The following is a 144,179-nucleotide window of genomic DNA, read 5'->3' as shown; positions in this document are numbered from 1 at the left end:
GAAATTGGCTAACATATTATGCGCACTATGGTTAGCTCATCGTTAGTCCGTTAGTCTCACACTCTGGAAATTTTCCAAAAATTTTCTTGAAATAAATCGTGTACGTTATTTAATTTAGTCCGAAATAATTTGTTTTCGTTATTATCTGCATCTTACGAAAATTTGCCATATTTAAGCTTTATTTTAAAATTTTGAGGGAATGCTTCAATGTGTAGTTCAGCATTATCTTTAAAAAAACCGCTTATCTTAAAAGAACAATATAGTAAATGCGGGCTTACACGTACAGTTTTCTTGTTAAAGAAAACTTTCGAAAGAAAAATTTCAAGCTTTTTACACTATATCAATCTTTATTGCGAAATGTTTGTAATCACTTGAGTCATGGTGTAATTCAGGTGCCATTTTATTACTCACTGGAAATATTACTTCAAATAAAACGTTTTTTACCATCCTTGTTCCTCTGCTGTTGGCGTATATGGTGCCTGCCTGTTGCGAAATCTACGCGCTGCATCGAATTCAATTATAGTTTGTGTTTTTTGTTCGTAAAATTACGTATCTTCGTTTGTTTAGAAGATACACAATGTCAAACTCAAAGTGATGAATGAAAGTACGCCATGTGATATAGTCAGGATGTCGGCATCCTTTGAAAAAACTTTTAGAAGAAAGCAGGTGGTAAAAACTTTAGAAATGTTTTAAAATATTTCGAAATGCTCCTTACACTATGAAATACTTGTTTCGAAAGATTTCTTTAACAAGAAAACTGTACGTGCAAGCCCGCCTTAAGGGCCTTATTTCTCATATGGGAAATATTCCGGCCCTTAGACAAAGTAGAATAACCAATTTAAAAAGTGCGAAATAATGATAAACGCACCAGACAGCCTACGGTCATATCCTAAATTTGTCTCGATTACTTGACTGTCTCGTTATCTATATATACATATATATAAATAGAGACTCCTTGGACCCTCTAATTAGATTTTACACCATGCTTTTACTTTCTGTAAATATTTTATATAAATTTCGTAGCAGTCTACTGTATGAGATTTGTATTTTGTGAAAAAAATTTTTTGGTTAAAGACAGTATGCAAGTTGCTGAAAAAACTGTTTTTGTTAATACGGATCTACTCCTCACAAACCGTTCATTTTGACATTTTGTGTAAAGTTTGGTGGGGAAGGACCGCATGCAATAATTTATTCCTTGCAAGAATATTTTTTACATTTTACATTTTTTTGCTGGAAGAACTATGCAATATTTAAAGTGTTGTTAACTGTTTATTTTTCAGATTTTGTGCTAACTCTTAAAATACATAACAACATGCATTTCTGGGCGAAACATTAATTAGTTTATTTGGGGAAGGTACATTTTTATGGTCAGTAACTTCTTTGATAAAAACATATCCTTTTGTTCTAAAAACACTATGAAGGTGTAGTTCTAAAAAATTACACTTTATTGTTATTCTTATTTTATATACATATATTGTTTTTTTACTTTGTCGCAATAAGTGGTGCAGTACTTCACAAATCCGTATCGCGCACTGTGCTGTCTGCAATTGATTTGCATTGCGATTGCCATCATACCAGTGTTTGACCAGAAATCTCAAATGAATCCACCAGTATTAAACAATCCGCAAATCGTACCTATTCTTTTTATAATAGATGAGGTAAACTATCTTTTCCAAATAGTTAAATCGGCAATGGGGTTTAATTACACCCAGCCTTATCTTTGGAGAGTGATAACTCCATCAAAGTACCCGACTCGATCAATGCAAAAAAAGCATTGTTGCAGGTTTAAATAGGTTTAAAAATATGTGTCGAAGTCTACTCTTTGTTGATGCTTTATCCAACTATTCACTTGTTGCGTTGTTTCCTTCTAAATTCTTTTCTTGGAAGAGAAAGAATTTTAATTTTCTCAAAACCCTCTAGGTTTTTTTTCTGTCACAGATCTACCAGATCAATTCCATCATTGTGATGATCAGCCGCCACTTTTTAAATTACTAACAACAAGAGCGTATAAGCAAAGAAAAGGTTTCCCAGCAATTACGCTGACAAGAATACCAAAATATGCTACATTTTGTGTGTCTTTTAATTTATCGTGTAACAAGAACTAAGCAATAATTGGCTACAGATGAACTAAAAGTAATGGTGCAGTTTTGCATAATTGTTTACAAAGGATTATTACTGGGATAATCAAAACAACCATTGCAACCATTACAAGCTAATTATTTCGTAACTATAATTATCTTTAAATCAACACTGATTACAGATTGAATAAATACATTTACAGGGACAGCGCTATAGTTTCGCCAAAGATCAGAAATTATCACTAAATTAGGTTAAAATAGTACTGTAACTATCCAAATCTTAGTTTGTAAGAACCAACTAAAAGTTAATAGTTAGATACGCAGTAATGAGTATAATCATATATACACGCAATATACAAAATGGCAGTTAAAAATAATATCGTTCAATACTTTTAGCGTAGCATATTTAAAAATTAAAGAGATAGAAAAAATTAACGTCCGCTGACCCTGTAGTTATCTAAACATATAGAGTGAAATCTAACATTTACATAAACGGACCTTCCATTAAATACAAACGAAACATTAACCTAAATCTAATTCTCGATCAGGTGATAGCTAAAATGGAAATGGAAAGTTTTTTAAATAACACGAATTAGTTGCCACAATAATAGTGGTATAAATCTTGATTACCTCTAAGTTGGCGTCTACTGATTCATCCATCTTACCCTAATTAAGAAGTAGAACAAAGTGTTTAAAAAGGCGGTTGCTTCATACTGCAAATTGCAAATGAGAGTTACTTACCAGAGTTGTCAAGGAAAATGGCCTTTTGTAGTTTGCCTATAAACGATACAATTTGAAGAAACAATCAGATAAATTTCATCAAGATAACATGTACAGAAAAAGTAAGTAACTTTTCATTTTATTGTTGATCATGCTGAAAAACTATCGTCCTTAACAATGATCGCAAATGTATCTGTAGTACCTTTACACTTGATATTTGTGATAAAAATGTATTCAAGACTGAGGCTGAATAAAATATTACGTAAATGTGTTAGCAAAGCGCCGCACTGCAATTTTCGTGTGCGCACAATACGTTTTTGTTGCATTGCAGACTTAGATGGCCGAAGCACATATTCTGGCATGTTCGTCCGGTATGTGCGATGTCAAATTTATGGCAGGCTCTTTTTTGTTTACTTTGGAAATTACACTTATGTGTTTTGAAAAAAACTAACATATTTTGAAATTTTAATGACTTTATATTAATTTTAATGACAAATTATATATTTTCAATTAGCTAATTTTTGTAAATTTATTCCGCAACATAAAGTGGTGGTTGTATTAGGTGGCCAAAGCAACAACACGGTTTTTATGAAAAGGATAGCCTTATTTAACAGTTAAATAAACTTTATTTCTCCTACCATTTTTCGCCAAGTCAGACCAGAAGTTTCGCCATAACTATATCTAGAAATAGAAATTGTAAAAAATGTAATAATTGATGACAGGATTTAATTGTTTACATTTCTTTGTTAGAGATAGTTACCTGATCTCTGAACCTTTCTCAATAGTTTTCAATGCGTATAAGCAAAGAAAAGGTTTCCCACCAAACGTCTTTACTTTCATTACGCTGTTGGCGTAGGACTTCTGGCTGTCATTGACAAATTTGCCCAACCGATTGTTTTTTGTAGCATCCACACTAAAAATATATTTAAAAAATGTGTAGAAAGGTGCATCAGCGTACTTTTGATAATCCAACGAAATTCTTACCATAATTTTTTTCCATGGTAATTAAAAAAGTAAAGATAGCATCCTTTTCCTTTCTTTTCATAGTATTTTTCCAGTTTATCACCCTTTTCCGCGGTCACTAAACTTCCAGGATACTGGAGAAGAAAGTCGCCAGGTATGAATTTTTTTAAAGCAAATACACCATGGCCTAGAATATCAACAAAATTGATCAGTGTTTTATTACCAGCGTGCTCACATTGGAAGATATTTGGAAGAGTTTGTTATGGACTGCATGAACTAGCGATCTACCTATATAACTGTCGATCTTTTTGCAAATGAAATTGCTTGAGGGATCTACATTTGTCAAGCAACATTGCTCATCCCCCAAAGCCTGTTCCTAAATAGTAATACTTTTTTTTGATACAATCATAACATTTAAAGAGTAAACAGCATGATTATTCAGTGTAATGCCGGCTCCGTGTTACTTACTTCTTTTGGACGCGTAAAATGGTCGTTACAAGATTGGAGAACCTATAACATTCCAAAATGGAATGTGTTTAGTGAAAAAAAGGTAGTTCGATGACTTAATGATGATTAGAACCATATTATTACCTCTGATGCTTTTGGATTCTGTTGCTTCACCTCGTTTGGCTAAATTCAAAAAGTCATTCTGACTATTCAATCTAGTATGCTCGCAGACCAAACCAAATAAAAACAAACAAAAAAATCACTTACGTCATGCATAAATGATGGAGTGTCGCATACTGTTGGTGGTACATAGACGGTAGCCTTTCTTAATTCATAGTTCTACAACCACAAAATAATTTGGATTTTTTAGGTAAGATTTTATTTAAATGATATTTTTTTTTCAAAATTCATTGCATCTAAATTACCTTCGTTTGCTTGACGCAGACCACAGATTTGGCATTGTCTTTTTGCGATAAGTCTTGGTTGGCGCTACTTGACTAAAATATACATAATGATAGTCGGTAATAATGCATACAGGCTCTGTTTTCAAAACAGCATTAATTTGTTTTACCTCTTCTTTGTAATCGCTGGTTTGACTAGTGTGATGGAGGTCATTATCTTTATTTCTTTGCTCAGGCTATTAAATATCGAATTGTCAGAAAAACACGTAAAGAGATACATACCGTCATAAACTATGTATTTTTCTGACTCGTATTTATCACTATAATTTTTCGTTCTCTAGAGAGCTCTATATAGATAGACCTTTAAAATATCTTTGAAACTTCATATCAATAACAATTTGTACGGGAACAGAAAAATTTAAAAAGTATGACATGGCTTTCCATTTATTCTAAAGTAAAACATAAATATAAAACACTCACCGAGGTAACAGAAAAATCATTGCTAGAAAGAAAGAAAAAGGAATTTTCAAACAAAGCCAATATGTATATACTTTATCAGGGGTTCAAAATTAGGTTTTTGCACATTCTGTGCTGCTTTTGAGTGAAAACGTATATAAAAACAGTAGTAGCAGCAAACTTACTAATCTTTACACATTTGAATCATGCTAGACCCTTCTTTTCTGAATCTCTTCCATTTTGTGAAATTAAGCTTAACATTAGACCAATATTTTCTTCTTAGGGCCAGTACGAAAAATTTAACACTCGTTGGGGTAAACATTTCCAGATGTTTGCGCAAAATACTGCTCTTAATTTTACTTATAAAATAAGCCACTTCTTCATCTTTAAATGTTTCGACACTAAATTCATTATCAAATGGCTTTCGGATAATCAATGGCTCACAAAAGTGAGCACACATCAAATAGGCAATCCTTCCACCACTTTGTCGTGCATATATGAGATCTCCTGGTCGCCTTTGGTCATATTGAAACAGAACGTCCTGGATATCACTCTAAACAATCCAGACGTAGCATAGATAAGTATAAGAAAATATCATGTCGCTGTCTATATGTCTTTTGTGTGCTTTCAAGCTAGGTTACTACATATACATGTTGTTTGTTTCAAGGGTTTGTAGGGATAGTGTGCAACCAAGTGATGACCGAAATCAAATTTATAAAAAGCTGTAAGACCCATTGACATTTTGCTTAAAGATATTACTTTACCTGTAGATGATCGCAGTCTATATCTGAGCCACTGGAATCAGATGTTATTTCGACCTAAAAATCAACAACACTTTTTATTGAATGCTTACGATATTCACATGAACGATCTCATAAATTTATATTTCTATATTTTCGAATTACTAAGTCTACTCATTAAAATAGAAAAAAAGTCGATTATATACTCGTCAAAATATTTTTGCCTCAAATAACTCCTCTTTGGAACCAAAAGGCTTGCTTCGTGATCTGAAGTTTAGTCTTGCTTTTAAACATATTTTTCAAATATTGCAAAATATACCTTCGTCCTAGTAGAAACTTTTTTGCTGATGTTTTTAACATTTTTATCTGTCCACTGCTCCTATGGGTAGATTATAATAAGTACATGCGTAAATTATAAACGTGTCTAATATTTAACCTGCCTAAAAGTGTAAAACCAAAACATATAAACTTGTTTTAAAAGAATGTAGTTTGCGGACTATACCTCTAAGCTGCCATCGTGGGAATTAACAAAACTTTCATTCTCGCTATCACTGTCGCCATCTTCAGAGCTGCGCTCGCTACTTAGCTAAAGTTTATATGAAGATCATGATAGTTTTATTACCACTGTTTATCAGCTAGTTATCTTGTATGTTAAGTAAAAACAAACCTTTTCGTTTTCTGTGGTAGTACCATCCAAGTTAGCAACGGAAATAAAATCAATATCTTTCTCCTAAGGAAATTCATTTAAACTGTATTGTACTTCACTTTTTTAACTTTTGCGAATAAGCTATGAGTCAAAAGTTTTTAGTTTGTTTGAAAACAATTGCGTCGGTTAAAATAAATCTTTAAAAAAAAGTTAAAAAAAGTAAAATAATAAGTAGCCAAAATAATTGTTTTTTATTGTTTTTGTTTGTGGCTTTAGGTACCATAACGTTTAAAATAATTGTTTACCTGCTGCGAAGCACCATAGAAACTTGAAGTATTTCCGCTTGGTTTTTGATCACACTCAGCTAACATTTCCTCGAAATCAGCCAACTCGCTTTTGGTGACATGTGGATCGTTACTTTTTAACCAGCGAAGTATCTGTTCTTTGTTCAGATTCCCGGAAGATTTTTTAAGCTTATCGGCTATTTCATGGACATCTTTTGGTTCAATCGTAATTTTCTCTCCATCGACGCCGTTGAAAGAAGCATATAGCTTCATGGCTATATTCAACGCATGTCTGCGATTCGACAGTAAGTTGTAGTGCATGTCCGTCGTCTGTTCTTTGTTTTTCATAAAATGCTTCGCAAAAAAACCTGATTCAAAGCCGCCATCGTTACAAGCAAACGTTGCCAGACCACATCGCACTCTTGTACATGAAATGCGTTGGTATTCATTTTGAAATAAAACTTTTGCAAGTTTAAAACTTGCCGTTAAGCTTGCCGACACATTTGTTTGGCTCATCTTCGGCGCTCCAGAGGCAGGAAGAAAAACTTTTAATGAAGGGTTTTTTGAAATTATTGATCTCAAATTGCGAAGGAAAAATTGAAGTTGCAAATAGAGCATGTCATTTACGACGATGAATTTTTCGCCATAAATTGTACTTGTCTTGTATTTGTAGTTGGAAAGTACTTTATGTCCTTCATAGCCCTCCACAACTGTAGCATTATCCACATCCTTTGTTGTCAGCTCGATAATGTTAGAGGCACGCAATCCGTTTCCAATAACTAAATTGGTGATCAAATAGTCACGAAATTGAATAGCAAACGATCTTGTAAATTGGCTCCTCTTTGTAACTCCCTTCTGCACTTGTGAAATCAAATGTTGCACAAATTTGCTCTCACCATACTTGATAAAATGCGTTGGTCGAAGCAGCTGCTTGCACTTGTTCTTTCTAATTTCGACCTTTCTCTGCTTCACCAACGGGTTTAACTGCTTGTTGAAATCATTAGCAGATTGTGAAAGAGAGGAAAGCTGCAATCTGCTCATTCCAGCAAAAATCTCGTTACGTCGGAGGTACTGTAAAAACATTCCTAAAGATCCATAACGTGCACGCAAGGTGCTCGCCTGCACTCCATCCTTTTTGCCAATAGTTTTAAATGTAGGCCGATGGTAATAATCCCTTAACAAATGCATGTTCGAAAGGGGATTTATAGGAAACATGACGAGGTCTTTGCTTATCGATGTCCATATTAATTCAACTTGGTTTCTATGTTGAGTTGAGTTGTCTTTTGTATGGCCAGACTGTAGCAGTTCTTCTTGAAAATTGTCTAGCAAGTCATCAGCTGTGGAAAAATAAATACTAAAAAAATCATCAGGTTTTACACCCCATTCCTTTCGTTTGGACGAAGTGAGACGGCAAGATCCTGACGGAATATAGTCCAAACTTGGATGATCATGTTGCAAAGGCACTGGCTGTGATCTTGACACAAAATCGTCGCCATCCGCCTCAACATTTAGGTTAGATTTAAACTTTTCTGTTACTTTGTCCTCACTTGGTACTTTACTGCCATTTTGGCCAAATCCTTTGCTCCAATGTTCAGCCCTAGCTTGCTCTACTGTTTCTTTTATTTCTTCCATAGACATCTGTTTATGAAAAGGATGACGTTTGAGATGATGATCTAGCCTTAAAATATAGTATAAGCAATGAGATGTTTTCGCTTTTCGAAATCTAAGTACGAGAGATAAGTATAGCATTGCTCTAACTTGTTTGCCTGCCACACAAGCCAATTAGCGGTCATTAAAAAGCTGAAATGGGCTGACTACAGTATATTCAAATTGAGCAGAGTGAGAAATCAAACCTTAAACCTTATGGTTACAAGTCAAATGCGCTACCACTACACCCTCTCCGCCTAAAGTGCCACAATGCGCCTTATTGGGCGTTAACAATTTGTATCCAGCGGCTAGGTCGCTCTACACGAATTAACAGTAAGTAAGTAACGGAAAGTTTTTGGTAAAAAATAAAATATTTGTATTAAAAAATAAAAAATAAACGTTCAAAACAGCCTTTTTCACATTGCTACTTTACTACTAAACGTCTTTAAATTAAATTAAATTGAAGATTAATATGAAGGCTACAAAGTATCGTAGCCATACAATATAGGAAAAGAGAGTTACTAATAAACCTGACAAGGGTGAGGATGCCCAGAGGAGCTCCGATAGCTAGAAAATAACTCTACCTCGTATGCCATTCGCTGCACTCCATACACGGCAACGGTAAATGTGTTTCATGTTTTGTCGCGTTGCACCACAGAAAAAATACACGCATCTTTGTTTCCTGTAGCCTGGCATCCGACCATGAGTATTTATGTTTTTCTTGTAAGTGTCTTCTTAATTTTTCGCTCACAAACGCCCCACAGACAGAACACTTGTAGATATAGTACTTTTTTTGTAAACCATGATAGTGCTGTGTTATAGCATCAGCAGAACCCAAATGTTGGGAAACGAGTTCTTCAACTTTCTTTCTCTGCTTCTTCAATTGCAATTCGGTTTTCACTTTTCTAAGAGGGGCATTCCTTTTTTTTAAGCGGTGTTGAAATTCACGCTTTTTACAAATAATGTCTTGTGGCTGGTACTCCGCAGCTTGCTCTGCTTGTCTTAGTTTCTTTGTCTAAAAAACCAGTAAATCTATATATCCGAAAAATTGTACAACAGATATTGAGCACAACAGCTGAATTTATTATATATAAAATATATATTTAATATATAATACATCGTTATGGTTTTATAATACCTTGCGTTGAGAGAAGATGTCCTCTTCGGAGTCTGATGTTTCCATCTTCCCACTCTCCTTTTTTCCATTCTAATAAAAAAGATTAAAATGTGAAATACTAGTGACCATGTTTGTGTGAATAGATACAATAACAAGAAAAGAATTGCATTTGTACCTTCCTGTTAGTTGCAGTGTTTTTGTTGACATCAGACTGTTTTCTCTTCTTAGCTTTATGATACTAAATAAGTAAGTCACATTTCAGTAGACAATAAAACAAAAGTGTAGACAGGAATAGTTCAAGCTATGTAGAAAACAATGGACTAAATGGTCCCCTATCAGTTTTTTAGCTTAACTTTGTATCTGATCATAATATGCCCGGGTAATTTGTAAATTTCCCTTGTGAAACACAAAATCCGGCTAAAAGCTTAACAGAAAATAGATTAAAAGAGAGGGTGATATAATGTCTAACCATTATAAGATGTTGATCTTCTCTTTCTTTTTCTAAATGCAAAAAAGCAAAGGAAAAATAACCAAGGAAAGAGAGAATGTTTAAAAGATTAAATACAATTTCGGACTTAATACATTGCAAACGTTGGTCGAGGTTCGAAGTTCGTCGCAATTAGAACAAATATCTATAAAACAAGTACGCAAACCTGTCAGAGCTCATTGGACGGCCGACAACTTAACAGACTTTGTTTAATTTAAAATCTTAGCCCATAATAATAACAGGCTAACAGGCTTAATTGTACCTGATTCACTATCCAATGAGCTGGGCTCGTATTCCGAAGTGCTTTCTTCTTCTTGAATTTGAACCTAGTGATAAAACAAGTTATTCATTAATAAGAACACAAATGTAAATCGCTGTAAAATATTATGGAGAAGTTAATCTTTTTACCAGGTTATCTTTCTGCATTGAATTCATTTCCTCCATGTGCGCTGGCGCTTCATCGGACTGCAAAGTTTATAGCAAACGCATTATAACTATCCATTATAACTATTACTAAGCATCCATAAATGTTCAATTAAGCTCCCACTCCCGAATAAGCGCACTTAATCAAGTATTTTTAAAATTTAAAATGCATCATAAAACATTTGTCAAAATGTTTGTCTACCTTTTTGTTTAAAAAATCCGCTATCATTTTATTGACGCAGAGAAAATTTAACCATAAACCTTTACGCTCAGAAGCATGTTATTTTATACCTGCTTCATCTATATCCGTTGTTCTTTTTATTTTGCGACCAATATAGTTTCCTTAAAACAGACTTTAACATAACAGAAAAATGATATTTTGTTATAAGCGCTTTTTGACTTACTGCCCATCTAGAGCCCACCCTAAAAGCCAACATTGAAACAAACGCCCGGGGCGCTTAATCGAGCATTTACGGTATGCATCAAAGTGTTGGAATTGGGTGATCTCTCAGAAATATTTTGTTAAGAAAATCTTCTTTAAAGTTTTCTTCATTTTATCTATCTTATAAAGCGCTATGTGCAGAAAGAATTCCAAGTCCCCTCCCTCCACCCTTCCTAAACTTCGCTCAGTAGGGTTAAAAGTACAAAGTAATTTAACTCACTGCAATTGTGATAATGAACTCTGGATCTAAAAAAAAAAGATAAAAAATTTCTATTTCAGACTAACACAATACTACACCTTGATGAAATAGTCTAACCTTTTTCGCTAAAGGAAAAGATGCTCCATTCGCTTTCGTCGTTATCAGATGTATTTTTAACAATATTATAATTGCAGTAGATAAACGAATGAAGTGCCTCCAAATGTTCGAAATAAAACATTTTTTTCCCTAAAAAATATTGTCATATTATTGTTAAGGATAATGCGAATAAGAAGGCATTACATTCATGGGATAGCTTCAACGTTGAAAGACAATATTGTGAGTTATTTTTCAAACACGTCTCCAATACGTTAAAAAGCTTGAACGTTAACATTAAAAACATTATAAAATTTGAGCGAGAGATGATCGGATGTGTAACAGACGTGTAAATGTGGAGTGGATACATAAACATTATATGTTAAACGAGTTGTACCTGTTAAAGTGTTAACTAGCTTATTGGATTATTGACTGTTTTGATATATGTATGGTAACAATTGGATGCTGTTTAGGTGGTGTGATAATTTTGGAGTTAATCCTAGTTTTATGGTTATACAGACAAGTTTTATGTTCATGTTTTCTCCACTGAAGCGATCAAACAGACGCATTTTATATTACAGTAATTCAATAGCAACTTTTAACATAATTTTGTCAGGCGATATAGCGAAAAATCCGTGGCCTGGTTCTCATCAATCGCATCAAAACATTTACTGGACACACAAAGAAAAAATAAATCACACAACTCAAAACAGCTCATCAGGACGCTCAGTCACTTTCTTCAATGTTCGATGGATTTTATATTATATTGAACAATATGAACTTTGACATAATGATACATAAAAAAACATGCTCCGCACCGTTGACCTAGTAACATCGGAAGATTATCTTAAATTCATGTAATTAGGGACATTTTATCAATTGAACTTTGTGGATAGTGAAAAAATTGAATAGCTAAATAAATTTAAGCACCAAAACTGTCAGAAATTTTTAAAAAACGGAATAGTCTAACATAGATCTTTACGACACCGATAACCCAGTAACAATGAAATACAAAGATATCTTACAAATGTTTGGACGAAATCAACACATATTCTCGCCGACCAGAAAATCAAAAACTCTTATCGATCATATTATTAGCAACACCAACAAAGTGACTTTTAAAAGTGTGCTACCGTGCGACTGAATTTAAGATCACGATGCCCGCACATCTCTTTAATAATAGCCGCATTCCGTCTGTCTGTTCGAGCGTCTGTTTGTCTTTTTGTTACGGAAACACGAAATGCGATATATAAAGGACGGGCGACCCCGTGGATTCTTCCACAGGTAAACGACTAGTCTCTTTAATAATAGCCGTATTCCGTCTGTCTGTTTGTGCACGAGAAAAACGTTGTGCTACGGAAACACGAAATATGCTATATATAAAGGATGGGCGGTCCTGTGGATTTTCCACGAGCTACCGGCTATCTCGTTAATAATAGCCGTATTCCGTCTGTGTGTTCGTGCGTCTGTTTGTCTTTTTGTTACGGAAACACGAAATGCGATATATAAAGGACGGGCGACCCCGTGGATTTTTCCACGGTTTAACGACTAGTCTATATTATAATACCCGTATACGTTTGTCTGTCACGCAAAATGGTATTTTAGCTGCCCAATTAGCGAGACGCAATGCTGTATAAAAAGGACGGGCGAACCCGGGATATTTCCATGGGCTACCGACTAGTAGTAATTAAAAATTTGAAACGTAAGAAATTTGAAAATCGTTATAAATGGTTAATAAACAAGAAATACTTGCACCTACCTAATTTTGCCGAATAAATGATAAATAAATAAAATAAAATAAAATTACTAAGAGTTACTTACAATGCTCTGGATATGGTAACACCATGTTTGAATGTTTCGAAATCAATGATTTTTTGGCAAATTCTCCCATTTTATCCTCATCAAAAGTTATTTTTTTTAGGTACAATATATCCCCAGAGCTGATATATTTGGATAATTTGTCGGAGTACTCCTGGACACGAACAAATGCTTCACAAGTGCCATCAGCTACTTTAATAACCAAAACATTTTTTAAAGCCATTATTTTTTCAATAACGCCAACTAACACATTGCACGGTGACTTTTTTCTCACTGCATCTTTCAAGTTATCAAACTCGTGAGAACTGTACTTCTGAATGGTAGGCTAATAATAAACAAAACCGTTGTTATCAAGTCAAGTCCATAACTTTAAAAAAAATTCGGACAACTCTTTTTTAACATAGCAATAGGTAAATAGGCTATGTTTTATACACATTACTAACATCTGGCTATGTAAAACTACAACAACTATTGTTTTGATAGTCTTGTTACATAAACTAATTGCCGTACTGTATTTCTGCAGAGAGACTTTCTACCTTCCATGTCGAAAATTCTAAAATAAAGATAAAAATACATATTCATACAAATACAGTTCTACTGAAGTAAGCAGTTGTAATAACACCGGTGGAAGGAAATGATGCGTAAATTTAATTCATAAGGCGTAGCCACCTGTACTTAGCAATTAAATGGAACTTTCATCTTTGTTTTCGGTGAACTGGAAGTATCAGGTGAATTTTCCTACGCGATAGTAACTGCAGGCTGTATTTTGTGTTTTTGTTTTTCTCAACCAGGATCCAATTTTTATTTATACGGCTAATCTTAGTAGATAAGGTTTAATTGCAACGTGAAATAATTTCCACAAAGTGCGAGTTTCTGTCACTTTCTCGAAATATTGTATCTGCGGAAATTTTTTGAATACTCCCAAAAATGAACGGGTTTTTCTTGTTACTTATTTATCTATATTATAATACCCGTATACGTCAGTGTGTCTGTCACGCAAAATGGTCACTGCAGTAGTGAAACACACGAAATGCGGTAGATAAAGGACACGATAACCCGTGGATTTATCTACGGGCTACTGACTAGTAGCATAAAGTTGCGGAAATAGTGCCTGTGGGTAAACGAGTTACTGTGTTTCTTTTCCTCCAGCAACCCGTTTGTATAAAAAAAACAAATTATCAACGCTTGCAAAATCGATAAAAATTAGGGCGGCTTAACGTTACGCAATTAAAGAAAGAATATTTTATTAAACAGTACGATAGAAAAACGATAGGTGTAGGTTATCAAACAACGAGAATGATCAGTTTATCATCAGGACCAGGTACTGTTTCTTCCCTGTTTCGCCTGCCCGACAGGGAACTATCTGAGCAAACTACTTGCATTTACAGAATCTCGACATTTATTCTCACCTACGATCCTATAATACACGGGGTACTTATTATCATATTCGGTCCTTCTATCAACCTTGGCAGTGTTTATCACCCCGATCTTTATTTCACGTGGTTCTCATTGTGATCTTCAATCCTTATATCAACCTCGGCACTTATCACCCCGTTCTTTATATCAACCTCGGCACTTATCATCACCCCGATCCTTACATCAACCTCGGCATTTATTATCACCTTCGGTCCTTGTACTAACCTCGGCACTTATTATCACCCCGTTCTTTATATCAACCTCACCCCTTAATATCATCCCGTTCTTTACATCAACCTCGGAACTTGCTATCACCCCGATTACTATAAAGACATGGATATACTCGAATTCGTTTTTTTCTGCAAGAATATGAATTTATCGGTTGTCTTTTTCTGCGAATTATTTTATAAACTTTAAGATATGTACTCAAAATAAAGATTTTCACATTTGGAAGCATATTTGAAGGCAATTTTTTTTCACCTGCTGTCTTTACATTAAGCACTTTTTTACGCTTTTATATTGACGCGAGTTGACGAAAGTTGATGCGAGTCATAGCCAAGTATAAAGGAAGTTTTAACCGCCCTCTGTCAGGCCCTTGTCACGTTTGTGACCGCAACTTAGTCGTTTTTCCCAGTTCCTACTGTTACTTTGTGTTTCCATTTCATTTAGGAAGCTTTAGCTATCAGAAGTTATGGAGGATATATAATCCGATATGCTTAGGGTTAAAAACACAAACTTTTGCGAGAGTTTTACGAGTTTCTGTGTTAAATGCATGTGTCCACATACAGTTTTCTCCCTGAATATGAGTTCCTACATACGAGTGCCTGCATAAAATACGAGTGTTTTACATATTCCGCACAGTTACAAGTTTCTGCATAAAATATGAGTGTCTACATAAATACCAGCATCTACATATAACACAAGTGTCTACATAAATACAAGTGTTTACACACATTGTCTGCTTGAATATGAGTACCGCAATGCTTCGGTTAAACGCCCTGTTCCTTTTCGCGCCCTTTCCCTCTTTTAAAGGTTTTTTCATCAATTGCCCCTTTTAATAAACGCCTTCTCCTTTACAGGGACGCTTGTTTCACTTAATAAATATGAAGATAAGGTCAACGCTGGACTACATCATTATATAATTGACGATATGGATGATATAGATATGTATATAGAAAATGTAGAGATCTCTTAAATAAACGCCCCTCTAAAAATCGAAAACTTAAATAACCGCCTCAGGCGTTTATTCGAAGCACTGAAGTATATACATTAATTACTGGTGTAATAACGGAATACGAGTTACTACATACAAATGCCTGCATAAAATACAGGTGTTTACATAAAGTACATGTCTGCATAAAAAACGAGAGTACACATTGAATACAAGTATAACATTAAATAAAATTCATTCATCAAATACAATTACGGCATTCAAGTGACTGCAACAAATAAGAGATAAGTGTCTATACTAATTGCAACTGTCCACATACATTTGGCTGTATTGAATACAAGTGGATACATTAAATACAATCGAATCACTGAAATACGAGGTTCTACATACGAGTGTCTGCAACGAATACGAGTGCCTGTAACGAACACGAGTGGCTGCAACGAATATCAATGGCTGCAACAAATACGAGTGTCTGTAGCAAATACGAGTGTCTTCTTATATACGAGTGTTTGCATTATAAATGAGTATCTGCATTAGCTATATACGAGTGTCTGCATTAGCTATATACGAGTGTCTGCATTAGCCATATACGACAGTGTTTCCATTATACACAAGTGTTGGCATTATACACGGGTGTCTGCATTAGCTATATACGAGTGTCTGCATGAGCTATATACGAGTGTTTGCATTAGCCATATACGACAGTGTTTCCATTATACACAAGTGTTTGCATTATACACGGGTGTCTGCATTAGCTATATACGAGTGTCTGCATTAGCTATATACGAGTGTTTGCATTAAAACTAATACGAGTGTTTGCATTATAAACGAGCGCCTACATTCCCTACAAATACAATTGCCTACATTGAATACGAGTGTATGCATAAAATACAGGCGTATCCACTGAATACGAGGTACCGCACAAACACATACATTTTCTACAATAACAAAAGTAATAGAAATTCAAGTTACCATAAATTGTACGTTCTATTATCAAAAGTCTTTTATTGAGAAATTACTTTTCGTTTTAAAGGGCTTGCCTTTCAAATCACCTAAATGTTATGTTAAGAATACTGCCATCAGAAACGAAATCCACTTTTATTCGAATCAATGTTTGATTTTTTTTAGCAAGAATAATTTTGCAGGCAAAATTTATGTAAGGAAATTTTGGAATAAACACGGTTTTGTATTGAAATTTTTTAAAGGAATTTTAGTAGATTTGATTAACTAAAACTAAATTTATAAAGTACCCAAAATAAGAAACTGGAACACCAAGTGTTCTTTTATAAAACGTGTAACGCTGAAAATGTCTAAAAAATAAAAAATTATTATATTACTTTAGTGATACAAGGTAATAGCAAAAAACATCCCAAGTAACGAATTATCTTTTTACCCCGATTAAAAATTGACAAAATATTTTTGGCAGCAAAAGTAACAATGGATTAATTAGCAGCACTACTGACTTTGTATTATGAAAAAAACGTTGTATTATGAAAGAAATAAGACTACACTTGGTAACCCTAATTGTAGTGGGAGGGGCTTATTAAGGAGTGGGAGTGGGGGCAGGGATGGTAATTTCCTTCAACTCAATAGTTGGGGTAGGGGGCCGAAATCAAGGGGAAGAGGGCTAGGAGGGTAATGTATAGAGTGCAACAGGTATTCTGCTTGTATCAGACACTGTAAACATTGGCTAATGTTTCCTCTACAGGATTGAATAGCTTTTGTTATTTATATAAATATTTTTGTTCTCCACAACGTTTTTATTGAAGAACGCAAATTAATGAGGGGTGTTAATAAATTGAAATAAGTGGTAAAATTTTCTTGTCCTCTGCCCCACCCTTTCCCCTACAATTAGGTTACCGATTGCCTGTAAATTCTCAGCAGGAACTTTAAGCTACAGTTACTTCTTTACAGTATTTCATGGTAACTTGAAATGATGCAGTAAATTGTATACAAACAACTTTTACTAAAATATTACCAATTCTTTCAAACCAGGAAACTGCACAAAACTTCAAAGCTTCAGTCTAAAAAAATATAACGCAAAGTTAGTATAAATGTCTAAAAATATGTTAACAAAATTATGTTATCAAAATGAGATGGTTTATAGCTGTGCATTAATTTTTAGGGTATATACACTTCAACTTTAATTCAATACGGAGTTTGAAACAATGTGTTTCAGGAGCAACCCGTATTTTATAAATCTTCCGGTTCATAACGAAAACCTAATACCATGATTTTTGTGTTCCAGGAAGGCATAGTAATAATCGCATTTCATAATTTGCAGAGAAGAGGTTAAAATTGAAATTTTTTATAAAATAAGTTTCTAAACACCTAACTTCTAGGGGGAGGGTTATATTTTCTACCGAATACGCTACACACTTTCACTGCATATAGTATGTTTTCACCACTGTTCTTACGTAACATGCATAATTACGCATATTAAATTTTTAACTCAGGACCTTTTCCGACATTTGCAGCAACAAGATGAAGCCATGCATTAACAACAACTACGATAAAAAGTTTGATTATGTATGATTAAGTGAATAATATCAAAAAAGAAAGGTATTTTCTATGTGATAATTTAAAATAATACTTTATAATCATTTTTCACCGGACAGTCCATTTAAGGCCAAGGTTATGATCATCGGATATGGTCGTATATACAATTATTTGTATAAAAATATTGCAATAGTTGTTTATGCCAATGATTTGTACTTAAGAATGGCTGTCGAACAGCTGAAACATAGTTAATAAATTACATTTGGGTGGCGCCGTAGATTAGTGGTTATAGCTTTCGTACTCTGTGCGGGAGACCGGGGTTCAATTCCTCTTGACGGCGATTCAACATGGGCGAGTGAATGTTACCATAGCCCCGGGTTAACCCAAGCCATGTGAGGGAAATTGGGGAGATGGCACACTGTGTGGGCCGTTGGATGTTGCCGGGAGTTGTCTGGTAGAGCGTGGGCCCTACTAATTGGGTCTGCGTAGCTCAAAATGAGCATTAAATACTCTAGGACTCTCCATCTAAGCCATGGCCCCTCCTGGAAATAATAGACAGGGTATATCCCTCGATATTTGTGAGGCTAGCCATGTAAAATATGCACATCTATCTATCTATCTATCTATCAAAACAAAAAAGCTTTATGTAGTGATATAAGTAAAGATTACCTATATGCAACCAATCTTCATCATTTAGGGAAAACAAATTAGGCTACTATACTATTAGGATAGTATTCTAGTTAGGAGATTTTAGACTAGTTAGGTAAATATCTGATATTTACAGGTTGTTGTAGCCTGTGTTTTATTTTAGTTGCAGAAGTAATATACCAACAGTAAAATCAAACAAACTATATATAAAAAATGCTTTTCCAAATTATTTAGCTCCTGGGAGTCTTCATGAGGAATTTGTTATTATATACAATTACATAACAATTTGATTTAAAAGAACGTAATAAAAATTTTTAACTATGCTTTTTTACTATATTTACTGCATTTATGATTTTCATGGAAAAGGTTAAAGGGGATACTTAACACCTAATTTTAATGGCACGTATGCAAATGCTTGCAATTATTAATTAGCTTATTATACTGCCATGACATCATTTGTGAATTTAAACATTACTAAAGGTGGTAATTTTACAAAACAATTTCAATAACAGTATAAAATCGTATTTGTCGTTAAAATTAAAAGTCCCATAACTTCTTAAAAAATCAAAAGAGTATCTCAAAACCTGGTAAGCTGTGGTTTTAAACCAGTCCAATGAAATAGAGTATGCAAATGCTTGCAATTATTAATTAGCTTATTATACTGCCATGACATCATTTGTGAATTTAAACATTACTAAAGGTGGTAATTTTACAAAACAATTTCAATAACAGTATAAAATCGTATTTGTGGTTAAAATTAAAAGTCCCATAACTTCTTAAAAAATCAAAAGAGTATCTCAAAACCTGGTATGCTGTGGTTTTAAACCAGTCCAATGAAATAGAGCCAAAAGTTTTTGGACCTATTATCATAGTTTCAGAGTTCAAAAATTTATGCATTTCTCAGGACATCGAAAAGCCATTTTTCACAGCATCTCAATTCAACAATAATACAGGTGCGAAAACTATTATTAGCAATTCTCATGATTGAAAATGTCAGCCCGGGTCTAAAAAACATGTCCTATAGCTTTTGGGCTGAGTCCCGAGAAACATTTTCAGTGCGGTGCTGGAATATTCAACCTTTTATTACTCTCATAAAAATCAGTGGCACTGTAGGGTTATGTTCTGCCCAATCTTGGAACACACCCCGTCTTAAGACTGGCCAGGCCAATCTTCTGACAGTGACAAATGGGTGGCCAGTCTTAAGACTGGACTGCCCAATCTATGGAAGTACATGCCCAATCTTAGAACAATTGTGGAAGACAAACAGAACAATAAATTTTTTAGAATTTACCTCTTAATAGGAACTTTAAATTGAAACTTTTCTTGGAAAATCAGAAGGCTGACAATTTATATATACCATGTATTTTATGTATAAAAAATTGAAACTAATCAACCATATTAGCATAGTCTAATAAGGTTTTTCTTCTATAGACTATGATATTAACTAGCTGGCTACAGCTCGCTAGCTAGTTAAACATCTCATCCAATGAAATTAACAGCTAGCTAACTAATAATATGGTTGAATACAATTTTTCTGATTCTTCATAAATATAAACATTTTATTTTTAAAATTTAGCCACTACTACAAGCTGTATATAAATGCTAAATGTATAACACGTTCTCTACCAGCTACCTAGCTAGCTATGATTTTCACTCTACTGTGTCCAAAATTTGGCTGGGTCAATTCAACAGTACCCAAAATATGATGTTTTAATGTGCCTGAGAATGTTTGTTGGGACTTGCAGCTTGCCCTGGTTAAGAACAGGGCAGAAAATACATAATTAGGGCAACATAATCAGGATGGGCCGATTTATTACTCAAAAAATATTATTTGTCACTTATAAAAGGAACATAATCAGGGCAGGCCATTTTATATACGACAGTCTAATATTATTTCTCACTTATTATAGAACGAACATAATCGGGAAAGGCCGGCTTATGTATGACAATTAAATATTATTCGAGACTTATAAAACAAATACAATCGGGGCTGACTGCTTTATATCATTTGTCATCACTTCTGACAAGCAAATAGCCCTGGTGGCAAAGTTGTTGTTGTTCTTAAATGAAACAAAATTTCGTGGCAAATACTAAATTTTGGGATTCGCAAGTTTAATAACTTTTCACCAAAATAATTTCTGCAAAAAGAATAATTTAGGTTCCGTGAAATTTAGTTACTTTAAAGTATATATGTTGAAATGTATTTACAAGAGTAGTTTATACTAAGAATTACGTCCACACTTTTTTCTTTCACCATGTCTAGTTTTTAGGGGTGTGCTATCTTCCAGAGAATGTTTAATTTACAAAGTTTGAAGAAAATGCCAGCCATTTATATTAGCGTTCATAATCAAGCGGGTTATGAACGCTGATAACCAGGGAAAAAACATAATCGGACCATGCATACATAATCCGGCTGTCCCGGTTGTGAACAGGCCGTTTTCGCAATCTGGGCAAAACATACATCCCTTCTTTAAAATCTAAAAGGCACCAAGGATGGGCCTAACATGGTCTTTTGCCCAATCTTGTGACACCCTGGTCTTTTGCCCAATCTTGTGACACCCCAGTCTTAAGACTGGGCAATTTTATGTCCAAAGATTGGGCAGCGTCCTAAGATTGGGCAGAACAGTTACATTCAGCTGGTGACGTTGGGTCCCAAATAATATTTGATTATTTCCTTGGGTTGTTGAATATCACAGCTTAGCAACCATTTGCAATTATTTAATGAAAACAATGGTATCATTATGATATATCACCTGCATAGACTATCATAGCTTAAATATACTACATATAATAGCCTAAATGGCAGTTGCTCCTTCTTGAACTGTTTAGCTCCTGGCCCTAGCCAGAACCTAACTAGAGATACCTAGCTAGCTTCTGGCTAGCCATAACTAGGTACCCAGCTAAATTTTAACTAATGGAAACCTTGGTAAACAATATACTACTCAGAAATTCAATAAATAATTAGATCTTACCTAGCAGATACTCTTTTTCACAAGAAAAAACCAACAGGGTCCAACAGTCACAAAAACTTTGCGCCACTGTTGATACTTGGTGTGAACCCGAATGGGCACATAAAATTTGACTTCTATATACACTGTTCTTGATGGCGATAACGATTTTCGTTTCATTGACAACTTCCGATGTAATTGTGTTTTAAATGGTGGGGCAATTCCGACTAACTGTTCTAGGTTTTGTATTTTAAAAGCCATTTTTGAGCACACGAATGCATGTTTTATGTCATTATTGACACATACCATTGACAATTCCAGGCCAATAACTGGTAAGGTCGAAAAGCAAAGCCATATCTACAAATTTCGGTCCTGTAGAAAGCGTTATTTTCGACACTGGATTCCGTTCTCATGAAAACCGCAACGCGTGTTGCATCGTTAGAAGTTCGCTTTATTTTCTGGACAAACAAATTTTTCCAAAACTTTATATGTTTATTAAATAAAAGTGAATTGGGGTTTATTTATTCACAAGTGAATGCACAAAAAAATAATATGACCAACGCTGTACGACGCATTGTAACAAGAAAAACATCATGTATTATTTGGTGGTATCTTTCAGACCAAAGTTCCATACAAGCAACGAAAAACAAAGGAAGACCAATAAAAGTGTTTCAAAACAACGATTATTTACATTAAAAGAAATACAAACAATGTTATTGTGTTACCACTAGAAAAAAAAGAAATACAAAGATAAAAAATGTTGGTCTGAAATGCACCACCAATTAACTATAATTATTATTATTATTATTATTATTATTATTATTATTATTATTATTATTATTATTATTATTATTATTATTATTATTATTATTATTATTATTATTATTATTATTATTATTATTATTATTATTATTATTATTATTATTATTATTATTATTATTATTATTGGTACAAGACTGACGTTTACCAAGGATGTTACCAGTTAGATGAGGATGATTGCCTAATTGATGGGAAGAAATCAAAAATTCTTGCTTTGCTCCCCACTAAAAAATTGAATAATTGGGGAGACATGCTTACATGGAATTTCGAGACTCCGATCTACCTTCCATTAAAAGGGTCGACGGATCGACTCGAGTTCAGGCTGAGTGACGAATATCATCATGATAAAAACGTTTGGTTCACAGGGATTACAATGCATTTGCTCATAGAATAAATGGATGATATTACTAAATTATATCCAAATTTACCAAGTGCACCAGAGGATGAGCATACTATGCAGGATGAAAGTCAGGTCTATAGGTTAAAAAAAATTGAGGAAATCGAGCAATATCTACGTAAGGAGATCAAGTAACGGGATGGACTTGCAAAAAAGTTCAAGATGCATGGCACTTGGGTGCGCTATTGTAATCACGGACTGCTCGGCGTAAGCGTTATTACTACAGAGATTGGAAGTGGCGCATTATCAACAGGCGTTGGTACTTCTCTAAGCATTGCTATGAGAGGTATTGCAAAAGCGACGGGGCTCGGGCAAGCCGGCCTGAGGAATGTTTCGAAAAGGTTAAGCGTTAAATCACAAAAACATAAATAAATTCGATTACTGGGCGAATCGAAGTTGAATTCGGTCGTTGATTTTATAACAAAGGCAATCGAAAATGGCATTATCAATGATCACGAATTTAGCTTAATAATGCAAGAAAAACGGCGGTATATGGTATTAAAAGAGCAAATACAACAATGAATTAAACGTATCATTAATAACATCAATGAACAAGAGCGTGCCTAGTTAGTTGAAAAGGGAGGCAGGAAGGTAAATATGAAAAAATTCAATCTGTACAGCATGCCAGCGGTACTTAATTTCCCCGCCTGCCTATTCGATATAGTCTGGTATAAGTTTTATAGGAAAAATATCCCTATAAAACTATATGCGTGTATAATCAATCTCGCAGCCGATTACCTCATCAGCATCAACATCGATTTGTATGCCTCCATCATTTACTATACGTTGCGATTTTTTAGCGAGTTGCTGTAAATATTTTTCAAGATTTTTCTCGTATGCAATTTCAACACAAGGTTTGCAATAAGGACCGTCTGTTTGCGTTGAAACATTTCTATATTTAGCTTTGCGGATTGCTTTAATAAGTTTGTTTTTACTTAGTGTAGAATAACGAGGAACATGCAGTAATTTTGCTTCTTTTCGAAGTGCGTACATGTTTGTTTTTATGGTTGGCTTTAACCATATAAACCTTTACACGCCGGCAAAGCGCGAAGCTGTGATGCAACATACTACAACTCAGCGAAGCTGTCGTCATCAGAGTCACTAATATAGCAAGCGTCATACCTATCAACCTCTTTATATTTACGCTCTTCCAAGTAGGTTTGTACATAATAATTTCTTTCTTGTCTATAAATGCTCCCCATTTTTAGGATGGCTGTACACTCACAACCTCCCTGCGGGATCTTTTTCTTATGAAAGTTGGTTCTAAGCTCACCCTCCCACTCCTTGAGCTTATGGTTGATGTAACTATCTTTCTTCACACTTATGTTGGTGAAGCAATGTCCCTCCAAATCCTCCACTGTTTTCAATATCTCCTCGTATTTCTTTAACCATTCAGGATTGTCACCAAGATCAAACGACATCGTGAACGCAGAACCCTCACTGTATTGAGAGACACCATGAGAGTAGATTTTTTAGGGGTTTTTATCAATAACGGTGATAGGTTGCCGTCTTAGTCCTGATATCCAATCACGAATCGGCCATCCTTGCCTTTGTTTACTGGAATAGAATCACTCAGCACAAGGTTTTCAATTTTCACATCTTCGATATTTAGTGGTGTTGCTTTAGTGTAAAATTCCTTTGACGTAACGGTTTTGTCTCCAAACTTCAACATCTCTTTATTTAAGGATTATAAAACCTCAACTAGCATCTGCTTATGAGTTTCGCGCTTTGTAACAGACCTAAATCATAACATGCGCAGCTGCCTCCATTATATGTGGTATACTCTTGACAACAATGCCAACATATAATTTTACCTTGCACCACAAGTCTCCGTCCACTTTTGCATCTATCATACTCGTCAAGTATGCATTCACAGTCATCGCATCGTTGTTCCATCACTTTATCTTATGTTTTCAAAGAAACATAAGATAAAGTGATGGAACTTACCTCCCATTGCCGCTTTCCATTGCTCAGCTCCACAATAGTTCAAGATCCTTTTTTCGTGCTCTGAAAAACACCAGTCTATAACTCTGTCTGGATGTCATGTTATCGAAAGCAGCTCGTTCTTAATTCTATCCTTCTCCGCTTTCCTCTGGTAATAGGCATCGAGCACTTCAGGCTCAATGATCCTACTAATGTCCTGAGTAACAAACCAGTCCGGGAAATATTTGATCATACGGGGATCCTCTTTAACGGCTCTGGTGCCATGTCCTGAGTCATGAGATGCCCGAGTGCCAAGGGATCCTTTTCAACCGCTTTGTTACACATTTCCTGCGTCTTGAAGCAATCCGAAACATCCATGAGCAGCTCCGGATCCTCTTCAACCATCAAATTGAACATGTCCTGCGTCTTGAATTGATGTGGAACATGCTCGATCATACGGAGATTATCTTCAACGCCTCTCGTCCACATGTCCTGAGTCATGAGATGCTCTGGAACATGCTTGATCATACGGGGATCCGCTTCAAAGGTTCTTGTACACATTTCCTGAGTCATGAATAGATCTTGAACATCCATTAACAGCCCAGGACCTCTTCAACGGCTCTCGTGGACATTTTCTAAGTCATGAGATGCTCAGGAACATACTCGAGTACCAAGGGATACTCCTCAACGGCTCTGGTGCACATGCCTTGCGTCTTAAATCGATCTGGAACATAAGCAAGGAGAGCGGGATCCGCTTCAACCGCCCAATTGTACATTTCCTGCGTCTTGAACTGATCCGGAACATTTTGCAACCAATTTATTTCTCTTTATTATATACACATGTTATCTTTCGAATCTTTTCTGAAATGGACAGAACTTTGAGTAGGGAATTTCCACTACTCAACTTGCGCATGATGCCTTCGTCACACTCTGTCAAATACTATTGAAGGTTTTGCGCATGCGAAGATATTTAGTATTTCCGTACATAGTTTACATGGAGTCGTGCATTTTTACGGGGGGTGGCGGGGGAGAGGAAGGGAAGCGGAGGTTTTACGCCTGAAACCTAAAACCATGTAACGAACCCATCCCTACTTCTACTCTCTTAACGACGAAAGTACACAAAATAAACGGCGAAAGTTTTTAGAAGTCACAGCATTTTTTGAACTTTTTAATGACGAATGCATCAAAAATTGCACCATGTGACTATCTATCGCTTGATAAAACTTGGTATGCTATGCGAAATCTAATGTGCTTCAAGCAGTTCAACTCAAACAGGAATTCGTACGTCGTCCAAACATCAAGTGGTAAGAAGAATGTACTACTACAACCCTGAAACCAATTATGGTCACCACCTTCAATGACAGCAATAAGAAACCAACCGTACACAAGTCGTTCGATTTTACTAAAGGGGGTACTAACATAATTGATCAGCAAATTGGAACGTATTCTTGCAAACCAACATTAAGACGGTGGCCCATCGTTGTCTTTTCATACATCATCAACACAGCTCGAGTCAATGCATCAACTCTATTCGCATTAAACAATAAAAATGTCCACTAAAGCAAGATTCTTTTGTGTTTTGCATGCTTTAGCTTGCTAACTTAAAAACAAAGAAACAAAGTGGCTACTATGATGGGATCATTGCCAGCTTGTATAGATGAACCAGGTGAGTTAAGCCCATCGACAGGTCAAGATGCCATACTTGTGTCTCAAAATTTGTAGCAGAAAAAGACGGTCGGAAAGGTCACATAAAAAATTGTCCACGTTGAAGTTGTTGTGTCAGTTTTGTGGAAAGCATGCATGCAAATCCCATTGTGTTATAAAATGCTTGTCATGTTGTTATGAGTCGAAATAACATGTCAATGTAGTGTTATATATATTTATTATTCTGCATACTACTTTAAAACAAAAAATCAAAAGATATCTTTTTATTTCGTAAGCAAGAGGCAATCATTAGAAAATAACCGTGCGAAATGAGAATAAGAAGAATAATATATATCTTTTTCCTCCAACAATGCATCAAGGTCAAAAAATCTAACTCTACATTTGTGTCGTGGCATTTTACAGTAATTGTTTGGACAAATGCAGATAACAATTCTTTTTGTCAGACACTCAGGTGTTGTGATTTGATTGTAAATGAAACCGTTGAATTTTTAAATAATGTTTGAAATTTTTTAATTTTATTGTGTTTATTTAGACTTACTTTATATTCTCTTTTGTACATGTCTTTACATATCTCTTGCTGATATTTCCCAACATAAAAGACTTTTATTTTTCTGTCAATTTTGTGTCGGCCCCATTTTTTTCTATTTCGCGACACCTACTATACTGAATTCTGTGTTTAGAGCTAACTATTGAATATTTGATTTTTGTTTGCCTCCACATTTTTCAATTTATTTCAAGTACTAGAATGTACTATCCTATCAGCTCCGCTTTCTGTAGCAAATTATACGTATATAACTTTCTTTTGATAGAGGACTCAGCACTATTTTAAACAAATGTCCGATATTGACAAAAATTTATGTCGAGTATCTAACTATCTAGTCAAAGAAGAGGTTGGTTTAATTACATTCCCAGTGTTATTACATCTTTAAATGACTGCTCTGTTGAAACTAACTGTTGCATTGCATTTTATCTTTATATTTTTTTTTTCGCTTTGGTGTACAGGTAAAGATTATTTTGAAATTCTTTCTTCGATCACTCGTTCCAGCCATAATTACAGGGTTGGTCATTTTTTTCTACTTTTTTGATCTCTTGAGTTGGATGCAAACAAGGATATGCAAAGTTAGGAGAGTTGTCTAAATCAATTGTGGATTGCTCACTTGACATTTTTATTGGGTTGGTTGTAGAGTTATCCAGCAATTGCAATAAATAATCTAGTGTTGAATTGAAGTTTGATTGCTTATCAATGAATGAAAAAACATCAGAAAAACCATCTATTTGGTCATCCATATTATTTGACTTTAGAAGTTTTTCGTCAGCATATGCTTTTTGTTTTCAACACAAACTTGCAAGATTTTAAAACATTTTTTTATCAATAGCAACATTAAGGGTTGGTAATATCTTCCATGTCAGCTCTATACATATTTATTCTTCTTTTTCCCAATCTCGCATTGAATGAGTAGCGATGCATCGTAAAAGCTACAATACACCTGAAAAATTATTTACACGGCAGTACTTGTCCAGTCATTCGACGAAATGGACAAAAAGCGTTAAATCGCGAATATTTCGTACTACTTTTAATAGAAATATTCTATTGAATTACTTGTGGCGTTGAACTTAAAAAATTCACACCCTTGTCTCACTATATTTTATGGATGGTTGTAGCTAAAATACTTTACTAAAACGTTATATCATATAAGAGTGTGAAAATCAGCTTATGTGTATATATCTTTATCTAGCTATGGCTTTTACTTCGAACAGGCGCGTTATCTTGTTTAATAGACTCTTAAAATCGTCGTTCAGTCTCTTTATTGTAACTTTTATCACGTACCTTAAGTGGATTATTAAATTTTTTGCAGTTTTTGCGGTTTTTGTAAAATTCTCAAAATTAGTCCCCGCCAAAATTTGAAGCAGTCAAAATTAAATCCGTTATTGAGGTGTCATTTATCCTCGAAATTGAATCCATGTGACATTTGTCCGCAAATTTAAAGAATATTGTAAATCAACCCTGGTCGTCATCTTTCTCTGTTTTGAGTAACCTTTTCTACTACTTCCACGTGTTAGCCAAATTTTATATACATACATACATACATACATACATACATACATACATACATACATACATACATACATACATACATACATACATACATACATAGGAACGTTTGTGAGTTTTCTGGGACCTCATTCCTATGCGAGTTTTTTGGGACCAGTAAAAAATGGCTTTTTTGCAGGCTCTTTATGTTAAAATTACTCCTTACGTCATCCTGATTAAAAGTAAGTACTTTTCAAAATTTATATAATACGATTTAACGTGGTCCCAGAAAACTGCATTTTTGAGGAGCATGTGAAATGTAACAAAGGCAGTTTTGTGGGACCGTTTAAAAGTATGAAAATGTAACGTAGGAAGCTTTATGGGACCGTTTGAAAGTATGAAAATGTAACTTAGGCGGTTTTATGGGACCGTTTATGAAGTATGGGAATGTAACTTAGGCAGTTTTATGGGACCGTTTGAAAGTAGGAAAATGTAACGTAGGAAGTTTTATGGGACCAGTTGCAAGTATGAAAATGTAACTTAGGCAGTTTTGTGGGACCGTTTATGAAGTATGGAAATGAAACTGAGGCAGTTTTGTGGGACCGTTTATGAAGTATGGAAATGTAACTTAGGCAGTTTTGTGGGACCGTTTATGAAGTATGGAAATGTAACTGAGGCAGTTTTGTGGGACCGTTTAAAAAGTATGGAAATGTAACTTAGGCAGTTTTGTGGGACCGTTTATGAAGTATGGAAATGTAACGTAGGAATTTTATGGGACCAGTTGCAAGTATGAAAATGTAACTTAGGCAGTTTTGTGGGACCTTTTGCAATTAAAAAATAAAAAATATAACTAATTATAATATTACATACATACATACATACATACATACATACATACATACATACATACATACATACATACATACATACATGGATATGAATCCTGTCTACAAATTCACGTCACAATTTAAGAAAAGATTAGTAGTATCGATAAAAATGCATAAACAACATTATTTTTTAAAGAGACGGTTGAAACTATGGAAAATTCGGTGACTAATATGTCCCTACAATATACAAGTTTTTACTGGCCAATCCACCTTTCCTGAATTTTATAAATTATAATAATTATGAAGTCATCCAAAATTCAATAATGGTTTTATACTCCTTAAAAAAGGATATTCAGATAGAATATCACATTATCATGACCAAACTAAAGTTTGTAGAGTAATATAATATTCTGGTGGGATTATATTTTAATTAAAAAAGAATAATTATTTTGAAGATTCTTAGAAAGCTCGTCTAAATAAAGGGTTTGACCGTAAATTTCAGCTCCCAGTTAAGGCGCAGAAGTTTTTACGAAATTTGGTAATTTGTTCTACCTTTGGAGAAGGAACTTAGGGATCAGAATCATTTTAGTATGGACCTCTTTAATTAAGTTTGGCGTAATTAGGAAATTCGGGAAAGGTCTATTAGAAGATACGAGAATTTCAGTTTACTTTTTGAGTTAAAAGTCTTATACAAAAATGGAACATTTCTTTGTATTATGGGAGAAAGTCCACTTAGGCTGAAGAAGAATGGTTCTCACATTTATATTTTAATAAAGTGAGCAATGGCCCTCCGATAAACAAATTTTTTTTTTGATTTACATGCTCCCTTTATTGCATAAAGCTTGAAACGCCGATGAAGAAAATGTATAGGATTGCACGCTTTCGACGAACGGTTACATAGATATTGAGGTTTAAATGACGTCATCAACCTCTCGGTTCCAAAACGTGTGGATTGACCCAGCTTATGAGATTGTTCTAAATTTTATCCCAGAAGGTCCTTAGTAACCTAGGCAGGAGACGTCGTCCACCTGCTTCCAAGTTATTAGACCTTAAACTAAAAACTGCAATGCAATAGCTTCACTGATCTTATTAAAAGCATTGATGTCAGTGTAGACTTTTTCCGCTACATCAAAGGAAAATAAACGTGTTTACTTTTCTGTAAATAAATATTCTTTAAAAGTTGTTAAGCTAGCAATGAATCGTCTAGTCAACCCGCTTTTTGAGTATCTTGCCAACATGAGTAAAATGTAATTTGTATTAAGCTCTGCCGTCGAGAATAAAAATCAAGGGCGAAAAAAATTTACCGAATAACGTATACGAATATTAACCGGACATAAAATGGTGATCGAAATCATTACATATAGCTACACTAAAACTCTGTAAATGAGTATCAACCAAATCCATGTTTTAAATGACGGTTTCAGCAGACGATAATCAAACTTGCCATCACGTTAATGACGTCCAAATGTTTTTAAATAACATCTCTTGCAATACGCTTTTCCATTCTTTTCTTTAAACGTACCATGATTTAACTCTTGCTTACAGAACGAACATGTGAAGTGCTCTGGATGGTATTTTTCACCCAATGCTGTCATACATTGATGTAAAATCGGTTGGTTGCATGCTTTGCAAACTGAACTACGTCTTGCACGGTAATGTGTTTCGCAATATTGTTTTCCATCTTTTTCGAAAAAATTGCGGCCTTCCAGTGATATGCCGCATTCCTGGAATATTGAAGAAAAGATTAACAATTGAATAGAAAGTTTTGAATTTTGCTTAAGCTAACCTTTTGCAAGAAAAAGGGGAGCTCATATGAAAGACCTTTGAAAGTTATCTCTAGGAATCTTCATTGGTTCTCCAAATATTTGTCTTGAAAGTAGCGCTAATTATGCCACATTATGACGTCAAGAAACAGGTCTATAACATGTGTTTACTATTATTGAGCATAATTATAGTAACTAAACACTCTCGCAGAGCTAGTTCATGACGTCACGCATAATTAGTGAAACTTCTTAGTCAAAATCGTTAAGAACCAATCTAGAATTTTTAAAAAAAACAAATTATAGCCAACTTTTCAATGTCTATCATATGAAATTAACTTGATTTTTCACGGAAGGTAAGCTTTAAACTATTTAGCCACCGAAAAGGTTGATTGAAGATCTTATTACCGGCTGGTAGTCTTGTGTAGAGCGTTTACTTCCAGTGCAGGAGGTCTTGGGGTTAAAACCCCGTCCGAGTCGTGCCAGAGACTACAAAAGTATGAATCTATTCTTTCTAATTAGCGCTTAGCATGAGAATAGCATTGATATCTTAGGCGGTTGTCCAGTTGAGCGATTGCTGTGCTCGCACAACTTTTGTTCGCACAACTGAACTAGGACCCCAGTAGAAAAATAAAGACGCTATACATACAAAACAAATAATTCAACGAAGCGATGATGTCTTACGAAAGTCCTCAGTTTAAGTTAAACGAAACTAGAATCCCCTTCATCAGTAACTTTGCCTGTGTTAAAAGTTTGGATTTTTTATTTTAAAAATTTCATACCAATTTTCCTTTTAATTTAAAAGATATATTATGTGAGGTTAACGATCGGTATTACGAATAGTCTTTGTACTAAATATACATAACAACCTACCGAGCAGTTAAAACACTCTGGATGCCAGCAACTGTTCGCAACCATGCCCATGACGTAATCGTTACATCCAGGACATTTTGGTGCAAATAGGTTCTTGTAATCCTTCTCACAGTAAAATTGTTTGCCTACCTCATGAAAGCCGCTTTCTTCGTTCAATTGTTTTCCACATTCCACGCAAACAAAATGTTCTGGATGCCACGTTCGGCTGTCAGAGGTCACACACAACTAAAGACAAGGTAAATTTAAGAGAAAAATGAGTTAGGTTTGAACAACGACAAATCTTTGAAAGAGGCAGCTCTTTCTGCTTCTTTTTTAAAAAAGAAAAATAGTGGTCAATTAATAATTCGATATATCTCAGAATTTATCATAAAATTTAAATATTGTACATGGGTAAGACCTATATAAATAACTGTATAAAACCAAGACTTACAAAAATTACAGGTTCACCACAGGCGAAACATTTAGGAGCGTATTGATTCTGGTAGTCTTTTTCACAATACGCACGTCCTTCGCGCTCATAAAATGTTTTATTGTAGAGTTCCACTTGACAAACCGAACAAACAAAGTGGTCGGGGTGAAAAGATTTCCCTAAAGCGTGACAAACTTTATTGTGTATTGGTTTTTCACAGGAAGCACATATGCCCTTATATGTAGTCGCTACACCATCTTTGTTCAATCTCTCTTCTAATGTTACCAACATAGAATCAAGGTTATTATCTTTGTATTCATTCTCCGATTTGAGTTTATCTTCAAGTGTGTCCAACATTGTGTCCAAATTTTCAACAACAACTAAGAGCTTAGTCGACATTTTAAATTAACTGTTTATTGTTTATCGACAACTTACGGAAACCTAAAAAACGTCACAAGGTTTTAAACAAAAATGCATTTGATATCTCGTTCTACAACATAATTTGTCAAGCCATTCGTTTTTCTCTTTACATGCTCAACATTTTTTTACTCTGACAATTTTTTTGAATATTTGAGGTAATTTGAAAAATAATAAAACGAAAAATAATCCTGTAAGGTGACATCATTACAATATTTTCTCGTTTAAATTTAAATCAAGTATTTAAGATTACTGTGTCCTCTATTTTTATTTCACGAAATGATAAATAAGAAAAAAATGAAAAAAGTTTAATACGAAAAGAGTGTTTTCTACAGTATTTCATTGATTGGTCTTCATTGGTTATATATAATACCCCAATAAACGTTTGTTACATTAAAAAATTAAAGCTACCTCCCGCGAATAAAGTAATTGAGACCTTCGAAAATTAATTAGCAAATATTTCTTGGGTTTAAGGCAATAAATAACAAATTAAATTTGATAAATTTTCTCCCTGATCTTTGTCAGAGCATCTTCAGATCACAACTAAAAACGTCTTTCAACATGCATGTACAAAATGTTAAAAATTCTCTTGATAAAAATAAAATGTATAAAAATCGTTTATTAACAATAAAAGTCGTTAAAAATTATAATATGTTTTCCCAAATTTCAGATAATCGTCTTATTTCATCTTTTTTGTTCAATAAATCCGATTTGTGTTGTTTAATCGCTAATGCCTCTTTAAATTTTCTTTTAATAAAATTGTTTTTCCTATAGAGAATTTCTATTTTCTCAAAGTTCATTTCGTGTTTTGTTTTTTTAATGTGTTTGGAATGAATGAATTTCTTTAATGTGTTTGGAATGTCCAAACACATTAAAGAAACAAAACAATTTGTGGAAAATGTTCTAAAAGCTAAACTCAATGACCACAAAACATTCAACTCTTGGCAAAACTGTTAAACACAACACCTCACTCAAAGCTAGTTCGTGACGTCATACATAATTAGTAGAAATTCTAACTCCACGATCTTAATAACCAATCAAGATTTTTTAAAATAATATAAAATTTCTTAGACTTTCCAAGCTCTTTCATATAAAATTAAACTTTTTTCGCGAGAGTTAAGCATCAATATAAGCCGTTGCAGAAATTTTTCAGACGATATAAATAAGATGTAAAATGTATAAAATAACCCATAGAAGCAATGTTGGTAACACCACCAATAACAACTGCAACAATAACTTAAGACAGTGAGAACTCTGATTCTCTTATTTATGTCTTATTTACAAGTAGTTCTCATATTCTGTCATTGTCACTCACATTATATAATTTTTCTCGCTCTATCACGTCGTGTTTATAAAAGTCAGTTTAAAAAACGGCCGAAGTAGAATAATAATATTTCTGTTAAGGTTTGTATAAATATCATACGCTGTAGGGAGAGAAAAGAAAGTTGAACTGTAAAAGAAATAATGAACTAGAATGTTTATATAGTAACGTGTGGTGCACTCAATGTCAATATTTGCTTTCCCAGTGAGTTTTATTTTCATGGTTTATATGGAAAATATTATTAGTTCGGCTCGTCACGGTATGTGATCAATTGTAATTCTACTTTCTTATTTTTCCTTCTAAAAAAGTCATAATTGATCATATTAAAGTATTATTAAAGCAACTAGTCGTTGCCCGTGGAAAAAATCCAACAAAGTGGATAAAAATATATCGTATTTGATATTCGTGTTTCCGTAACATCATTTTCTAACTCAGCGGGGGGTCCGCAAAGAGACAGACAGACGAAATACGGCTATTATTAAGAGACTAGCCGGGAAACCCGGCGTCGAAACGCCGGGTTAAGCCACAAGTAAAGGTGTGATCCGGCATTGAACACTCTGTGGAGCGCTTAATAAGAGCCGTAAACTGTCCCACACGATCAGGTGGAGCGCTTTAGTACAGGTATACAGTATGTCGTTAATCATTTGAAGCGCATACACCATTATAGTGTGCGACTGTAACACATTTTTCAAAAAATAACTTTCCCCCAACGATAACTGATATAAAAACAGAGTTTACAAAGTGTTGTTACTCCATCATAGCAAAAACAATCGTCAATTTTATTTCATTTTGCGAAATAACTTTTTGCGCAAGTTAAAAAATTAATCGTGACACTGAGCTGAACGCTTAGTACAGTTAAACCGTGTTGCACAGGCGTAAATCAAGTTAAGCGCATACACCATTATAGTGTGCGACTGTAACATATTTTTTTTGAATTACTTTCCCGCAACAATAGCTGACATGAAAACAGAGTTTACAAACCGTTGTTACCCTGTCATAGCAAAAACAATCGGTCAATATTATTTTATTTTGTGGAATAAGTCTTTTTAAAAGTTAAAAAATTAATCGTGACACTGGGCTGAGCGCTTAGTACAGTTAAACCGTGTTGTACAGCGTATAGGAATAATACCCTTTTGAAAAAAACTTTCTCGCAGACACAGGGCTGAGCGGTTAGTCCAGGTGTGATTCTCAAGAAAGTTTAAAAATTAATTGTCACAGTGGTGGGCTGACCTTAGTATATACAGGTAAACGGTGTTGTACATGCCCATAGGCGTAACAGCCTTTTACAAAAAACAGTCTGTTTTTAACACTGGGCTAACCGCTTAGTACAGTTAAACACAGTTAAACAGGCGCATAAGGCGTATTACCCTTTTCCAAAAATGTTCATTGCAACTTCGGTTTAAATAAAAACACAGGGAACAGCCTGTCGTTACTCGTCCAGCCAAAACAATCGCTCAGCCATTTCATTTGCAGAAAAAGTTTGAAGAAAAATAATAAAATATGTAGCTATACCTAGCTAGCTAACTGCATTTAGCATAAAAATTATATATTGCTTAGGAATATTGTTGTAGCCAAACTGCATTTTTATACTTTCACTTTTTAAGGAGCTAGCTAAATAGCCACAGCCTCAACATAAAAATAAATGTTGGCTAGGATAAAAAGCTCTTATACCAAACAGAATAGCAATAAGTGAGGCTCTAGCTAGCTAGTAGCTATAGCTAGCTAATCTTCGTTCCTAGCCAAAGATACTAAAACTGGTGCGTTTAAGATCTGTACGTGGCTAAAAAACGTGACAATATATTTATCCTAACATTGAAAACATACAGAAAACAAATATTACAAATATATAAGGCTTTTAGAAGATAAAAAAGTCAAACAGGCCTACAAACCTCACACACTGACCACAAACACGACCATTATCAAAATGGCCTTCGTTCCGCGAAGATCTTGGATTCTTTCTGGTCGCGAAAATCTTGATTTTTTTTAAAGAATCAGGCGTTGTGAATGGTATTCCACGAGCGAGCGGTCAAAACAAAGTCGGTAAAAATATATCGCATTTGGTATCGGCGCGTAATTTACAAAATTTCGTGTTTCCGTTACGGGACGCGGCTTTCGCGGACACACAGACAGACAGACGGAATACGGCTATTATTAAAGAGATATACCACAAATAATGAAAATTTTTTGCTCTCAATGGGGGGGGGGGGGGTTCACACTAGAATTTTAAAAGCATGCTATCAATTTAAAGCACGATTTAAAGCGTGCTTAATAATGTGAACGCATTTTTGCTTTATTAAAATGCCTTTTAAATTATGTTTACTTGCTTTAAACAAAGAAAAAATAAAGAGTGCTTCGAGGCACTTTTTATTTTTGCAAATAAGTGCATAAAACAATAGAAAAAAAATTATGTACAAATATTTGAGTATTAAAGTGAGGATTTTTAGCGGGTATTATGAAAGTGAAAGTTTATTCGTATGTGAGAATAACGCATTAAATTTTGTTTACAACTCTCCCTTTGATGTTACCTGCAACTTGCTTTAGGCAAAGCATGCTTTATTTTTATACTAAGCATGCTTCATTCTAGTGTGACCCCCCCCCCCCCCCCCCCTATAACTATAAACCATACATCATTTTGTTACGGTAGCAGCAAAGCGGCTAACGTATTAGTTTTGCCGTGGTACGACGATGACTCCTCCGAGAGATCGACAATTTTGTCATAATTCTTCGGCGTCCTAACCCAGCATTGTTCAGTTGAGAGTGTTTCCAAGTGTAGTATCATGAATCAAGCAAAAGTCATGAGTCCAAGTTTCCTTCACTTTAATAAAAGGCCTTTTTCCTGATCTTTTCGTATTTTGCTTACTCCCAGGCCTTTTTCCAACTCCTCTACAACTTGGAAATGCTTTCCTATAAAAGAAGGCAGTGAATTTTAGCTTTTCTTACTAAAAGTTACCTAAATAAATTTTTTTGGCTAACAAGACTTTTTATAAAAACATATGAATTTAAAAAATAATTCACGAATGTGTAAATTTCATGCATATTTTTATATATAAAAAATACTTATATAAAATTACATTCAATTTGAAAACCTCGTTGCTGTTGTGGGCTGTTGAACATTGACCAATTGCTGAAAAAAGGTGTTGTGCATATTAAAAACATGTCAAAAAAACACAAAGTAGCTAAATCAAAATTGGTTAAACATGGGTTTAGTGTCCCTACCTTGTAGTAGAGCTGCTACCAGGCAAGGTATCATCCAACTTCAGACCAACGGTGCTTGGATGTGTGTTTGCAACAGGTTCTTCAGAGTTATGTGTATTTTCAACATTATCGCATTATCAGTTTCTATAAGTCAAACATTGCAGTAAAAAATAAAAATTAAGGTCTGGTTGATGGCAGGTATATACAAAACTTGCATGAATTATATTCAGTATATATATATATATATATATATATATATATATATATATATATATATATATATATATATATATATATATATATATATATATATATATATATATATATATATAAACACGAAGTAATTTTAACACAAATTACAACAGAGTGCTCAATGTGTAACAGAGCAGTTATATTATTTTTATGTTTTGTTTTCAAGAAAAAACTACATTAATTTTGCTACTTAAAGTTTCATGCTTCTTAGCAATCTTCAGGCAAATGATACAAATTATACAAGTTGGTACTAACTAAAGTATAAACCTTTTAATTACGTGATAAAACGTAATAAAACAAATAAATACATTGTTCGTTACAGTTCATTTCAACCATTTCAAAGTAAATTTGTTGCGATGGCGACATTTGTTGATAAGTTCTGTTCTTTTATTTAACAGTCCCTTCGGTTCAGCTCGTACAATTGCTATTTTTTCTGTTAGGCACAAGTCACACGTGCGCGCTCCTGTCTTATACGGCATTGCACGTTTTTCAATACTCCATAAGATTTCAAAGTCTGTTCCGTCGTCTTTTAATCTCCAAATTAATTTCGACAATTCGGTTTCGTTTCTGTATTTCTCGTGTCGAAAGGACTTTTTGTGGTTGTTAAACCTTTCTTTAAATTCGCCTTCGCATAATCCGTAGTAAAATTCCTTCTTGTCTACGTATTTGACTTCCGCTTTGTAGATGATGCATGCAGCTAAACAGTCACCATTCAGTGGACACTGGGACTTATCCCGGCAATTGCAAGGTCGTTGTTTTTGCCTTTCTTCAGCACTGAATGGTGACTGTTTAGCTGCATGCATCATCTACAAAGCGGAAGTCAAATACGTAGACAAGAAGGAATTTTACTACGGATTATGCGAAGGCGAATTTAAAGAAAGGTTTAACAACCACAAAAAGTCCTTTCGACACGAGAAATACAGAAACGAAACCGAATTGTCGAAATTAATTTGGAGATTAAAAGACGACGGAACAGACTTTGAAATCTTATGGAGTATTGAAAAACGTGCAATGCCGTATAAGACAGGAGCGCGCACGTGTGACTTGTGCCTAACAGAAAAAATAGCAATTGTACGAGCTGAACCGAAGGGACTGTTAAATAAAAGAACAGAACTTATCAACAAATGTCGCCATCGCAACAAATTTACTTTGAAATGGTTGAAATGAACTGTAACGAACAATGTATTTATTTGTTTTATTACGTTTTATCACGTAATTAAAAGGTTTATACTTTAGTTAGTACCAACTTGTATAATTTGTATCATTTGCCTGAAGATTGCTAAGAAGCATGAAACTTTAAGTAGCAAAATTAATGTAGTTTTTTCTTGAAAACAAAACATAAAAATAATATATATATATATATATATATATATATATATATATATATATATATATATATATATATATATATATATATATATATATATATATATATATATATATATATATATATATATATATATATATATATATATATATATATATATATATATATATATATATATATATATATATATATATATATATATATATATATATATATATATATATATATATATATATATATATATATATATATATATATATATATACTTATTCGTGCGAATTTGGCAAATTTGCCAAAATATATGTCCTGCAAAATTTATCACGCAATATTGTAATACAGCATGAGTAATTTAGAGGAGAGTCTGACAGTTAAATTTAACTTTATAAAATCATTGCTGAAACATTGAGTCGTGCATGTGTAGCTAGCTAGCTCTTTAAATTTTTTCTCAAAATCTTCCCCACTAAACTAGCTAGCTAACTGTATTAAACTAACTGCATAAACATAAATTATTACATAAAAATCTTACACAACACATAATACTTCTTCATAATCACAAATGTAAAACTAACTTGAAAATAGAATATAATTTTTAGCACTAAACTAAAACAGGTTTAGTTTATTTTACCGCACTTTATTCATGTGACTTGGATTTCTTGTAAGCGCTACACGAATTAAGTAATTTCGTGTTAAAAAAGCATAAAAATTTGTCGCTACGAAGTAAAATACGCCACGAAGTGAAATACGCCACGAAGTGAAATACGCCACGAAGTGAAATACGCCACGAAGTGAAATACGCCGCGACGAACGCAAATACGACTCCACGAAACGTAAAACCACCCCACAAAGAAAGATACGAGTCGAAGAAAACCACGCCACGAAGAAAGATACGCAGAGCTACCCACATTTTTTATAAACCAAATTAAAAATTCTCAAAAAACCGGCTGTATTTGTCTCGTAGTTTTTGTTAGCTAGGGGTCACACTGGGTCACTCATATATATCGTAGCCTTATTCATACAGTAATCAGATAAATAGGTGGGCAAGTACCCAGATGCTAAAAATAGGATCATAAAAACTCATTTCTAATATCACTCAACTTCAAAAAACATCAAACAGTGCAGTTCGAACACCAATTTAGCTTTAAAAATTGCTACGCCTCAATTTTGCATTGAAATAATTTTAATCTGTAAAGTACAAGTATCGACCGCTGCGAAATATAAATTAAAATAATATACTGTGGTTAAAATAAACAAATTTAATGGAAAATAACCTTTTAAACAAATTTAGTGACTTTAACTGTTTTCGTCAAATATTTTCGCCAGTCAGTCATTATATTGAAGTGTGTATTTTATTTTCAATCGATTTCATCTGTGCTCTTCTTTATATAACCAGTTAGCTATACTTTGCAAATAAATCCTTTATTAAATGCTCTTCCACGTTAATCCATGTCAAACTTGCAGATCCATATATAGCTAGCTATAGCTTACTGTAAAAAAACTTCCTTAAGTCTGTCTATAGCTAGCTGTATTTTTTATTTCTTCTTGCCAACTGCACTGATAATGATAGAATAGTGTTCCGTTTTAACCATTACTTTATTCCTCACAACACAAAATGTATGGTATATGTAGCTAGCTGGCAACAGGAAGCTAACCCCTAAAACCAACATAAACATTATGTCTTCTCTTGCCTCACTATAAAAGTCAGTAGTTTAAGTTTTCTTTGATTCCAACATCTTACCCATGTCAATATACCACAAAGATGGTTAGCAACACCATTTAAATGTGTTATTAAAAAGCAAAACGTCAGTTAAAGTAAAAAATTAAAGAAACATCAGGCAGGATTTTGCATTTCTGCCTCTTTTCGCAGCACTAACCAGAATAGTTGTGGAAAACTGACCATGAAAATTATTTGGGCGATCGAGACAAATGAAAACAAGCCAAAAATTTGTCCCTACAAAGCGCTTCGCTAGCTCCCAGACCTGCGCGGTATGAAACTCCGTAATTGAAGGTTTCTGGTCTGTATATTTATTCAAATTTGGAGCCATCTCATGATAACAAACTTTATCGTTCGAAGTTGGTAGTATGTTGTGGAAAAGGGACTCAAAACATGAAAAAAATATTGTTGTTGGTTATGACAGATATTTCTAGTTTAAAGAAGTTTAAACGAAGGTTATAACCTGCTGTTACTACTATAGTACGTAAAATATTCTTGATTATCTCAAGTTAAAGATGTTTGATGTTTACTAAAAAGTACATTTAAAACCTACTTATTTTCACGCCATACAGCAATGGAATTTCTGTAAAAATGTTGTTAGAAAGATATATAGGTAGTTAGTCGTGAAATATAGTTTTTATTTGGCATTATAGTAGTTATCTTAGCAGATTTTAGGATTTAGAAATCTATATTTATTTTTCTCTCGCTTAAAATTTATTTTCTGGCTGCCACAAAATAGTTTCTTGTTCGCCTCTCCTTTAACGATTTTGTAGGGTTTTTTCGATAAGTGATGCTTCAAGCGTCTTTTTCTAATCTCTATGCTTGTAGAAGCATTGTTGTTTCTTTTTTTTTAATAATTTTTGTAACAAACAAAGTAATTTAGAAGTTAAAGAACTTTCCAAACAATCCAGTGGGTTCGGTGGGTTTAGAGACTAAAACTTCTTAACATAGTTTATTAACATAGTTGCTAGGGAGTTGCGCCACTTGACATAAAAGAAAGTAAGATTCAGAAGGATCAGAGAAGTAAACATCTACGCGCAGTCTCTATGTTTGTAACATGAAATCCATAATTATCAGGAAAAAGTGGGGGAAACGGGGGTTATTTAAACCATAAGTCGGTCATGTCATAAATGGTAACCCCCGTTTATCTTTAGGTACAAAATTGTGTCTCGTAAGCGGTTGTTCTGAAAATATCGCCAAAGTTTCGCGTTGCGCGTGAATAAGCTAATTGGAAAACTGCGATATATATTCTATTTAATGAACGGGTCTAAAACTGTTTTAGGTGTCCTTGTTGATATTACTTTTGCGAGGGGAACGGTTGCAAGGAATCGGAACGATGGCGGATGCCGAGTAGATTATCTTATATGTTGTTGGATATTTGATAGAATTCTGATTTCTGGTTTTGAATTATTTACTCTTTTTACTTTGTATTTTTTCGATTATAACATTAGCCAATTATAGTTGACTGCAAAAAAGATTTTCAAATATTATTTATTTTTTGCATTTGTTAAATTCAGCTACCTAGCTACATGTTTTACAGTCATATAAACTTGCTCAATAAAGTTTATTGATTCAATGGGAGGCATTCCTCTACATTTTGTAACGACAAACAGTAGTCTGTGTCTTTACTGACGATAAATTCTGACGAAAACTTATTACTCAAAATAACATTGCTAGCTGTGCTAGTTAAAGAGGGTAACGACAGGCTGCAACTTGTGTTTTTATTTCAACTGAAATCATGCGATCAATTTTGCGAATGCCATGGAATCCTATTCCGAAAAAAAAATTGCTGGGTGACAGTATTACTTGGACGGGGTACATTGAAGTTGTGAGAAAGTTATTACACCTGAAAGAGCCCTCCCCACTTTTGCTATTTCGTTGTTTTTCGCGCACAAGCAACAAAATATGACTTATTATAATAGGGACTAGCCAGGGGATCCAGAGTCAAAACTCCGGATTAAGCCATAAGTAACTGTGTAAGTCGGCGTTAAATGCCAAGCTGAGCGCTTATAAAAGCCGTATACTGTGCTGCACATTCAGGTGAAGCGCTTAAGTACAAGTATACAGTATGTTCGGGTGTAATATGTTTTTTTCAAAAAAGAAAGAAAGAAAAACACCGTTTTACAACATGTTGTTACCCCATCATAGCAAAATCAAGCGGACAACATTATTTCGCGAAAGTTCAAGAATTAATCCGGAGTAACACGAACATAAGGCATAGTACAGGCACATCAGTGTGGAGTGCGTAAGAGTTTGTTACAACTTCAGTTGAAAGAAAAAACACAGTCACACACACGGTATACTGGTAAAATATTTTTTTGAACATGAGTTCTTATTTCATGTTATTTCGAAAAGTTTCCAATATGAAGTAAAGTGAAATAATGTAAAATACCCTTTTTGGTAAACAATAAGTGCATCTTTGAAGTTTTATTGTTAGGATAGAAAAAAAAGCTTTAGGTGAAGATAAAAGCAACTAAACTAAATTGTGAGAACACTATCGAAGCAATTAAAGATTAAATTTCGTGGCAGGGAAAATATGATTAAGAAATCAACGCTTTAAAACTGCTTTAAAATTGATCTATTCAATCCCACGGGAAAAAAATGTCGCTTGGAAGTACGTATTTCAAAATGTCACCCAAATGACTTAATCACTAAAAAAATATCTAGTGAGCTAATGAATTTTTTTATCTTTTTTATCGAAATTTTCAACATTCATTTTATTGCACAGACACTTAGCGCTTTGGCTTCGAGAATAAATATGTTCTCGTATTTGATAAAATAGTGTAAACTGAATTATCAACCAAATTGATGTTCGGCTCACTTTATTTCATGAAGTCCTCCTTATCGCACAGCGTCGAATGCAATATAGCGTATATTTTTCGAGTTTTTCGAGTTCTTCAACTATTACAGAAAATTATTTTACAAACCTCCAGGCGAGTAAGATAATTTTCTGCAATAGTTAAAGAACTGGAAAAATATACGACGTTTAAACGAGGTATGCCTGTACTGTGTAAATTTAGTCGAACTAACCAATGCATATTTTATAATATTATTTTTAAAATTACTTAAAGACTGCCTTAAGACAAGTATTGTTATTGCAGCATGCCATTTCGTCATCTTATCATCAATGCAAAATGGCGAGCAATGATTTTTTTGTTTTTGTTCACACAAAATTAATATTTGATATGTCTGGACTTTAATTTTCTCTCTTTTCTCTTTTAATTTTAATCCCATAGGCATCGTAAGTTACAACGGTTAAGTTTGATATGAAATCTTTTATTGCATTGAGTGAGGATATTATTACTTCTGCCGATCATTAAGACAGCTCTCACTCACATGTACTCAACAAAAAAAATGTTGTTCCCGCTGGGTTTTTTCTAGCCATTCAAGCTTTCACAAATGACGTCTTTGTTGCTTCACAGATCATAAACTTTAATGTCTACAAGGTTTTTTTCAACAAACTCCATAAGAATATTGGGCTGTCTGTCAAAAATTGCAGCTAATCATTCAGCTTGTTGATATCTATACCCATTTTTTATTATATTTATAGACTTCAATGGCTTTATCAAAAGTCACTTTTCTTATAAAAAAACGTGTGCAATTAAACATTTCTTTATTATATGAGAGATTCGGACAGCACAAATATATCACACTTCTTTTTCAATTCCACTTTCTTGCTCTCGACACTTAACTTAGTAAAATATTTGACTGAAAAATGTCGTATTTCTGCATTATCACCCCAAAAGCTATTTGAGATAACACTCAAAAGTACTTTGTAGTTCTACTCAAAATATATTTTCGAACGGTAATGTTTTTCCATACCTATCACGCATCGTAGTGGATAGACGTTTTCTATTATCACGCATCGTAGTAGATGGATGTTTTCTATTATCACGCATCGTAGTAGATGGATGTTTTCTATTATCACGCATCGTAGTAGATGGATGTTTTTTATTATCACGCATCGTAGTAGATAGGTGTTTTCTATTATCACGCATCGTAGTAGATGGATGTTTTCTATTATCACGCATCGTAGTAGATGGATGTTTTTTATTATCACGCATCGTAGTAGATAGGTGTTTTCTATTATCACGCATCGTAGTAGATAGATGTTTTCTATTATCACGCATCGTAGTAGATGGATGTTTTCTATTATCACGCATCGTAGTAGATAGGTGTTTTCTATTATCACGCATCGTAGTAGATGGATGTTTTCTATTATCACGCATCGTAGTAGATAGGTGTTTTCTATTATCACGCATCGTAGTAGATGGATGTTTTCTATTATCACGCATCGTAGTAGATGGATGTTTTCTATTATCACGCATCGTAGTAATTGGATGTTTTCTATTATCACGCATCGTAGTAGATAGATGTTTTCTATTATCACGCATCGTAGTAGATGGATGTTTTCTATTATCACGCATCGTAGTAGATAGATGTTTTCTATTATCACGCATCGTAGTAGATGGTTGTTTTCTATTATCACGCATCGTAGTAGATAGATGTTTTCTATTATCACGCATCGTAGTAGATGGATGTTTTCTATTATCACGCATCGTAGTAGATGGATGTTTTCTATTATCACGCATCGTAGTAGATAGATGTTTTCTATTATCACGCATCGTAGTAGATGGATGTTTTCTATTATCACGCATCGTAGTAGATGGATGTTTTCTATTATCACGCATCGTAGTAGATAGATGTTTTCTATTATCACGCATCGTAGTAGATAGATGTTTTCTATTATCACGCATCGTAGTAGATGGTTGTTTTCTATTATCACGCATCGTAGTAGATAGATGTTTTCTATTATCACGCATCGTAGTAGATGGATGTTTTCTATTATCACGCATCGTAGTAGATGGATGTTTTCTATTATCACGCATCGTAGTAGATAGATGTTTTCTATTATCACGCATCGTAGTAGATGGATGTTTTCTATTATCACGCATCGTAGTAGATAGATGTTTTCTATTATCACGCATCGTAGTAGATGGATGTTTTCTATTATCACGCATCGTAGTAGATGGATGTTTTCTATTATCACGCATCGTAGTAGATGGATGTTTTCTATTATCACGCATCGTAGTAGATGGTTGTTTTCTATTATCACGCATCGTAGTAGATAGATGTTTTCTATTATCACGCATCGTAGTAGATGGTTGTTTTCTATTATCACGCATCGTAGTAGATAGGTGTTTTCTATTATCACGCATCGTAGTAGATGGATGTTTTCTATTATCACGCATCGTAGTAGATAGGTGTTTTCTATTATCACGCATCGTAGTAGATGGTTGTTTTCTATTATCACGCATCGTAGTAGATAGGTGTTTTCTATTATCACGCATCGAAAAATACCTAGTAAACGGCTTTTATTTATTTAAATTATTTACAGTATCACATATCGGTTTTCATTTTGTTCCACTTTCATACATACTTTCTACTATCGATGCGCATTAAAACGCCGACTTGCCATAATTCAACAGCGAGACCGAAAAGGTAGCGAGACAAAAATATTTTAATGTCAACTAAAATGGGAAGGTATAACATTTTGATTTATGACGGTTCGTCAATACAATATTAATAAACATACAACCGTATTTTTTAGTACAAAAAACAAAACGTAATTTTGAACGTCTTTAAGGTACATTTTTTCTCCTACGGTTTTTTCTGTGCACAACAAGTACTTCAAAAATCAACAACGGAGGAGGCTTAATTCCTTAATCGAATAAAATTAGAAAGCGTATTTCACGGATAATGATTCCATGGTCAGATCTTTTATATTCAGTCTCAGATCTAGGCACAAATTAGTCTAATTTCTCTCGCAGGAAGGATATGAGAAGCAAACATAAAAACTTTGGCACAATCCATAAACTATAGTTCTATATATCTCAGGATGGTTGACTGTTGGTTTGTTTTTATGTTAGCAATTTTGTCGGTACATGCTTCGTTTAGCACACTAACGGTAAACAGTTTCGTATTTGCAAGCGCAAGATGTAAAGCAAGATGCTTGACAAAGGTAAAGCTTAATATATTCAAAGAAAATTTTATCTGCCACGTTTATTTATCTGAAATTTTTACAATACTTAGCCACGTGTTTCCAAGCGCCTAGCGTAACTTTTAATGTTTCTCGTAAGTTGTTTAATTGGGTAAGAACGTGCGAGTGTATGAATGACCATAGGTTTTCATTAAGTTAATTAAAAAGGATTATCCTAGACATCAATATAATATACAGGTTAAAATGTCCGCTATATAAATCAAATGATTTTTTTATTTTCTTGCCGCTGACACGTGTTCTGCAAAATACCTTTTTCAACACAAAGCTATTACTTGAGTTTTTTGTAAACAAATCCACGTGTGGTAGCTGTGGGTTTAAATTGTTACCCACAATCGTTTTTTCTTTAGACTTTACAAAAGTTTATTTCTTCTTTTATCTTCATGCGCTATCCACACTGTTGTGAGATTTGTTCAAGTTCAAGTTCCTACAATTTGATAAATTTTTGTCGTCATATAGCTAAGTTTGGTTGTTAAGTTTCAACATAAATCTGGGAGAGAAGCCGCACGTTGTTGTTGTTAATATAAACCAGCTCGTTAATGTAATTACGTTATGGTGAAATAATCAGGGAAGATTACAATTCTATTGATTTTATTAGCGATAGTTATAGATATGACAACTTTTATTAAATTCTCTGCGCCGAAAATCACCATGAAGATAAATCTCAATGAAAACACACACATGACATCATGCAGTACTCCGTACATGACAATACTTTTTACACACGCCACTTTCATATTGACGCTTTGTGCATGCAGTATCTTTTGTGGTCACAGAAGGATTTTATCATGTGATTGTGACAAAGGTTTTGGTGTTGCAATTGCACGAGAGAATCCTTAGCACGAAAAAGAAAGCTACAAAATAAATTAATTCAACCAGTCAGTTAACGCAAGAGTGTATTAGTTTTAATCGCTTTTCTCATGTTGTTGTTTTTCCTCGAATGAAATTTTTTGTCCATATATGTTTCCTTCAAGGAAAAGTTATAAATTTTTTTCTCTGAAAAAGTTTGTTTATATGTTAACCATTATGTTTTTGGTCCACTGCAAGTGAGTTAATGCTTTTGCATAAAAAAACGCGTAGAAGCATTAAAAAAGCACTTTTAGATTTGCTTTTCCTCAATATAAAGTCGTGTCTTTATGCACGCCAAAAGCTGGTTTGATTTAAGCTAGTTTTTAATTAACTGGTTTTCATTAAAAGTCGTGTACCATTCCAACCTAAAGTTCAAAACCCAGCAAACACGAAATTATAACTACGTTTATCAAAACTGGCTTCACTAAAAACATTGCATGTATATGTAAAACAGGGACTTTTTTGCTAAGTAATAATTTTTGCCAATAAGTGTCTCTATAACTGCATAAAAAATAGCTGTCTTGCGTGTTTTAGGGCTCTAAATATGTGTTGATTTCCATCTTGGGGGCTAAAGCGCTCCCTGGAACCCAGCTATTTCGGCAACTCGCTTCGCTTGTTGATTGTCACTAAAATCTCAAAATCTACCACTATAACTAAGCCGCTCCCCCGTCCCTGTAAAACATGGTTTTGTAAAAACCACAGGTGTAAATGGGGTATAAGGCCTTATATAATTCAGATGTCGTATAATTATCGCCTTCGTTTTAGCAATAAATAGTTCAAAGCCGCTATCGCTTACTTGTTGGCTAAACAAGACCGTGGTACAGTCTACCGCTTTTTATAATCAGAATATGAATAATTATTGATTTGTCTCGCTGTTACAGTTTCTACGGCTAGTAAAAGCAGCTTGATCGAATCTCCCTTCTTCACAAGTCCAAGACGGTGTATTTTTGTTTTTGATGTTTTTTACCGCATGATCTTAGAAAGATTTATTTTAAACCAGGTTATTATTTATTCATCTGAAACAGTATTTTATAGCGATAAAGTCTTTTAAAAGCATTATTAATGAACAAAATGGGGTAGCGTGTGATTAGATAGAGCTGATTTTGTTGGAATGTGCTGATACAAGACAACCTATAGCTTAATTTACTGTCTAGTTTTTATATTTTACAAGTCGAGTACCTCCTTGGGAAAAAAAAGTAAGTCTTAGGCATCTAGCTAGTTATATAGTCAATAAAAAACAAAACTAAAGCTGGCTTAAATAGTTGGAAAGCTGAGTAGAAAATATGTTTCCAATATAATAAGCAACCCAGTTGATAATACAGATTTTTATTTGGGTCAAAATTAGCATATTTTTTAGCAACCTTTAGTCCTTATATCTACACTACGCTGCGATCACTTCATTTCCCTTCCCTCAGCTAGCAACTTTCCCAGTTGGATTTATGTCAAAAGTTTTCTTGGAAGCAATATATCCTGCGTTTAAAAGCAATATAACGCGCTTTAGCATAGATTCACTACTGATAAACATGATCCGAAGGATCGAGGTCTGGTTCTAATTTTCCGAACTGTGTTGGTAAAATAAAAGTGCTAGGTGCTAAAAAATAACCAGCTAAGAAACTTGTGATCAAGAAAGGCTTCTTAGCAATGTAACTGCTTGACCCAAGAGGAGAGACTATTCCCCTTTTTATCACCTAAATGTGTTATATATTGTATAGATAGGGACCGTTCAATAATTACGTAACACTCCTTGTCTGCTAGCAAAACTTTGAACTTGTTGTTAAGTAGTCATATCGGTTATTTTAAATACATTAGCTGGTCTGGCTAAAACTACACTTTTGGAAGAGCACCTGTTTATTAAGTGAAATTATAAATAAAAATAAGAATTAATTTTATTTAGTAATGGCTTATTACGCCTGTCTATGTACAAACATGTTAGCAAGATAGATGTCTTATTTTCTCATCCAGCCAAAAATTGCCATGTTTTAACAAAGCTTTAAAAAGAACCCTAATTTTAATTCAAAATGTCAATGGAAATCTGCCAAAATAACATCCTTTATAAAAATATTTACTGTTTAGCTCACCGCTTTTTAGTCAATCTTTTTGTGAACATTTCTCATAATCTTTTAATGTTTTTGTAATAAAATCTGCCATCTTTATAGTAATTTCTTTATAGTATTTCGCGCGAATAAATCATCAATGTAATGTGTAAACCAATCGCATTACAGAGCTCACCCGCCTGTACCAGGGTTATTTTCGCTCCTGGCCTCAATGTCAAAAAGCAAAAGGCCCTGGGGACGAGGTTGAGTTCGGTACACAGATTGTTTTCTGTTCCAATGAGGATTATGAATATTACATTTATCTCTATATTAATAATAACCGTATTCTGTCTGTGCTCGGGTAATAATGTCGTACCATAAACAGAAAGTGCAAAATATTTTTATCCACTTTGTTTTGAAGGATAAATTCCCGTGGAATTTTAATGGTCCGGCGAACCGGTAGAATTTTTCACATGTTAACGACTAGATAGAAACATGTCTAAATAGCTGCAGCATATTAAAGTAAACCAATAATGAGAGCGTTTAATTCCGTTTCCAGAAAACATACCTACTAAAAGCTATTCTTAATAACGTTTTTCAAATAATTATCTATCCAATCAAATATGTGGTTTCTTCCACGTGTTTTCATCCTCATTGCAAGGAGCATTTGTAACACTTCAAAATTGATGAAGGTTGCTTACTAGCAAAATAGACCAGTGATTCTTTGCATCAGTAAAATTAGACAAGTTAGTTCCTGATTCCTACTGGAAATAGCTAATATTTAAATGCTCAAATGTCAAATTGTAGTACCAGAACTGGCTCGGAATTTTAATAAAATTTCAGCAGCATTTCATTGTTTTTATGTATTATGACAAGGCGATAATCTACTGACAATTCCAATTACATTATGCGCATTAAATAAAGAGGGTTATTTTTAAGGGTAAAGATAAATGAATAGTTTATAAACAAGAAAAATGGCAATGAGAACCTTGACAAACTGAAACAGGGCCGAATTAAAGTTTTCTACTATTTTCTTAAAAAAACTCATCTTGAATTATTCCAGAACGTGTGTGAGTATGTAAATACTCTCGTGTATTCAATTACTCACCGTTTTATCTTGTAAAGGTTGATTGACTCTGTCAGCTGTCCACTTTTAAAGTAAGTTTTTTTCAGATTTTTTTTTGTGCGAAAAGTTTGGTCGCTTTATATTGTGGTTCATTAGGGGCAAATGTTTTCGATTTAAACTTTAAACAAAGTCTGAGTGACACATATAGAAACTCAGCGCTTCGATTTCCTTCTTTCGATCAGTTGAGAGTGTAAGCAATTTCAAGTAACGTACTTTCATATTAATATGTTGAACTTTTTTTAACAACAATAAAAAGCGCATGATGTTGCTTACACAGTTGAACTTCCTAAAAGAAGCTTCCTTACACTTTTTCCACGACAAGTTAAAATAACCATCTAACTCCCATAACAAAATATCCATGTAACAAGAACATTATAGCAGACATCTCTCCATGTAGGACATCATTTTAAGATTCCAATGTACATCAACTGTTAGAATTAACGTTTCCTCATACCATACAAGCTCAACAATCGGTGATATCAAACAATTAATCTTCAGAAGTTTCCATATTTCGCTTAAGGCAACATTTGTCTTTGCTATGACAAAGAAGAATCGTAATTTTTATTTTTATTTTACTTATTCCGAATGAAAGATGGTATAATCTCTATAATAATACGCCAGTTCCGTGTGTCTGTCTGTCACTTTTGCAAAGTGGATTACATTCTTCAAAATTTTCTTTAACAAATTCTATAAAACATCGCCTATAAAATTGTTCTGTAATTTACCAAACTTTACCGATAAAATAGTATTGACGTCAAAGGAAAGTTAATTAAGATTAGTGAAGCCATTACAATGCACTTAAAACTTTGAGGCCAAATAACTTGGAAACGAGGTGGTGACGTCAATGTTTTTACACCGCGTGGGTAACTAGGGACAACCTGGAACCAATTTGGGTAAGTTTTCCAAACCTGGGTCCCCGAATCCGTTTGGGAATGGACGGGTTAATTACGTCATCAAAAATCTTCAAACCCTAATATCTCTGCAACCGTTTACCAAAAGTACATGATCCTATACATTTTCTTAATCAGTGCTTCAAGATCTATACGATGAAGGCAACAGGTATACGAATTTCTTTAAAAAAATTTTGGGTTTTGACGGTTCATTGCTGACGTCAGCAAAATTTTTAAAACCTTATATCTCCTTAGGCGTTTGTCGAATTCGTCAATAGCACATGATAATAAGCATTTTTCTCATCAGCGTTTCAATCTATGCACAGTACAGGCAACGAATAAACTAAACTTCCCCAATTTTTTTTGTACCTGCACTGCTGACGTCAGCAAAAAATCTAAAAAAACCTATTTTCCATTGTCCCTCTGCCTAAGTGGATTACCCCACGGGCCTTATCGACTAGTCTATATAATAATACGCCAGTTCCCTGTGTCTGTCTGTCACTTTTGCAAAGTGGATTACATTCTTCAAAATTTTCTTTAACAAATTCTATAAAACATCGCCTATAAAATTGTTCTGTAATTTACCAAACTTTACCGATAAAATAGTATTGACGTCAAAGGAAAGTTAATTAAGATTAGTGAAGCTATTACAATGCACTTAAAACTTTGAGGCCAAATAACTTGGAAACGAGGTGGTGACGTCAATGTTTTTTCACCGCGTGGGTAACTAGGGACAACCTGGGACCAATTTGGGTAAGTTTTCCAAACCTGGGTCCCCAAATCCGTTTCGGAATGGACGGTTTGATGACGTCATCAAAAAACCTTTAAACCTTTATCTCTGCAACCGTTTGTCAAAGATACATGATCATATACATTTTCTTGATCAGCATTTCAAGATCTCTACGATGAAGGCAACAGGTATACAAATTTCTAAAAAAATATATTTATTTTGTATTTGCACTGCTGACGTTAGCAAAAAAACTAAAAAAACCTATTTTTCCATTGTCCTTCTGCTTAAGTGGATTACTCCACGGGATTTATCGACTAGTCTCTATAATAATACGCTAATTCTGTCTGTCTGTCACTTTTGCAAAGTGGATAAAATTTCTTTGACAAAGTCTATAAAACATTGCCTATAAATTTGTTCTGTACATTACCAAACTTTGTCGTTAAGCAAATATTGACGTCAAAGGAGAGTATATTAAGATTAGTGAAGCCATTGCATTGCACTTTTAAATTTAAGGCTAAATAACTTGGAAACCGGTGGAAATAATTGACGTCATCTCCTGCGTGGGTAACTAGGGACCACCTGGGACCTATTTGGGTAAGTTTTCCAAACCTGGGTCCCCAAATCCGTTTCGGATTGCACAGGTTGATGACGTCATCAAAAAACCTTCAAACCCTAATATCTTTGCAACCGTTTATCAAAAGTACATGATTCTATACATTTTCTTGATCAGTGCTTCAAGATCTATACGATGAAGGCAACAGGCATACAAATTTCTAAAAAAAAAAATTATTTATGTTCTGACAGGTCTGTGCTGACGTCAGCAAACTTTAAATGACGGTTGTTTTTCTCTGTTATCCTGCCTGAGTGGATTTTTCCACGGGCCTTATCGACTAGTCTCTATAATAATACGCCAGTTCTGTCTGTCTGTCTGTGACTTTTGCAAAGTGGATTATATTCTTCACTATTTTCTTTGATAAATTCTGTAAACATAGCCCATAATATTGTTCTGTAATTTACCAAACTTTAACGTTAAAATAATATTAACGTCAAAGGAAAGTATATTAAATTAATAAAGCCATTACAGTGCGCCTAAAACTTTGAGGCCAAATAACTTGGAAACGAGGTGGTAACGTCAATGATTTTTCACCGCGTGGGTAACTAGGGACCACCTAGGACCAATTTGGGTAATTTTCCCAAACCTGGGTCACCAAATCCGTTTCGAAATGGGCGGGTTGATGACGTCATCAAAAAACCTTTAAACCTTAATATTTCTGCAACCGTTTGTGAAAAGTACATGATCCTATACATTTTCTTGGTCAGTGTTTCAAGATCTATACGATGAAGGCAACAGGTATACAAATTTCTAAAAAAAAATTTTGGGTTTTGACGGGTCGTCAGCAAAATCTTTAAACCCTTATATTTCACTAACCGCTCATCAAAACCACACGATCATATACATGTTCTTGATCAGCAGTGTAAGCTCTACACAATGGAGGAAACATGAAAACAAGTTTCTCGATTAAGTTATTTTGAATTTGCTGTGCTGACGTCAGCAAAAAATCTAAAACTATCTATTTTTCCATTGTCCTTCTGCCTAAGTGGATTACTCCACGGGCTTTATCGACTAGTCTATATAATAATACGCCAGTTCTGTCTTTCTGTCACTTTTGCAAAGTGTATTATATTCTTTACAATGTTCTTTAACAAATTCTATAAAAAACAGCCTATAAAATTGTTCTGTAATGTACCAAACTTTAGTATTGACGTCAAAGAAAAGTTAATTAAGATTAGCAAAGCCATTACAGTGCACTTAAAACTTTGAGGCCAAATAACTTATAAACGAGGTGGTGACGTCAATTATTTTTCATCGCGTGGGTAACTAGGGACCACCTGGGACCAATTTGGGTAAGTTTCCCAAACCTAGGTCCCCAAATCCGTTTCGGAATGGACGGGTTGATGACGTCATCCAAAAACCTTCAAACCCCAATATCTATGCAACCCTTTGTCAAAAGTACATGATCCTATACATTTTCTTGATCAGCGTTTCAAGATCTATACGATGAAGGCAACAGGCATACAAATTCATGAAAAAAAATTTTATTGTGTTCTGACACGTTTCGGCGGACGTCAGCTAAATTTAAATGACGGTTGTTTTCTGTTATCCTGCCTGAGTGGATTTTTCCACGGGCCTTATCGACTAGTAATATTATACTGTCATTTGGCAAGGCCCTTTATTTGGCAGACATCTCTCTAAAGTTGACAGTTTTTAAAGATCCCGTTGGTGTTTGTTATAGATTGATTTTATTGTATGCATTGAAGCATTAAAGAATGCAAATTCACAGCTGTCGTTTTGATGTTGTAATTTAGTACTTGATCGATAGTTCCAGTCGTGAACGTGGAAAGTGGAAATGGAGGCCATTAAAGTGCACACACAAAGATCATATGTGTAAAGAGGTATGATGAAACATAACCCAGAAATATCGCAGACGCGGTGATAATATCTAATAGAATGATTTATTTGGGTCCGCACGAAAGTCGAAAAATAATTTGCCGCAATTCTGGAAATTAACCAATAAATTTTTAAAAATTATGCCCTGAATAGGATATCTGGTCAGAAAAATACACAAAAACAACGTACTGGTCTACGTCAAAAACGTAAATGGAGAGGTGGAAACCTAAGTAAGTTTTCACTGGTAATGATGTTAAAATGCGAAAACTATATCTGTTTGCAAACACTTGAAATAAAAAGAGATGGAAGTCGCCATGTATGTTGTTTTTCTGCTCATGTATTTTTTTTTTGCTAAATGTCCTATTTGGGGTAAAAATAACTTTGCAGGTATTTTGTAGAATTGCGTTAAATTGCTTTTGTTGTTTCGTAATTTTGAATTGCGTGAAATATTTTTCAGTTCAGTTTTGCATTGAAAAATACTTTTCAGCAATGATTACGTAACTGTAAGAACAATTATTTATTTACTTAGTATTTTTATTTGTGTATAAGTATTGGGTTACACCTTTTTTCTTATTTCAAAGATTGCCTGTTCCGACAAAATAAATTATTGTACTCTCTTTTTTTAGTGTCAAAGAGTTTGTTTTAACCAGTTGATACTTACAGCAAGATTTGACTGTAGCCAGCTCTGTGTAAGTAATTGTCCAGTTAGGGTTTCGTAACGTGTAATAATGCAACTAGATTCTGCAGTAAATGGGAATAATAACATCATTTCTCATCACTTGTGATTGAATACAATATAAGGATTTCTAATGAAGAGATACAAATTGAACAAAAGCGTCCATTCTGTTTTCTGTACCAAATTAGTTTTCTTTCAGGTGCTGCAGCTTTTTTCCACTTCTATAAAAAAATTAATAAAACGACATTACTTTCCTCTCTAACAAGAGGTACAATGAAGTACCAAACAATGCGTTATTTTCTCCACTTTCACCAATAGTTAAAAATAACAACATGCAGCTTGAAAAATTTAAATAAGGCGAAAAATGAGGACATTGACTCTAATTGAATTTAAAATCACGCAAGATTAGATACTTCATAAACTAATTTTGCAAAAGTAAAACGCTTATAAGCATATACGTGCTTAGATAGGGACATTTTTCTAGGCATATTGCCTAATCTTGTAAATCGTTCTAGTGTATTTTCTTTTAAATTTATAAAAATAGAAGTTACTCTAATAAGCATGTCGTAAGCCTATTCATGGTTTGATTTCTTTTGGGAACCCTACAAGAATCGTTACTTAGGCTTGATTAAAGATTTCTACTTGCTTATAAAAACATGTGAAATTAAAGTTTGCGGCAGTTGTCATTAACTTTTGCTGCCAAACTGAAGTAAACTTTTTATTCGCATCGATTTCTATCTATCTATATAATAATACCCGTATACGTCTGTCCGGGTGTCACGCAAAATGGAACCTTTTACGGTATAAAAAAGACGGGCGAACCCGTGGATTTTTCCACGGGCTAACGACTAGTTACGACTTTCAATTTTTCTATGTTTTTATTTCCGATATTTTTTTCTTAGGAATCGCGCCATGTTTACCCATTCATCAGTACATGTCATGATTCATGCGCGTTTCTTAAAAACGTCATTACTGCAGGTAACAGGAAGTTTAAAAATAGATATTAAAAAAAAACGTATAATTTTCCTTTCGTTTTTATGTAACTATGCAGAAATCCGTCTTCTTCGGTATGTAGCAAAAACTTTAGACGTACTTTGAGGTGTGGCATACCATAATAAGTTCCAACGCATTATTATTGCCACTTTAAGCAACCCCGTCAACATGATCTTGTTGCATTACATATTTTTTTGGAAGACAACCATAAGAATTAACAAGAAACATGGGCAGTTAGCAGTCTGGCAGCATGCATAGAAACAATGTACATGGAGACATGAAATGCAAGTACCGGGTGTTTAAATAAGCACAACTAGAAAGCAGTAAAATTACAAGTATCTTGATTCATGTCACACATAAAATAATTTGCTGTAAATGTATATAGTACACAATCTAAATATTTTTCTTTTGCTGTTGAGCAGCGATTGCCTCTCTAGCTGAATTAGGCTGGTGACATTCAGCTCAATCCGTTAATCACACTTTTTCTCTGCTTGTATTTTGCTGAAACTCTGTATGCGTATGCAAGTGGGTTTTCACTTCTTGTGACCATTAGGTAACTTTCGACAACAAGATCGTTAATTAGAAAAAAATCTGAGAAGCATGACGAAAATAGTTTTTGCGTATAATTTAAAAACCGAATGTTCACCTTGCCACGTAAATGTCATTAAAGTCACCTAAATACCAAGGGAACAGGAAGTGCACCATAAAATGAACTCGTTGAGTTGTGTCACCTCTTAAAATTTAAAAAAAAAAAATGCCAACTGGGTAGCTAAAAAATAACTTATTACGTTTTTATACATCTCACTGTCCTCCAAAATTAACTTAATTACAATTAATTAAATTAATTGTCCTCCAAAACGACCTTAGTTCAACACAGCTATTTAAAAAGCAGAACTGACAAGCCAGGAGAACTTTCGTTTTCTCGCTGCCAGCGCCAGATAAGTTGAGCAGATAGCATGCGTGACAATTTCGTACCCATGATTTCTATTGATATGTTTTCAAGGTAAAATAAAAGAGGACAATTACAAAATCCTATGTTAAAACAAGATTTGTTTTTGAATTTGTTGCATTCAAGAACAAAATAGAACACAGTCAGAAAAGGACTAGAAAAGTAACAACATCAGTCCTCGGTTATGTTTAACTAGAAGACGATCCCAAACCCCTAAACTAAAGCTTTGGTGTCTAGTGGTGTTCTTCTTTACAGGAAGGAAGTCTGGAAGTTGTCCAGCAGCTGTTAATGTCCCTAAGTATTTGATGGTCGATCTATGTTTTCACGATTGGGAATGTCCAGTAGATGAGAAATGTTGCGTAACAGAACACAAAAAAACAGTGTGTGTACCGCCAACATTTAAAGAAAACAGAGATGGTAAGTTTTTCCTGCTACCTACTGGCATGATATTCATAACACAAATGACGAAGGAAATTTCCTTAAAGCTATTGCGCATGTTCACAAAGGTATAGTGCATGTGAACTACATGTAAACACGAAAAAATTATTGCAATTTCGGCTCATTTTGGTTACCTGCAAGGACTAGCTATATATTGACGAACCTGCGGCTTCATAGATAATGATATATACAAACCTGTGCTTCATACTGTGGATAATCATTTATACGAACCCGCGCTTCATTCTATAGATAGGCATACGAACCTGTGCTTCATACTATAGATTGTCATACATACGGTCTCTTCCTTTTTCAGTACCTGTTGATCTTCGTGCTGATCATGTCGACTCTGAAACTTGCATGCTGACTTGGCGTATGATAAAAAGGCGAAGCTCATTTAAACGGTTCGGAATACAGTTTGTAATAGAGAGTAGATACTCTATGAAGTCTTACAAAGAAACTTATTTCTCATTTTGGGAGCCTGCTGGTCAGGTAACATTTGGTTTATGTTATAACTTGGATTAGGTTGAGCAGCTTGGCCTTTTTATACCAAGATGTTTTTCTATTTTTACCGATTGAAACTGATCTCTGCAGTATTGTCAATACTTTTTAAAGAGAGAGCAGCTTACAACCAGCGAAAAACATGCGTGGGATTAGTAACTTTACCCTATTGACACAGAAGGATCTTCAAATTTTAGACTCCAAAGCTGCATCGCCAGCTGAAAGAATTACATGCTGGTGCGTGGTATCAATTTCGTGTTGCAGCTGTGTCTGAGGATGGTTACACAGGATATAGTGAGCCGAGTCAGGTCATTAAGCTACCGCTGCCATTTAAAAGACCAAGCAGACCGCAGAATCTTCATATAAACATTTCTGAACTCGACAATGGTAAAAGACGAACGCTCTTAACATGGAGTTCGCCCGCTAAAATAGGTAAATGGTTCTTCTTGAGCTAATATTCGTTAAAAGCAAATTTATCGTTTTTGTTTTTGTTTTCTTTTACGAAAGTTTGACATTCTATTTAATTTGCATTTTTTAAGGGTAACACTTGAAAATTACTCACTAACGTCAAAATCACGTCCAGCGGGAAAGTGACGTTTAAAATTCAATCAACATAGAAAATGCATACCAACGTTTTTCAGATGCCGTTTTGACATTAAAAAGAATAATCGGCTATTTGATTTATAAGTTGATAAAGTACTCCTGGGGAGAATTAAACTAACTAAGTCAACTACCTGATCAGAGAAAAACGTTGTCCAACTAAAGTGATCACATTTAGTAGTTGGCTGGTTTCACTTTTCTTTTTTTCTAAAGAAAAATAATGGTTTCGTATTCTTCTTTTTTTCATTATGCTTAACATATCATTTTAAATTGGAATTATTCCTCTTTAAGTGATGGTCCATTCCTACTATTTTTTCTAATGAAATCTTGCGTCTAAAGAAAGTTCGTAAGCTGTTCTCCGGTGAACTTGTGTATTTTAAAATCATTCTTTCAAATTGTTTTTCAATTTTGAGAAAGTTAGCGACTTAATTAGCCATAATAAACCTTTTGATTTATTTTTTTTAGATGGCGTACTCCAAAAATATCGTGTTGTCTACTTCAAGACAATACCTTCCAAATCATTCTCATCAGTGTCACTGAATTATGCAATCAACGTTCCAGCTGATAGAACATTCGCCGTCCTGAATGAGGTGGAGGCGAACACAACGTATCAAATCAAGGTTTTTGCTGTTTCACGCGCCCACAAGTTACTTTTAAGGGGACAAAGAGCGAAGCTTATACTTACAACGAAGCCATTATGTAAGTTATTAATGTTTTCTTCAAGTATACAACTTAACAAATGATTCAATGACGTATTTACTTAACCTGTGTGATTTCTATGACTTTCTAACAATATTTTTACATTAAGGCCATAGTGCATGCAACCGGTAGCTCAATCTTAATTAAAAAATGTGCAGATAGGACAGCAAATTTCGAAGTTCGAACCATAAGTAATTGCATAGGCTATTTTTATATCAGATTCACGCGGCTTGCAAATGTTTCAGAGGTAGGCCAAATTTTTAAATTGTGCTTACTGTTACTGATGCGTCATGGCCATTTTTCACAAATGTGCCGAACTTAACTTGGATTATTTTGTTGTCCTATTTAAAAAATGTCGGAAAAATTTCCTTTGTGTATTTTTGCGCAAGATTTTAGCTGCATCCATTATGTCAAATCAGGTAGATGTTCATAGAAAACTTTTTAGAATTCGTGGTGTTGTTTAATCATTCTAAATTTCAAACAGTCCTCCTTCATACCCTGTGCTACTATAGGCCCTATTGTTCAGATAATATGACGTAATGGATATCCCTGTAAAAAAGGATTTTTAAATACAAAAGCTTTTCTTTATGATTTTTTTATATCTTGCATATCTTGTATAAGAACAACATAGAACGCATGTAGATTTATTTATTTTATATATACATGACACTTAGATAAAAAAAAATATAAAAATTGTTTCAATAGAAATCAATATAGAAAGTGTTGCGGAGCGTGGGACTGAGTCCCCTAGGTTCGCAAGCGAAAAATTTTAGACGCCACTTTCGGTTAAATTGTATAATGAATCATATAAAAAACAAAGTTCCCACGTGCTCCATGGCAGTCGATCAAACGATTTCATTTTCGCCTTGATCAAACATTTGCTGGGGTTTCTGCATTGGCAGTACCGCAGTATGTTACGGACACAATTTTGCATGGGCCAGTGACATATTTTATTTAAAGCGGAACAAGAATGGTGTCCAACAAAAATAATTCTTTATCGGGAAATTATTTCCAGGTTCTTAGAAATTAATCGATCACCTTCATTTTTTGGAAACGATTATATACATGTTTGTTTTTACCTTAGGCTCAGAAAGACCAAATTTTTAGAAATCTTCAACATTAAGAAACTTTTATACATATAGCTAATGTACAATAGAAAATATATATATCAAAACCATAGTCCAAACGCTTGAGGCTCTACTTATCAAATTTTAAGAAACTTCATCCAGGCTCAACCAAATGCTTAGGTTTCTTTTAAAAAAATATGTATATAACTAGCTATGGCAAGAAATGTCTCACTTAAGGTCTGCTAGCTACCTAGTATGTGGAACTAGCACTAGCTAGCTAGCTAATACATATGCTTTCTTTATACTAGCTAGCTAGCTACGCTGGACAAAGTTTCCATATATAACGAAAAAAAGCAAGCATTAAATGTTAATAACTTAAGATAAAGTATATTTAATGCGAATTAAATAAGGATATTACGAGATTGATAGATTAAAAGGTAAACTTTTCCAGTAAAATTCTCGTGGTCCTTCTCATATCGTCGCCATATTTAAGTAACAACAAACACTCCCCCATTGCCGTTTAAAATTCATGTTGTCTCGCTTAATCAGAAATTTACGGAAAAACGACCAGATTAAATTACTGGGAAACAAAACACAAATGGGCGAAATCGTAACCGTGGGGAAGAGTGTTTGATAATTTTGATGTATAGGGGCGAGACGCAGAAATCCTATACAGCCTTTATTTGGCTTATTTAATGAGAAAATGGGCTCCGCTTCTCTCCGCAATAAAATCTTAACAATTACGTAATGTTGAATCTATTAAATGAAATCTACTAGCCGTATTCAAAATCAAACTTACAAATATCATAAAACGCATCCCAAGCATGATCTCGGACCAAATCAACAGAATATCATCAGGTGAAGCCAAAAGCCTATTTACAACAATGCTTGTAAGGAATGGTTGTAAGGAAAAAAATACTTTTAACAACAACGATTACGGAGTTGGAAGAAATCCAGATCAAGAACAATTATATGGTTTAACGCAATTTTTTTTAACGTAAAAACAGATGTTAGAAGGTTCTTGAAAATTGTTAGTAAAAACTTCTCAAAGGAGCACAAGTTACAAAATATAGAAACACGCAAAAAGTTAGCTACAGTTGTTTACACAACATGTCTGTCTAGCATCCTAACACAGAGCAACGCTACCTACAATTTGATGTCCTCTTTAGAGTAAATACCAAGATAGCACTGATTTATTTTTGAGTAAATTATTAGTCTAATTATCAGTCTAATTATCAGTCTAACAGAGAATACCTTCGAGACACGATGAAATCAACATAACCATACGTTCAAGAACGAAAATAGCACGAATTCTACCAAATTGTCTGAACATGTATGAGCGTGGAAGAGAAAAGAAATAGAACCAACGCTTTCATGGAAAATTATTGATCATGCTGCCCCAGTGGAAACACGCGCAATTTTACCTCACTGTGAAATACTATATCATTACGTCACACTTGAATTTTTTCAATAAAAGATTAGTTTCCACGCGTTGTCTATTTCTGTCAAAATATTGTTACATTTTTTATATTTTTTGATTTAGTGTCTGACGATCGGTCATTGTGAAACTCTGAGTCACGTACTTTTATAATGTAAATTTTATCATGTATTTTTGATTCGTTCTTTAATAATCCAATAACTCTTTGTTCCAGTGTCGAAACTGAATTTACCAGTTGGTCAAAAAAGTGTACACATTGTGAAAAGACTTTCCAATAAGAATACTCGGAACCTCGTGGCACGTCTCCATGATCTGGCATTACACAATCATCAAGCCGCAGTTACCATAAAGTGGAATATACCAGGTGAGGTATAAATATTGTCAACGCAATGTCTCTATATTCCAAGCAAGAAGTCATGGTCTTATTAATTACTGTCAATGCTTAAATCTAAAATCTGATATAACTTTTCAGGATTCAAACCAATTTTTTGAAAGTTTACGCAATTCTCCGCACCCTCCCTATACGACTAATTCGCAATGCATAATGGTAGTTGTATTCCGCAAAAAGGTAAACAAACCATTCGCAGTAACAAAGATGGCGGAACAAGTACACTTCATCCCTAATTCTACTCAAAGCCAGAGCCATATACAAAATTCTAATCAAGACAACAGTTTTTTTCAAAACTTGGACTCTCCTGCAAGCATTGGCTCAAACTTTTTATCAAGTTCAAGCTTTTTATCGCAAGCTAAAAGTAAAGGTGGAGGAATAACTTGCTGTGTACCTCTCTGTCAAATCAACTCAAAAAAGAATCCAGACTTATGTCATTCCCAAACACTCAGAGCTTCGACAGAAATGGCTTTTTATGATCAGTAGAAAGCATTTTGTACCTTTTACATCGCATAGAGCTTCTCTGCTCATTTTACTGGTGGAAAAAAGACATATATGATCAATATTCCCACAATAGCCCCAAAAACTATCAAACCAACCAGCCAGCAAACCAAGAACCAAGTTTATTTTTCAGCCTTAACATTACTTTTAACTATCACTTTTTCACGTTGCTTTCTTTGAATAGTTGGTATCCAAGAATTTTATGCTTTGTAGCACCCTTCGGCTTGCTATCACAGCTATTTCCAAGAATTAAATATTGGTGAATTTTCTTCTGGGTGATCGCAGACATAGCTGCAAGATCAGTCGACCATTGACTGATATCTTCGTGTGTTCTTTCCTCCACTTCTTCGTCCCTCTCGACATTTGTTAATTCTTTTAAACAGGTCCTAGTACCACACAAGAGCTTTGAGAAAAGTTAGGCCCAAGGTCTGAAGAGCTTAAAATTATATCTAAATCTGTATCATTATTTATTACCTCCATTCAACTGCTTTCACTTCTAAAACCTCACTGACTAACAATTTTTAAATGCTTACATCAATAACACGTGTTTCGGATAAGGGAGATAATGATTTTCTTGAGGAGATTTGAAAATTAACACAAACAATAATGGCTTTTGTTATTATCGCCACAATAAAAAGGATGCCGTTATTTATTTACAAACCTTCGCTTCTGGGAGAGAAAACTGTAGAATATAACTACCATAATGCATTGCGAATTACCCGTAAAGTCATTTTGTTTAAAAACATTCTATACGCAATGCGCACTGGATAATTGTCACTCAATTTTATTGCTGTATCAACACCTCGGACCCTTTAAATCTTGAAACGGTGATCATGTTTAGATTTAACCGTGCATGCTATTGGAATCACGTGGTTTAATGTGAATTGCAGTAACGCGAAGAGAACGACATTCGTATGGAGGCGTATTGTGCCAGCAAATTTAAAGAGCTTTCGGTTGAAGTATTTGCACCTTTTTTGTCAATATAAAATAGAGGTGAGCTTATTTAGTCTTTGCAGAGACTTCGGAACTGTCCAGCTCGTGAACAGAGGGCATGTAAGGAATTTTTTAAACAAAAATCGCTTCTCGCCAACCGCTTACGTTCAAACAGGCTTTCAATCAGGCGCGCTGTAACCAGAGGGAGGCTTTTTCCCCTTTAGGTGGTAGCGCAAAAACTGCCCATTATGCACGAAAGAGGTAATACCTATGTTTCTTCCTCCTCTTCTTTACATATTGCAAAACACTTATGGCACACTGTTCTCAAATCTGCAGAAATTAATGTTCTCGTTAGCCGTTTGATGTTCCGCAAAACCCAATGGATAAGCCGAAAGAAAAATTCTGACAACTTGTGCCTGTACTTCAGCAAATCTCTAAGGACTGCAAAATTAAAGATTGAAATTTGACCAAAAAGTGCGTTGGGTAACTGTTAAATATTCATTAATTTGGAAATACAGTATCTTGCACGCATTGGTCGGAAAGGAATAAGATGGCGTAAAATGAATTTCCAAAGATTGTTTTCAATGTAATAAGCTAGCACGTGTACCTTTTTCTTCTTCTTTGTCAAATCATCTATAACTTGATTATTTCTGGCTACACTTTAGATGCCCTATTTTACTACAAAATATATCAGCGGTTTAAAGAGGACATTTATACTCCCTCAAAAGAAGCAACATTTTCAGGGGAAAATGTAATTGGCTTTTAACTATACCGAATATTCTAAACAAGAAAATAAAATAAAATAAACATGACTTATATAACATGTTTTTGCTATTCAGGTTTTGCCATATTTCCATGGAAATGAAGGCGAGAAAGTAGTGCTGCATATTGATACAGGTATTCAATTTGTTACGGAATAAAATCTAGAATGACTTTAGAACTGAATATGTTGTCATTAAATTTTCAAAACTAAAGAAGGAATAGAACGGCGGAAAAAAGAATTTGTTTTTCTTTCCTTTTTGTGCTTTAACTAAGGTTAAGCGTGCACACATTCTTCTGCTATGACGAGTCGGAAGGTGCCTACCATGTACAGATGACAATTATAAAGTTAACGATATTACACAGCTTGTCAAACACGTCCATTCATGTTCATATGTTTATTACATGCCATACCTGCAACACGCTACACACAGGGCTGTACTTACTCGTCATCCCTTTTATTCTATCTTTCCTATAGGTGATTTAGTGCGAAACGAAACCAAACTAAGTACATCCACGCCGGTGGAAGAACGAAAGTTTGTTGTTGTTAAAATCCCTAAGCAACTGCCTAGTTTGTCTACAGCTGTAAGTACGCACACGTGGTCGATGATTTGGTACTGGTTTCCACTGGCGTATTTAATATGTTCATAACACAAAATATTTTTTTATATAACGTATATATATTTATATAACGTATTCTTTGTTTATTTCATTTTTAATATTTTTTGTAGTTTTATAAAAAAGAGTTATTTAAAGAGATCTTTAGCAGCTAATTCCACTTTTGTGTGATTTTGAGGTATTTTTATATATATTTTACAAGTATATCTCAAGGCTTTAGTCTTTATCTAACTGAAATTGCAATGTTTTTTACATTGTTAATAAGAACTTGTCGCGTTTTTCGCTCAAGAATGTACAAAGTCTAATAATCAACAGGCGTGCTAATCAGCAGCTTCGTCTAAATGATTATTCTGATGGTCCGACAGTATAAATACAATACAACAACATACTAGTTGGTGGAATTTTCCTTTATTTTTCGCATGTCAATCCGTGCGACGTTGTCAATCTGTTTGACGAATTGATGTGCAAATTGGAAAAATTATATCGACAGAATAAAATTTTCATCAATATAAACAATTGATGACGTCTTTCTAATGATAATTTCTTTGCTTTGATTTTTTAAAGTGGAACGATAAAACATAACAGGTCGATCTAGGGAAGGTCGTAGTTGATAATATCTATCTATCTATTTTAACGTTTTAACATTCTGTTTGTAAAACTGTCTAAACTGATGATCGAAGGTTTTTTGTCAAATGATCGACTCATTGTTAAGACCTGTTATTCATGTTTCGTATTAATCATCTCCGACACACTGTTTGTCCTAGACATATCTTAATACGGCTCCGTTTTTTATAGTCCATTTAAGACTCATTTTGTTATCTGTTTCACTTTATTAAAACCACGGCATCTAAAAGAAAAGAAAAGAACGAAAAAGTAGCCATTTTGTTTTTTTACATCTGTCGCGTTTTGTTGTTTAAGGTCGAATCTAAGGAACATGTTTTTAAAGTAGTCAAATATATGGTTAACGATTTAGAGTTTATTAATGTGTGTTTGATTTCTGGAGTTTTTTTAGTTTACGTAAAAAAAAAATATTTAAAAACCGTTCAAAGAATCGTTATCCCGTATTTTTCATTCGTATTTGTGATGTATTGAATATCACCAAAGCGACACTGAATAATTTCGATGTCCGATATCACTGAATTGAGTATCTGTTTATAATCTACCTTAAGATAGAACACTTTAACACACTATGTATAAAAAAATTTAACATGAAAATTATAACACAAATTTATAGCTAGAAAACTCTATAAGCATGCGCATTGTTGTGCCTCAAACTGTAATAATTGTCCCAATTTGTAATGCCTGGGCCAATTTGTAATAAACTTTGCCTCAATTTGTAATACCTGCCTCAATTTGTAATAACTCAAAGTTGCTCCAATTTGTAATAACATGAAAAATACTATACCTACTTTTCCGCAGTTTTAGCTAGCCGAATTGACAGGACACACTATCTGCGCGGAATCCCCCCCCCCCTCCGGACCGAATAGGGTTAAGGCTTGCAACGCCAACGCGGCTTGATCAATCTACCTGTTCTACATTTCCGTGGCCAGTTAGGGTCGCTCGACAGAATTTGTTTTAAATGCAGTGAAATACCACTGCATCTACCACCACTGATGATCAAATTTTGCGCTTTGACCGTCATTGAAGGTGGTACTTGATTTTAAACCATCTCCAAATAAATTTTTGGAGGCTTTTCGCAATCATCTTCATCAACCAATCTATTTTCATCGGACACCTCTTTGCTAGCATCTCTATCATCAACCAATCCATTTTCATCAAACAGCTTTCCACCGCTATCAACTTCCTCCCCTAATATTTCATTCGATAAGGTGACACAATGAATACCTTGTCCCTCGACACAATGTCCCAGTGTGATATAACCTCGTGGGTTGGGATTCGTTGGGCTAATTACGGCGAATGCGTCTCTGCCTAATGTTGAAGTAACTCTTATATTGACATTTATACATATCTGCACAAGCACGAAGTGTTAGGTGTTAGTTCGTCACCATATACGCCATTTAAAGCCATGTTTTGAATGTATTCGGACCAAGAAACTTCTACGTAAAGTTCTAATGGCCAGCCGTCTACGTCAACGTTGTTAATCCGTAGGTGATTGATAACGTCTTTGCTAACACCTTTCGGTAGAAAATAAATGCCATATTCTTGTAGTGCATAGGATATAGCTGAAATCTGACAATTTCCATCACCCGGTGGATTATAAGCAACGTAAAAGCCTTGGTCGGATAGGCTTTGTAATCTATCTTCCTGCGTAAGAGGAATGAGAAAAGTTTTACGAGGCTGGTGCTTAGATGTGCTTTTTCCTTTTTCTTTAACATTTTCATAATGCCATACTTATCAATTCTACTATGCTTTTTCAAAACTTTTTTTAGAAATAACATGTTGCCGTTTCGGTACCTTGTTATTTTTCTTGCTTCACGTACGAAAATCTATCGCCAACGTTGTTCTTCTTGTGGACATTTTTTCGAGCACGAGTCCTGAGCATTTGGTTAGTTTTTCTCTTGTTACATTCACGTGCGGTTTCACGAAGATGTTTGATTTTATTATTTCTTCTATTGATATATTTTGCAGATGGTGGATTAGAACGCCCTATTGATATTGTTTGGTCCTTCATGGAAACATCAGCCTTGACAAGTTCGTTAGATTGTCTTCTAAAGTATACTTCAAAGGCACTTCTCCATCCCAATTCCTCACGATTTTCATTATTTAAACACATTTTTTACCCAGTTAATACCATTTCGATTTTGACTCAACAAATCGTACTTAATTTTGCTTCGTAGTACTCGATGAGACCTTTCAACTTTTCCCTGTGATTGTCGGTGGCACGGCCGCGATCTTATCATTGTTATTTTTTTCACGACAACATCTTGCAACTTCTTTCTTAAACTCGCCTCCATTGTCACTCTGAAGACGACTTGGTTCGCCATGGATAGAGTAGATATTTTGGATCTCCCTTTTTACATGTCGTGATAGTTTTCGTTCCAGTGAATCTAGCCAATGAAATCTTGAAAATACGTCCATTAGTGAAAGTATCTAGCGATAGGTTTTCCCGTTATGGTCAATTTTCATTTTGTTCAGATCAACTTAAATCAATCTGGTGTTGTTCGTGGACGTCTTTCACACAAACAGGTCGAGGTCTCAGTTTGTTCGTGAACCGAACACTAAACTGGGTACACTTTTCATCATTTCCAGTTACCTTTAATATTTCCTTGTTGCTCAGTCCAGCATAGCCATCAGCCGCTTGAGTCCGCAGTTTTTTGTATCCACCTGATTTACTATTAAAAATAATCAACAGGACTCAAAATTCCATCGCCCACAAACATTGCGTTGTTACTACGTTGATAAATACTTTCTAAGACTATTACAGGAGAATACAGAGCTTGTGAAAGAGATATTACTGATTTTTTATTTTATTTACGCGTGTTTTTGCAAAAAGATGATAAGAACCAGGTTACCAGAAAAAAATACTAGACATCATTCATTCATTTTCTTCAAAAAAACACTGTTTTACAAAAACGAATAAAAAACGAAAAAAGTGTGCAATCAACAAAAAACACGTCCAAACAACTTTTTTGTACAAATGATACACGTAAACTAACTGAATATCTTTGACAACAAAAATTGTTCATATTATCATAAGAACAACTTTGGTTTTGAGCTGAAGGTCTTTCAACCTGTTTCATTTTATTTCTAATGCTATTCGTGTTTTATACAAATTTATTCATAATAAATAATGATTCCATACCTTCCTATTGTCGTATAACAAAATATGTCCACTTTCATCTACCGTGAATATTCCTTCGATCTCCAAAATTTCACAACAGCGCTTTTCTCAATCCTTGATCTATCTTTTACAGGCGTGTTAAATCTACCACTTGTAAGTTTGACAATCGCCGCTTATTCTTCGTCACCAAGCAGGTGTATGTCTTATTTCGATAATGTTAAAGATATCAAGATAGGAAAGAATAAAAGTAACTTCATCGTTAATGTTGTTGTTTACGCCAATGTCACTATACCCTGTCTGAAATTCATTAAATCACACATTGAACATTGCGACGCAACCTGGTTTTTATGCATTACGATTTTATTTATTTCTATTAATATCAGTCGGTGCAAAAGATGAAAAGAATAAACTAAAGTTACACGGAAAAAATTGGATGTTTTTTTTGCGACTGGTCCTGTACCAGGTTTTCTTAACAATAAAAAAGGCAAGTTTTTTTCCCTCCCGAAGTTTTACAATGGATTTTCCAAATAAATATTTTCGAGAAAGGAAATATTACAACTTGGGGCAGTTTTGACTTATTACAAATTGGGGCAAAGCGTTATTACAAATTGGGGCAAGGCGTTATTACAAAGTGGAGCAGGAATTACAAATTGGGGCAAAATTTATTACAAAGTGGAGCAGGTATTACAAGTTGGGGCAATTATTACAAATTGGGGCACAACACGCATTAGTAATGTCTAATTTTTGTTTCGAAATTTTTCTTTTTGTTCCAGAGTACATAGAAAATATTTCAATTTGTATCCGAAATCGCGAAAAAAGGAAAACATTTTTGCCCATTTAGACGGAGTAGAAAATGCTGAAGAGTAAAAACAAATCTTAGAAGATGGCGTCCGCTCCATATTACGAAATGTCTTGTCAAAAGCTTTGAAAGTAAAATAACTTAATAAAAATTTATTTAAACAAACCGTAAAATTCAATGTCATTCTTGCCAAAAAGTTTTTTGTTTATTTTATGCCACCGGGAACAAATAATATCAATTTGTTAATTTCACTTAAAGAGCGCGAAGAAAATAGACAACTGTAAAAAATAAACAGATAGATTTTCAGTATCTCTGATTCCATCGTTATTTTTTTCGACAACGACAGATCAGAAAAATTAAATCATCTACCAAAATTTGACTGTCTGTTTTTGTTTTTACTTAGAAATGTCTTGCTTTGATGATATTCGACTCAATATCAGATGCTTCTACTTCATCCAATATCTATTTATTATTCCATAACGTGATTAATTTGCGTACATGTGAATGACAAAATCAGATAAAAGCAATATTTCACTTGAAACATCACGTTGCATTGAGTGGATGGATCTTGATATTTAAAGAACGGTCCTCGGAATCAGAATATTTAATTCAGTTAATCGATGGGCGTTTTGAAGCTACCTAGGATATAATAACGCCCTGATTCGACACAAGATTTCAAAACCATACAAAAATAGAGTTTGATATGGACTCTTGTTAATATTTTGTAGAGTTTTTCTGTCTGTTTTTCCTGTCGTATTCTTTAAAAGTCAATAAAATTTTTAAAAAAACATATCCTATTGCGTTTTGTAGATAGAATTTTATTTTCCATGTTTAAAATATTTGTTCTGCTTAAATATATATTTTTGGCCCGATCGAAGTATTTAATTTGTAGACGTTATTTAGAAAATAAGGAAATTGAATGTCGGTTTTAGTCGCGCCCAAACTTATCTTCCATCACGTTATTTGAATTTGCTTCCTTCATCTAATACCTTTCCGCAAACCTTTTGTGACAAAGGATAAGATAATATACCCGATAATAAAGAAAAAATTGTAAATGCTGCCATTGAATGGCGTAGTAACTGGGGAGAAGGCACTTGTTTTTCCGGATGCTGATATCGAACTATCCCACATAAACAATGTTCGTTATATCTTTAACAGGGGTACCCAGTTTCTTGTTTCGACTGCGTTTTGTTTTGAAACGCTGCTCGCGAGCTTTTTCCCAATCATTTTAGCGTTCAACACACTTGCTATCACTCATGCCGTTGTTACGAAGTTGTCATGGTTATTCTTTTCATTTTTTTGAGTAAGTTTTAGCAATGACGGCGTGCTTGGTGGACGATCTAATGTAATGGTGGCCATTTTGAAAGTTTGTAGGTCGTTTCTTGACCTTTTCTTTTCTAAAAGTTTTGCATTGTGCTTTTTATATGTTTTGCATGTTAGGATAAAAAGTTTGTCACGCTTTCTAGCCATGTTTAAATCTTAAACAGATTTCAAGATTTTGGCTACAAACGTAGATTTGGAGGGAACATGATTATATTCAGCTCTAGCTAGCTAGCTATTATTATTCGTTGCTATTATTTTCAAGTTTTTATTCAGTTTGGTATAAGAGCTTTTTATCCTGGACAAAATTATTAATTTTTATGTTTGAGTTTGTGGCTATCTAACTAGCTATTAAACTGCTTATTACATCTTGGCTAAAAAGTAAAAGTAGATAATTTGACTACACCAAAATTCCCAATCATTATTTCTTACGCTAAATGCAGTAAGGTAGCTGCACCTCTTATTACAGTCGTAAAAACTATTCTGCAAAATGAAATTGCAGAGAGATTGTTTAGCTGGGCGGTGTAACAACGCCCTATTTCCTGTGTTTTTCTTTAACTAAAGTTGTAATAAAGTATAATGTGACACATCCATCGGATGTTTGACATTACCGGTATCAAGCGCGTTTACCCGGGAGTAAAATTCATTTTTGTACTTTTGCCGGGAACATATTTCTAAAAAGGGAAAAAGGATGGTCGACTGCCTTCGTTAAGACAGGATAACAACGAGTTGTAAACAGTGTTTTTATTTCAGCTAAAGTAGCAGGAAAGTTATTATTTGAAAAATACCTGAAACACTATAACAGTGTGCGCGCTTCACTTGGTTTACAACATACTGTATACCTGTACTAAAGAGCTCCACCTGGATGTGTGGCACTACAGTTTTATTAAGCGTTCAATACCAGGTCACACAGTTACTTGTGGCTTAAACTGGCGCTTTGACGACTAGTTTTTTGATTGTTTAATCAGATGAATAGATTGGATAGCTAAATACTAACGCACTGCGACCTAATTTATCAACATTGTAGCTCTCTTAGCTAAATCATTTTGAAACATTGTGTGCTGTTCTGCTGTTTTTTTGTGTGTGTTTGTTTGTGTTGAGGTAATAATTCTTTTTCATGCAATGGTGGAGAATTAAAATGATCTAAAGTATGTTTTTGAGAAGGGTGATTCATTGACAATAGTGATGTTCGATCTAAAGAGACTTAAAACTAAATCAAGTTGCTATCTTGACTTTATCAGGGAAGCACAATATGCAGACGATATAGCTATTTTTTAGCAATTCATCCTTTGATTTGCAGTCCCTTTGATAGCTTACAACGAAATGTCAAGAAAAGGATGGGTCTTTCAATTAATATCAGTAAGACTGAAACCATGGGCATTGGAAAAGAGTGTAAATTCTTTATTGATGGTACAGAACTTATTAACATTAAGCGTTTCAAGTACCTTGGCAGTTTTGTATCCAGAAACTGCTTGATGAAAGATGAACTGAGTGTTTGTATTCAGGCGGTCTCATCTGCATATGGTCGTTTGCGAAATGAAGTTTTTGATTCGCATGATCTTACTATCTCTACAAAAATCAATGTTTATTGCCTTTGCTTCTCTATGGCAATGAGACTTAGACACTGTATCGCAAAAACATCAATTAATTGCGTACTGTACAACAGCGTCACCTAAGAAGAATACTGAAAATCAAATGGCATGATTATGTTAGCAATGAGGATGTTCTACTTCGTACATCCTCATACGAAACGGATCTGTCTTAGATGAACGCAGAGTGACTGTCATAATGGTACGATCCAAAGAGATAGTGATGTCGTGCACCATCAAGTCAGTGGACGCATCAAACTGGTGACGAGATGAACATTTATACTCAGAGCAGCGTAGTAAACCGAAATAAACCAAAGCGGTTCCTGACGTGAGCAAAAGACGATCCTTGGGTAAAAACTGCAAAAATTCAATTCTGAAATGGATTAAACACAGGTGATTATAATTAAGAGGTAAGCGACGTGGTCGGGAGAATGAAGCACCTTGCACTCATTTAATACCCCGTAACGTGTAAAACAGTCGACTCATGACCCTAATGTGTTCACTGAAACCATGCATAAGTGAATGGAACTGTAGGTTAGCTAAATAAGCCAAAATAGTGCTGTGAGACGCCGTATGGGCTAAAAGAACATCTTCTGACAGAGGCCACAAAGCTTGCGACCAGTGGTAGCAAAACCGTTCATAGGAACGAAGAGCAACACCATATGACGACCTAGTAGCTGGACCCAAGGCTTGTGATTAAAAATGCGTAGCCACTAGGGAAAGATTGTCCGAACCCCTTGATTGATTTGAGTGGGTGGAGGATCTGCCAACGGGAACAGTTGTTTGAAGCGTTGAACTTGTAATCGAGAAAGGAGATCAGCGGCTACATTAATGTGACCAGGAATATATTGCAGCAAGATATTAACATTTTGTTGAGCAGTGAAGAAGAACATAAATCTAATCAGGGTCATTATTTCCCTGTCTCTGGAAGTACCAGTTTTCCACACTTGGACTATAGATGCATTGTCGGTATAGAATATTACTTGTTGGTTACGCCATTCAGAACCCCAGGTCGTGACAGCTGCTACAGTGCCAAAAAGTTCCTGAACGTTTATGTGAAAATGACAAAGTGACTTCGTCCAGGATGATGAAAACCTACGGTGCTTATACACTGCTCCAAAACCTATACCTGAGGCATCTGTATATAGGCAGAAAGCTTTCCGGGACCCACTGTTTTGTCGTCGGCCAAAGGCACTTCTAGTGTCTCAACCTCTTCTCTTGATTTCCCACAGACTAAAAAATCATCAAGATAGTGAAAGACAAAGGGAATCCCTAAGACCACGATAAAAATCCAACATAACAAGTCTGCGACCGTGTTGAAAAAGAAGGGGATGAACGGCTACCAAAAGGAAGACGTGTATCAATAAAATAACATCTCTGCTAACAGTAACCCAATAAACCCCATTGATTCTGTCTAACAGGACAAAGCCTAAACGCATGATTGATGTCTACTTTATTCAGAAAGGCATCAGTGCCCTAGGAGGACACAAACTTGACGGCATCATCAAAACTGGAATACCTTACCGAAAATTCGTCTTTGCAGATTCCTTCGTTTACTGAGACACCTCTAGGGGACGACAGGTCAAGTAGATTCTAAAGCTGCCGTCTTTTTTGCGAACAGCACCAAGTGGAGAACAATGAAATGGGTGTATTGGTGGTACGAGAAATGGACCAGACGTATGACCACGTGTAAGTTCTTTGCTAACTGCCTAGCGGATATGGGTGGCCCTTGGTACCATATATCGAAACCTGAAGAAAGCTTTGAGACCACAAAAGAAACTAACGATTGACATGGATGGGTCCTCAAAAGCGACTCAAAATAAGCAACATTGATGGGGCATTGAGAGACGGCAGTGGATTTGGTTTAATTTTTACGCTGGAACATTGTAAAACTGAATGGGCCTCTCCACACAAGTTACGCTGATGGGCAAAACGGCACTGGCGGTTGGTGCAGTGACCAACTGAGTTAAAGTATCTGCAGGTGGCTGTATTGTGTTCAACTGAACCTTGTGAAATCTGTATGAACTCTGGGGGGGCACGAAAGGGCTGCGAGCCAAATGAATTTGAAATCTGGGGGGGGGGGGGGGGCACGAAAGGGCTGCACACCTGGAGCGATAGCAGAGCACTTGCAGTGGAGCGTTCCGCAAATGGCGGTTGTATAAATCGTCATCGACCCGATTCCAAGAAAAGTTAGAATTAAAGGCCATCTGATACCTAAACATCCGATCGTATGTGGACCAGCCGGAAAATGTGTGTTGGGAAGCAAAGTCGCACATGAATGCCTAATATTGTTAAAGTTCGGATACCCAGTGAGGAAAAAAGAAACAAAAGGCCTGAATAAAATTATTCCAGGCAACCATCCATGAGGAGAAATCACTAACCTTAGGACGATTGTTTTGTTGTGGCACCAAGGTGACAGAGGGATTAGACCTACCAGAGACCTTCAGGGTAAATTCATCACCAAATGGAACCGTGAAAGGAAGCAATTGGTCAAAATTGACATACTCACCCTTTTCGTATGCGATCGATAACTGCTTGTGGCAAAGTGGGCAGGGACGTCGCGCGTGCTGGAGTTGCCTGTGAAAGACTTTGTCGAAACGCGCGGGAAATACCTCCAGTCCGATCTACATTATCTATAGAAATATTTTCGTTATAAAAATTAGCTGTGGTGTTAAAGTTAGTATTAAAATCACCTGAATCAAAGCTGCAGGGCGAATCGCACTAAGTTCTTGAGGCACAGAATGTGCCGTTGTTTTCACAAGTCCAGATACGTTATTCTCCAGGCGACTTGGTTCAGGAGTTATTACGGTTACTGCTGCCGTGACCACTGTTGGTGGAACAGTTGTGTGACACACCGCCCCCATGTTAGCAGCAGTAAAGGAAATTACTGGCGGTTGTCCGTGGAGTGGAGAAGCTTGTGACGAGGTCACTACTACCGCAGCATTAGAAGAGGTCACATGGTCGAAAGCTGAAGGATGGTAGAAGGCATGTAGTCGTCTGGCCAGTATATTAGGCGAGCCACTCTCCACCAAGTTTAAGGCATGACATACGAGCCTTAGCGTTTGCGCAGGCAATGCATTCCACTCATCCAGTGATCTTGACTCCACGTTTTCGATGGGTGCTGCTGATCGGGAACCTTGACGGCGAACGCCATCCACCCAACAAAATAAAAACAAAAACGGTAACAATGAACTAAACCTGTGCATGCTGAAGTGTTTAACACAACCTTTCTTCATCCAACGTAAGATATTTGAAGATAAAAACTCTCTACAATAAAATTTCCAGCACCACTAGCATCAAAACAAACAAGACGGCATGTAGCGATTTAGGTGTATGACTAAAAGTGCTAAGAAGCAAAAGCGACAAAAGCAACGCGAAATCAAAATGACAACCCAAGCTGAGTTAAGTGGTCTTAACTTGCATTAAACACCTGGAATGTAACTGTATAAATGTATAAAAACTGCATAAATTTTTAATTCCAACTCCAAGTCGCTTCTCCGCGCTTTTATTGTTCCTCGATGTTTCCTTGACCGTACGGTAATAGCTTATCTATGGAACACTTTTCTGCGACACAAGGTACTGCCAACGATAACAGAAAGTAGAATTGTAACGAAGGCTTAGGTAATGCGCATGCTCCGCAGTTTTCAGATTTGGGAAAATTCGTACGGAAAATTCTACCAAAGTTCATTTGACCTTTATACATGGATAGGCCCACCAACGCGTCTAAAAACTCAGAAAGATCATGAGCTTGTAAGTGGTTGAGCTTATTTGCAGAAGAATTGGGTATTTTTTTTAGATCTATAGTGAAGTTGAAATGGGTCGATGTAAGAAATTTACACATACATTTAGCCTATAACTATTACCTCCCTTATCCCCCCCTGTTCCTGTTTTTTTGAAAACAAATTCTAGTCTAATGACATTAAGCCTTAATTACTAAGTTATTGGGGCGATCATAGGATATAAGAAGCAATAATGTCAATTGTTGAATCATTTTCAACTTACAACTATAGTGAATAAAAACACTAATATAACAATAAATCAGTATGAGATAGTGCCCTTAGAAATGCGTTTTTTCTGCAAATATGTTTACACATTTTTTGCCATCTTTTTATTCTAAGATAATAGTAAGCAGAAGTTTCAGTGGCGTTCGGTTACTCTGTTATTAACAAAATTATTTCAAACACAGTATCTTAGCCCTCCCCTCTGTATTAAAGTTGCATTGTTCTTAGTAATAATAAAATGAGTTGCCATATACAGTTTCTTGACACCTGGTCGATGTTTTTAGATAAATGTTTATTTAATCTAAATGGCACAATGTTCTTTGTTTATTATTCGAACGTTTAACGTTTTAATTTTATATGAATATGGCGGGGAATAAACACACACACAATTCTGCGTGTGTTAGTAATATCTCTGAAGGGTGATCTGGAGCACTCCGTACTACTTCTGATCATTTAAGGTATATTTATTGAGGCGTTTAGGCACTTAGTTTTAAATCTTTATCACACAGACACAACAATTTCTTTCTTTCTTACATTTTCTTCAACATCAAAAAGTGACTCCTAGGTGAGTAAATATATATTATAAACAATTCTCACACCTTGAATACAATTCCTACCACATCTCAATTCTTCTTTTCAAAATAGTTTTTCTAATAAGTTAATTATTATTTTGACATAACTAAAAGACTTCCTTTTACAAACTGTTTAATACGAAAGATTCAAAAGCTGCAGCCGCGCTCTCAAAAACGTGACCGACATAATGGACCCCATCAAGTGTTCCAGGTATATATGATGCAGCCATATAGTACACGTCCAAGATGGGAATGTTAGCATTACACAGTACTTCTCTTGAATAAGCGTTCCACATAATGCTTCTCTAAATGAGCAAACAGAAGAGCTATATTGTTACCTGTTTCAATTACAATCATGCATTAGGGTACTCGCTCAGGGTATCAGTGTTGAGATCTGAAAATGTTATCATAGCGTAACACTCAAACCGCAATGTATTTTTATGAATTTTTATTTGTTCTTCACGCATACGCTGCTCGTTAGAACCTCATGCTTGTCGTCACGTTTCAGAGTCTAGTCTGCCCAAAAGAAGGAATTTTGATTAGAGATGCATACTTTTACGGCCAACTTTCTTGCCTGAAGAAATGCGCATACAGTAGAAAATATCAGCCAGTTTACCTATCGTAGGTCTAAGATTGAAACGTTTGCATTCTTTTAAACACTGACAAGTGATAATCTCTTTAATAGTAGCCATCGTATGTCTGCGTGTCCCCGAAAGGCGAGTCCTGTTACGAAACACGAAATTTTAAAATATGCACCAATACCAAATGCGATACATTTTTACCGACTTTGTTTTTACCGCTCGCGCGTAATATACCAAGTATTCCATTCAATCCTGGCCTGTTCGACTTTTTTGTCTTCTGAAAACTTCATATATTTGTATTATTTGTTTTCTGTTAGTTTTCAATGCTAAGATAAATATATTGATACGTTTTTTAGCCATGTACAAATCTCGCACCAGTTTCAGGATTTTTGGCTAGAAACGAAGATTTTAAAGGCTAGCTAGCTAACTACAGCCTTACTTATTTCTATTCTGTATGGTATAAAAGCTTTTTATCCTAACTACCATTTATTTTTTATGTTGAGGCTGTGGCTATTTAGCTAGGTCCTTAGCTATTCTTTGGCTAAAAAGTGAAAGTATAAAAATGCAGTTTGGGTATAACAATATTCTTAAATAATAATTCTTATGCTTAATGCAGTTAGCTAGGTAGTTACGTCTTTTATTATTTTCCTGAAAACTTTTTGTCCAAATAAATGCCTGAGCGATTGCTTTAGCTTGATGGGTAACAACATGCTGTTCCCTGTGTTTTTATTTAAACCAAAGTTGCAAAGAAGTTTTTATGGAAAAAGATATTACGCCTATACGCCTGTTTAACTTTGTTTAACTACTAAGCGCTTAGTGTTAACAACAGACTGTTTTTTTTTTGGAAAAGGCTGTTACGCCTATACGCATGTCGACGTGGTTTACCTGTACTAAGTGGTCAGCCAACTGTGACAATTAACTCTTAACTTTTTCGGGAATCACACGTGTACAAATGTGCAGCACTGTTCACCTGGACTAACCGCTCAGTCCTGTATTAGCAATGGACTGTTTCTTGTATTTTTATTTAAACAAAGTCGATGAGAAAATTGTTTTCAAAAGGGTATTATCCCTATACGTCTATGTAACACGCTTTAACTGCACTAAACGCTTAGTCCAGTGTCACGATTAATTTTTCAACTTTCACAAAACCTTATTCCGCAAAATAAAATAATATTGCCGATTGTTCTTGCTATAATGGAGTAACAACGGTTTGTAAACTCTGTTTTTATTTCAGCTATTAAAAATATGTTACAGTCGCAACACTTTAATAGTATATGCTCTCCACTTCATTCCCGACATACTGTATACCTGTACTAAAGCGCCCACCGTGTGACACAGTTTACGGCACTTGTGGCTTAACCCGCGTTTCGACGCCAGGTCTCCCGGCTAGTGAGGATATAATAATCAAAAAAGCTTGTAGTTAAACTTAAAATTTCAACTTTAATCCGTGACAAAATAAAGCGGCAAACAGTCTCTTTTTCATTTTTAGCCCCCTCTTCCTTATCATCTTGCCTCTGAAAACATGGATAATAAGGGAAAGATTTTCCCCTTGTCATCAACCATCTCCACCTATTTCTTACACGCTAAAATGTTTTTAAAATGTTTATAAAAATACTAACTCCCTACCTGTTTCGTCAAAAACCTCCTATGATCTTCATTATACTTGTATCTTTCTCTTTCAAAAGGAGCCGTAGTGCTTTTCCAAACAATTCTTGGGAAATTTGCACTATGTTTTGTCTTTAAACTTTGAACGAGTCGGACGAAATCTTCCAACACATCTACCGCTTCATCAAAACTAATATCCATCATTAAATGCAGACCGAAATTTATCAAAACAACGCTGGATTTCTGCAACACATCAGGATGAAGGAGGACTTTCCGAATTGATTCTAAAATTATTGTTTTGTTAAAGTCTTTGTCATCGTAGATGTGTTTCGACGGAGGATTCGGGTATACCCATGTATAAGTCAGATTACAATGATACAGTTCCTTGCAAATTGGTCGACTAAGAAAAAAATCATGCAATCTAAACTGTAACGAGTCACCATGAAAGTATATAGTTGAGCGACTTGGTAATTTCTTATTCTTTGGTATTTCGGGTTTAATTTGCCTCCCGGAGGTGACGAATTCTTGGTCGTTTCTCCAATAACCACAGTGTGAATTGATTGGTTGGCATTGATTGGGACCAGAAATATCCCGTGCATAAATGTCGTCTTGGTTTTTACCTTGAAGTATTGTAAAAAGGAATGACTTTTTTTGTCCAATATATGTGTCCACACCTAATGATCCACGCTTTTGATATTTGCCTTGATCGTCACCTAAATTAGAATACCTGAAATTTTAACACACTAAAAATAAGCATTTGTGCAGAATTATTGGAACTCTCTAACTACTCACACGTTATTCTATGAACAAATTCAGGGAAATATTTTTGAAATTATTTATAGTTGCATTTATAAGGAAATTGTATTGAACGGCTTACAAACTGGCAAGCAAGTTTAACCACTATGTTCTGCTTTAAAACTTTTTTTTTGTCAAATTTTTTGTCTAAAAATTGGGCACGTACTTCGATAAAACGTTTGTGTTGCTATTTGGTCAGAAAAGTATCAACAATCGATTTAAACTAACAGATTGAAATTAGCTTGCTAACGATATGTATCTCTTTAATAATACCCGTATTCCGTCTGCCTGTTTGTGCGCGGAAAAACGTCGTGTTACGGAAACACGAAAAGCTATCTATAAAGGACGAGCGACCACGTGGGTTTTCCACGGGTAACGACTAGTCCCTTTAATAATAGCCGTCGTCTGTCTGTCTGTTTGTCCGCGAAAGCCGTGTCCCGTAACGGAAACACGAAATTTTTAAAATGCGCATCAATACCAAATGCGATGTATTTCTGTCCACTTTGTTGCAACGGGTTAATATAAAGGACGGGCGACTCCGTGGATTTTTCCACGGGCTAACGACTAGTCTATATTATAATACTCTGTCTGTCTGTCTGTCTGTCTGTCTGTCACGCAAAATGGTAACAGCAGTGACGAGACACACAAAATGCGGAAATTAAAGGATGGGCAAACCCGAAGATTTATCCACGGCCCACTGACTAGTATCTTATAAGTAAAATAAATATTTTAGGCTACAGCATACATATACCTTACCACTTTTGAACCACCACGAAGGAGGGTTTCTTAAACCATCACATAAACTCCAGATCAACTCAACCGTGACAGTATAATTACCAGGTTCTACAAAACTAAAATAACTTTCGTACGTTCCATCATTGTTGTCCTTCAAATCAACATGAAATGATGATGGACCAATCACATTCATCCACCAGAAGTCTCCACCAATGAATTTCTTTATACCGTTACTGTAGTACGTGATGATTTTTATGTAACTTTTAATTTTGGATGGTTTGGCATTGAGTAGAAATTTACTCTTTTGCACGCTTGTATGTTCGGATTTGTTATCAGATTTTAATTCCCATTTGATGTTATTGTTACATGAAACTATAATGTCCCTCCAATGCAATGTGGAGCATTTAAAAGGTGGCGTATAATCGTGGTAGTTGTTTCTTCTTAAATCAAGATTTTTGAAACCTCGAATTTTCTGTATTTTATTATCTTCTTTATTCAGAGTATCTGTTTTATCTTCTATGTTTTCTAAAATTGTTGTCTTTTCAAGGTCAGTTCCAGATTTTGTGAATTGAATTTTCTCTTTTTCCGTTCCAGTATCTTGTTTCGGCAATTCTTTTTCTATCTTTAAATCTTGTTTTGGTGGTTCGATCTTCTTTTTTTCTGCATTAGTATCATGTTTTGGTAATTCAACTTTTTCCTTCTCATTTTGTAACTGTTTATCGGGCGAAACAATTTTAAACTTGTCGTTAAAAAAATCCCTTGCTTCTGAAACTCTCTTTTCGTTTTTAACAATTCTATTTTGTTCCTCTATGTATTTTTTAGCATACTTTAGTAATACCTTCTTATATCCAGTGATATCGTTTCCAGTCATAACATGATAGATGGTATAAATCGATATAAGAAGGTAAAAAACAAAAACGCAATACTTAAGACATGTTTTCATATTCGCCACACAACCCAAATTTCAAATAAAATAAAATTTTATACTAAGGTTCCCGAACTTTCTGCCACTTTGTTTCTGTTAAATTGCAATCATTTTGTTTTGCTAAATGTGTTTGTTTCAACTAAAACCAAAGACACGTGTTTTTTTTTGTTTAAAGTTATTTTATGTTCAAGTTAACACCATTTTTTAGGACGTTGCATTTCTAACAAACACTAAACTCATTGCTTGGTTACGTATTGTTGCTTAAAATGATATCTTGATGAACCAAAAAATAATAGACCTACCATCCAAATGTCGCCGAATCTGGGGAAACAAAAGTCATTATAACTAAAAATTTGTACACGTTTGCAAAAAGAGGCATAAAATTCTTCGCTATTGTTTTTAAAACTGGCTACAACATCTTTAATAAAATCAAAGGTGTATCTAGCATCATCTAGTGTCGGCTTTTAAAACATCAAAAAACACTTTCTCGTTTCTTCACTATAGCACTCATCTAGGGCTAGCTTGGAAGCACATTCTCCGATGTATTTCTTCAAGTATAGAGGATGTAATTTATTTTCAGGCACTTGGTGATGAGGTTCAGCCACAGAAGTAGGGCCATGCTTGCTATTTTTATTTCTGGTTAAACCTCTTGATGTCTTGAATATTTTTTCGCACTGATAAAATTTAAAAACACTCTTCTATGGAATCAGCAACAACCTAATCAACAATATCTGTTATAGGAACAGATAATTCTTTATCTTACTCTAAAAGGTTGTCTTCGATAGCTGCAAGAATAGCATCGAAGTCATCACCATAAATAAAAGCGTCTGTTTCAGCCATCTTGTTCAAAATACGTCCCTGGTTGCTCCAGCCACCCCAATAATCTCATCATTGCGCCGTAAAACAAAACAAACGTAAATAAACGGACCGGGTACCCAGACTATCTCTTTCTTATGACTATGATTTCTACAAGATGGGAGAAATACAAGAAAAGATTTATTAATTTGTGTGTAGCACCTAATATTACAGACGATAAGCAAAAACTTGCTCTGCTACTTAATTATATCGGAGAAGAAGCGTACGACATTTATGACAATTTGCTAGTGCGAGATAGCGACGAGACATTGAATAACGCCATAGATATCTTTGATAAACATTTTAACCCAAAAAGAAAACGTCGAATACGAAGTATATTTATTCAGAAACCTGAAGCTAATTGAAGTAGAAACCATCCACCAATTTTACGTTAGGATGAAACAACAAGCTAACAGATGTGACCTTAACACAAGAATAGAACAAGAAATTAAACAACAATTAATTTCATCGACATGTAATAACAACTACAAAAATACGCCTTAAGAACACAGAGTTAACTTTGCAAGACTTCTTAACGTATGCGAACTCTTTAGAAGATGCTGAACACAGATGACGTTGACAATACAAACAAGCATGAAGAAGAAGTTAATGAATTGAGAAGAAACTTATAATAATCTAGCTTCGGTAAGAGTAAAACGAGTAGAAGAGGAAGTAGTAGCCATACGTATAATAAAACATGTTTTCGGTGGGGTGGTACGTTCCCACACACAAAGCCCTGACCAGCTAAAGGCAAAAAATGTCTTAACTGCAACAAAATCGGATGCTTTGCGAGATATTGTAGAAGTTCTGGGGTTAAACGACGACAGGGGAAAGGTTCGGTTAACAATATGGCTACTTCCGAATCTTCCGACTCAAACTCGGAATGTGGTAATACACACCATCTTTTTTCACTAACTCATGAACACGTTTAAGTAATTAAGTAATTCATCGCTTAAAGAGAAATTGTCAACATGTAGTGAAGATGCAAACAGTAGTAAACTCGATTAGTCAGCTTAACATTAAAGTTAACATAGAGGGAGTTACCGTCAAGGCCTTAATAGACACGGGCTCGTCATTTAATTAAGGGGCGGATACAGGTTTAAAAAGTCCTTAGTCAAAATTTTTCGTGAAGCCAAATATTTTTTGTCGCAAATGCCCCAATTATCATTTTTAATGTATAATAAATCAGACACCTATTTCATAATAATAAATTGAAAGAAAAAACAACAGAAATCTAGCTACTTTTTCATAGCAGCTGGTGTTCCAAAATAATGTTTTTCGAAAACTTGAAGGGTTACATTAATAACCCATAAAAATCTTCTTTCTTCTTTCTTGCGCATCACGTAATGTAGAAAACCATGGACAAACTGAATCTAACATGAAATGGGTCAAATTAAGCCAATTGTCAAAACCGGCCAATGGGATAATGAATGAATCTATCAAAACTGACATCTAAACATCAGTATACCGGGTTGACATGATAACAAAGAATTATATAAAAACAAATTTAAAAAAATGAATGTGCAAGAACTATTTCAGTAACATATATATAAAAAAACAAAGCATATAAAAAACAAGGCTCAAAAAGTAAATTTATAAACTGAAAGGACTCTTGCTGAAAAGTCAGCATTAAGATATAAATCAGGGGTTGTGCTCAAAGCATCGTAATAAATGTATGTTATAAAATAGGAGTTAGGACTTCAGAAAATCCAAAGATTAGAAACTTTTAGGGTGAACCTAAGATGCTAAGTGTATAATTACCAACTTAAAAGTAAGACTTATCAAAAGATGAGTAAGTAAAAGTAAGTATGGGTAAGTAAGGATAAAGTAAATTGTTTAAATATGTATTAAGTTTTAGCACAGTTTAATAGTAAATTAAAATTAACTGTAATCTTCTAGGATCTCGGTCAAAAATATTAAGTACATCATCTACCTTTGGAATAATTTCTTGATGAATGTACATTAAAGAAAGGCCATTAAGACGATTTTCTGTCATGGTACTACGGCAATAATCTTTTAATCGTCTCAATGATGAAAAGCTTCTTTCACATTCACATGAAGTGATAGGGATGGTAGCAAGAATGCGAATAACAACACTGATATTAGTAAAAAGAGACAGGTTTATTGACTTTAAAGTTTGAGCAATTGTTTCAGGTCTTGTACCCTGATAATCCAAAGCAAACTTTTCCCACAGCTCTAACTAGACTCTAGAGCAAGAGGATTTGGCATGTCAGATTTGTAAAAATCTACAAACCTTTTGAATTTACTCTTCCAATCTTTGTTGGAGTAAACCATTGAAACTACTTTGGCTGGTACAATGCACAATCCATTATACACTACATAGTTTTCAAAATCAAACGTCGAGTTAAGTTCACTGTTTAAATGGTCCAAGATTGGTATGGTTAAGGCTTTTTTATAATAATCCTTTGGATTGATAGCAGGTTGGTTGTCTCTTAATGTTTGCCTTCTGATTACCCCGTTTCATTTTCTCCTCAACTCCTACACTTTCCGCAACATCTATTACCTCCTTGTAGCACGAGTTGTAAAAAAAAACTACATTGTTCCTGCAACTCATAGTTATTAATTTTGTCCTTGTTCAAAAATAGAGTAAAAAAAAGGATGCGTAGAATAAAATTCAGCATGAATAAACAACTCTAAAGAAGTAAGTAACCTTAAATCATGGCACAATGAATTGTCACCTGACAACATTAATGATACCGAGCTGTATAAGCAGTTACCACTTGTTTCAGAGCTAAAATAAGAAAAACAAAGCCAATCTGAGTCTTGTGCCTAGCTAGTAATACATTCACAAACATAACAACACAACTAAGCTACCATTTATATATTTGTTTAGGACACGTTTTGTAAAATAAAATTATTCTGAGAATAAAACAAAAGAATGTTTATTAAAAACAATTAAGGTCAGGCATATTAAATCTTTGACTTTTGTTTCAGTTTATGACTGAATTATTGCATTGTTATAGCTGAACAAAAACTAAATTGTAAACTTCACAGTCTATTAACAAAAAACAAAGCTTTAGGGATCAGAAAAAAGTTTAAACAAACCTACCTCAAAGCGATGAGTGTTTCCGAGTTGTTTCAAACAAACTTTGTAGGAAAGTCCAAAGGAGCTAACCTATATTTTAATACACTTCCATTCTCCAGCAGCTGCGCAAAATTTATTGTAGGCAATTTTGACAAATCACCAATGCGGGAATTTCTTTCACTACATCGACATTTCTACTTAAAAAAGCACTAGTCACCTTGTCAGACATGGTTTTTGAAGCCATGTTTAACAAGAAAGAACCTTTTTTTCACAAGGGTAATCGTATCCAGCGGACTGCTAAGTCACTAGACTGGTAATTCGAGTTATATCGTTAAGGGCGGCTACCTTTTTTTTCACTCAAATATCGTGCCGCACATACTATATATGTCACTAGTCTATGTTACAGGTTTGCTCAACTCTGTAGATTTGTATGACTTTTACCGCCGTAAGAAACACTACCGGTTAACGGACCACAGACTATATTCGTCAAAATAATCACGCACCATGCAAATTAAAACAGATACAACGCACAGACGTGGCTCTGCGGCACCCTGAACCGTTGGTCCCCTATTTCATATCAACTCCCGCCCTTCGGCGCACGTTGTTTACATAAATAAAGAACCTTACGCACTACTATACCCCTCTCGATTGACATCGTCCGTTATACAGGTAGATAATTTACCTTAGTCACTTGACGTCTTTGACGTGGTATGTATCCGCCCCTGTCATTAAATATTCTAAACAAACAAACTTTCGATCAAATAAAAATATCTCCGGGGGAGCGTTAAAGCTAAAAAATCATGCATCAAAGTTAAAACATATGGCGCAAGTGAGCAATCATTAAAAATTAAGGCACTGTTAGTCGAAAACAAAAGAAGAATTTTTTTAACAACTGACTTTTACCTTTTACGTAATAGACACCATCCATAGAATACGATGGCCCCTATGGCTCACCTCTCTTCCAAATCAAAATCACTTCTCTTCTATATAACGAAACACTTCTCTTCTGTATTTCGACACTTCACTTCAGTATTTTGACACTTCTCTTCTGCACTTAACACTTCTGTGCATGTGGCTCTTTACAACTTGAATTCTAAAATCTGGTCCGCAATTTTACATCATTGGTCCGTAGTTTTAATCTTTTGTGAGGTTTATTACACGGGACAAGTCCCCTCGCCATGTGACATATTTTTTCAACAAGAATAAGGTCTGATGATGGTACTGAAAACTGTATTTTGGAAGCTGTTGAGATTGCATTAAGATCTCAGCATAATGACGAATATGCTGGCACTGGCAGTTTTATTGTTGGTACATCAACAGCTAATCAAAGAATCGAATCTTTTTGGTCACAATTTTCAAAAGACAGACCAAGTTGGTGGAGGTTATTTTTTAGAGAACTTGCAGACTTAGGATTTTTAGACGCTGGTGATACACTCATTGCTGAATGTGTACGCTACTGCTTTATGGTTTTGATCAGAAAGAACCTTAATGAATTTGCGATTCGTTGGAATCAACATCTGTTAGCACCAAGCAAAGGTGCTACTGCTCCCCGTGGAAGGTCTGATACATTGTACTTTGTTCCAGAATTATATGGTTGCGAGTCTTTTATAAAAACTTTAGATATTAATGAGCTAGAAAAATTTAGCCAACTATCTGTACCAGATCACGATAATGAGCCTGAATTTATTGAATTCGCGGAAACAGTTCTTTCAATAGAGGGTTTCTCCAAACTTAAGCCAGATACAGCTCATGAAACTATTGATTATTATATCGCTTTGATTTGTGCAGTCAAAAGATATATGTAATACAACACCTGTAACAATGTAAAATGCTTGGATTTTAGAAATATATATCTTGTTTTTTGAAAACCACGAGTTCTTTCCCGGCAAACATCACAATGTTTATTGCTGCAAAAAAAATATCTTGGTTTTTGTAAACCACGAGTTCTGTTCCTAACAGACATCACAATTAATGTTTATTCCCGGATAAAGTAGGGTCAATTCTAAGATCTGGATAAATTCATATATTAAGGACCAGATTCAGTCTGGGAAATTTTCGAGCTTATGGAAGAGTAGTGTTTCGCACTTGGAGAGAAGTGTTTCGCACTTGGAAGAGAAGTGTTTCGAACGGAAGAGAACTTTGGGTATCAAAGTAGAGAAGTTTTTTATACAGAAGAGAAGTGTTTTTATACAGAAGAGAAGTGTTGTTATACAGAAGAGAAGTATTTTGACTAAGAAGAGAAATGTTTTTATTGAGAAGAGAAGTGAGCCATAGGGGCCATCGTAATAGAAACTTATTGAATGGCGCAACAGCAATAGCTTTTAACTTAATAACAATGCCCAAAAAGAAAACACCAACAATAGCCACGTGCCCACCAACTTTGAAAGAAGAGGTTGGGAAAATTGGAAAGTTTACCAACTTAAGAATAAAATTACATATTAATGAGAAAATTTCCCCAGTAGCCCAGCCGGAACGACGCATACCGTTCGCTCTCAGAGAGAAAGTACAGAAAGAAATAGAAAGGTTAGAGGATTTAGATATAATAGAAGACGTATCAGGTCAACCAACGCCTTGATTAAATCCTCTTGTCGTTCTACCAAAAGGAAAAAATGATTTGCGCATTTGCTTAGATATGCGTAGCGCCAACAAGGCTATAACTAGGACACGGTACCTCACTCCAACCGTCGAAGATCTGTTAGTAAAATTGAAAGGAGCGAAAAAGTTTTCGAAATTAGATCTAAATGCTGCATTCCATCAACTCGAGTTAGACGAATCATGTAGATATATATTACAGCGTTCAGAACAGAAAACAATATATACGCTTAATATTCGGGGCTAGAAGTGCGGCAGAAGAGTTGCAACACACATTGGGAACACTGCTTTCCGACATACCATGTGCTCTCAACATTGCTGATGACATTTTGATTTTCGTAAAAAACACGAAGAATAACGATAAAATTCTGACTACCGTGTTTAAACGCCTCGCTGAGAAATGGCTGATATTAAATTTACCAAAATGTATTTTCGATAAGCCTACAAATGAATTCTACGGATACGAATTTTTTAGCGAAGGGATGAAGCAACATCTGAAAATCTGCTTATCCGCTAAATCATGTATTGAGTATTTCGACGAAAAGAAAGAGCTCGTACTTTTTTTCGATGCCAGCCCTGTTTGCATCTCATCGATCTTACTGCAAAAAACGAAAGGGAAAAATGACGTTAGTGTGATAACCTATTCATCAAGAGCGTTGAGCGAAACGGAAATGAGGTACTCACAAATAGAGCGGGAGTGCCTTAGTGCAACATATGCATGTGAACGAAACCGACTATACTTATTTGGACGACCTTTCACAATTATCAATGACAACAAATCATTAGTGACCATCTTAAACAACCCCAAAGCGAACCCACCTGCACGAATTGAACGAATGGTCTTACGTCTACAAGAATACACCTTCAACGCCGATTACGTTACTTCACAGGACAATATATCTGACTATTTAAGTAGACACCCGGGACGTATGTCAATAAACGAACGACTTAACAAACTACATAGAAGAACACGTTAACTTTATTCCCACAAACGCTAGCCCAATCGCAATTACAATGGAAGAAATCAAAATCGCCACAAGAGCCAACCCTATCTTACAGAAAGTCATACATCATATCAATGCTCGCTCCTAGTATAAATTAGACCAAATGTTGGATACTGAAGAAGTACGATCTCTGAAACAATACAGAAAAATCAAAGATACACTGACTGTGAACTCAGAGCAGAGCTTAATCCTTAAAGACAATCGCATAGTGTTACCAAGATGTTAACAGAACCTTGCCATTAAACTTTCACATCAAGGTCACCAGGGCTTATCAAAGACCAAAGTCCTACTGCGTATCAAAATATTTTTCTTTGGCATGGACAGCCCAGTAGCCCAGGAAATAGATTGTTGTATACCTTGTCAAGCAGTCTCCAAGAAAACACGTTATGTGCCTTTACAGACAACACAGATTCCACCAAAAGTTTGGCAAACCATAAACATGGACTACCTAGGACCATTTCCGGACGGAAAGTATGCACTAGCAATGATCGATCAACGTTCGAGATACCCGCTTGTATCAATCACACCAAGTACATCTGCAAAAAATCTCATCTCAATTCTAAACACAGCCTTTACAAAGTTTGGTTAACCAGAAACAATAATTACTGACAATGGACCGCTTTTTCGGTCGAATGAAATCAAACAATACATGAAAATAAAAGGGATCAAACATAGAAGGGTGACCCCGTTATGGCCACAAGCTAACGGTGAAATTGAACGATTTATGCTACCTCAACGAAAATTATATGTACGGCACACGTCCAACATAAACCGTATATAGAAGAGGTTGAAGCGTTTCTCATGGCTTACCGAGTAACTCCTCACGTTGCTACAAACATACCTCCGGCAGACATGATGTTCAACCGAAAAATAGGATATTCAATTCCTGACGCTTTATGGATGAAAAACTTACTTACAACGATCAACAATCAAGAGAACGCTCGAAAATGTATCGAGACAATTGCAATCAAGCGAGACACAGAGAGTTACAAGTGGTAGATCGCGTACTCGTTAAACAAAAGAGGAAAAATAAACTTACACCGCCATATAACCCAATTCTATACCGAATTACACAAGAGGTACGATGATCAGCGCCCTGAATCAAAGGACAAAGTGCCAACTTTCCCGAAATATATCGGATTTTAAGAAAATCCTGGAGGAAGCCAAGGAACGACCGACTGATATTGACTTTGAAGAGGAGGAAGAAGATGAAGGAAGCTATGGCGGCGACTGCACTGACCTTGAAGTCGAACAACCCCAAACGATTCCACCATTACAACAACAAGAACATACGACGACCAAGAAAGTTTCTCGGAAAACGTATCCGCGACGTATCAGGCGACCGCCAAGCAAATGGAGAAAGTAGTAGACTACACATAGAACCAGAGACATGTAAATAGACAGACTAGCAAACTTTGAACTCTTACAAAATTTGTTTCTGTTTCTGTTTTTGGTTTTGTTACTGGGAGATATCCCAGTTTTGAAATGAGCGGCGCTAACGCTATAACTCGGGAATATCCTACTCGTTTGCGATCGTGCCATGCGTTCGCTTCAATCACGCAGCTTTGAAATCATTTTTAACTACTTTCACACATACCCAGATACCACTTCAAACAAGCGTACTCAATTTTAACATTGGAGGTTCGGCCAAGTAATTTTTAAAGATGCTATCATTTTTTTGGCATATTCGGCAAAATTTGCAGATTTCTTTCGTCGGATATTAGCTTGTCTGTTGGCCATGGGTTGGAATGATATGGTAACTACTTTAAAACCGCATGCTCCATCGTCCAGACCTCCCGGCTGGAAATCAGTTCAAGAAGGCGACAAGTAAACAACCAGGAAACGTATGTTCATATTTATAATTCTGTTGTTCGTACATATTTTCTATTTTGTTTATTTTGCGGAGATTAGAAGAACGGGTGCTGATGCATACCGATCTATCTCTGCCCTCTCAGCAATATCAAACATTACTTAAAATATACTCAACTCGAACTTTCAAAACCTTGAACTTTCGTGAACTTTCAAAATGCAAACACAGGGTAGCTCTCCGGTGAACAGCTCTCACGCTTTCATTCACTCCGTACGTGCTTCTTTTTACCAAGGTCATACTAAATTTGGAATCACTCGAGGAATTCAGTGTTCATGTATATCCCTATTTGCAATTTGTTTTTCCAAGTTCAAGCGTATCAACATCTGGAATTCAAATGACTTGGAATACGTCATTGAACAGGGTGATGCACTTTACAAGTCCATGAATGCTTCATCATTTTCATCAACCCCGGACCTTCCCAGGACTGTCTGCGTCCACAATGCTGTAGTAGAACTTGATTTCAACTATGACAGGTTTGGAACACTGACCAGGACTAATGATACATTGAATGACTTGATAACACTTTTATGTTCAGACCAAGATCACGATGGTAAAATATTCATTTGTGAAGGTTACTGTATATCATTATTTAATGCACGTTGTAATCCATTCAGGGCTATTTTAGTTGATTCTCATAGCCGTGATAGTAAAGGAGAACGGATGGATGGAACGTCAATCATCTTACATTTTTCTAGTTTGCAAGATCTGGCATCCTAAAGCATGTTTACTTAATATTACCCAAAAAGGTTCTAGTTCCATATGAAATTCAGTTTGTCAAAGTTTCATCAGAACTCACTGAGCCTGTTCGTCTTTTTGTACTGAATCGTCGTAAATCACAGAATCAGCAGCAAAAACGAAAAACACAACAACGGCAGCGGTTTTCTCATTTCAGTGCCAAAAAATTGACAGCACAAACTACTGTACATAACAAATCATATAACAATCATTCGTCAAGTGATCTTGAGAAAGCTGTTCTCAAATTCAGATCAAAAATATGTGAAGGACCTATTCATATTTGTTGCATATGTAACAGGTGTTTATACAGAAAATCTGTAATAATTTACGATATTCAAAAGTATGAAGCTACTTTTGCTAATTTAATAGATACAAATATTCCCAGTTCTGATGGTAAGAAATATATATGCTACACATGTTCAGCTAAGTTGAAGAAAAGTGAACTGCCATGTCAAGCTGTACACAACTCTCTCCATTTAAATGACATAATCTGAAATGCCTAAACAGGCTTGAAACAGCGCTTATTTCAAAACGTCTTCTGTTTAAAAAAGTTGTCATCATGTCTAAAGGTCAGTTTCCCAAGATGAAAGGAGCAGTCTGCAACATTCCAATAGATACTGTTGATATATCCAATATTTTACCACGTCATTCAAGTGCAAATGGTCTCATTCTTGTCAAATTAAAAAAGAAACTGCAATTTAAGGGTCATGTATATTTTCAAACAGTCTCCCCCGAAAAAGTCCAGTCAGCTCTATTATATCTGAAATTGAATAACCCTTTGTACAACGACATTGATATTGATGTCAGCCAAATTCAACAGGACTTGATTAACTTTGATGAAGATGAAGAAATTTCAATTGAAGTTGAGACTGATCAGGACAATCTAGAGGAAACTGCAGAATGCCCTTATTCAGAGCACAGCCAATCAGCTACTGAAAGTTTCACCCTTCCTTTGCATACCCAAGAAGATGTATTTGAACTTGCACCTGGTGAAGGTAAATCACCGACTAGCATACTCAATGATCAAACTTGCGAAGAGCTTGCATTTCCTCAGCTTTTCAGCGATGGAAAATTTGGGTATACGTATAAAAGAGAAGTCAAATTAAGTCCATCGAAATATTTCAACCAAAGATTGTTGAATTTCAAGCAAATGTTCTCTTCTGTTACAGATTATATATTCTTTGCCCAGTTTTTATTACAGCAGTTGAGCTTGACATCTCAAATCAACATTGCTATGAAAAAAGTAAATGGCAACACAATCACTGCTGGAATGCTTGGCAATTATAAGGAAGCCTTGAAATCTTTCGTATCAACTGACCAAGGGTACACATTCATGAATTATATCAAAGGTACTCCAGCTTATTGGAAGCGATTCCAACTTGAAGTGTTAGCTATGATCCGGCAGCTTGGTTGTCCAACTTTCTTTTTGACTTTGTCTTGTGCGGATTTGCATTGGAAAGAATTGATCTCAATAATTTCTGAACTCAATGATTTGAATCTAACGGAAGAATTTATATCTAATTTAAGTTATTTTGAAAGAAGTAAAATTCTAAACAGCAACCCTGTGCTTTTAGCTCGACACTTTCAGTACAGAATTGAAGTATTGTTTGCAGAAATCATAATGATTCCAACTGGTCCACTTGGCAAAGTCTTATACTATGCGCTGAGAGTCGAATTCCAGTTCAGGGGTTCTTCGCACATACATTCTTTTTTATGGATTTTAAATCCACCAAAATTAGATCCAAATAATATCACTGAATATATTGAATTTTTGGATGCTGTGATCCAAGCTTATATCCCTGATGTAGAACATTTTCCAGAATTGAATTGTCTAGTAAGGAAATACCAGATTCATCAGTATTCAAAATCCTGCCGAAAATATAAAAACATTCCGTGTCGTTATTCTTTTGGAAAGTATTTTTCAGAAAAAACTATTGTTGCGAAACCGTTGCCAGAGGATATGGAAATGATCCAAAAAACTGAAATACTAGAAAGAAGAAATTCTATCCTTACGAAAGTGAAAAATTTTATAGATGAGTACTTGAATCCGAACAAGTCTAAATTTATAAATAATGCAACTATTTCTGATATACTTGAAAGGATTGGTGTAAATGAGGAGCAATATTATGAAGCTTTGAACATTTCATCAACAGATGACTATGAAATTCACATGAAAAGGCCACCACATTCCTGTTTCGTTAATAACTATAATCCCACCATTCTTAAAGCGTGGCAAGCAAATATGGACTTACAACCTGTGCACAATTACTATAAAGCAGTATCATATATGTGTGCGTATTTCTCTAAAAGTGAATCTGAATCTTCCAGTGCATTGAAACAAGCTTCTCAAGAAATTAAAGATCAGAAGCTTGGTGTCAAGCAAGCAATGTACAGAATTGCATCTGCTTTTTCATGTTCTCGACAAGTATCTGTTCAAGAAGCAGTTTACCTCTGTTTACCTGAGTTATGGCTTCGGAAATGTTTCCCTAAAACAACTTATGTTAATTCAGGTTTGCCTTCAGACCGTATCAGAATATATAAATCAGAGGAAGAAATAAAAGAGCTTAGTTCCGATAGTACTGATGTATTTAAGCGAAGTTTGTGTGATAGATACATTGACAGGCCAAATACCACTTTTTGCAAAGGGAGATATGCACAAGTTGATTCCATGTGTCTTGCATTGTTTGCAGCATACTACTATGTTGATTACAAAATTGATGAAAATGATTCACAACCAGACATCCTTACTGAGGATGCTAGTCAACTTAACCATGACTGTCATGTACAACTTCCACCTAAAATCACACTCATGTCATCGAAAGACACAATGAAATGTCGTAAAATTAGACAAGTTTTGAGATACCATATTCCAAATGAAAAGTTATTCCCTGAAAAGTATGCACATCACCTGCTATATATGTTTTACCCTTTTAGAAGTGAAAATGAATTAATGCTGGATAATAGCTATTGTAGCAAGTTAACCTCTCCGGGTATTCTCGCTATTGTTGAACAAAGTATACTGACTTTTGAACCAGATAAAGAAAAAATCGACTCTGCAATGTACAAGGTTATATCAGAAATGAATGACTTGCAAAGTACCCAGAATGACATTCCTGACAATTCTACCTTTCAAAATGATGAGGAAGACATGCCGTTGTCTGTGAATCAACTTTTTGATATTAGTTTAATAACCTCTCAAGCTGCCAATGTCAGTGATGAACACTTGTATTTCATGATTCATTCCCTGAACTCATTGCAACACAAGGTTTTCCTGGAATGTTATTCGTGGGCTAAACAATTTGTGAAAAATAAATTAGCCATGAAAAATGTTAAAATTGAACCAGTTCGATTGTTCATCACATGTGGAGCTGGTACAGGAAAGTCACATTTGGTCCGCGCAATTCATCAAGCATGGGAAAAACTCTTTAACATAGTCTCTAATGATATTGAGAAGATCAAAGTTTTACTCATAGCTCCAACAGGTGTTGCAGCAATTAATATCAATGGCACAACAATAAATTCTGCCTTAGGCATTCCACCATGCCAGTCAATAAAAAATCCACCCTACGTAACAAATATTCACAATTATTTGCTGTAATAATTGATGAAATTTCAATGGTGTCCAATATACGACTGCTACAAATTCATCAACGTCTTTGTGAGATATTTGCATGTCCTGTTCATATCCCATTTGCGAACCCTAGTGTAATTGTTGTCGGTGACCTGCTCCAACTGCCACCAATTCGTCAACCTTTTGTTTTTATGCCATTTAAAAATGAGTTCTTGAATTTGTGTCATCCATGGAAACAATTTTCTTGTTGCGAGTTGAATGAATGCATGAGACAGCAAGGTGATACAAAACTTATTGATTTGCTCAACAGTATACGCATTGGTTCAACCGATGATGATCACATTGAGTTACTTAAATCACGGTCAGTAGAAAACCTAGCAATACCGGACGATGCAGTTTATTTATTTGCTGAAAATGCACCGAAAGATGAAGTCAATCAACAAAAGTTTGATCTTCTCCCATCTTTAGAAATAACAATAATAGCACATGACAAACTTCCTAACCATGTTTCTGAAAATAAGATTGACAGAGCACTCAATTGTTCCACAAGCGAAGCTGGTGGGTTGTCAAGGTATTTGAAGGTGAAAAGTCATGCCAGAGTAATGTTAACAACTAACATTGATATAGAAGATCGTCTTATCAACGGTCAAATTGGAATGATTGTTGATTTCAAATACTCTACCGCCAATAACGTTGACATAATATTTGTTAAATTTGATGATCCTTTAGCAGGACTGAAAAAAAAGACGCAAAAATGTTTTGCTCTAAAGAATGGTTTAGTACCCATTATTAGAACTGAAGCAAAAATTCCAATTAATAAAAACTTTTCAAGTTGTATACTCCGCTCACAATTTCCATTAACTTTGGCTTATAGCTGTACCATTAACAAAGTCCAGGGTTTGACTTTACCAAATATTGTATTCTCCTTCCAGTTGCATAAGCAAAGATCGTTCAATAAAGGCCAAGTATATGTTGCTCTCAGTCGCGTCCGCAAGCTGGACAATATTTTCCTAACCGGAACAATTTCACAAAATGCAATCAAGACTGATCTCACCACATTAGCAGAATATGAACGTCTTCGCACGGACGCCAACTTTTTTACAAAATGTGTCTTCACCAATAAATTATATAATATACAAATCTCCGTTCTTAATGTTAGATCATTGCGAAAACATTCTAAAGATATTGCCCAGGATCCCTGTCTTTCATCATCTGATGTCATTTGCTTGACAGAGACACAACTTACTTCTGATGACTCTCTTTGTCCAATCCAACAAACGTTTCCTCAATACTCCCTCACAGTTTGCAATTCTGAACACAAATATTTCAGTCTAGCGATGCTTTTCAAGTCAGATACGATCAAAATGACCTCTGAATTTAAGTTAGATGGTTTTCATTTTACAGAAATTAACAAACCCGCCTTGAATTTGTCACTGACAATACTTTTAGTGTATAAAAAAGTCTCCCAGCCTATCAATGGTTTTCTGAGAGCTATTACTTATTTGATTCAGTCTCGTAAACCAGATATAATCAGTGGAGACTTCAATATTAATATTCTTGAGGATGGAAACAGTTATTTCCTTGAACAGTTGGCCAATCTTGGATATACTCAAATCCAACACACATTTGTGGGTCATTGCTTGACCATCTCTATATCAAAAAACAATTTCTTGATGAAAGAATGATTGATTCACATATTTATAGTCTGTACTTTTCTGATCATGATGCTATTGTTTTACAATTTTGATGAAAACTTTTTTTATAGCACACTGAGCAATGGATAATCCAGGACCATCAACGCCAAGTAAGTAAATTTATGCTCAACTTATCCTTATAAATGAGTATGTTCAATTGATGCAAAAGAAAACGTTATCTTTGTCCTTTCGTTATTTTTATACTCAAAATAAATATTGTATTTCACAATGATAGTTGCTTCAAGTCTGTTTCAATGTACACGTGTGCACATAAAAAAGAACATTTTGGATTCTGGAGAACAAATTCTCCACAAACAAAAACATTTTCACCAGCGTATTGCTGGACTAACACTTCTAGGGTGTCCACGTGTCCTTCGAATCAGTACTTGGAAAGAAATTATTTCTGAAAAATATAAAATTTGTTGTATAATATGTATTTAATTTATATTTCATGTTTTAATTATTGTAGAGAAGTTTAAACAACATCAACCTAATGAAGGTTAGTTTGTTTGTTTTGTTTGTTTTTTGTGAAAGTAGCAGAATGCACAAAAAAAATTATGGACATGTAATAACAAACTTCGTCATCAATTTGTACGCTTCATGTAATTTGTCTAAAAAGCTGCAAAATCCATTACATTATATCTGTTGAAATAATTATTTTTTAGACACATCCTTGAATGCATTTGTGGTGTCATTATCGCCGTTAAAAGAATCAAAAAAACATGTCCCATACTTTGACATGGAGCTGCAGTCTGATGCTGGTTCTGAGCGTGCTGTGTGTTTTACAAAAGCAAGATATGATTTATTCAAACGTTTAAACAAATCAGATAATGAAGGTGTTTCCCTGAAACGATTCAAAAAGTCGAATAACGATATTCTGATAACAGACTACAGTCAAGTGAAAAAGATCGCAATGAACAGACAAAGACCTGAAGAATCAATACAGATATCTGAAATTGCAACATCATTAGCAGAATGTGCATTATTTCAACGTATTAACATAAAAGGAATAATTACAGCAATTTCTGAAGTTAAAACTAGTCAAAAAGATGATGGCAATGCTATACAATTCAAAACAGCTATCGTATCCGATAGCTCTGGACATGCTAATATTACAATATTCGGAGATTTAGTGAACCAGGTCAAAAATGATGAAGCTGTCTTGCTAACGCATATACAAATTGCCCGGTTCAAGAAGGACAGACTGCTTAAGACGACAGATATAACGAAACTGAAAAAAGTGACAATTGAAGAAAATATCGACACTACAATAACTAATCCATGCCAATGTAAATTTGTTACAATGAATATGTCATCCTTGGATACAAAAACAATCTGTCCGTCCTGTTCCACAGAAATACAATCATATGAAGAAATTGTGTTATGCAACAATTGTTCTAACATGTCCTCTATTGACGAATGTCAAAAAAAGAGTTCTAATGTTTTAACAGTGTTGAAAAATACATCTACTGGCGCAAAATATAATGTTTCGATCCCATTGGATATGCTCAAGATAATAGATGTTCCTGTAAGTAACAAAGTTATGTTTGTTAAGAAGCTTCTGTCTGAAACCTTAACAATAACGTTGAATATGGACAACATGACACTACAGGACTTGGAACTGTTCACCGAAAACTTGGAAGCCAGTGATACAAAAGATGAATAGGTTGACTTCCCATGACAATCTTCATGTATATATTTTTGAATAGTTTATGAACTGTCTGAAGCTATCACTACTTTTGTTCATTTTGATCATTTAGTTCACAATTTTGTTATTTTTCACGATTAGATAGATATATTTTATCATACGTCCAACATCGTTATACTACTGAAAGTTCAAACTTCAAAATCCACGTTGCTTCGGTATTTTCACACAAGCTGGTCCAGAGTTGAAAAGTTATTTCTTATCCTTTCTAGCACGTAGCCAATTTTTGGCAGCTATTGTATATATAATTCCTGTGTTCGTTCAGCTTTTGTAAATAAGACAGCTGGCCTGTCACTCTTCTATTACATTATATGTTTGCATCACAACTGACTTTCTTTCCTCTGAGTCAATTCTTCATTCAAACGATAGCTATTACCCTATTTTCGTTTAAATTTGTTACACAAAAGATCACGTGACAAATCAATTTTGACCGCTAAGCAGCCATTTTTGTTTGAGTGGAAGAATACCAGCTCGTATAACAGTCTTGTGCACGTGTAGTGTTTATTTGTTAACGAAAAACGTCAGCGACTCTGCCGTGTAGCAGTATCGCACCAAGAAATGACGTAATGTGGCTAAATCTACGGCAACGAATCAGCTAAATACACATTCCTTAACCAACTCTCCTTGCAAATTTGAACGTAGCCTATTTCATCGACCCCGAACCTGGTTGTATTCTCTTTCGTCGAATTTTCTGAGATCTCGCAAAGCTTACAGCTGCTTAGCATGCGCTTTAGTAAGCCTTGGTCTGAATGACCCAGCGTTGGTTGTTGTTCCCTGTGTCAGCCCCGGTCCGTGCTACCCTTTACTACCAAAGTTGTTAGACCATGAGACCGCAAAGAAATTGTCTATGGAAAGACTAGGCTAACTACGCTTGAGACTGGTGAAAATTGAGGGCTTTGACCAGCGTTTCCCGCTTCGCGTCAGGTTTGAGGCTTCTTCCACTACTCCGCCCCGACCGTTTTGAAAAGTAACTTCGTAATATCTCCCAGTCTGATGCCGAGCGGCTTCTTGTTCTTTTTAGGCAGAGGGGAAGATGTGATGTTGTGGACTCTACGATGGAGAGTTACTTTTAAATGGAATATGTTACGGAACCTATTTTTGTTAGAATATATCTCATAAGAAACAAAACAGACGTGTTTACAGTGACCCAGCTGATAAAGTGATTTCAATTACCACTTGTTAGAGTAGCAGATTTAGGGTAATGAAAATTCTATAACTTATGGGGTGTAATCATCCGTAGTCAGGCGCCAGACTATTAGCTATATAATGTGTTATTTTTTGCCTCATACTTTTTTGTTTCTTTCTCTTCTTATATACTTTGTTTCCCCTATCACCCTTTCCTATTATATGAGTGTATAATTTACAGCCGTGTTAATTTGCTTAAAGTTTTGTCACGCTTTTAAAAAAGTGATACATTGTTACAAAAGTTTTTATTAATTCTTTGATTATGATTCACTAGATTCTACTACTATAGCAAGATGAAATATTTTGATATGTTATTTTCTTTATGATTTGGTTCCCTTTTTTGCTCATGGCTGCTGATTCCAGTTGTGGTATATGAAAAAAGAAGAACTTGTGGATATAAAAACTTTAAGTTTAGAAAAAACATTACTTGGCTTTAAGGTTACTAAATTAACCTGACTCATAAATAAAAAATGCTGTTTTCTATGCTTGTTTTTTTGAAAGAGTCCAATATACTGTCCTAATTATTGCTTGTAGAAATTTCGTATGTTTTTTCATAGTCACAAGAAAAAAAGATGGTCTAGTTGCGTGGACCGTCGGCATTGTTTACGCGAACTATCCTCAATCAGCCTGGGACGGCCCGCTCATCCTGCACAGAAGTTCAAAATGGCGGCGCATGCAGGAGGAGACTACCTTGCAGGCGAAGATCTTGATGATTTATTTGAGTTACTTGAAGGCGGTTTTCTTGATGAAGATGTGGATTTTAATGTGGAATTAGATGCTGTGATAACGGAAGTGGAAGCTTACGAAGAAGTTGGGTATCCTTGTCAGGATTGTGATAAAATTTGTAAATCACAACGTGGCCTGACTAGACATCGCAATGTCAAACACACTACTGAAGTTACTCCTGAAATATCGACGAATGCTGGTCCTTCATTACCAAAACTTACTAAAGAAGAACAAATTTTGAAAAAGCTACACCCTTTGAAGTTGAAAGTACTTATCACGAAGAGTGCTGAGATATGCCTTGGTGATCAATGTTTACCCAAATCAACCAGGGAAGTGTTTCGTGATTTCAAAGTTTCTAATGATGATGCGGTCAAACTTTGGGAAAAACTGAAGCCAATCATTGGAAAGTATAACGGTGATGCAGAAGATTTTTATGCAAACTTTTATGGTCTATTGAAAGATAACTTGCTTCCATCAAAATTTGAGGACACTACTTTGAGCAATATTATTCTAACAGAACTTGCAAATCATGTTTTAATTCATCTTTCGGGTAATGATAAGGTTGTCGATTCTGTAACTGAAGCTGTAACACCTATCTCGGAGAATGAACAAAAAAGCCTGCAATATGTGGCTGGATTTATCGTTCACAAGCTTTATACAAAATTCCGTTTTTCGAAAAAGTCTCAACAAAGTGAATTCAACAAACAGGCTGTATCAATCCTACAAGCATGCAAAGTTGACTGTGATGATTCACAGACATTGATCAATATACGCGACCGTGGTGGCTTGTGGAGAGTGAACAAACAAATACAAGAACTTTTTCGAGAATGTGAAAAAATGTTTCGGTTGAAAACTTCAAATTTCAGCACAACACTAAATTGTCAAGACCTTGTTAAAAATATGCTCAAAAACTGTTCTGTACTTTCCAATTTCAAAAGTGTCTGTTATACCATTGATCCACAAGTCAGTAAAGAAGTCAGTATGAATCTTCTGGAACACATGCTTACTATGTTTACAAGAGTTCGCAGCTTTTCCTATGCTAGAGACATACGTGAAAAACATAAGGCTGCTAAAAAACTTGCAAAGAAAAGATCATTGAGAACTGAAATTAAAAAAGCCAGTAGCAGCAAAGACATGGGTCACTGATTCATCTAGTTCCGGGTATGAACTATAAAATCTGCCACAATGGCTATTTTTATAGCCACACATGTGATAAAAAACAATACACATGGCTAAAAATCACAATAAAAATTCATTCCTTTTTTTTTTTTTCTGGTTGAACTTCAGACAAAAATCAGGATCCCTCACAGTGCGATTTAGAGGTCCCGTGTGAGAAATCCTGTTACTTCATTTACGGTCAATTTAAGATATCAGGATTCCTCTGATTTTCCTGTAAATATATGCGTGAGTAATTCTGACGCGTTTTGAAAAAGTGACAACATTGCAATTTTTTCATAGCTAATAGCTTTCACAAAATAATAGATAGATGGGACATAGAAAAAATAAACATACATACTCATCCAATAACCATCTCCTAAAGTGATCCAATGATAGAACAAAGCATCTCCAGTCCCACAATATAAAGAGAACTAGATAAAATTGCCAATTAATAACATTTTTTCAAATGTGTGGCTATAAAAATAGCCGTTTTGTTGTGTGCTTCATTCAAAGTGTAGACTTTTTTCTTTTTGGTAATGGGGTGTTATCTATCATGTTGAATTTGCTACCACATCCTTGTACATTCCCAGCAATTGGTCTTACAGAAAATTGTGCTTTTATGGTATTATCATTATATCCAACGTCTCTCACCGATGGTATGTCACGTCGCGATCCAATGGCACGCTGCCTACCAAAATAATTTTCCAGATCGTCTTGACAAAACCGTTCAGAAAGAATGTACGGTACACCATGTTGTAAAAGGAATTTCACTACTTTTTTGAGAGAGTTAACTGTAATCTTAAGCCCTTCATGTGTTTGCCAGGAAATAAACATATTTGATTTGGCATTTTTTGTAAAATTATCACCACGCTCTTCAATTGACTCTTTCCATAAGGTGAAATAGGAGAGAAAACCGTCCAACCATGCAAAGCGTTCATCATCAACTGACTGATAAGGTTTTAGAAATGGTTTTCTCTTCAACTCATGTTCGACAGTGTTTTTCACATTCAAGCAGTCAAAAAAACTATCCATCATTAGACAAAATTGTGCAGTACCAGCTGCTTCAGGTGGACCAAACTGATTGAGAACTTTGCCAACAGTTTCACTGAGAACTTGAGCTGCAAGACGAACTTTCATTACTGAAAATGGTGTTAGCTGTATATGATCATTTGTTAATTTATTGACCAACTTCAAACCACTCTCGGGATCATTGTGATAGAGTTGTGTGATATGACTCCAAAGAACATAAAATCCACTATTCCACATATAACGGGTAGCTCGACCAGAACCAGAATTAAACAGACAATTGCGTGATGTTTTGATGAGATGTGGAGCATCAGCAAAAAAATAGATAAATCGACCATCATTAGCATGAATATTCTTAGTACGATAAACTACATCACTGTCATGGACACCATCTAAATGCCTATGCATTCTATAAAAGCGTCTATTTGGAGAAGCACCATCAGCTGTAGCAGAAGGTAAAGAACAGCTTTCCAAAATATAGGCATGATTTGATAGGAAGTTATTCCAGTTGTAGCAAATGTTGCAATACTATATGAAAGAGGATTAACAACACTTTTGGCAAGAAACACGAGAACATGAGTAGCAATTTCTTTGACAGATTTGAGTGTGGCAAAATTTGTATGAATATCACCAAGGTCAACAAAACCAAGTTTTTTTTGCTAGATCATTGATGATTTCATGATTAAATCTTCTTGTTGGTCGTATGTAGTTTCTATAATCACGAAGTGTTCGCAGGCTAGGAAGAACCAACATACCACTGCCAGTTTTAGGGTCATATCTGAGATCTGAATAAGCAGAAGAAGACTTTGCAGCAAGATTAAGACAGAACTTTATGATCATTGGATGATATCTGACACTGGTTGGTGATAAAGATTGGAGATATTTTTGCTGCTCCTCCCAGAACAATTTCATAAAAGGTGGTACATTTTTTTTATCACATCCACTGAATAAGGTTACAAAATCAGAGCTCATTTCAGAAGTAACATTACCACCATGTGCTTGAATAGCAGCTTTCATTTCAGACAGTTGGCTTGCCAGTTGTTTACATTCCAAACGCTGACTCTGAAGGGTTAATTTGACACGGTCCGGTGATGTGAACTTGATTGGTGCTTTCAACTTTGCAGGTTCAAGCATCTTCCTTTCTTTACGGACAGTAGCTGATTTGAATGAAATGTTATGCGATGTACACTTTCCACAAGGATTAGGTTTGGGTGATAGAATTAACATACGACACATATTTGAACGAAAATACTGGTCTTGATGGAGATTTGACTGAAAGGACTTTTGTTGATAGTCTAGATAGTTGAATTTTTTAGGAATGACATGCTTTTGGAAGTTTGTCTCTCTACTATTATTGCAATCTGGAGCGGTGATACCAATACATAATTCATAACTATTGAGTTCTTTTATAAAATTGGAGAGTGTTGTATTAAGAAAGGATTTTTTGTATAAGATATGCAAATCATGGTCATCTGGTAACATCCATCCAAATATTCTTAAAGAAAATGAAAAGGATCGATCAATGAATATTTCAAATTTTGGGATGATGTGGTCTGGTGATAAACAAGTAACAACAACAAGTGAGTCTTGAGTGTCAATATGCCAACATCTACCCAACGAGAGCTTTGAAACACGTTGACTGAAGTCAACAAAATTTCTATATATGGTGGTTGGAGAAGGTGGTGGTGAAAAATCTTGTAAAATTTGGAAATCTTCACGTTTTTGTATCGAAGTGTTCGATCGAGGTGGAGAGGCTAAGGTCGAAATATTGCCAGATTTTTGTGGAAGATTCAGATGTGGTAGTTCTCCTTCTTTCAAACTTTTTCGAGTTGGGTAAACCCATATTTGATCCTCCGAGAAATGACGTTCACAAATAAACAATTTGAACGTGGAAATGCGACGTCTCAGCTCGTCATCTACCTCCCTATATTTCGTGATGATATTGATGAGCTCCTTTCCCCATTTTTTGTTTACTTCATTATTTGGCAACGGAACTTTGAAAATACTGTTGTCTTTATTTCTCCTCGATACAGAGCATCCATATATAGCACAATTTTCACCAGGCATAGTAAAATCTTGTACGAAAAACACCCAAAGTCGAAATAAAAACACCAAACTAAGTACACACAACACCCAAAAAATGCGCCATTTTGAACTTCTGTGCAGGATCGGAGGTTTGGGAGCCACTATAGTTCAGCCGTAAAAACATAGAACAATGGCCTATTGTTTGTTGCTAGACTATCTTTTTTTCTTGTGACTATGGTTTTTTGCGAAACTTGTTAATTTTCATGGAATGCCCCCAGCAGAGTTACCTACTATTAAAAAATTGGACTAGCTTGGACTCCTGTATAAACATTCATTAATAATAATAATAATAATAATAATAATAATAATAATAATAATAATAATAATAATAATAATAATAATAATAATAATAATAATAATAATAATAATAATAATAATAATAATAATAATAATAATAATAATAATAATAATAATAATAATAATAATAATAATAATAATAATAATAATAATAATAATAATAATAATAATAATAATAATAATAATAATAATAATAATAATAATAATAATAATAATAATAATAATAATAATAATAATAATAATAATAATAATAATAATAATAATAATAATAATAATAATAATAATAATAATAATAATAATAATAATAAATTCCTATATCCGCCCCTGCAAGAAATGTTTTTCCATTGTGCGAAAATAATTTTATAAAAGTATATAAAAATGTAATAATATTAAAACAACACATGGCTATAACCTTAAGAACTATATACGCGCCCTGAATAATTATTTTGTTTGTCATCGCGTGCTAATTTCGAGAAGAAACATGGCGCCCTTGTATAAAAGAAAGATTGGTTGTTTTTAAGAATTTTTTAGAGTTGATAATTTAACAGATTGATTGATGTGTGAATTCCAGTAAAAAATAATAATATATGGCATTCTTGTGATCATTGTTAAGTGGCTTTTATTTCCTTACTAAGTATGTAATGTAAAACGATTTTCACACCCATTAGCTCCCAGATAAACATTTCGACGAGCAAGTTAAGAATGACATAAGGTTTGACTATATTATATTGACTGACTAGCCGAAAACTGAAGGACCGAGCGGAAAATGAAGAGAGGCGTAATTGGTGTTACAAATTCATCGTCGTGTATTTAGTATTTTCGATAAAACTGGATATAGACAATGTAGCTAACTAGCTGAATCTGAATACATTAACAGTAAAACTTGACATTGTTGTTGTTCTATTCTCTGAAATATTTTTTTTATATTTAATGTATTGTAGGAATTTGATATGAATTTATTTCCAATGCTTCTTGAAACTTCTTTTGTCGCGCTTTTTGGCATTTTAAACTACCATTTTTCTTGAAGACGGGCAATACCGATCCATATCGGCCTGTTGCCAAGAGCGCTAAGCCAATCAGAATGTCTGAAATCCCGTATTGCCCGCTTGCATAATCCAAACGTTAAACAATAGAATATATCAATTCGTATAACCTAAAAGTGTTTTTTTACTGACTTTTTATACTGCAATACCAAATTTGAAACAGTCAACAGTCCACAATATTTGAAAGTATGCAAAAAATAGGACACTTTGTTTAGTCTTCGGTTGATGAAAAGTGCGAATTGTAATCTATGCTATTTTTTTGCCCACGGATAAATATAATTCCTTAAGCAATCCCATTTTATTTTGTATTCAAACTTTCTTAAAATCATTTAGCAATGAGTTGTGAGCACAGCTAAAATGAAGATTGCAAAGGCCGAGATACATTTGAAATTTTTATTTCGAACTGTCTGAAATTTTTATTTCAGAAATATTTCGAAATACGTTTTCCATTCTTTCGAAATTAACATAAAGTCTTTCAGCATTATTTTAAACATGAATCGAAAGGTTTAAAAAAGTATCAAGCAGGATCAAACTTCATCGCGTCTGCTTCGTATTCACTCATTTTTATGTTTTCTTCTGTTTATCGCAAAATCCACAAAAGCTTCTCATAAACGTCAGAAAAATGCGCACCTGTTGTCGGCAGCTTTGAACGTATTTCGAAATGTAGAAAATTATACAACTCGATTTGCAGAATTTTCTTGCTCTGAAATACCTGTGAAAGTTTTGCAGCATGTCTCGAAATAAATATCAGAGCAATTCGAAATACTTTCGAAATGTTTCAAAATATTTCGAAATATTTCTGAAATAAAGTTTCAGACAGTTTTGAAATAAAAATTTCAAATGTATCTCGGCCTTAAGGCGTTAATTTAAAATTATTTTACTAACTTTGCAGAATCTGCATAAAATCGCTATTAAAAAGGTGCAACTAAAATACATTCACAATAGAGACACCCATTTCTGTTGTTTAATTTACATGTGAAGTTTTTATGCTATTGGTCTGTGACCACAAACCATTCTAGGTTTTGAAGCCTCTTTAATGACCCTGGTAAGTTGCTAAAAGAACATTTTTGAACAGAACTTAAGATGTTAGATGTTGTCGCTAAGTTTGCGCACATTTAAAGCAGCTAAATGGGTCGACAAACCAGGCCTGGTCATTATTTTATTTCTCTATTGTTTTTCCTTTATCTTTATTTTTCTAAACAATCGTCTTATTTTTTGACCTAAGCAGCAAACAAACCAGATTCTTATAAAAGCGTGACACATTACAACCAAAATAAGCAAAGGGGCAGCGGTGCTTATCCAGACGAGTGTTAGTGATGACGTCTGCCTGAACCCGTCAAATAGACACACAAAAAAATTGTTTACACGCTGCTTCCGATGTGTAAAGCTTGAAACATTGATCAAAATAATGTATAGAATCATGTATTTTCGACGAAAGGTTAAAGAGGTATTAAGGTTTAAAAGTTTTGCTGACGTCAGCAAGGACTTGCCAAAGTACAAAAAATCTTATAACGCTGATCAGGAAAATGTATAGGATAATGTATTACGGGGATATTACGGGGTTTAAAGGTTTTTTTGATAACGTCACCAACCCGTCCCTTCCGAAACGGATTCGGGTACTTCGGTTTATGAAACTTTTCTTATTTGGTCCCAGGTGGTCCCTAGTTACCCACGCGGTAAAAAATGACTTACGTCAGCAAGTTATTTGGCCTCAAAGAGTTAAGTGCATTGTAATGGCTTCATTCATTAATCTTATATATTAATTCCCTTGCGTGAGTAAAACTGTGAGTCCACGACACGGAAATCACGGGTCACTTTCTTATGACGTGGCTGTACGCTAAAATTTAACTAAAAAGATTAGGGATGTACTTCATAGAAATCGCACATAAGGTGTAAATATATAACCCGCTGCTAATAACGATATATATATATATATACCCTTATGCCAAAAAACTCTATGTTAGCATATATATATATAGGTATCGCTACATATGAAACGGTATTAGATATTCACAAAGCATACGGACTGTTAAATGAAGTTCCTAGCATAAAACGGAAAATGTGTTTACGAAAAAGATGGCTGTTCTTTTTGAGTATTCTCTACTCTTTCATTCAAAATAAATCTTTAAAAAAACATTTGAAGAAGAGCATGGTTTTATAAATTAATCATAGCAAGGTTCTGTAAGGTTTTTTCATGTTTTATGTTCAGTTTTGATTATATTATTGTTGCCAGACATGTTTTATAGCTAGCATCATAAAAAGCCAACCACCACCAACAACTAGCTAGCTAGCTAGGAATATATATATATATGTAGCCATGTTCTTTATACCTAGCTAAGTCTCCAGTTTATATTTAAGTGGCTAGCTATTAGCTGCTGTAGCTAGCTAATGCTAGCTTTAAACTAAAGATTCCCAGTATATATATTCCCACAAAACCCATCAAACGTTATTAGCTAACCCTGAAAATTTTAAACATTTTCCTGGTTTTTTTTTGGTTTGCGAAGTTCTTTTCCTCCAAATATTCTGAAAGTAAAGTTCAGAAATTACTTATTTTTAAAATGTAAATTTAATTTGTTTCAAATTGTGGTTTTGACATTTTCATGTAAGAATTTGTGGGCAAAAACCTTAATCAGCATGCTAAAAGAACTGACTTTTCTTAATTTAGAATTACTAAACACAACCATTTTCTTACATTTAGTGTAAACTTTTGTGCATATGGCTTATATTTAATACACCAAAAAAGCTACTTTATTGATTTCAATTTTATACTCTTTGTAAGCTATTTTTTTCTTCTTTTTGACATTTTGAATTAACTTATTGTTGTAGAAGGCATATAATATACATGCATATAAAAAAATTGAATTTTGCAAATTTCTGTTTTACCACTCAATTTTTACATTTTATAAGTTATTTGGAACAGAATGGTATGAAATAGACCAAAATACCTGATCTTAGTTGTTTTTAATTTACAGGCTGTGTCTGTGAAACTTTAAGGGGAACATTTGGTGGAAGACAATGGCATGACATATACTGATAGAACTGATTTTTGTTGTGTTAGATGTTATATCTGAACCTTTTTGACATTTTATGTTAATTTTGCGAGGAAGGACCATATATATATACACAGAAGAAGAATTCAATTTTTCACCTTGCAAGCTTTGTTTTTCTATATTTTGTATAAATTCTTACTGGGGAGGACTCCGTGCAATATATCGAAATGACTGATCCTTCTCGATTTAAATTTGATGTGTTCTAAATCGTATATAGTTTTGGAAATTTTGTGTAAGATTTAATGGGTAAGGGCTAGATGCAATATGTCAAAAAAACTTTTTTTGTTGAATCAGAAGCACTTCCTACAACCATTCTTTTTTTTACAGTTTGTGAAGCTTTTGTGAGGAAAGAGTGTATGCAATATTATCGAAATAACTGATTTTTGTTGCAAACTGTTTTTCTTTGGCATTTTGGATTAAAATATTGTTTTAGAGTATATGTACCGAAATAATTAAATTTTGCAAACTTTGATTTTGTTGTTACCTCTCATTTTTTACATTTTGATTAAACTTTTGTGGGAGACCGTCGGTATGTGAAGGACCAAAATAAGAGATTTTAGTATTATTTAGAATTTGTATTTTGTGTTGCAAAATTGGTGCAAAAATTGACATAAAATGAACTTATATACAGATTGATTGCTGTTGTTTAACATGACTCATTATGACTTATATATATATTTTATGAAAATTTGTGACAGAATACTATGTGAGATTTGAAATTTTGTTTACTTTATTGATGGTAAAACAGCATGCAAATTGCTAAAAGGACTTCATTAATTTTAGATTTAAACACCGTTATTTTGTTGGCATTTTGTCTAAAGTTTGGTGAGGAAGGACCGTATGCAATATATCAAATAATGTTTTATTGCATTATAATTTATCCTTGCAAATCCCTTTTTAACACCTTAGATAAAAATTTCTACTTAGGCAAAATTTATTGTTTACTTTTCACATTTTGTGTCAACCTTTGGCAGGGTTTGCAATAAACTAACTGATTTTAACATATACAATGAGAGAGATTTGTGTTTGACATTGATCAGCTTTTTTGTATATATGTGACGTTTTGAGTGATTTAAATTTTATGGGTGAGATGTATGTTGAAATGCTTTTAAAAACTTTTTTCCGAATAATTTTCGCATTTGTCAGATGGTCAGAGCAGTAATTTTAGTAGATTTAGATTTTAAATGTCACATATATACTGCAGTTGTTGAAAACCCTTAATTTTTTTGGTCATTTATATAATAATGCAGATGTAAGATGCGCACTGCTGTATTGTTTGTTTTTTGATGGACATATATCTGCTACATAAATTAAATGGAATACAGTGGATTCTTCCACGGGAAACAGCTAGTTTATATTAAGATATTGACGTAAAAGTAGTGATATTGACGTCGCGCCGTAAAGTCAGAAAATCTAACAGATGAGACTTAACTTTTTCGGCTACATCAAAGGAAAATGAACACATCCACTTTGCCTGTTACAGACACACAGACACATACTCCATATCATTATTAGAGACTAGTCGATAAGGCCCGTGGAGAAATCCACTTAGTCAGACGGACAATGTAAAATAGGTTGTTTTAGATGTTTTGAAGACGTCAGCAACCCTCCACGAAAAAATTGGAATCTTGTGTTTACGTGGCCTCTATTGTGTAGAACTTAAAGCGCTGATCAAGAAAATGTATGTAAATCACGTGCTTTTAATGATTGGTTAAGGAAGATATAATGGCTTAAAAATGAAAAAAAAAATTTTTTATGAAATTGGTAAACCTGTTGCCTTCATCGTATAGATCTTGATTAAGAAAATGTATATACCTTTGACAAACGGTTGCAGATATATTGAGGTTTAAAGGTTTTTTGATGACGTGATAAAACCGCGCATTCCAAAACGGATTTGGGGACCCAGGTTTGGAGAACTTACCCAAATTGGTTCTAGGTGGTCCCTAGTTACCCACGCGGTGAAAAATCATTGACATCACCACCTCGTTTCCAAGTTATTTGGCCTCAAAATTTTAGGTGCACTGTAATGGCTTCACTAATCTTAATTAACTTAACGTTAACGTTTTTTTTTTTTTTAACGTTAAAGTTTGGTAAATTACAGAGCAATTTTATAGGCGATGTTTAATAGACTTTATCAAAGAATTTTTATCCACTTTGTCACAGACAGACAAAACTGGTGTATTATTATATAGACTAGTCGATAGAGCGCGTGGAAAAAAGTCCACTGAGGCAGGGGGACAACGTAAAAATTGGTTATTTTAGACTTTTTGCTGATAACAGCAGTGCATATGCAAAAAGAAATTGACGAAATTCAGTTTATCCGTTGCGTCCTATTGTGTAGAGCTTAAAATGCTGAATCCAGAAAATGTATATGATTATGTGCTTTTGATGAGCTGTTAATTAATGAGTTATAAGGGTTTAAAAATTTGCTGACGTCAGCAATGGCCCGTGAAGACACAATTTTTTTTTAATTTATGTACCTGTTGCCTTGATCGTATAGATCTTGAAATGCTGATCAAGAATATATATAGGATCATGAACTTTTGACAAACGTTTGCAGAGATATTAGGGTTTAAAGGTTTTTGGTGACGTCATTAACCAGTCCGTTCCGAAACGGATTTGGTGACCCATATTTAAAAGACTTACCCAAATTGGTCCCACGCAGCCCCTAGTTACCCACGCAGGAGATGACGTCAGTTATTTCCACCCGTTTCCAAGTTATTTAGCCTTAAATTTAAAAGTTCAATGCAATGGCTTCACTAATCTTAATCTACTTTCCTTTGACGTCAATATTGCTTTAACGTCAAAGTTTGGTAATTTACAGAACAAATTTATAGGCAATGTTTTATAGACTTTATCAAAGAATTTTTATCCACTTTGCAAAAGTGACAGACAGACAGAACTGGCGTATTATTATATAGACTAGTCGATAAAGCCCGTGGAAAAATCCACTAAGGCCAAAAGAACAATGAAAAAATAGATTGCTTTAGTTTTTTTGCTGACGTCAGCAGTGCATATACAAAACAAAATGTTCTTCAAACCTTACACAAAATTTCAAATGTCAAATCTTACACAAATTAAAAAAAGAACAGCTTGCAAGGTGCAAAATCTAGTTGATAAAAAGTTACAACAATGACACTCACAGCACTAAACTCACAAAACCGACAGTAAGAACACCAACAGTCACAACACGGATAATAACAATGTCAGAAATAACGCATCTCAAATATGTACATCTTATAAGTGATTATGGTGAAAACCCTCAGCATTTTATTCTGAAATGTGAAAAAGTTGGCCTGCAAGAGTTAGCACAAATCAACAAAAATAAGTTCTTTACACATTTTAAATATTGTCTTTCCCTTAAAAGCTTATACAAAAATATGAAAAAGCCATAGTTTAGAAAACATTGAATGTAAATCTACAAAAATTAGTCATTTCAGTTGCATACCATTCTCTCCCACAAAAATTTACACAAAATGTAAAAATCAACCAGTTAAGAACACAAAAATATTTTTGAATTTCCGCGCCCGAAGGCGTAGGAAATTCTTTAAAACCGTCGTTTTTTTCTTTCGGAGCATTTTTTGAGAAAAAATCGACCCTGGGATTTCACGTTCCTCCGTCACAGATGTAAACTTCGTACCCAAGCTCCTTAACTACTGGGAAGTCTCGTATTGACGTTTCAGGCCAAAATTGGTATTTGTTTTCGACAAAATTTGACACAGTTAACAAATAAAGTATGCTGAACATGATGGTGACATCAAAATTTTGATTTCTTTTACCTAAATGTCATTTCAGGCCAAAATTGGTCCAAAAATTAAAACTACTTTATTTTTAACAAAATTTGGCACAGTAAACAAATAAAGAATGCTGAACATGATGGTGACATGAAAATTTTGATTTCTTGTTACCTAAATGTCATTTTAGGCCAAAATTGGTGCAAAAATTAAAACTACTTTATTTTTCACAAATTTTGGCACAATTAACAAAAAAGTATGGTGAACATGATGGTGACATCAAAATTTTGGTTTTTTGCCACTTTAAATGTCATTTTAGGCCAAAATTTGTCCAAAAATTAAAACTACTTCATTTTCAACAAAAATTGGCAAAGTTAACAAAAAAAGTATGCTGAACATAATGTTGACTTCAAAATTTTGATATTGTCACCTAAATGCCATTTCAGGCCAAAATTGGTCCAAAAATTAAAACTGCTTTATTTTCGACAAAAATTGCCACAGTTAATAAAAAAAGTATGCTTAAAAGGATGGTCACATCAAAATTTTGATTTTTTGTCAACTAATGCCGTTTAAGACCATAAACGTTTCAATCGCAAAACCTTCAACCATGAGGCTGTATTTTTTGTTAGCAATTTCTTTTAAAATGTGAGTTTATTATGACACGTTTCGTTTTGTTTGCGTTTGTTGTAAGATATAATGTCACTGGTGTGCTTTATCTTCAGAGGTTCATGCACCAAACTCCTTCGAATGTTTGGCACAATAACACAACGAATTATCCAACCTCGTCCCCAGGGCATCTTGTATCTTTTCTGACCCCGGGACGGCGATACGAACATGGCCCTGGAGGAGGCTGGTCCGATATGAAACCTGATTGGCGCGGATATGTCAAATAATTATTGCGTCATACAAAACATTTTGGCGAGGCGGCGAGTCTGTGACCAACAGGAGGAAGCTGTTCGTTTTAAAATGGCGGAGGTGTATCAGCAGTATCAGGTTTTTTTTAAAGTGAAAAATTTAATAAAAAGCATTACTAAGCAATGAGAGTATAAAATAAGACATCATAAAGTAATACTGCTTACATGACAATATTTCAATAGCTGGGAATGTTTAATAAAGCTAGAAAAGTTGTTAGCTAGCACACTATACCTAACACACTATCAAGGTAAGAACAAAAGAAAGAAACTCAATTTGTTTCCAAGTGGCCAGGTTTGATTTGCAGCTTTTTGCAAAGACTGACGTTGCATAAAATTGCCGCCCATGTCCTTTATAGACAAAATAATTTTGCACAAAGTATCGAAAATGTTTTTTTTTTACAAAATATATATACATTACGTTTTAAATTATATCAGGTTGTTATTAGTGGGCATGTTTTATTACCTTATATGCTTTGGTTACTATAAAAGATATAAAAAGCCAATAGGTTAACCGTCGGAGCCATTTTATCATTGAATGCACATTTATCCGGCCTAATTCAAGAAAATTCAAATTGCAAAAGCTTCAGTAAAAAAATAAAGTTATTGACTTGAAACTTGTTAAGGAGTACCTTTACACCTATCTGATAAAATATAAAATTACACCAGGCATGAAAAATTTAAAAAGCCATTTTGAGGAAGAGAAAAAGGTAGGAAGATTTTCTTAAACTGATTCTTGCTAGGCCTTTTTTAACACGCTATGAAGAAATTTCAGAAAATCGAACTCAATCAAATTTTATTGAGCACTCAATTAGGCATATGGTTAAATCCAGGATGTATTGAAGATGGTGGTAGATATTTAACAGCTCACCACTGTAATATATTATCTCAAGAGTTTTAATACAAATTACAAAGCAGTGAACATAAAAAATAACAAAAAAAGTCTAAACCGAGTATATAGTTTATAAAGCGTCCCATAACTTCAGTAAAAATTAAAATATTGACTTGAGATTTGGTATGATATGGTTTTAGATTGGTTTGATGAAATTGAGCCAAAAAATAGTTCTATTATCATCATACATTCTGAGTTTCAGAATTTAGCCCTTTTCAAAGACGGCGTCTTAAGCCGTTAAGCCGTTTTGACAGCATATCAATTTTGACCAAGATACAGATTCAGAAAATTTTAAAAGCTATTCTAACCTCAGAAATGTCAGATAAGATTCAACCTAAAATTATGCTAGTAAACAAAAAATTTAGTTGCAAGGAATGTCTCTTTGCTGACATCTTTTTGTGATAGGATGCTCTTATGAGAATACTGAATTAATCTTCACGGTTAGCTAGTTTGGCATTTTAAATATTTTCCAAGCAGAATGATAACAATAAATAGATGTATATATCAATAAAAATCGATTTTTGAACAGCAGCAGAATTTTGATGAGCTCTAAAAAGTGCGAATTTATGAAACTAATTTTGGTCCAAAATCCCCAAAATAATTTCCTCAAAAAATTATTCCCGAAACATTTTTTTCTCAAGGTAGCAATACTTTGCTGTTCGTAAAGTCGTATATCAATTCTTTCTAAACTATTAAGGCAGTGATACATTAAATCGAGAAAACAGATCACACGCAGACTTGTCGTTCTCGATTTTCAAACCAGCATAATGCTTTTGATAAAATTTTTGAATTATTTATGTTTTAAACAGAAAAAAACCTTGTTTTTGTATAAATTAGATGCAAATTAAGTGTATATACAAAATAAATGTGAGCTTGCTGAGTAAAAAATAAAAAAGCTGCAAGGCGTTTTAAAACATGTCATTAAGAAAAGAAAAAGCAGAATTTATCAGTAATGGGTGGCTTTTTGGAAATGTTAAGGCCACAAATGTAAAAGAAAAAAATACTTCTAAAGTAAATACTCTTCTGAAGCCTTTTTCACCCAATATAACTGCAAGCAGTGAGTCCACCATAGTTGAATTCAGTTTCAGCTAAGTATTGTTTAAATACAGCAAAATCTTTGTCATCATATAAAAGCAGTAATGCAGACACAGATATGAACTCACGGTAAATGAGAATTCTAAAGTTCAGCCAAAATGAATAAAAAATGTAAATGTTAATATGAGGTTAAATTTCTGCCTAGCTACTTTCAGTCGGGCACCTAGAATGATACGAACATTTGAAAATTATGTAGCCATATCTGCACCTTAGAGAACCAACGAAGTGCTATGTTCAGATGGGCAAATCATTTACTAATTTCCAAGTTTCCCCTAGCTACAAGTTTTGCAACCCAGTGCTTGCTAGTCAACCAATTCAGTGAAATACACATAACTAAATTGCTTGAATTTCTTCAAGTAAACAGCAGCCTAAATAACATTATTGTATATTTATACATTTACACAAAACAATCAAGGGCAATATGCGAGAAGTTTGTGTGTTGCGATGAGAGGAATCAAAACAAACTCGCCGCACGCATCTGTGACGTAAAAGGCCGATCTCGCTTAGCTCTGCAAGGTTATATTAAAACTTTGGTACATTGAGACAAATCTCATTAAATATTACACACAGAAATACTGTGTATTGGAGGGTCACGTGACGAGGCCTCCTCCAGGGCCATGTTCGTATCGCCGTCCCGGGGTCAGAAAAGATACAAGATGCCCTGGGGACGAGGTTGCGAATTATCAGGTTTTCATCAAATATTTTGGTAGCGCGCGGAAATTCTTAGAGCCCCCAGGGCTTCTTGTTCTTTTTAAGTATGATGATCCGTACGAAAAATGTAAAAAAATCAATAAGCAAAGAATAAACTTGAATTAAAAAAGATCATTATTATGGAAACATACGGTTCGTAAAAAAAAGTTTACACAAAATGTAAAACAGATTGGTTTTTGAGAAACACATCTAAATCAACAAAAATAATTGCATTAAGCATGTATATTGCCATTACCCATCAATCTTCCACAAAAAGGTTATGAAACACATCAAAATCTAGAAAAATCAGTCATTTCAGTCCATATAGTCATCGCCCATTAGATTACAAAATCATAAACAAAACAATAACAAATAACTTAACACACACACTTTAAATTCTATAAAATTTATTCCACTTATCATATTGCATGTGGTCCCCCTTGTAAAGTGCACAGGTAATGTGAAAGAAATTATAGATAAATTCCAGCGTGACGTCATTTGTTTGCTTTTTAGCTGTAAGCTCCTTGGCTCTGGCTTTTGCGTAGCAGGAAAAAAGATGCTAGGATTTGGTGAAGAAAGGTCTATTTCTTCTAACGGGGACATCGTTGGGGTTATAAACTATTATCGAGTGTAGGTTGATGCCTTCTGATTTATTTGAATTCATTAAAAGTTATAAGAATGCCTTTGTTTGAGGAAATGAACGGATAGTTACTTTGCTTTACCTAGCACTCCAATCCTTTTCCCTGCCACGCAAATGCTGAAGCCGAAAGAGCTTACTACTGAAAATGTAAACAACGAAATTCGTCAAGGATAGCGATACGGGTAAGGAAATTGGTCAATTCTAAAATGTGTTGAATTATGCGGTCCAAGTTGGATTTTAGTGTTGCCCATGGCGTCTATATGATCCCCAGCGATATGAATTTGCACATTGGAAATATTGTGAATTTTACAAATAAAGATTTAATTAGTAAGGATTATTTTCTATCGGTATAAATCCCAAGATTAACGCAAAGCGGGCTGACATTGTTGATATTAAGCGCCGTCCACCGCAGGTGAGCCACGTGTTCCCTAAACACAGGGAAGCAGAGCAACACGATGACACCAAGGCCACATTCATTACGACCGGAGTAGGCGTTATTTTACTGTACATTTGGTTGAAGAAATAAAAAAGGTTTATTGTGTTTCAACAACAATTTAAACTAATATATTTACGATCGTTTGCCTCTCTTCCCAACATATGCCACAACAAGAGCAACGGCAGCAGTGATCGCCATGTATAGGTTCTTGGCTACATATTCGACAACTTTTGCCGCCACTCTGAAAAAGAATGAAACTACTGTACCAATGATACCAGGCAGTACTGCACCTGCTTTCCCTGCTGAGTATTTTAAAAATTTTACAAGTCTTTCCAGCTGTTTTTGTATAAAGCCTTTTCCTCCAGCGCTTCTTGCCACTGCAGCACCCGCTTCTCCTCCACCTGTAACTGCAAACACAATAATGGAGCAAGCCTACGTCGGAAGCGATGCTCGCTATAGTAATCCCCTGCTCCTTGAATAAGATTTTAGGTTTTCCGGCGAGCGATGTATCGTCTCCCGCGATTTTCATTTTTGTATCTTTAATTGCCTTCAGTTGGCTTTGAATCGTGGATGACAGTACACCATGGGCCTTCAATGTGGCTGCTTTTTTATCCTGCAGGCTTTGAATCTCTTTCTTGGCCTTCGCAATATCCTTGTTCCAAATTTTTTATTGTTCCTCAGACATCCCAGGTAGTGCTTTCTTCGCTTCAATACTCTTCACATTGCTCTCTATTTCACTATCATACGAAATTATTTTATTTGTTAATGATTTCAAATTCCCCTTTATGGTTCGAAGTTAACGATCGAGCCCCCTTATTCGCGTTCGGTAAAAACTTCTTCTTCATCGCCAAAGGAAGTTTCGAGAAGGCTTGTCGTTTCATCAACAATATTCTCGAGTAATGGCAGCATTTCTATATCATTCGCGTTATTGACAAGATTCAAACCAGAATTTATATCATTCAGGAGCCTCTGAGTCTTGCTGCCTTTGTTGGGTGTAGTATAGTCGGTAAACCCCATGGCTCGCAAGCGATTTGTGCTCAACTTACTTATTATCACTACAGAAGATCGTATATTGGATTCTCAGCCACTTAGTTCAATCTCTTCAACAAAAATTCGAACACATCATCATCTAATAATAATCTAGCTATGAGTAACATATTTGGATAAACACTAGATCCATACGCTGAAACCAAAACAATGTTTGTCATGAAGGGCAAACAACAAACTGTGAGGATGAGTCACATTCCATCGACAATCAATTAAAACGAGGACCTCTATGTGGATATTCCCAATATGGGACAGAATGATGTGATATTCCCCGAAAGTCTTCGACTATTATTTGATCTGGAACTAACTGGCACCAATACAAAACGTACTATCGTAAACAATATCAGCAAACGTCTGGTACAGAACCTGAAAATTGTACCCAATGGTCATGAAATTCAAAGCATTGACGACTATAGAGTGTTTGCCGTCTATCGCGATCTCTGGCTAACAAAATTTGAACGTGAAAACACCCTGATCTAGGAAGGGATCAATCCAAATGATGGTACGATCCGCGCCCTATAGGTAAAAGCTACTGATCAGCGGGTAATATTGAAGAAAAAGCGATCGCCGCAGCTTATGGTAATACCTTTTGTATTCCCCTCGGAAAAATGTTTGAACTAGTAAGAGACCTACCCTTCTATCAGCCTGGCCTACACGACAGATTGCAATTCGTTCTCCATTTTGCACCGTATGGAGATGTTATCAAAGATGGGGGTACAGCAGCTTTAACGTCTACTGCAGCCAAAGTGGCAGATGCTACCTACAAAATTTTGACTGAGAGATATGCACTGTTTGTTAATTTTCGATCATCTCCTGATCATACTGTGCACGGTTCCGGGTGACCTTTTCAACGCTTGAGTGATGGTATTACTCTGGATATGCCAACTAACAAAGCGGATGGAAAAGGAAGCATTAAATGCTACGTCTATTTACTAAGTGATGCGCAGTTGAATATTTTAAATGGTCGTTTCCACGGCGTGGATTATTAGTGTCCAGCAAAATTTGTGTTTGCCATGTAGGCAAACACAAAACAACATGGAAGAGAATAGAAAATGCACGCGCTGTGGACACTCTTTATCTTTAGAAATTTTCAAAGTCATGGAAATGGACAACTTACAAAACAATGCATTAGGTGTCTCGATATAACGAAGGCGTCACGTACCAAGTGCCCGCATCAAAAACGGAGATCAGCGTGCAAGGATTGCGGAGGTGTAAGAATTTGTGCACATCAAAAACAGAAATCAACGTGCAAGGAATGCGGAGGTGGTGGTATTTGCAAGCATCAAAAACAGAAAACACAGTGTAAAAAATGCAAAGGTTTAAATATTTGTGAGCATCAAAAACAAAGATCTTATTGCAGGAAATACGGAGGAAGTCAAATATGCCTGCATCAAAAACAGAAATCACAGTGTAAAGAATGCAAAGGTTCAAATATCTGTGACCATCAGAAACAAAGATCTCATTGGAAGGAATGCGGAGGTGGAAGCATATGTAAGCATAATAAACGAAAGAGTACATGTCTAATATGCTATCCTCCTGAGCATCTCGCTCATATTTTTCGGGTTCGAACTAGCCAGGCCCTACAGGTAAACAAGGAGCTCAGTTCCCAAGATTATTAAGGGTGCGATATGGCTACACTGCGTGCCCATATTGAAACACAATTCACCAACGGTATGTCTTGGGAAAATTATGGCGAGTGGTATATAGACTATAAGATCACACTCAAATACCGAGAAAATGGCGATGCTCCATTGCTTGCTGAAGTCGCTAGGAGATTACATTACACCAATATTCAGCCTTTGTGGGGGAGCAAAAATATGTCAAAGACAATGGATATATTACAGAATAACCGTGACTTTAAAGGCGCAGGAAGTTTCAAAATAAATGGCTCTTATAGTGAAAGAGCCCCATACGGCTATATTCTCAGGGCCGACAAGTTGTGGGAAAACACAGCGCGTTCTGGACATTCTCGAAAATGAATACAAGAAACATTTTCACAAAATTATTATCCATTGCCCAACTCTACAATGGAACAGCACTTACCTTGAGAGATCCTTACTTTGGAAAGATGATTACGTTTTTCTGATTAATCCCAAGGATCAACTTTTTGAATGGGTTAAAAAATTATCATCACTACTGGCTGGCAAAGATGCTTTGTTCCTTATCGGTGACTTTATAGCGAACGAATCTCTCGAAAAAACGACAATCTTTGCTTGATTTAGCGATTTCAGGTAGGCACAGGAAGCATAGTCTATGGCTCCTTACACAGTCTTATACCGCTTTACCGAAAAATTTGAGAAGGCAAAAGAAACAGCTTTTCCTCTGGTACCCCCATGAACGGTCAGATATGAAATTGATCGGCAAAGAGACGAATATGATCAGTAATTGGGAGGATATCAAGGTCAACTGAAAAAATCAAAACATTCGTGTCTATACGTAAGATTGGATCACCCTAGAAGCTATAAAATTTTGGAGTGACAAGAAATCTCAGGGCAGGGCACTTTTTGCACTTCATTTATAGGGCTGACGACCCTTTCGACTCTCACGCAATACACTGGGATGAGACTTGTTTGAGACGGCTTTCGACATAGGAATCTAGGAACGTTTTTGTGAGTCTTTGACGACTTACAAAACTTTGTAAGGCTGGTGCTGCCACGGCGAGCTGAGTTCACTGAAACCTAATATAGTTAAAAAACTGCTGCCACTGTATGGCTAAACTAGAAGCAAAAATTCCATAAAGTCCGTCATGGTAGTGATGAACATCCTTTTTTCTCATGGCTTTGATGATGTGGGTTTTCTATTTAGAGTGACCCGTCGACAAGGTAACCGGAAATGGGGTACCCATGCGTTCTAAGCTATAAGATAGCAGTATTTTCGCGACTCTTCCATTTCCGTCTTGAAACAGGTGGAGCGAGACAAAATCATAAAAAAGCTTTGTCGCTGAGTGTATCTTAGATCAGGCGGAGCACGTTGAGACTTGAGTGTTAAATTCATTCAAAATCGCCTCCAAGCCTCGCTTTATGCACTGAAGTGGAGGATAAGCTATCCAAGTACCTGCAGAATAACAAGCAGTCGTTCTACATTCACCGTTAACAATGGGTTTGTTATTAGCGTCAATAGAGTTCTCCATTAAAATCGAATGAACGCGTTTACATTATCCAGCGTCAAAACGGTCTCCTCCATTAAACTTTGTTTCGCATTGAAGTTGCGAAAAATTTTATTTCTTTCCTGATTGCTAAATCTACCATCAGCGTCCCACTTTTCGTCCGCAGTACTGAATATGTCACATTTTTAAAAGTAATCCCGCACCATAATGTACGTGTCGACGTGTTGATTTTTCGGAAGCGTACCCTCTTGCGAGTTGCTCCCATATGAAAATCTTACCATGCTGTCACTTGCAAAATCTTTTATGAGGGGGTGGTCCTTATAATTTTTATTATAGTCGTTTGAAAACTCAACATGTTGACAAGTTCCCGCGTGATCGTCTGTGCTCATCCATGGTAGTTTTGGTATTTTTGCATCCATTTTGTTATATACCAGATCGGGAGGTCCTACCCTGTCTGACATGTAGAAAAAAAATCCATGCCTTCGCTGAAGGGCTCTGTGCCGCTTTTTACAGAAATTTTGAGAGTCTTTGACGATTCACAAAAAATTGTATGCGCGATTATTTTTTTCTTGGCTATCCAAGAAAAAATCTTTGGTTTTCAAAAATTACAAGATAAAAGATGTCTTCTCAAATTACCCTGTTTAGCGCTGTACCTGCTGGAGCCATTCGATGGCTCCAGCAGGTACAGCGGAGCTATTCGATGAGCACTCGCAACCTCATTTCAAGCGTGCTGATCTTGGGAAATTTTTGGGCATCTGCGATATAGCGCGCAATTTTCGATATTTGGTTGAAGAAACTACAAAAAGGCAAAAAATCTCAGGGCAGGGCACCACCCTACCCCGGTCTGGTATGTACGGAGGCGGGCAAAATCCTCATGATACCTTTATGACTCTGGATGGTGTCATAGAAATCACAAGACGTTCGAGTAAACCCAAGGCAGTAGCTTTGACAAAGTGGCTTGCCAAAAAAGGTGTTGAAAAATTCCAAGATGAGGTCAGGGAGCAGCGCAAGCTAATCGAAGAAAAAGATACGTCTCTGGCGCTCCTCGTGGATGATCTAGACGACAGAGATAAGCAACTTATGGTGCTGGAGGACGAAGACTTGAGGATAAGGACCGGCAACTTACGGTTCAGAGCCAAGAAAATGCAAGGCTTCGAGAACGGCATGTGCCACGTGCGCAAGATCCTGTAAAAGATAATGTGATAATGATTTATCGGAAGCATACCACACGAGACGACAACTTTCATCATCTACCATACTATTGTGCACGTATTCAGAGAGGTGCTATCCCCAAAAAACGACGATGGTTCCGTGACAACTTTCCAAAATCTGAGGAAATTGTTGTTATAGAAAATCCTAATGGTATGCACGCCTTCAATAGATTTGAAGAGGATGGGCATGTGGAGCGATATCAATGTGACTTCAGACTGATCGATCTTACTCGAGATGACTTGTACAATTTAGGTGTTCCGGCACTGGAAGACTAGGGCAAATGTGGGGCGATAATTATGTGACTCTTACGAGTCCTAAAAAATTCATAAAAATCGATGGTAGTCGCCAACTACCCCTTGATGCAAGAAATTTACCACTCCATCACATATTCAGGAGGTACTTCGACATCCTCTGGGATTTGCATTAATTCCTCCGCGACGAAACTTCGATCAGGCCCGTCTTTCAAATAATACAGCACGCGACTATTTGGTTCTGCTACAATGCGATCAAGTCTATATGTTTTCTTACTCCAAAAAGCATCAGTTGCGCGTCTTTTCTGGTCTCCATGTTCTTCATCAGGCTGTAGCAGATAGAGGTACAACCCATCCTCAGGCAAAGGGACTTCATCGGGATATTCTTCGCTTTTGCAAGTGGTACATCATCCAACTTTATAGCCTTCGAGGGCTTCATGCCGATCATGGCAGTCTTGGTGTTATTTAAATTTTTCACTATGGAGTACAAGTGTCTAACCCATGTACTACTAGTCTCCTCAATGACCAACTCTTGTGCATCCTGAGGCTTGAATAATCTCTCCGCAAGTACTTTGTTATAGGCTTCTACAAACGCTGTAAAGGTATGATGACATTTGGTTGTTGCACGCTTAATCTCCACCCCTTTGCCTTCTAACAGCTTTGTCACATCCGATTTAAATTCTGACCCGTTATCACATTGAAAAATCGTAGGATACCGAAAAGGTCCTGCTTTATAAATATCCTTAATCATGTCTGCAACCTCGCTGGCCTTTTTCGTACGCAATAGTCTCGCCACTTTATAACTCGAGGCTACATCGATCCCTGTTAGAATATATTTGTAGTATTTCCATACAGCTTGTCATGAGGCATATAAACTGGTGTATTTCGTTCGAGTTTGTTATGTTAAAATGGGGGTAATCAATCTTTTTTGGACCCCGTTCATGTCTAAGCCATAGGAGTTGCCAAGACAGCCAGTGTACGACTTTCTTTTTGGGTAGTCCACTCTCTGAGGAGAGTAATTTAATGGCTTTTTGTCCAACCTAAAGATGTTTTGGGTTGTAGTAAATACTGCTTAATATTTCGGCTTCCTTCTCTGTAGAATTTGTTGTTTTGCTTTTGACATGTTTATTACATATCAAAAACGTGTATTTTTTTTATAAATATTTATACACAGTCCCCTCCCCCCAGAAAGGCCAAGGATCCAACAATGAATGTAAGCTCGTCGTCTTGTTGTTGTTTGGAAAGTGTGTAAAAATCAGACAATTTTGGGGCTTTATCGATAGTAGCAATATAGTATTCCCTCATACCTTCATCCAGTTCTTTGATATCCCCCCTGCCTGTCTTTTCAACTCCCGTTGTCTATTATACCAGTCGATTTTCGCTTGTCTGTCACGCACCCATTGGGCCTGAGCAGCTTGCAGTTGTTCGATTGCTTTATCATGCCTTTTTTCTAGCGCGGTCTGCGATTTCAACAGGAAGTGGTGGCTGCTCTGATATATCAGGCTGCTGTATTCTGTGTTGTTTAAAATAACAGGCGGCAAACCCTCCCCTTATCACAATAATAACCGCTGCTGTTCCTCTTAGATCTGCGGTAGAACTTGATGTACTTGGTGAACTACTTGATGCACTACTTGCCTCAGGTACTTGCCTACTTTCATCCTTGTTCATATGCAAATTCTTCTTGTTCTTTCTATTCCATTCGGCAAGTCTCTTGCCAGCAGCAACACGACCTTCATTTTTCTTAGTAATAACTTGCTTGTTCTCACTCATATATTTTTTTTCGATTTTGTTCGTTCTCATTTTTGTTTTTTTTGACAAAACTTTAACATGATTCACGGTATGCGCAACAACAAGAAGAGGTGCTAGAAATTTACCGAATGCAGAGTACACGAATATCCCTAAATCGGCAATCTAATCCTTAATAATGGCGTCCTCCTCAATATCTTGCTTTAAATTTTCAACACTATCAAGCTGTACAACGTTCCCTACAAAATTGGCGTACGTGCTAATTGCATGTGAAGACAGTGCCTTGGTTGTCTTTTCTCCTTTCTCATGAATTGCACGTTGAATATATTAAGCATATACCTTTTCGATCATATCGTTTGGCGCCTTGTCTACGAAGCCTTCCGTACATTTTTTGGTAATAGATGCCCTTGCCTTTACGTATAGCATCTTTCAAAACTTGGCGTTTGTCGAGAGGTTTTTCCTTATTTGTCGTCGCTTCTGCGGGGGTATCTACTTCATCAAATATATTTGCAAGTTCAGTCATTCTGTTTATTGTATATCAAAATTTTAGAAAAAATAGTAGTACTATTATATATGGTAGAATTATTGCAATACATAAACAAACTTCAATTTATTGGAACTTTGTATGATCAACCGCGCTGGAAAGCTAAAGGCACTGTGTGTATGAGAGCCCTAGAGAACGCTGAGAGCCCTAGCTTACTTTGCTCATAAGTGATCATGCCCTGGTGCTCATGTACCTAGACCAAGTCATGGCATTCTGCTTCTTTGACATCCCTTTGGACGAAAACTTGGTGCCCTCTTTCCCTTCGACGAAATAGCACTTGGTTGTCAATGCGATCATTCTAAAACCTATAAACTCAGGCTTAAACAGACCTCCTCTCCAACCAGTTTTCCACATCTTAGTCGTACTCCTCGAGCAGCTCACGATGCACAACATCACGAAGATTTTCACCAGAGATAGCAAAATACGCGCTATCTGTATCCATGTAAATATATTCAAAATTTTGACGATCCACGTACTTATCCAAAAAATTGTAGTAAAATTCCAACATACAAAGTTTGGCTAATTGGTACACCGCGATACCACATTGATAGGCTCTATCAATGCTGCACTTGTGTTTGCCTTCTCTGATCTCGTACGCATCACCTATCGGTTCCAAGTCTTCGAAATAGGGAGATCTCATCGCTTGATCGACCTTCCTTTCGTCTCTGGTAAACGTTGTATTCCCATGCCTTACTACATCCTCGATCATCTTTCCATAGAATGAATTCCCCTTCAACTTGGCCGTATCTCCAGTGCTACAATAGTAGTAGGGAATGAATTAAAGTAGGATTTCGCTCCTTTGACACCTTTAGATCATCAAACCCCACTAAAAAACGCTCCTCCAACGCCCCCCTCAAAAAGGGAATTTCCCCCAACCCCCAAATCCCGAATTTCCGGAAATCACCCCTCTCGGAAATTCCGAGAAATCCGACAATTCGAGCGCATGCGCAGTAACACGTGACCCAGCCGACAGAAACCGATAAGTCTAACGCATGCGCAATCGAGTAGGGGAAATTTTCATACTCGAGGATCAGTGTTTTGAAGTTGAACTCAACTTATAATAAAGAGGATGAGTTGGTTCAAGAAGAGGGGTTTTGTTTCAGCAACACCAGCGTGAAAAAAGGGCGGTACCTTAGCACCAAACTGAAGGAGTGGGATGGAGAGATCAGAACAAACTTTCACAAGAAAAAGATACCGCAAAAAAGCTGTGAGTGTAAGGTTGTCTCAAGCTGGCGAGTATCTAAAATCAAGGGCGCAACTACTACGCACAGACCTACGTCGAAGATTGCAAGTATAAAGAGGTTGAGGGATACGGCACTTGTTACTTTAGTGACTCTAATGATGAAGAGGGCTTCACTGTATTGTAAGTGGCTTATCAAGGTTCTATGGTTGTCTTCAGCCATAGAAACAAACATGAACGTTCTCGCACTGATAAAAAAAAGGGAAAGCACTACGTGTTCTTCGCTACACAACTATGAATAGGGGCCCTCTTTTCGAGGCGATCCGCAAAGCCAAGTACAAGGACGTCTTGACACAAACAGACGGTCCCTATTGCGAACCTTGTACCAAGCTTAGCTGGGACAAAATCTCGAAGAATACTCGAGACAGCTCGCTAAAAAGCAGCGACGTGTCGTACATGACTGTGGTGTTATCATTGACTATGATACTGGAGAAATACTCGAAATCGTCTAGTGTGTTGTTCAACACAGTAGACCCTATGAATATGCGGGCGGAGACTCTAAGTACCGCTGACATACTTTGCAGATTGAAGTTTTTTGAGCAGTTAATCCTTAGCCTTCTCTCGACCTTGCGCGACAAGCTGCTGTTGCTCCCGTTCGTTCATACAGTCCACGATTTTGTGCGTCCTTTCTTGGGCTTGCTTGCGTTTCACCTTCTCCCCTTTGCAAATGATTGTTGCCTTGACCCCTTCGCATTCATTTTTTTATGCCGCGTGATATTCCAGGCTTTAGTAAACAGCTGGCCGCATATCTCGCACTCCAATGTATTTGACCTTGAGATTTTTAATGAAACAACAGTGGCCTTCTAACATTCCAATAGTGATGTCATCCAGCCCTTCCTTATCCTGCTTCTGTCCATAAATGAGTCGCAATGGTGCTTTCTCATTGTTTGACTTAGGCTCATATATTTTGATGTTAAGCTTGAAATGGTTTGTAATACCTTCCAGATCCACCAGCTTTGTAGGGCGCACATCTTTACGCTTTAACTTGGAGTCCTCTTGTACTGTCGAGCTAATGCAAGAGCTGGCATTGTAAGGAACTCTGTTCCTCGTACTACGTTGGCTCTCTTTTTTACCGCTAAACATCTCCAAAACCATAAACTATCTGTTCTATCATTTTTACCATCCATAGCGTAGAAGCACCTCTTTTTTCGCAGCCAGTCCGGAAGGGGTCCACACCCCAACAGAGGTTTACGCGTGCTTTTAAGCTTGATCTGTACATGATCGAAGACGATTTTCCCTTCATATGCTCCTGGGGTCTCGGTGGCTCTGACTGGTGGCAAATAAGCCTTACTCCAAAACTTACCATCCTCCAGATTAAGATGCTTCATTTCACATTCTTCTATGAATGCTTCGATTTCCGCGATGCTTGATGGCGACCTGGAGCCCTTACTTTTGTGATATAAAGATACACCACGTCTACCTTTGTGGATATCACAGCTGAAACTGTACACGACGTTTACACGCATGTGTATGTATGGTGTAATTTTTCGCATGATCGCATCCGTTAGTGGTTGGTTCAAATTCTTGTTGATTCTCCATGTTTTGACACGATCTCCATCAATATTTCGATATCATTTTCATCAAATATATGCTGAATATCTTCAATACCTATGGCTTCCTTATTTTTTCGTGGAAACAGATGCTTGAGGTCTTCGATCCCCTGATATTCGTGTCGTATGTCCTCCGTGTTGTAGTAGTCCTCTTGTGCTTCTTGTGCAACCTCATCGTGAAGCGTTGTCCTTCTCGAAATTTGTTCCTTTGCCCTGTTGTAATAAAGAGTAACAGTATCCCTCAGATTGATTGATTGATTGATTTAATTTATTTACCGTCGGTTATTATATACAATAGTTCTTTAAAAAAATAATATTTTGCAAAAAACTAATCAAAACCGACCAAATATTTTTATATATTTACAATTTAGATGAAAACTATAATAAATAAATAATGAATAAATAATAAATAAAAGATAAACATTCCCCCTCTCCCATTTTCGTATTGATTACGCAATTTATGGAATCAATTGCCGACACTCTGTGCATGAACAGTGAGAGCCATTCCATTTTTTAATCATTTGCTTAAATTTAACTAGATCTTCGCAACTCTTCGTATGAAAAGGAAGTTTATTCCAAACTTTTGGGGCTAAACATGGCAAACTGTTTAGACCAAAGGTGCTTGTTTTTACAGTGATGGTTTTTAGGTTGTTCATGTTTTGACTTCTTACTGGCCTATCAGTTTCCTTAAAAAGGAGAATATCTTTCATGAAAGAAGGACTGATGTTTCTCCGAATTTTAAATATTTCTATGCATAAATATCTGTGCCTTAGTATTTCCATATAGTGTTTATTTGGGAGGCAATCAACTGGTCTTGGGTCATCATGAATAAAACTTAAAGCCCTGTTGTGGAGTTTTTCAATTTTCAAAAGAGATTTCGAAGAAATGGGACAATAATTAAGGGACAATAATTAAAATTTGCATACACGAAGCTTTGTGCTAAAATAGATCTTGTTTGCAAAAATAGTACATTTTTAAATCTAAATAATGCATTCAGCTGGGCTGAGGCTTTTCGACAAAGATTACTAATGTGCAAGTTGAAATTTAATTTATCATCAATTGTTACTCCTAAAAGTTTTACGGACCTTTCTGATTGTATGACTCTATCGCCAATGTTTATTTCAAGCTTCGAGTTATCAATTTTGGCTCTTGATAGAAGGATCGAATGAAATTTGTTCGGATTTGCTATCATTTTGTTATTATTTAACCAAGAAAGGGCAATTTCGGATTCCCTTTCTAAAGTCTTAATGAGATTTTTAATAGTGTTTAAATAAGCTGATATCGTATTGTCGTCTGCGTAATTATGTAGGTCACTATTTACAATAAAATAAAATAAATCATTCATAAATATATTAAAAATAATTGGGCCCAACACAGAACCTGAGGCACACCTGACAAAATTAATTCAAATATACTATACTCCGCATTTACTCGTGTGGATTGTTCTCTGTTTGTAAGATACGATAGAATTTACTCAAGTGATTTTACATCAAAACCGTAAGCATGAAGTTTGGCTATAAGTAGATCGTGGCGGACACAGTCAAAAGCTTTTGATAAGTCCATTAATATTGAACCAACCACATAATTCAGATCCAGTTTTTTTTCCAATCCTCTAATAGGCGTATCAATACGTGATTGGTGCTATAGTTTTTCCTGTAAGCAGATAAGTACACAGAAAGTTTTTTTTCCATGAAAGACATTATTTGCTCTTTGATTATTATTTCATAAAACTTAGAGAAAAAATTTAATACACTAATAGGTCTAAAATTATTGAGACTGTACTTTTCCTTGCTTCCCTTGTCAATTGGTGTAACAACCGCACGCTTAGCTTTAGTTGGGAAAAAACTGGCACGGATGCTACTATTTAAGGCATTTTTGAGGGGCAATATTAAGTGCTCACTAGCTAGTTTTGCAAGTTTTGGCGGTATCTTATCTTCGCCTGCAGACGCTTTAGTGTTTATTTCTTTAAATACTTTTTTGATTTCTTCATCCCCTATTTCCTTAAATTGAAAATTTTCAGACACATTTTCAATATTTTCTTTTATCTTTAGGATACTTGGATGATTTTTATAGGTTTTTAAAATTTTCTCAATCAACTTTTTCTTATCTGTAAATGATTTAAAATCAATAGAGGTAGGTTTAATACCACTGCTATTTTCAACAATATTTATGAAGTGGCTATTCAATGTTGTTGCCACTTAATTTTCATCTGTAATTAAATTATCGTTTTGTATTATCGTAATATTTGCATTACTTAAGCAATTTTTATTGGTTACAAAAGGTTTCATAACTTTCCAAAAATTTTTATTTTCGACTGCTCCGGCCTGGGTTATTTTTTTAAAAATATTGGAAAAATCATATTATTATTGGAAAAATCATATTACCATAATTGGAAAAATCATATTACCAAAGTTACACAATCTTCCTATGCAGTAATTCGAGCACTTAAACAATGGAAACGATTTACTCCGTATCATGTGAGAAAGAACCTCGCTGAAACACTCATTCTATCCAAACTTAATTATAGTAATGTAGTATTTGGCCAATTACCAAAGTACCTATTAAATAGACTTCAGAGAGTGCAGAACACAGCAGCATCTTATGTTCTTGGAAGATATGTGAAAACAACAGACGTCATCGATCTTGGGTGGTTGCCAGTTAGAGAAAACATTGATTTCGCGACTGTTAAACTGGTACATAAAGCTTTACACACTGATACATGGCCAGACTATCTTCCATTACATATGAACACATTTAATCCACGTTTGGGTAATGAAATGACATTACAACATGGTGAAGCAAAAACGTTTTCTGAACAAGCTAACTTATATAATGACCTACCACGTAAAATAAGAGTTTGTGAAAATTTTTACAGGTTTAAAACAGATGCGAAAGAGTATTTCAAAGACAAAGGTCTAGCGAGGCTTCTGTCATTGTGATACTTTTTCTTACGTATAACTATTTTATTTTCATCTTTAACGACTTGCTGAGATCAGTTGAATGGTACTTCAACTCTTCAATCGATTTCAACAAATTAACTTTTAGCAAGTGAATAATTTTCATCATATTTTACATATATCTTTTGTGGTTTAGCGTCCTGGTGTCTACTACCCCAATTTACTTAGCCACATGTGCCTACTTATGTCTATTTTATTCAATTTATTTAAGCTACAATTTAATTGGCGTAATTATGCACTTTTGTCTTCTACTTTTTCCACGTTCCAATTTTCTTTTGTCTCCCTGTTTTCAGCCTTTTCTCAGCGTTCTGTTCCAATTACCATGTGTCTTGACTTATCTTAAGTGTAGGATTTTATAGTATTTTATTAATTGTATTATATGTATAAATTTATCATAACTTATTTGTAAATAACTTTTAACCTTTTCTCTTTTTTTTTTTTTTTTTTATGGAGAAGAACCATTTGTAAATAATGGAACCAAATACATGATGATGATTAATTCTTTATTCATGAAGGGAGCATCGTTTCCACGCAATATTTTCTGTTTCAAAGGAGCATGTTTATCTACAATATTTCTAAAAATTACTTGAAGATTTTCATAGTTCAAATCAGGATCGGCAGTGTCACAACAAAAGTCAGCAGCTTTTACATCAGCCAAAAACGTCTTTTTATCGAAATTTTTATAGTTTCTATAGAATATTTTCTTTGGCTGTACACTCTGCAATCGATCGACAAGAGCGTACGCCTGAAACCTAAACCATTTTATGAACCCACCCCTACTTCTACTAAATGAAATAAGACGAAAAAGGAACAAAAAACAATTTCGGGGTACTGTTTTAGAAAATGTTGGTGAACCATACTTGTCAGAAAACAATTTCTGCACAGAAAAATTGTTCAGGTGATACTGACCCCTATACGGTAGCCGATAAATTCCCGGCTTTCGTTCATATCACTTTTCCGTACATGCAAAAATCGAGAATCATTTACAAATTTATCCAGTAATCAATCAGTGGTCTTTTCGATTTCTTCGTTTGTGAGTGTAATGACGATATTGCACATTTACTGAGTGAAAAGTATTTCAAAGGCAGATAATTGAGTTGGTTTGATTGTGGCTGAATGACGTGGGCCATGTCGATCAGTGATAACATGTTGATGGGCGTTGTCGAAGATAAATTGTATTAGGTAATTGATTCTAAAATTTGTAATCCTGTCCTGGCGTATTTGTTTTGTTATGTTCTTTAAAAATGCTTTTGAAATTTTTTCTACTACTCGATTAGGAACATGTTCATAGTTATTAAATTCAAGAGAGGTGTCGATGCTACGAAATTTCCGTTGATAAGTTGGCGACGAAACAAGCGACCGTTGTCTTCATCATTTTACATCACTATTCAACAAAAGCTAATCTCTTATGGCTTCATCTGAATCGAACACTCATTTTTAATTTTGTGACACATTATTATATCTTCATATACACAGCTAAAATGGCACAAATGGAAATGTGTACATATTTCCAAATATCCGGACATTGCATATTATACAGGTGGAGAAGAAAAGCATCAAATATTTTGACATGTATATACACATCTAATATGATAACTTACTGTCATTACTATACAAACTAATAGGGCTCCTCCCTAATTTTTTAAGATGCATTTTTTATTTGTCAATAATCTGCAGACCTGAAACACCGCAAATCAAAAATTAAAAAAAAAAACAGTCACCATCGTTCGAAAAGGCACAACAGTGATAAAAACTTATCGCCACGGTTAAGTCACCAAATTTCAGACTGAACGGGTAAATTTTCAACATCCAGCTTTTTAAAAACTGGGCGGGTTGATTTTACCCGCCTCGGCATAAATAGGGATAACCTAGTGAAAATTTGACAAATAAATATCGAACAAAATCGTACTGATTCTCGTCCACAGAGCTCTTTGAGATAAAACCTCGAAAATAGCTCTGGACCTGTCTAGTCATGTAATAAAAACACCCCACTAAATGTGGGGTGTTTTAGGAACTCATTTACTTGATGCGGGATTTCCTACAATCTAAGATAGTCGGAAATAGAATTTCTTGACGATTCTGCACGAATGTTTATTGCACGCATGCGCAATAACTCTCATATATAAGCCATGCTTCACATGCTATATTCCTCGATCTTTTATTTTGCTAAAAAGTTAACTCGGTGTTAGCAGTTTATTATCTTCGTACCACCATAGAACAAACACCCAAGAAACCATCTCAAATCATGAACTTGGAAACGTGATTGCCAAAACCGTCGAGAGACTCCAATCAACAATTGCCCAATCCGCTGAAGACGCTGCGACCAAAGCTGCTGTTGCAGTTGCAGGACAATCGTCTAGACATGCTGACAAGCTAAAAGCCAGAATGGAAAGAAAGATGGACCATTGCAACAAAAAGGCAACCAGAAGCAATAGTGAAAATCGTGGATACCATCAACGATTTCTTGGAAGCCCTTAAAGAAAACGAATTAAACACGGCAAAAGAGTGCTTACAGAAGGTAAGAAACTAACTATTGCGGACAAGGAGGATTGGTTGACAGTTCGAGAATTCGAGAATGACAATATTTGGTCTGATTCTGATGAAGAAAAAGGACTGAAAAAAACTGTGAAAAAATATGCTCACGAAATAAGAGAAAAATGAAAAAAGGCCAACGATAATGAAAAAGACAAACCTGCTAAAAGCTCTGGTAAACGATATTTTATGGACAACGTGACTTGCTAAACTGTAGACGCGTAGGGCATTTTTCCACATATTGTCTATTCCATCCGAAAGGAACTTCAACATCAATATCTTCTGCGTCCGCTGCGATTCCTACAGGTAGAAATAAATGAAAACATTCACTTTTGTAATTTTCTATTTTCTTTATAAGATATTCAACGTGTTCACAGTAAATTAAAAATGTTGATATTTGTTATAATTTTCCTTGGTTTCCCCCGAATAATTTGATTCTAGAAACTACCAAACCTCAAGCTTCTGTCTTATTCAAAACGAAACTAGGACACACAGCTCACGGCGAATATTGTGTTTCCTATTCAACAATACGAACCACATTCACTGAGAATATATTCATATTGCGACTTGGAAAAACCAATCTAATAGTACAGCGGAAGATTCGAGAAAGAAAATTTTATTTGGTGACGACACCAAAGCACTTATTTAAATTTTTAAAACTTTTTAATGTTTAAGCTACATGTACATCTCAAACTTACTGAGTAGTCACGACAAAAACATTTTCAGAAGTAGATTGAAAGCATGCTAATTCTTTTTAACAAAACATAGGATTTAGCAAGCGCTTTGGACTGAGGATGATGTCGCCACGTGGTCCGCGCAAGTTTGCAACAGCTGATGCTACTGCGCCAATTGTGACAATTCAGCATTATATCGACAAAAAACCTTATGAAATAAAATTTTAGCTAAGAAGTTGAATTTAATTGGCTTTAAGTTTTAACGCGACACGCGGCATGGTAATTTCGTCTAGTTTTTTTGTTCTAATATGGCCTACTGATCGTAAACTTGGAAATGTTCTTAATTAATTTTATCAGTATGCCGTCGGAAGTAATTTTTGAAGGCGAAGGAGGCTTAAAATTTACTGTCTTTGCGAGAGCAAACTATGCCTGAGGGAAGTTGAAATTCGAATTAGCACTTCTAGATTGGCGAAAAAAGCATTGTGATGACCCGAGTCCTGTCCCGGCTCGTACTAAAAATGTTTTGTTGTTTTTCAGCAAACAGAGGACAACAGTCGTATCGTGGAACTTTGTGGTTATTTTCGTGCTAACAGATAAATTTTTATTTACTGAATTAAACAAATTTCTAAGACTGACTTCTTTTATGCTCTTTATAGTTCACTAGAGTACCGATTAGGCTGACTCAGCATTATATCGTACTTAAATTGATTCAAAAAATGTCAACTACATGCTGCTGATGCGCGGGTCCTACGGAATGAGGAATTTTAACTAGTCGTTTTGTAATGTTTTATTAAAAAGCATAATTCTTAGGCTGGATGTAAAACAAAAATCTGAACAAATTACACACAAATTCATCTCGTAATCTAACGTCCTCTAATTAACGCGCATTGGATCTTTTTTTTTTCGAAATTTACTTAATATATTTTTAGCGCCACGCTGTTTTTACTAATTTTCGTCTAGTGAACCTTTTTTTGACGCCTCTAATGTTCTAATACACTTTTTCTTACAACGAAATCTTTGCAACAATTACTACTCACGAGTGCGCGGAAATTATCGGCGTAAAAAAATAGGGCGCTAAATATTATGCGCATTACGATGACGACAATACCACAAGACTTTTAATGTTTAGAACATCTTTCCAAGTAGACAATATTACATGTCATAAAACAGACCAAAGCTAAAATAAATTGGTTTTAACCAACTAAGGTCTGATGAATTCTAAAAATGAATTCCATGCGAAAAGTGCCAGAAAAAAAGTGCAACTTATATACCACAACAAAACCTTTTTTATAAACAGTGCGAAATTTTTACTGATACAAAAGTGTTCAATTAAATTCAGAGAGATTCTGGCGTGATTTAATAAAGATCCAACCTTGAAAACGTAGCACGATTGTTTACAATCAGAATGGTGGCTACAGCTTCAACTTGTACAATTGTAAGAGTGAGAATTAGGGATGACATTTTAGACAACAGTAAAAACCATCTCATGTTTTAGGGGAGTATGACTTTCAAAGAAGAAAAAAGTTACATTGGATAAAAATTTAGATTTAAGGAGGAATCAATATTTGGGTCGAAATTTTAGATTATTTCGAAGACTTTAGGCGTCGCTATCCTAATAATAAGCATCTTATTGGCTTCACCTATCACAACGCACAAACCCTGATGTTTCATTGCGGGTCCAGTTATTTGTGAAAATGAGATTAGTATATTAGGTTTTTCCAGACTCTGTACAAATCCCACACTATGAGACCTTATCTTAAACATAGCGGGACGCGATAATGATAGCGAAACCATCAAGGCTTAAGTTGGTTTTCTTCACATGCATATTTTGTATAAATGCGTCAACGTCTTATTTAACCTTCCTACTTTACAACGCCACGACAGAAAAAAATATTTACATCCAGTTCTCAACGTGGTAAAATCAATACTTAGCAGACCTGTATGGGTCGTGTCTTACGGGTGCTCCACGTGGCGAGGGCGCGGCACCTAAAATGAAATCAAATGTTATAATAAAATCTACATTAAAAGAGCATACTAGAAACAGTGCTTTCTTGCAAATTCAGCTTGAAACTTGCAAGTAAACTCTTGCTACAGTGAAAACTGCTTTTGTGTGTTTTTTTAACGCAATATTCTATTTTAAAGTGGAGATGCTAAGACTTGCCACATGCTTACAAAAATCTTAAGAGGACGATATATTTGACTCCCCTATTCACACAGTTTCCTGCACTGACAGTTTTTATAAGCTTTCAAGAAGCTTCATTGCATACTTACCACAAGAACAGACCAACGCGCAAGAACACTTGCATCCTCATGTCGTTTGTCCACATTAATTTTGCGTGATGAGAAAACGGGAGGGGTTAGTTTTTCTTTTCGTTAGTTAATTTTGTATTTAATGGGGAGAGTTATTTGGTACAGTAATCATAATTTACTTCTCGTACAATATTATGTAGAAAATATATACAAATATTTTATATAAAATTTGCTCTTAAATAATTTCACATTGCATCACTACATTTTTCAATTGCATATATGTTCAGAAGTATATATATCAAATTGTTGGATACTATTAACATGTAATAACTTGGTTGTATAAAATCTTTTTTCTCTCCAACTAAAATTCTCTAGTAAAAGAATATGTATATGCTATATTACACTTAAACATATAAAAATGGTCAATAAAAAAAACAAGGACAAAAAACAAACAAACATGAAACAAGAAACAAAACAAAATCATTTACAAAAAGTAGGAAAGAACACAAAAGTATTTAAACGAATAAAAACAAAGAACAACAACAAAACAGTAAAAAAAGCATTTACATATATCAACATATTTGACTGTGTGCATAAATAATAACAAAATACTATGTACAGGGTTCTTCGTGCACTTCACACGTATTTACAGACAAATTTTACAATATCTGAAAATAAAAATGTTATGTGTTACGTATCGGTTATTAATCAGCATATCTACTGTTACATATATATGCTACAATAGTCAACTATTTATTACACCTAAAAAAAGATTATCATTATTTTTCTTACTTATTTTTTACGCTATTTATGTGCTTTACTTATTGGGTATAGTTATAAAAAGGGGAAATATTAGGACGACTTGGTGGGCGGAGGTAATTTAGGATTGGGTGGGTGAAATCGCCAATATCCAGGATAAATAGCTGAAAAATAATGAATAAAACCATAAAAATCAGACTGGCCGTTTTTTACGAAAACAATTTTTGAGTAAAACACTAAAACATGCTTAAAATGACACACACACACATAGTATTATTTTTTTCATCTTACCGTGTCTCGAATCTCGACTACTGTAAGGAGTATACAAAGTTTCAAGTGCAGATGTATAAGATGGAGTGATGCCAGGGTAAGCTGTTAGTCCTGTCATACCAACAGCAGAGAGTGGATAGGTTGTCGAGAGTGAATCAGGATGTATGTATATGACAGGTTGAGCGTAAGGAGTAGCACCAGCAGCTATTGGCATACCTCCGTACACCACTGAATTTGGAAGTCGACCACGCCGTAAACCTGAAATTACATTTTTTTAACAACAGATTAGCTAATGTCATGTAAAGTAGTTGCACATCAATATTACAAAGGAAATTTCCATGGACTTACATACCATCAAATCCAGTAACAGCAGAAGCTTCTTGTTGTTGTTGTTTAGTTAAGGCACGCTTAGTTTCAAGCTGGATGAAAAAGTAAGCAAACAAAATTAACAATAGTTACATCGTTCATATCGTCACTAAAAAAACGAACAAAAACAAATAAATACTGATAAAGTAAAACAATACTTACCCTTTTACCAGCGACTTCGTGAAATTTTTCCTTTACTATACGATCAACTATTCCTTCACTTGCAAATTCAATAAAACAAAAGCCTAAATCGTACAAAATATATATCAGTATTGCTCTATCTCAGCACTGTCTTTAAATTCTAATTTACGTCCGCACAAAACTGACATATGTTTTAACAAACCTCTACGTTTCTTTGTATTATGGTCTACAGCAAATTCAATATTGTTCTTTATCTAAAGACAAAAAAAACAACCGAGTAATCATAAACGAATCACGAAGCATAGATATATCGATCAATGTCGTTAAAAACACCCAAAAAAATCTACTTCTCCAAATTGTCCAAAATATTCCATGAGTTTTTCTTCAGTGGTTTCAGCTTGTAGACCGCCTACGAATATTTTTTTGGTTCTTTGCTCTGGTTTCTAAAAAAAATTTCCTAATCACATTACCAACACCAGCGTGTAAAAGAAACACACCAAGGTGGTGGCAATGTAATTCACTTACAATTCCAAGAGGACATGCGGATTTTGGATCAACCTATAATAGAATTTATACAGTGCATAAATAATCATCGTTAATGGGTTTAGCATAAATTTTTTATAGCACAGGTTTAATGGGTTGCACCACCAGCAACAGCTAAGAATAGTAACAGTATAGAAAAGCCTGAGCAGGAAACTCTATTTGGTGGGGAAATCTCTCCCATAACACTTAGAAAAATGGATTTATAAAAAGATACAAAGTAAGCCATACCCTGGACCCATCAATAATATGGGGTTCTTTTTGTGATAGTACTCGTTCAGCATCTGCACCATTAGTAAATTTAACGAATGCAAAACCCCTAAAATGCAAGCCAAATCAAAGAGTGCTTTTGTAGCCATACACAAGGGTATAACTACAAATTTACTCTTGGTAAACGTGTATAAAAAGCTGGTTTGAGACACTACATTTTTTTTCAACTGCACACTTCATGGTCAGCAACAAATGGATTTATTTATAACAAAAGAATTGATTGTACCTGTGTTTTGAAGCATCTTCTTTGTTTCTTTTGAGATTTACTGACTCAACTGGACCAAAGGTTTCGAAGTATTGTTTTATTGATTCTAAGAGGGAAAATATTCTTCACTAAAATGCACCATTTTTTTCATCTTAGGATGTCTGTCTGCCACTTTTTAACTTGTAAGGTTTTCCCTTTACTTTTTCCTGTTTTTTTAGATTTTTTTGCTATAAAGGTCTGGCACTCTGCATCTTTTTAAACACAGTTAAAAAATACGAAATGAAATGAAAAAATTATTTGATGGACAATAAGGAACATCATCATCATCGTCAGTTTAACGTCTGTTTTCTATGCTAGCATGGGTAGGGCGGGGTATATTAATGACTCTCTTTCAATCTGATCTAGACTGTGTTAGATCTAAACTTAAATTCTTCTAGTCTACCTCTGGGCTTTGCCCCAGAAAGTATCCTCCTCAACTTATCCTCCTCAACTTATGTAAAATAGACTTGCATCAAAAAGTAATAAACACACTTTCTGTTAATGAAAATTAGCATGGAAATTAGCAAGTTGTGCAAGTTTACTGTGAAATATGTATACCTTCTGTTGAATCCCATGCTAGTCCTCCAACGAAGAGTTTGCTAAATAAATAAAAACAAACTTTAATTACACAGGCTATTCTTTTTGGGAAAATCATGCAGGAACTAAAAGAAAAAATTATGAGTGGCATTGTGTGTTAAAAAACTCTCATGGTGTGTAATTTTTGTTTGGATACAGTAAAACATGAAAAGTTTTTTGGGGAAAGTCACAAGCTATTATTCAGTATTAAAATCAACACGTCTTCCTAATAATGTGTAAATTACTTGGATATTGGTCCTGGATTGTTCAGCTGGTTAATTATAATTTAATTTTACAATCTCTAACACTTTAATTTTCAAAACTGAATAATTTTGGTGAAAGATAATAGTATTACAGCTATAAAATCGTGACAAACGTGTTATAATTACAAATAATTTTACAAAAAAGATTTTTCAGGACTTTAAGAGTCACAAAAACACCCATTTTGACAAATACACTTTAAAGGGGAAGTTAACCCAAAAATTATTATTCGATTATGGAAAGGACAAGGCTGAGATTTTTAGCCGGGTTAAAAGTCAAAACTTAAGAGGAAAATTACATCACAGTAAAATTATATTACACATATTTCAGAACACCTGCAGGAAAATTCATTATCCAATTCATAAGATTTCTTCATAAAAAACCTCAGAAACCTGTTCAAGTGGTTCACTTTCACATTAACAAAAATTAAAAGTTTTAAAATAAACTTTTGCGATTTTGTCATTTATTAGTTTTCAAATTTCTCGCTGGAAATTTTTAAGGTTTAAAATCCATGTCGCACAGTAACTTTTTCGTCCTTATCATAATGTCATATACATAAGCTATGCAACAACTTTTGCAGGAAAATAAAAACACATAAAGAGAAAAAGGTTGTTATTAAAATATTATAAATTAATTTCAAACCGATTAGTCCCTGCAGCCATTTTGGTGTCAGCGGTATAAAAAACTATGCTAAAACTATAATAAGTAAAAGTCCTATTACTTCAGTAAAAATTGAAATAATGACTTGAAACTTAGTATTATAAGTTTTTAGACCGGTTTGATGAAATGAACACAAAAATATTTTTTGCTACTATCATAGTTTCTGAGTTCCTGAATTTAGCCATTTTTGGAGACGCTGATAAACTGTTTTTGACAGCATACCAATTTCGACAAGCCATGTGTACAGAAAACATTCAAAAGTGATTCTCAGGATTCAAAATAATTCAAACAGATAAAATGTGTCCCAGGTTTAGGACTGAATACCTTATCCAGCTCAGAGAAAGTGGGAATGTGCTTCTAAAGCACAGTGCCAAATACATAATCTAAATTTTATGCCGTATAAATACAAAGTGGTTAGAAAGTTATTTTTTGTCCACCTGAATCTGCAACACGTTTACTCGCTCAGCCTGGTGCCACTCAAATTAATTTTTGAATATCTACAGGAACTTATTATGCAAAATGACTGTATTTGCTTTGCAATAGGCTTCATCATGAGTCCTGTGAATGTTGGTTATGAAAAATGTATTATACCTTTAATGCTATAAGCGCTCCACATTACAATAAGTGTCCTCCGTGTGACACAGTTTACCCTTTACTGTAAGTCTTAACCTGGACAGAGACTTTCAGTCTTCCCGATTCAAGCGAATATTACTTCTGGGTATACTTTCCCAAATTTTGTTATTTCATAAAAGAAACCTGAAAATCTACAAAAATTTCTTTATGAAAAATAGGTTTCCATTCGATAAAAGAAAACCGAACATTTGCAGAAATTTCTTAATGAAAGGTTTCTGTTTGTCGTGACAACATATTTAACCAACATGCAATGCCTTGCATACCTAACTAGCTATATACTGAAGTCTTGACTGTCACTGTTATGGGAAGTCCAAATAGCTAGCAGTTAGCTATCTTTATTTAAAATGACAGAATGCCTTGAAAAATCTTTTGTGTAGCTAGCTGCATAAAAATATATTTAGCTCTTGTACTTTATCACTTAATTATTTAATAACGAATGTGCCCCTGGAGTGCTGGCATGGTACTTGCTATAGGTAGCTTAAAATCACACAATAAATATTATCCAGATCTGACCATCCCTATCATCAGACATCGGAAAGGCGTTTCAGTTCTTTACTTCTCATTGTGGGGTACCTCAAATTCTTGCAAATCCAATGAAAAAAAATTACTTAAGACTTCCTCTTCTTTCCCTTGCACCACTCATGGCGTTTCTTTGCATGTCTTCAGTTCGAAGCCACAATCCCTTAGGTTCCAACCGTGTCTTGTTCACAAGTTTCAGCGCTAGCCAATATGATGGACAACGTCAAGGAACCCTGGGTAATTTTGAAAAAATGTGGTTCTGCCTTATGATTTTCAGATTTTTGCTGCTGATATCAGCATATTTTAGCCCTCGAGTGCCACACCTCCGTATATATAGGAGTTAATAATTTTTAAATATGAAGTTATTTTGAATCGAACATTATTTTGGTTACAAGGAAGTTAAGATTGGGAGTCGCTAGCTCAGCAATTGGTTCTTGTGTTTGGGGTTCACAAATTTAAACGTTCTCTAGTTGTCTCCAGCATAAAGGAAAATACTTACACAGAAGTCATGCCATAACTTTCTTAACATGCGAACATTGCACACCGTAACAGATCTCTGTTTATGTATTTGTTAATTTTTTATTGAGTTGCTTAAGAATAGCATAACTTCGTATTATCAGCAAAATATTAAGTGGTAGAATACCCTGCATTCATGCAGGTGATATAGCTACAGCAAAAAAAGCAGGGGCCTAGAGGATTTAACCCTGTGAAACCACAACATATTTAGTATTGAAGAAATGTTTCTATATTGGGACCTGTTTCATAGATATATGAGCTAAATCATTTTTGAGGCTAACTTAGTAACAGGTAGAAATAACTCAGGGAAACTCAGGGAAAACCTTTAAATCCAGGATCTTGCAAGGGGAGTCTTAGTCAGCGTTTTATGTTGTTGGACGTGTTTAATTTGGTTCTGTATATATAATACCACGGAACATTAACAGAAATTCAAAAACTTACACTTCAAACCTGATGGATTTTAGTATCACGTACCCATGGGCTCCAGTTTCACAAATACCTCTATTGCCGGACCTTGCGTTTAGTGGTTTTCTAAATTTAGCTTGTTACAATAGTAATAATAATATTTTTAGTGGCATGCCCAGAATATTGCTTTGCTTTTAGACAGCAATTACAATTCTTTCCACTGGGGGCCACTGAAGATTTTAAATATCATTATATATATTGTGGGAGTAATAATTTTTAAACAGATGGTTGAAAATAATTTATTGTTTATTAACAATTAAAAACATTAAAGATTAAAAAACTAGTAAAACTATATAAAAAAAATTAGGTTAAGATTAAGACCTTAGCTTGAAATGTTTACTAGAAGCCTCCTTGAATTTTAACAAACTCTGCAAAGTTCTTAACTCAGAAGGAAGACTGTTCCACAGCCTAGGTGATTAGAATTTAAAGGATCTCCTAAAAGATCTGGACCCATTTGGATGTATCTTTAACATAAATATGTCTGAAGCAGCTTGAGTGTTGTGACTGTGACTAGTGCCACTTTTTTACTTAAATAACTTCGGGATATTTTATGGATGGATTAAAAAATAGTAATGCCAAGTTTAAAAATTAATAAATTCTCCAATTCAATATGTGGTTTATTTTTTGCTTATATTCTTGTACAACTTATCTGCTTTATTCAATACAGACTTGTTAGCATTGCACTATGCAGATGAACAGTAGTATAAATAAGGCATATAACAAGAGCATTTAACTAATAAATTTTTGGTATCAGATGTGAAGTTGAAACCAATGCATCTTATTTTACTAAGTTTATGACAAGATTTTAAGACTTTTTATCTGATTTCTACAGCTCAAATAAATTATCAAAAACCACACCAAGATACTTTGCTTTGCTTTTAGA

General features: G+C 35.0%; 8 protein-coding genes across 14 annotated transcripts in view; 4 read left to right on the top strand and 4 right to left on the bottom strand.

The window, feature by feature from the left end:
• Positions 1-2,066: 2,066 nt before the first annotated feature.
• On the bottom strand, positions 2,067-22,467 carry LOC130647307 (uncharacterized). Of its 5 annotated transcripts, XM_057453103.1 has the most exons (30): positions 21,668-22,467; positions 17,527-17,572; positions 12,965-13,286; positions 11,168-11,296; positions 11,072-11,097; positions 10,395-10,451; positions 10,249-10,312; positions 9,969-10,000; positions 9,675-9,737; positions 9,521-9,589; positions 8,967-9,397; positions 6,757-8,413; positions 6,473-6,535; positions 6,308-6,391; positions 6,125-6,184; positions 5,830-5,883; positions 5,251-5,618; positions 5,090-5,111; positions 4,780-4,845; positions 4,634-4,705; positions 4,476-4,547; positions 4,353-4,391; positions 4,230-4,271; positions 4,050-4,137; positions 3,783-3,948; positions 3,559-3,711; positions 3,437-3,479; positions 2,820-2,855; positions 2,709-2,744; positions 2,067-2,633 (listed from the first exon to the last, which is right to left on the bottom strand). In XM_057453103.1, exons 3-30 carry the CDS (start codon positions 13,182-13,184, stop codon positions 2,601-2,603), a joined length of 4,245 nt encoding a protein of 1,414 aa, XP_057309086.1. In that variant the 5' UTR covers positions 13,185-13,286; positions 17,527-17,572; positions 21,668-22,467; the 3' UTR covers positions 2,067-2,600. The 5 variants fall into 5 exon arrangements, with proteins under 5 accessions (XP_057309086.1, XP_057309087.1, XP_057309088.1 ...); XM_057453104.1 differs by lacking the exon at positions 4,230-4,271; XM_057453105.1 differs by lacking the exon at positions 4,780-4,845.
• Positions 22,468-30,469: 8,002 nt separating this feature from the next.
• Positions 30,470-32,814, bottom strand: LOC130647212 (paxillin-like). 2 transcript variants are annotated; one of them, XM_057452990.1, is made up of 3 exons: positions 32,370-32,814; positions 32,069-32,164; positions 30,470-31,030 (listed from the first exon to the last, which is right to left on the bottom strand). In XM_057452990.1, the coding sequence occupies exons 1-3, from the start codon at positions 32,745-32,747 to the stop codon at positions 30,758-30,760; spliced, it is 747 nt and encodes a 248-aa protein (XP_057308973.1). In that variant the 5' UTR covers positions 32,748-32,814; the 3' UTR covers positions 30,470-30,757. The 2 variants fall into 2 exon arrangements, with proteins under 2 accessions (XP_057308973.1, XP_057308972.1); XM_057452989.1 differs by having other exon boundaries at positions 30,476-31,030; positions 31,940-32,164.
• Positions 32,815-46,371: 13,557 nt separating this feature from the next.
• Positions 46,372-66,302, top strand: LOC130647302 (anosmin-1-like). The gene is made up of 12 exons (XM_057453097.1): positions 46,372-46,593; positions 54,625-54,711; positions 55,333-55,395; positions 56,285-56,360; positions 57,580-57,741; positions 58,076-58,251; positions 58,458-58,692; positions 59,326-59,559; positions 62,279-62,428; positions 63,795-63,946; positions 64,726-64,783; positions 65,124-66,302. The coding sequence occupies exons 1-12, from the start codon at positions 46,471-46,473 to the stop codon at positions 65,294-65,296; spliced, it is 1,689 nt and encodes a 562-aa protein (XP_057309080.1). The 5' UTR covers positions 46,372-46,470; the 3' UTR covers positions 65,297-66,302.
• Positions 66,303-77,276: 10,974 nt separating this feature from the next.
• Positions 77,277-82,053, bottom strand: LOC130647789 (uncharacterized). Its single transcript, XM_057453759.1, has 3 exons — positions 81,024-82,053; positions 79,494-80,185; positions 77,277-77,591 (listed from the first exon to the last, which is right to left on the bottom strand). Exons 1-3 carry the CDS (start codon positions 81,943-81,945, stop codon positions 77,409-77,411), a joined length of 1,797 nt encoding a protein of 598 aa, XP_057309742.1. The 5' UTR covers positions 81,946-82,053; the 3' UTR covers positions 77,277-77,408.
• Positions 82,054-82,961: 908 nt separating this feature from the next.
• On the top strand, positions 82,962-100,756 carry LOC130647301 (uncharacterized). The gene is made up of 4 exons (XM_057453096.1): positions 82,962-83,427; positions 97,366-97,404; positions 97,764-97,793; positions 97,960-100,756. The coding sequence occupies exons 2-4, from the start codon at positions 97,377-97,379 to the stop codon at positions 98,958-98,960; spliced, it is 1,059 nt and encodes a 352-aa protein (XP_057309079.1). The 5' UTR covers positions 82,962-83,427; positions 97,366-97,376; the 3' UTR covers positions 98,961-100,756.
• On the top strand, positions 88,461-90,013 carry LOC130648122 (uncharacterized). The gene is made up of 3 exons (XM_057454153.1): positions 88,461-88,591; positions 88,668-89,347; positions 89,682-90,013. The coding sequence occupies exons 1-3, from the start codon at positions 88,461-88,463 to the stop codon at positions 90,011-90,013; spliced, it is 1,143 nt and encodes a 380-aa protein (XP_057310136.1).
• Positions 100,757-120,066: 19,310 nt separating the features above from the next.
• On the top strand, positions 120,067-120,633 carry LOC130648121 (uncharacterized). Its single transcript, XM_057454152.1, has one exon. The coding sequence runs from the start codon at positions 120,067-120,069 to the stop codon at positions 120,631-120,633; it is 567 nt and encodes a 188-aa protein (XP_057310135.1).
• A 15,309-nt stretch (positions 120,634-135,942) lies between these two features.
• The window catches only part of LOC130647299 (heterogeneous nuclear ribonucleoprotein A/B-like), an 11,149-nt gene continuing 2,912 nt past the window's right edge, over positions 135,943-144,179 (bottom strand). Inside the window, exons 2-12 of one of the 2 annotated variants that reach the window (XR_008982845.1) lie at positions 140,225-140,265; positions 139,649-139,733; positions 139,384-139,471; positions 139,138-139,170; positions 138,960-139,055; positions 138,815-138,866; positions 138,634-138,716; positions 138,458-138,524; positions 138,127-138,363; positions 137,098-137,999; positions 135,943-136,812 (exon numbers count right to left, since the gene is read on the bottom strand). Coding sequence is in view for 1 of the 2 variants with exons in the window: in XM_057453095.1 (XP_057309078.1) it covers positions 136,748-136,812; positions 138,127-138,363; positions 138,458-138,524; positions 138,634-138,716; positions 138,815-138,866; positions 138,960-139,055; positions 139,138-139,170; positions 139,384-139,471; positions 139,649-139,733; positions 140,225-140,265 (847 nt within the window). In the remaining variant the exon portion in view is untranslated. The remainder of the gene's footprint in view (positions 136,813-137,097; positions 138,000-138,126; positions 138,364-138,457; positions 138,525-138,633; positions 138,717-138,814; positions 138,867-138,959; positions 139,056-139,137; positions 139,171-139,383; positions 139,472-139,648; positions 139,734-140,224; positions 140,266-144,179) is intronic. The other variant, XM_057453095.1, reaches the window with a different exon arrangement.

The sequence above is a fragment of the Hydractinia symbiolongicarpus genome, chromosome 6 (genome assembly GCF_029227915.1).
Source record: "Hydractinia symbiolongicarpus strain clone_291-10 chromosome 6, HSymV2.1, whole genome shotgun sequence".
Taxonomy (NCBI): Eukaryota; Metazoa; Cnidaria; class Hydrozoa; order Anthoathecata; family Hydractiniidae; genus Hydractinia; species Hydractinia symbiolongicarpus.
This window is presented reverse-complemented; position numbering and strand designations above follow the sequence as displayed.

Coding starts and splice junctions, on each gene's coding strand:
- LOC130647307 (XM_057453103.1), bottom strand. CDS start 13,184: ATGGCTTTAAAAAATGTTTTGGTTATTAAAGTAGCTGATGGCACTTGT. Junction 11,098..11,167: donor CTTTTCCTTTAGCGAAAAAG/GTTAGACTATTT, acceptor TTTTTTTTTTAG/ATCCAGAGTTCATTATCACA. Junction 2,634..2,708: donor CAGTAGACGCCAACTTAGAG/GTAATCAAGATT, acceptor TTTCCATTTTAG/CTATCACCTGATCGAGAATT.
- LOC130647212 (XM_057452989.1), bottom strand. CDS start 32,747: ATGTCGACTAAGCTCTTAGTTGTTGTTGAAAATTTGGACACAATGTTG. Junction 32,165..32,369: donor GTGGTGAACCTGTAATTTTT/GTAAGTCTTGGT, acceptor CCTTGTCTTTAG/TTGTGTGTGACCTCTGACAG. Junction 31,031..31,939: donor CAGAGTGTTTTAACTGCTCG/GTAGGTTGTTAT, acceptor TCAATATTCCAG/GAATGCGGCATATCACTGGA.
- LOC130647302 (XM_057453097.1), top strand. CDS start 46,471: ATGGTTGACTGTTGGTTTGTTTTTATGTTAGCAATTTTGTCGGTACAT. Junction 55,396..56,284: donor TTGACTGTAGCCAGCTCTGT/GTAAGTAATTGT, acceptor TTTTTTTCTTAG/GAATCGCGCCATGTTTACCC. Junction 57,742..58,075: donor ATTTAAAGAAAACAGAGATG/GTAAGTTTTTCC, acceptor TTCCTTTTTCAG/TACCTGTTGATCTTCGTGCT.
- LOC130647789 (XM_057453759.1), bottom strand. CDS start 81,945: ATGAAAACATGTCTTAAGTATTGCGTTTTTGTTTTTTACCTTCTTATA. Junction 80,186..81,023: donor TTCGTGGTGGTTCAAAAGTG/GTAAGGTATATG, acceptor ATTCTAATTTAG/GTGACGATCAAGGCAAATAT. Junction 77,592..79,493: donor GGAGGTTTTTGACGAAACAG/GTAGGGAGTTAG, acceptor TTGCTCATTTAG/AGAAGCATTATGTGGAACGC.
- LOC130648122 (XM_057454153.1), top strand. CDS start 88,461: ATGCGTAGCGCCAACAAGGCTATAACTAGGACACGGTACCTCACTCCA. Junction 88,592..88,667: donor GCTGCATTCCATCAACTCGA/GTTAGACGAATC, acceptor ATTCGGGGCTAG/AAGTGCGGCAGAAGAGTTGC. Junction 89,348..89,681: donor TTTAAGTAGACACCCGGGAC/GTATGTCAATAA, acceptor TTTCACATCAAG/GTCACCAGGGCTTATCAAAG.
- LOC130647301 (XM_057453096.1), top strand. CDS start 97,377: ATGGATAATCCAGGACCATCAACGCCAA. Junction 97,405..97,763: donor TCCAGGACCATCAACGCCAA/GTAAGTAAATTT, acceptor TAATTATTGTAG/AGAAGTTTAAACAACATCAA. Junction 97,794..97,959: donor ACAACATCAACCTAATGAAG/GTTAGTTTGTTT, acceptor ATTATTTTTTAG/ACACATCCTTGAATGCATTT.
- LOC130648121 (XM_057454152.1), top strand. CDS start 120,067: ATGCACGCGCTGTGGACACTCTTTATCTTTAGAAATTTTCAAAGTCAT.